This window comes from Coregonus clupeaformis, unplaced genomic scaffold, assembly GCF_020615455.1.
Source record: "Coregonus clupeaformis isolate EN_2021a unplaced genomic scaffold, ASM2061545v1 scaf0139, whole genome shotgun sequence".
NCBI lineage: Eukaryota > Metazoa > Chordata > Actinopteri > Salmoniformes > Salmonidae > Coregonus > Coregonus clupeaformis.
The window spans coordinates 547,501-689,285 of record NW_025533594.1 but is presented as its reverse complement, the minus strand read 5'-3'; the positions used below and the strand labels follow the sequence as shown (position 1 = coordinate 689,285).

Genomic DNA, 141,785 nt, shown 5'->3' with positions numbered 1-141,785 from the left:
GTGTGTAGAGTTACAACACCAGGGTGTGTAGAGTTACAACACCAGGGTGTATAGTGTTACAACACAAGGGTGTGTAGAGTTACAACACCAGGGTGTATAGTGTTACAACACCAGGGTGTGTAGAGTTACAACACCAGGGTGTGTAGAGTTACAACACCAGGGTGTGTAGAGTTACAACACCAGGGTGTGTAGTGTTACAACACCAGGGTGTATAGTGTTACAACACCAGGGTTGTAGTGTTACAACACCTGGGTGTATAGTGTTACAACACCAGGGTGTGTAGAGTTACAACACCAGGGTGTGTAGAGTTACAACACCAGGGTGTGTAGTGTTACAACACCAGGGTGTGTAGTGTTACAACACCAGGGTGTGTAGTGTTACAACACCAGGGTGTATAGTGTTACAACACCAGGGTGTGTAGTGTTACAACACCAGGGTGTGTAGAGTTACAACACCAGGGTGTGTAGAGTTACAACACCAGGGTTGTAGTGTTACAACACCAGGGTGTGTAGTGTTACAACACCAGGGTGTATAGAGTTACAACACCAGGGTGTGTAGAGTTACAACACCAGGGTGTGTAGAGTTACAACACCAGGGTTGTAGTGTTACAACACCAGGGTGTGTAGTGTTACAACACCAGGGTGTATAGAGTTACAACACCAGGGTGTGTAGTGTTACAACACCAGGGTGTATAGAGTTACAACACCAGGGTGTGTAGTGTTACAACACAAGGGTGTGTAGTGTTACAACACCAGGGTGTGTAGAGTTACAACACAAGGGTGTGTAGAGTTACAACACCAGGGTTGTAGTGTTACAACACCAGGGTGTGTAGAGTTACAACACCAGGGTGTGTAGTGTTACAACACAAGGGTGTGTAGTGTTACAACACCAGGGTGTGTAGTGTTACAACACCAGGGTGTGTAGAGTTACAACACCAGGGTGTATAGAGTTACAACACAAGGGTGTGTAGAGTTACAACACCAGGGTTGTAGTGTTACAACACCAGGGTTGTAGTGTTACAACACCAGGGTGTGTAGTGTTACAACACCAGGGTGTGTAGAGTTACAACACCAGGGTGTGTAGAGTTACAACACCAGGGTGTGTAGAGTTACAACACCAGGGTTGTAGTGTTACAACACCAGGGTGTGTAGAGTTACAACACCAGGGTTGTAGTGTTACAACACCAGGGTGTGTAGTGTTACAACACAAGGGTGTGTAGAGTTACAACACCAGGGTTGTAGTGTTACAACACCAGGGTGTGTAGAGTTACAACACTAGGGTTGTAGTGTTACAAAACCAGGGTGTGTAGTGTTACAACACAAGGGTGTGTAGAGTTACAAAACCAGGGTGTGTAGTGTTACAACACCAGGGTTGTAGTGTTACACCAAGGTTGTAGCGTTACAATACCAGGGTTGTAGTGTTACAACACCAGGGTTGTAGTGTTTCAACACCAGGGTTGTAGTGTTACAACACCAGGGTGTGTAGTGTTACAACACCAGGGTTGTAGTGTTACAACACCAGGGTTGTAGTGTTACACCAGGGTTGTAGTGTTACACCAGGGTGTGTAGTGTTACAACACCAGGGTATGTAGAGTTACAACACCAGGGTTGTAGTGTTACAACACCAGGGTTGTAGTGTTACAACACCAGGGTGTGTAGAGTTACAACACCAGGATGTGTAGAGTTACAACACCAGGGTTGTAGTGTTACAACACCAGGATGTGTAGAGTTACAACACCAGGGTTGTAGTGTTACAACACCAGGATGTGTAGAGTTACAACACCAGGGTGTGTAGAGTTACAACACCAGGGTGTATAGAGTTACAACACCAGGGTGTGTAGAGTTACAACACCAGCGTTGTAGTGTTATAACACCAGAGTGTGTAGTGTTACAACACCAGGGTGTGTAGAGTTACAACACCAGGATGTGTAGAGTTACAACACCAGGATGTGTAGTGTTACAACACCAGGATGTGTAGAGTTACAACACCAGGGTTGTAGTGTTACAACACCAGGGTTGTAGTGTTACAACACCAGGGTGTGTAGAGTTACAACACCAGGGTGTGTAGAGTTACAACACCAGGGTTGTAGTTTTGAATCCACATGGGTCACATAGTATAATAAAATAGATACATCAATGTCTGTCTGTTTGGGGGGAAAAGTGTCTGCTACAGTGGGCCAGGAGTTCAATTTGCTGACCACCTGACCAGAAGAACTCTGGGCTGTCATTATAATAATGGGGGCCTGCAGTTTTTGCTGGTCAGGATGGATGGAAGGAAAGAGAAAGAGGGAGAGAGAAAGAGAGACAGAGGAGGAATAAAGGACAACCAGTGACAGGGGTTTTGCTGAGTGTAACAGTTATTTGTCCTCTGACAAAAGAGTCAGCGTAGTGGTACAGGGTGGAATGTTACCATGAGACAGACTGGCTGTAGAGGGCGACAGAGACAGTAACGGTTTCTTCATACGCTCACCTCTTCGGAGGGAGATCATCACTTTTAATGGTCAGCAGGTGGCGCCAAAACTCTTGAATTCCATCAAGGCCCCATCAAGGAAAACATATCTCTTCCTGCTTCACCTGCAGTGCAGAAGAGAAAGTAGGATATGCATCAGACCTGGGTTCAAATACATGGGAGTATTTTAATATTTTAACATTTTGTATTTGAAAATGCATGCCAATACTAAACTACCGAAACTAAACTACATGCTAACTGCATTGCAGAAAGTTGTCCTTTAACAACGTGATCAAATTAAGATCCTACACTTGTATACAGCACTATCCCCAACAAACCCACCACCCCATCCCACTTTTTGGCCCTAACAGATCCTACACCTGGCCTCTTCTCTCAAACCCCCTGTAGATCTTCTGTACTAAAATCTCTCACACCCCAAAAAATGTCTACTGCTGCCACTACTTTGCAGTGTCTTCTGGGATTTCCACTCCATCAGCGCAGTACAATTAATAACCATGGCAATAAATGTAAGAAATCTAAAACGTATCCTCTCAGGATCTCTCTCTTCAGCCCTACTCACTGGTGGGTCGAATCACTCACCCTTGGGCTATCCTCTACTTTCCTCACTGCCTCAGCATAGGAAACCTTCTGCCCCACTCTAACTCTGGCAATCTCAACCTTTCTCTCTCGCACTTCGGATCCCCAGCTGCATGGGTGCCCCCACAGTTGACACACAGTGCTTTCACTATCCCAACTGTACACTCCCTCTGACTATACCCTCCTGCACACTTCTCATATCTTGGGATCTCCCTTCTACATCCTGCTGCAACATGTCCGAATCCTTGGCACCTAAAGCAACGTAGCGGGTTTGGAGAAAAAGCCCTCACGGAGTAGCTGCTATAACCTAACCTGACCTTCAGGTAAGAACTCTCTATTAAAGCTCAACAAGACAGACAGGGCATTCTCAGTCTCAGTCACCTGGTCTACGTCTCACCAACCGAGGATGTAACAAACATCAGAAATGTTCATTTTCACCTCTACACTCAACGCCACCCCACTGATCACTCCTTGGAGCGGCCCCCTGCTCCGGAGAGCAAAGCACACCACAGGTCGAGCCCTGAGACGCTGGGAGGTAGATGACATGTAATGGAGATTCTGATCAGAACTTTCCACCCCTCCCATATGACCTGCCCTTCCCATGTGACCTGGCGAGAGGTCACACTGCCTCTGGGCGGAGGATGTAACAGTTCCCAGTTTGTTCTTTGCTCAGCTTGACACAACATATCGGTCGGCCAAAGAGCAGGGTTCCACTTTTTCCCAAAATCTCACTCCTACCGGTCCAAAATCATCTCTGGTATGACCAGTACCAAGGCTGGACGTCGCTACCACACCTGCCGCTGCAGGCATCATCCTGGCTGGGCTTCATTTCAGAGATAAAATAGTGGCGACCGACTCCACCTCGAGATTCTCAACAGAGCTAGCAAAATGATGGGATCCAAGATCCTCAAGAAAGCAAGTAGATTTATGTCTAAATTTACTTGGCTAGTTTTCAGGAGACAAAGGTTTGTACTTAACACCATTGCTTCGGTTTCACATCTTTGCACTTCCACAATGTTCTGTGAAACATAACTAGCCTACTGGTAGACAGGAAGCTACAAACAGGAAATAAGTAGAACTTTTATTAATATGATACTACAAAGAAATACAACAATAGGTGTGTTTGCATGCATGTGTGTGTGTGTGTGTGTGAGAGAGAGAGAGAGAGAGAGAGAGAGAGAGAGAGAGAGAGAGAGAGAGAGAGAGAGAGAGAGAGAGAGAGAGAGAGAGAGAGAGAGAGAGAGAAAGCGCTATTGTTCTCTCTGTTTCCACCCCTGTTGTTGCATAATCGGCAACAAGAGGACGGTTAGCTGCTTTAGAGGAAGTTACTGTATCAGTATAACATGTTAGAAGCACATCATTACATTAAAGGGTCAATCTGCAGTTGCTACATCAATATTTTTATATATACCCATAGATTCGTAATGGTTATAATTTATAAATGCCTCATGAGCTTACTTCAACAGAAGTTTTTTTGTACTACATGTTAATTGTAAACAAACACTGTGTAGCCTCAAAACATGGTTAAAACAATAATTCTGATCACATGGATGGTCAGCTCTTGCACCAATAGTCCAGCACCATTCCTCAGTTGTTTATCAAATCAGTAGCAGGGTGCCCGCTTTGTTTATTTTTGATGTTAGATATTGCCACTTTAATACTTCTGAATACTCTTAAAATATAAATCTATTTGCATATTTAAAGGTAAAATCCTATTTTAAGACTTGCTATCAGCATTTTTCAGTGCTTTTGTGTCAGGTGTTTGTGTAAGTCTTTGTCAATGTGTGTGTGTTCTAGAGTTTTCTTAGTTCTTACCTGAGCAATGGGTCTGTCTTCACTCTCCTCTTTGCTTTGTTCTGGTTTTCTTCAATAACCTGGTTGTTGACGTAGTCTTCCAGCTTAACTAATTGTATCATTACCCTTCTAACTGACTCCTAATGGTAATATCTACTGTATGATTACCTTTCTAACTGACTCCTAATGGTAATATCTACTGTATGATTACCTTTCTAACTGACTCCTAATGGTAATATCTACTGTATGATTACCTTTCTAACTGACTCCTAATGGTAATATCTACTGTATGATTACCTTTCTAACTGACTCTTAATGGTAATATCTACTGTATGATTACCTTTCTAACTGACTCCTAATGGTAATATCTACTGTATGATTACCTTTCTAACTGACTCCTAATGGTAATATCTACTGTATGATTACCTTTCTAACTGACTCCTAATGGTAATATCTACTGTATGATTACCTTTCTAACTGACTCCTAATGGTAATATCTACTATATGATTACCTTTCTAACTGACTCCTAATGGTAATATCTACTGTATGATTACCTTTCTAACTGACTCCTAATGGTAATATCTACTGTATGATTACCTTTCGAATTGACTCATAATTGTAATTTCTACTGTATGATTCTAACTGTACTGACAAGTAGTTGATTATTTGAGTAGTTGGTCTAATGTGCTTCTCCACCAGGTACCTTTTATCACTGTCTGTGGTCCACTACAGTTGATAGAATGTTTTAAGTATCCAATTTCCTTCAAGAAGGACGTTATATTTTGCCAAACCTGTTTGTGGCATCGTTCATAAGGAAGTCACCGATGGCCATATAAGTTACTTTTATGTTGTCCTTGTGTGACATCAGTGTGAAGAAATATTTTGAAGTGTGTTTAGGAAATCTTCACGTGCGTGCGTCCTTCCGTGCGTGTCTGTCTGCCTGCTTGCCTGTGTGCTGCGTGTTTATCTTTGTGTCATCTAAGTAAGCCGAGGACTAATCACATGACATGTACTAGACACTACGAGAGAGAGAGAGAGAGAGAGAGAGAGAGAGAGAGAGAGAGGAGAGAGAGAGAGAGAGAGAGAGAGAGAGAGAGAGAGAGAGAGAGAGCGAGAGAGAGAGAGTCAGCCTACATGCAATGCTACATAGTGAACTATAAATCGTAACATTGACAATGGCTAATGAGTGATATATACCTAATGTGTGTGTGTGTGTGTGTGCACATGCCTTTCTCTCCTACGTGTAGTTCAGAGTGCCATTCTAACAAGATATATCATCAGTCTTCAGACCATCATTAACATACAGTGAATAGTTCCTTAAGCAGCAGTGCAGAGAAAATACCTAAAATAGGCATTTCTCACAGATCCAGTACTCTAGATATGAACACTGATAGTCCCACTTCTCTCCTTGGCCTGATAACCAGTAATGTAGCACCAAACAGTTCTGACCTCCACCAACATTAGACTCTCCACTCCACCAATAGCTGCAGTAGAAAGAACAGAGTTAGACTGGTCACTCTCTCAGAACCTAGAGTATGAACAATGCAGAGAATCAGTCCTACTCCTTACACTGTGGTCAGCGTTATTAGAGCAGTAGTCTCTTACCTTGGGGTGGTCAGTGTTATTATAGAGCAGTAGTCTCTTACCTTGGGGTGGTCAGTGTTATTATAGAGCAGTAGTCTCTTACCTTGGGGTGGTCAGTGTTATTAGAGCAGTAGTCTCATACCTTGGGGTGGTCAGTGTTATTATAGAGCAGTAGTCTCTTACCTTGGGGTGGTCAGTGTTTTTCAGAAGTAGTCTCTTACCTTGGGGTGGTCAGTGTTATTAGAGCAGTAGTCTCTTACCTTGGGGTGGTCAGTGTTATTATAGAGCAGTAGTCTCTTACCTTGGGGTGGTCAGTGTTATTAGAGCAGTAGTCTCTTACCTTGGGGTGGTCAGTGTTATTAGAGCAGTAGTCTCTTACCTTGGGGTGGTCAGTGTTATTATAGAGCAGTAGTCACTTACCTTGGGGTGGTCAGTGTTATTATAGAGCAGTAGTCTCTTACCTTGGGGTGGTCAGTGTTATTAGAGCAGTAGTCTCATACCTTGGGGTGGTCAGTGTTATTAGAGCAGTAGTCTCTTACCTTGGGGTGGTCAGTGTTATTATAGAGCAGTAGTCTCTTACCTTGGGGTTGTCAGTATTATTAGAGCAGTAGTCTCTTACCTTGGGGTGGTCAGTGTTATTAGAGCAGTAGTCTCTTACCTTGGGGTGGTCAGTGTTATTAGAGCAGTAGTCTCATACCTTGGGGTGGTCAGTGTTATTAGAGCAGTAGTCTCTTACCTTGGGGTGGTCAGTGTTATTATAGAGCAGTAGTCTCTTACCTTGGGGTTGTCAGTGTTATTAGAGCAGTAGTCTCTTACCTTGGGGTGGTCAGTGTTATTAGAGCAGTAGTCTCTTACCTTGGGGTGGTCAGTGTTATTATAGAGCAGTAGTCTCTTACCATGGGGTGGTCAGTGTTATTATAGAGCAGTAGTCTCTTACCTTGGGGTGGTCAGTGTTTTTCAGAAGTAGTCTCTTACCTTGGGGTGGTCAGTGTTATTAGAGCAGTAGTCTCTTACCTTGGGGTGGTCAGTGTTATTATAGAGCAGTAGTCTCTTACCTTGGGGTGGTCAGTGTTATTAGAGCAGTAGTCTCTTACCTTGGGGTGGTCAGTGTTATTAGAGCAGTAGTCTCTTACCTTGGGGTGGTCAGTGTTATTATAGAGCAGTAGTCACTTACCTTGGGGTGGTCAGTGTTATTATAGAGCAGTAGTCTCTTACCTTGGGGTGGTCAGTGTTATTAGAGCAGTAGTCTCATACCTTGGGGTGGTCAGTGTTATTAGAGCAGTAGTCTCTTACCTTGGGGTGGTCAGTGTTATTATAGAGCAGTAGTCTCTTACCTTGGGGTTGTCAGTATTATTAGAGCAGTAGTCTCTTACCTTGGGGTGGTCAGTGTTATTAGAGCAGTAGTCTCTTACCTTGGGGTGGTCAGTGTTATTATAGAGCAGTAGTCTCTTACCATGGGGTGGTCAGTGTTATTATAGAGCAGTAGTCTCTTACCTTGGGGTGGTCAGTGTTTTTCAGAAGTAGTCTCTTACCTTGGGGTGGTCAGTGTTATTAGAGCAGTAGTCTCTTACCTTGGGGTGGTCAGTGTTATTATAGAGCAGTAGTCTCTTACCTTGGGGTGGTCAGTGTTATTAGAGCAGTAGTCTCTTACCTTGGGGTGGTCAGTGTTATTATAGAGCAGTAGTCTCTTACCTTGGGGTGGTCAGTGTTGTTTCAGAAGTAGTCTCTTACCTTGGGGTGGTCAGTGTTATTATAGAGCAGTAGTCTCTTACCTTGGGGTGGTCAGTGTTATTATAGAGCAGTAGTCTCTTACCTTGGGGTGGTCAGTGTTATTTCAGCAGTAGTCTCTTACCTTGGGGTGGTCAGTGTGGTACTGTACACCAGTCAAGGCATAACTGACTGACTTAACCCCATTTATAAATGTCTGTTGTTGTGGCACAGAAAACAGTGTTAATACAAAGTATTGCCTCCACCTATTTCCAGGTCCCCTCTGACTCTCTGTCAGACTGATCCAGACACATCAATGTTCCTGTTTAATTTAGTGAGGAAATTATGTTGTTGAGAAAGATAAAGAAGTCAATTACATGTGAGTATTAATTATTTACCTGATTCATAAGTCTCTCTCTCTCTCTCTCTCTCTCTCTCTCTCTCTCTCTCTCTCTCTCTCTCTCTCTCTGAGTGCTGGTCTCCTTGTCCAATTGTTAGGAGCAGTGTCTGCTGTCTCTTCTCTCTTGGTGCTGGTCTCACCGTCTCTCAGGGTGTCTGCACTGACGTAGATATCCACAATCTTCTCCTCCAACTCATTTATGTCAAACTTGACCTTCTTGGTCATATCTGACTCACCATAGATCTCCTTAGACATCTTCAACAATGTATTTTGACTATAGCTAGAGTGCCTTAAAGTACGCTAGACAAATCCACCGGTTCAGAAAAGTATTTCTGTCTCTGTATGAAGCTAACTGCTTTTGACCCTGTTCAGTGGCGGCTGGTGAAAAATATTCTCGGTGGGGCTGTGCCATACTTTTTTTTTCCTGTAACCATCGCGATATATTTTAACACAAACTGCAGGACAGCAGTGCTCAGTGAAACATTCAGTAATTATTTAATGCCAATATTAAAAAGTTGAGGCATTCTTACACAAAAACATATTACACAAACCCAAGCCTTTCATTTGCATTTAAAGTGAACTTTTCACCATTGGTAGTAAACAGGCAACGCAACAGGCATGCTGTCAGAACAGAGTGGAAAGTGGACAATAACATGAAATTATTATAAAGTTTATAGGAAATCTTACACTGTATGAAAGGATGTATAATATAGAAATGGATATCAAGTGGATGAACTCAAACCTTTGACTGGAAGAATAGCATACAGTATTTTATGATCATACTAAATGTGACTAATTGTTAATGTGCTCCAGAACTGCAACAATTAATTGATACAAAACAACATATATACAGTAATATTAGCAAAGACACTATTAAGACTTTCTAGAGTACCATATATAACTGGATTTTTTTATGCTAAGGTCAACTATATACAAAGAAACATGCGGCCAGAGCTGCTCTGTGTGTGTGTGTCTGTCATCTTATTTGTACAGGAATTTTGCCCGTCTGTCCTTCTGAGTGGCAAACCTCTCAATGACCCTTTGATTAAAGTCAGGAATGTCCCTGACAAGTTTCTTCTCCATGGAGAGCATGGCCAGAGCGTTCAGGCGATCCTGTGTCATGCTGTTTCTCAGGAAGGTCTTGATCCTTTTCAGTGTAGAGAAGCACCTTTCTGACTCAGCAGTTGTCATGGGTGTGGTGATGAGGATCTTGAGGAGGCTGGCAGTCTCTGTGAAAGTGCTCTGAAGGTTGTTCTCCATGAAGAACTGGTACAGGGGCACTGCACCACTACAAGCCTTGAACTCACTGTTCTCATAGATGAGGGACAGTTTGGTTTTGAGCTTGGCCTTGTTCAACATGGGGTACGCCTCCACGGTTGTTTCAAGCGCTGTATCGGGGAACTTCACACTGTGTTGTGGGAACAACTCTCCGTGCAATAGTGTTGCGCTGATGAGGTGCTGGGTGAAGGAGAACCTCTCTTTGGCATGACTCAGGATGGTATCACATACCTGTAAAGATACATCATCAGCTTTAATTTGCAATTAAGCTATTTTGATGCAAGTGATCCTGACTGACACATGCCTATGTCCAACTCAAGTATATGATTACCAAGGTGCTGATTGTTCAGGGTTTTGGCTACATACTACCAGGCCTGAAAAAAGTTCTAGGTGGGAAACACTGACAATTACATCACAACTTACCTCTATAGCCAACCTCTGTTGTTCTCCTGGTCCCAGCATCCTCCGTCGCTTGATGGGCTGTTGCTGCTCGTCAGATGCGCTGTCCCCACACAAAGAGGGAATTGAGGCCCTGGGTCCAAAAATAAAGTTTAATTTGATAACTTGCAATCAGACTTCTTAACTCACTGTAATTCCCCCTCAACACACAACCAGTGACTTATATATATATATATAGACAGACAGACAGACAGACAGACAGACAGACAGTGTGTATATACACACAAACTATGTCTAGTAACTGCTTTTAACCTGTGATGTACATAATTAACTGATGTTATTACGTTTTAAAGCCTTTTTCTATTACATTTGTGAGAGGGATGCAACATAATTTTGTTCTGCTGTTCACTTAGCAATAAAGTTAATATTCAATAACAACTAGGCCTCTTCTAGAAATTGACCTGGTGGACACCTGAATAATTATTACAAACTGTGTAGTACTTTCCTGCATTATTATCAACGTCTGATTGTGTCTTCTCTTTCCTTTTAAAATACTAAAACAAATATAATTGTGACGGCTCTATGATAATCACTCACACAAGCACCAACTGGCAGTGGGTGGAAACGCCAGTCGTCTCGTCAGCTTGAATGGCGATAAAATCAGCACTCTTTACTTCCTCCAGGATGTAATCCTTAAGCATTGACAGCATACAGTCCAACAGCTCGTTCTGTATCGTCTTTGACGTGCCCTTAAAAACGGTAGCTGTCTTCAGGTGCTCCTCCAGCACACTGTCGAGGGAGGCAACAAAATCCACTAAGCCCCGGAAAATGCCGGGGTTGTCTAGTCAGTCTCCTCGTGCCCACGCAAGGCCAACTCAAAAGCCCCACAGAACTTCACACAATCGATAATTTTGGATAGAATGTGCCTGTTTTTATCCACCTCCTCATTGTGTTTCCTCACCGCAATCCTGTGGCCGTCATCCAGCTGCGTAGCAATGTTCACCCTTCCTAATACAGCTAGCTTTACAGAGTTGTCCATGTGTGCCCTGGTGTTCTCATGTTTCTTTACCTTCTCTGACAGGTGCTTCATATCCCTCACTCCGGTACCTGTCCATGCTGAATCTGACCCCGTCGTTTTAAAAAAGCAAGCACGGAAAGCAAAATAAAGCATTAGCATCAGTGCACCCAGCTAGCCAAGCCTTCCTGGTGTACCAGCTACGGGAGAAGCCGCGCATATACTGCTTCCCCTTTCTCGCTAGCCTGCTGTCTGATTGAGAGGTCAGGTTGATCTGGGCCCAGCTCTTTCACCCGAACTTTCTCTGACAAAGTTCTCCTCTCAAACGGATCTTGGAGGAGAGATTTCACCGAGTTAGGGTTGGGTCTTGGAGAGTAACGCTTATGCGTTCGCCATTGTTGTCTAGTAAAAATGGCGTCACTGGACCCCCGGTCCTTATTTTATCAGGGGGCGAGCTTGGGGCGGTAAAATAATCGCCCTCCTTGGATTCGATTTAAGATCGCTTATTGACTACATTTTATGTCATACATTCATATCTTAAATTAGCAATTGGCTTAACTGCTACGTAGACCCGCCTCCTCGGGGCACTTTCTGTATCGCCCAGAGCTGACGAGGCGTTTGACAGGCAGAGGAAAGGTTGCGAATATGATTTTCTATCATATCTTACACATATTACTGTGTGCATTCCATATTTCAAACACACAAATATTGACATACTGATGTTTTTATTATTATTATTATTATTATTTTTTATTTTTTTATTTTTAAAATAATTTTATTTAAGGGGGCGGCGCCCTAGCGCCCTCTATCGGCCAGCCGCCACTGACCCTGTTGTAGGTGGAGGTTATTCCCAGCACACAGGAAGTATCAAATATCAAAAGAGGAAGATAACAACATTTACATGGATTTGTGGAACAGAAACATGTCCTGGCTGGTTATAGTTGGGACACTATCTTCTTCTTCTTTCACCTTTTGATCTGATTCCTGAGTAACTTCCTGGTCTACTGGTGGAGGTTCCACCCACATACACCAGGTACACACACCCTCTTATATGGACCTTCTTGGTCATATCTGGCTTGGTATAGATGGCCTCAGACATCTCCATTTATTAAAGTGGCCAGTGAATTTCAAGTCTGTATGTAGGCAGCAGACTCTCTGCTAGTGATGGCTATTTAACAGTTTGATGTCCTTGAGATAGAAGCTGTTTTTCAGTCTCTCGGTCCCAGCTTTGATGCACCTGTACTGACCTCGCCTTCTGGATGATAGCAGGGTGAACAGGCAGTGGCTCGGGTGGTTGTTGTCCTTGATGATCTTTTGGCCTTCCTTTGACATCGGGTGCTGTATGTGTCCTGGAAGGCAGGAAGTTTGCCCCCGGTGATGCGTTGTGCAGACCGCACCACCCTCTGGAGAGCCCTGCGGTTGTGGGCGGTGCAGTTGCCGTACCAGGCGGGAATACAGCCCAACAGGATGCTCTCAATTGTGCATCTGTATAAGTTTGTGAGGGTTTTAGGTGACAAGCCAAATTTCTTCAGCCTCCTGATGTCACACCCTGGCTCTGGGGACTCTATATGTTGAGCCAGGGTGTGTAGATTCATTGTGTTTGTGTGCTGAGTTTGAGTGTCTAGTTATTGTATTTCTATGTTGGCCAGAGTGGCTCCCAATCAGAGGCAACGAGTGTCAGCTGTTGCGGGTTGTCTCTGATTGGGAGCCATATTTAAACTGTCGGTTTTCCCTTTGTGTTAGTGGGATCTTGTTTATGTTTTTGGTTTGTTGCCGTGTCGGTTGTGTTATACCGAGGACGTCACATTTTCGTTTTGTTGTTTTGTTCGTGCATTCATTAAATAAATATAGATATGTTTGCAACTAACGCTGCGCATTGGTCTACTCCATACGACGATCGTGACAGAAGATCCCACCATACCAGGACCAAGCAGCGTGTCCAGGAGCAGGCAGCCTGGACGTGGGAGCAGATCTTGGACGGGCAGGGGTCCTGGACCTGGGAGGAAATCCAGGCCGGGATGGATCGCCGGCCATGGAGGGAGACGGTAGAGGCGCGACGGAGAGAGGAGCAACGGCGTAATCAGTGTCGTCGTCGGACGGACGAGAGGCAACCCCAAAAAAAATTTAGGGGGGGGCACAGGGCATGGACGACGGGGCTGACGGAGTTAGACAAGGGGCGAATTCAGAAGGCCACCAGGTTACGGGAGCCATTGGTGAGAAGAAGGAAGGAAGATGTAGAGGCGCGGCGAGAGGTACTGAGGTGTATTGCCAGTCCGGTCCGGCCCGTTCCTGATCCCCGTTTAAGGCCAGTGGTGTGTGTTCCCAGTACGGTCCGGCCTGTTCCTGCCCCTCGCACCAAGTGTACGGTGCGCGTCGCCAGCCCGGCCTGTTCCTGCTTCTCGCACCAAGTGTACGGTGCGCATCGCCAACCCGGCCCGGCCTGTTCCTGCCCCTCGCACCAAGTGTACGGTGCGTGTCGCCAGCCCGGCCTGTTCCTGCCACTCGCACCAAGCCTACGGTGCGCGTCGCCAGCCCGGCCCGGCCTGTTCCTGCCACTCGCACCAAGCCTACGGTGCGCGTCGCCAGCCCGGCCCGGCCTGTTCCTGCCACTCGCACCAAGCCTACGGTGTGCGTCGCCAGCCCGGCCCGGCCTGTTCCTGCCACTCGCACCAAGCCTACGGTGCGCGTCGCCAGCCCGGCCCGGCCTGTTCCTGCCAATCGCACCAAGCCTACGGTGCGCGTCGCCAGCACGGCCCGGCCTGTTCCTGCTACTCGCACCAAGCCTACGGTGCGCGTCGCCAGCCCGGCCCGGCCTGTTCCTGCCACTCGCACCAAACCTACGGTGCGCGTTGTCAGCCCGGTCCGACCCGTTGCTGCTCCACGCACCAAGCCAGGGGTGCGAGTCGTCAGCCCGGTAAGGCCCGTTCCGGCTCCACGCACCAAGCCAGGGGTGCGCATCGTCAGCCCGGTAAGGCCCGTTCCGGCTCCACGCACCAAGCCAGGGGTGCGCATCGTCAGCCCGGTCCGGCCCGTTGCTGCTCCACGCACCAAGCCAGGGGTGCGCATCGTCAGCCCGGTTCGGCCCGTAGCTGTTCCACGCACCAAGCCAGGGGTGCGCATCTTCAGCCCGGTCCGGCCCGTTCCTGCTCTACGCACCAAGCCAGGGGTGTGCGTTGTCAGTCCGGCACAACCCGTGCCTGGGTCACCGGTGCCTGGTCAGGTACCGGTCAGCTGCTCCACAACGGAGCTTAAGCAATCCGCTCCTTCGATGTCCAGTCCAGCTCCAGCCAGCGGGGCCAGACCGGACCAGGGGCGCTACGGGGGGATTATTGAAGGGTGGTGGTCAAGCCCGGAGCCGGAACCGCCTCCGAGGTGGAATGCCCACCCAGCCCTCCCCTGGTTTGTTTTTGGTGAGCGCGGTCGCAGTCCGCGCCTTTGAGAGTACTGTCACACCCTGGCTCTGGGGACTCTATATGTTGAGCCAGGGTGTGTAGATTCATTGTGTTTGTGTGCTGAGTTTGAGTGTCTAGTTATTGTATTTCTATGTTGGCCAGAGTGGCTCCCAATCAGAGGCAACGAGTGTCAGCTGTTGCGGGTTGTCTCTGATTGGGAGCCATATTTAAACTGTCGGTTTTCCCTTTGTGTTTGTGGGATCTTGTTTCCGTTTTTGGTTTGTTGCCGTGTCGGTTGTGTTATACCGAGGACGGCACGTTTTCGTTTTGTTGTTTTGTTCGTGCATTCATTAAATAAATATAGATATGTTTGCAACTAACGCTGCGCATTGGTCTACTCCATACGACGATCGTGACACCTGATGTCTGTGTGGGTGGACCATTTCAGTTTGTCAGTGATATGTACACAGAGGAATTTGAAACTTTCCACCTCCACTGCGGTCCCGTCGATGTGGATAGTGGGGTGCTCCTTCTGCTGTTTCCTGAAGTCCACGATCATCTCCTTTGTGTTGTAGAAGTTGAGTGAGAGGTTATTTTCCTGGCACCACACTCCCAGAGCCCTCACCTCCTCCCTGTAGGCTGTCTCGTCATTGTTGGTAATCAAGCCTACTACTGTTGTGTCGTCTGCAAACTTGATGATTGAGTTGGAGGCCTGCTTGGCCACGCAGTCATGGGTGAACAGGGAGTACAGGAGGGGGCTGAGCATGCACCCTTGTGGGGCCCCAGTGTTGAGGATCAGCGAAGTGGAGGTGATGTTTCCTACCTTCACCACCTGGGGGGCGGCCCGTCAGGAAGTCCAGGACCCAATTGCACAGGGCGGGGTTCAGACGCAGGGCCTCGAGCTTAATGATGAGCTTGGAGGGTACTATGGTGTTGAATGCTGAGCTATAGTCAATGAACAGCATTCTTACATAGGTATTCCTCTTGTCCAGATGGGATAGGGCAGTGTGCAGTGTGATGGCGATTGCATCGTCTTTGGATCTTTTGGGGCAGTAAGCAAATTAAAGTGGGTCTAGGGTGACAGGTAAGGTAGAGGTGATGTGATCCTTGACTAGTCTCTCAAAGCACCTCATGATGACAGAAGTGAGTGCTATTGGGCGATAGTCATTTAGTTCAGTTACCTTTGCATTCTTGTGTACAGGAACAATGGTGGCCATCTTGAAGCAAGTGGGGACAGCAGACTGGGATAGGGAGAGATTTAATATGTCTGTAAACACACCAGCCAGCTGGTCTACGCATGCTCTGAGGACGCGGCTAGGGATGTCGTCTGGGCCGGCAGCTTTGCGAGGGTTAACAAGTTTAAATGTCTTACTCACGTCGGCCACGCAAAGAAGGTGTTAAGCTTATCCGGAAGCAAGACGTCGGTGTCCGCGACGTGGCTGATTTTCCTTTTGTAGTCCGTGATTGTCTATAGACCTTGCCAAATACGTCTCGTGTCTGAGCCGTTGAATTGCGACTCCACTTTGTCTCCATACTGACGTTTTGCCTGTTTGAATGCCTTGCGGAGGGAATGACTACTCTGTTTGTATTCTGCCATATTCCCAGTCACCTTGCCATGGTTAAATGCGGTGGTTTGCGCTTTCAATTTTGCGCGAATGCTGCCATCTATCCACGGATTCTGGTTAAGGTAGGTTTTAATGGTCACAGTGGGTCCAACATCTCCTATACACTTCCTGATTAACTCAGTCACCGTCTCAGTGTATTCGTAAATATTATTCTCGGATACACTGAGACGGTGACTGAGTGGAAAACCATGTGGTTGATGTCATTCCAATGGCTCCATTCCAGCCATTATAATGAGCCGTTCTCCCCTCAGCAGACTACACTGGGGTACACACAGGGGCTAAATTGAGATTCTCTACCGTTCTCCTGAAGTGTCATGGATTAAAATGAACTGGTGTGAGGAACATGGTGTAACCTCCCTCCAGCCATGCTTGTCCTCTAACTCTTCATTGGAGCGAGCTGAAAGAAAGAGGAGAGAAGCTCCTAGAATGCATCCCAAATGGCACCCTATTTATTATATAGTGCAGTCATTTGGACCAAAGCCTTATGTGCCATGGTCAAAGGTAGGGCACTTATGGTCACTCAGTTCTCTGTGGACGACGTAGACATTCTTTCTTGTTTGTGCCAACAATATTGACAACTACTGGTCCCACAAGCTATGCAGCATCAAGTCTCATTTGAATTGTGATCCTTGCTTTGTGAGAACAGAACTATAGTGTGATAATGAAATACATTTATCTGCATCACAAATGGCACCCTATTCCCTATAGTACACTACTTTGACCAGAGCCCTATGAACCATGGTCAAACGTAGTGCACTAATAGAGTGTCATTTGTGACAAATCCTCACTCAAAGACAGCCATCCTCAGGGAGTTGTTGAGAATGACTTGTAGAACACACATCAGCCAGCCTGTAGAGTCTTGGTCTTCCATCTGCAGAGGAACACACACACACACACACACACACACACACACACACACACACACACACACACACACACACACCTTACATCACTAACGCTGACAACTGAATCATGTGTAAATCAAAACTGAACTGACGTCTGTGCCCAGTGGGATGCTTTTATCAACTGAGACACACAGAATAATACTTTGACTACTTGAATACTTGTTCCTCTCTACTGAGAAGAAAACCTGGGAGGAGACCAGACAGGACTGTCTGAAGAGAGGAGCAGCCCTGGTGATCATAAACGCGAGAGAGAGAGAGAGAGGGGGGGAGAGGGAGAGGGAGAGAGAGAGAGAGAGAGAGAGAGAGAGAGAGAGAGAGAGAGAGAGAGAGAGAGAGAGAGAGAGAGAGAGAGAGAGAGTTATGGTGTAGAATTTGGCTGGTGGAACCAACTGAAAATATTTCCTCAATTCCTCCTTGCAACCTCTCTCCTCCCCTCCTTCTCAAAACACATTGGAGAATACAATCCTAGGAGAGGGACCTTGGACCTTATCCTCTAATAGGGTTGTGTGTGTGTGTGTGTGTGTGTGTGTGTGTGTGTGTGTGTGTGTGTGTGTGTGTGTGTCTGTGTGTATTTGTGTTACCTGAGTACTGGTCTCCTGGTCCATTATTAGGAGCAGTGTCTGCTGTCTCTTCTCTCTTGGTGCTGGTCTCACCGTCTCTCAGGGTGTCAGCACTGATGTAGATATCCACAATCCTCTCCTCCATCTCATCTCTGTCAAACTTGACCTTCTTGTTCATATCTGGCTCAGCATAGATGACCTTTGACATCTTTAACAATGCCTGGGTCTTTCTTTCTATGTAGGTCTACTATACATTAAGTCTCTGCTTCTAGAATTAATGTGGTGGTCTTCCAACATGGCCGCCAGGAGGCGTCGTACGTCAACTGCAAGCCCTCTATACGTTAAGTCTCTGCTTCTAGTGATATCTCTGTCTCTGAGTCATCTGTGTGTCTCTGTCAGTGTGACTGCTGTAGGTGTTAACGCTAAGGAAGTATCAACAAAATGACACAGGTAGTTGTGGCTATGCTAATACAAAAAAATAGAACAATATGCATACTTGTGTACGTACTTGTGTGCATGTGTGTGTGTGAGAGATTGTTACAGTGGTTATTGTTCAACCATTTTCTGCGGCACAATATAAATCATTCCATGTCTCTACATGGTCATCTTGTCCAGAGTATATCTCAACACAGTCCTCCTGCCCAGGGAATGGGACTTGCTATTTGTGATGATGGACAGGACACTATCATACCAGAAAGATATAGATAATAGAGGGGAAGTGGATAACAAAGTCTAGCTGTTAACATATATTAAATATCATATGTAACAGCCCCAAGATAATTCAGGGAGTTTCCAGAACTCCCCCTTCCTTTCACCTTTCTGCTGATTTGGACCCTCTGTTTACTCTGAAATATACATCAACATGTTCAGGAGGTCCAGGACTACAAACATGGGTCATTATTTACATTACATTTTAGTCATTTAGCAGACGCTCTTATCCAGAGCGACTTACAGTTAGTGAGTGCAAACATTATTATAAAAAATAATAATAATCATACTGGCCCCCCGTGGGAATCGAACCCACAACCCTGGCGTTGCAAACGCCATGCTCTACCAACTGAGCTACTTCCCTGCCGGCCATTCCCTCCCCTACCCTGGACGACGCTGGGCCAATAGTGGGCCGCCCCATGGGTCTCCCGGTCACGGCCAGCTACAAAAGATGTGACACTTCAAACAGCTCAAAGTCGATATTGAGGGTGGGTAGGATTAACCAGTGAAGACGAGATGACAACAGTAACCACCGGGGCTCTCCTCTATCTTAATGAACCTGATTGGTTGAGGAGTTTTTGACTGACAGCTGGTTGAACCAAAGAAAAGTTCCACTTCACTTCCCTCTTTCGGGACCCATATAGGGGAACAAATATGAGCATTTGATATTGTGCTCATATGTAACTTGACAACAAAGACTGACTGTCAAAGATGATTAAGTAACATGCTTTGATACCCTTTGATATCTCTACTACACTAATTAATTGGTGGTGCAGTCAACTCCTATACACTGTATGTAATGGTGGTTTGGTACTGTTGAGAATGTTTGCACCCGATCTAAATTGGAGCATGTAAACATCTGTAGCAAGTAAGAAGAATATATTTGAATTGTAATTGATGAAATGCACTGCATGTAGGTTGTGCACAAAGTGAAATATACTAACTTCATGTTTTATCTGATGATGTGTCAAACATAACTACTGGTACACAGGAAGCTACAAACAGGAAATGAGTAGGACTTTTATTAATATGACACTACAAACAAATACAACAAATAGGTGTGTTGGCATGCGTGTGCGAGCGTGTCTGTGTGTGTGAGGGTGTGTGTGTGTGTGTGTGTGTGAGGGTGTGTGTGTGTGGGTTTCAGACTGTGAGAGAGTGTGTGAGAGAGAGAGAGCGAGAGAGAGAAAGAAAGAAAGAGAGAGAGAGAGAGAATGAAAGAGAGAGAGAGAGAGAGAGAGAGCGAGAGTGAGAGAGAGAGAGAGAGAGATGGAGATGTGTCCACTTTGTATTACAGTATGTTGTCATGGTGATATTCAACCACTTTCTCACAAATCCAGTTGAGTTTGCTGCCACATGACAAGTCATTCCATGCCTTCAGAGGACGCTGATGTTTGTGTATCTCAACACAGTCCTCCTCCCCAGTAGGACCTTTGTTATCAGGCTGTTGGTCATACCAGTACCTATAGGGTTACAAACCATCAGATATCATGGTTAATACCAGTACCTACAGGGTTAACAACAGTCAGATATCATGGTTAATACCAGCACCTACAGGGTTAAAAACAGTCAGATATCATGGTTAATACCAGCACCTACAGGGTTAAAAACAGTCAGATATCATGGTTAATACCAGTACCTACAGGGTTAAAAACAGTCAGATATCATGGTTAATACCAGTACCTACAGGGTTAAAAACAGTCAGATATCACAGTTAGAACATCACAATCCTAAATAATATACAGAAATGTTTTATCTTAAATTCAACTTTGTTGACTGCTACCATCAATGACAGTAACCTGTATAGATAAAGGTTGAATGAACTGAATATTGGAGCCTTGTTGTCACAGTAGTTATACTATCTTACTCTGTGGTCAGTGTTGTTCCATCCACCCATTTCCAGGTCCCCTCTGTCTCTCTGTCAGTCAGACCAATCCAGACTCACTTGTTGAGATTGAAGAGAACCTCCTGTTGTTGAGAAAGATAAATATATATACATGGAGCTCCAAAGGTATTGACACATTTGGTTGTTTTGGCTCTGTACTCCAGCACTTTGGATTTGACATGATAATGACTATGAGGTTAAAGTGCAGACTGACAGCTTTCATTGTAGAGTATTTTCATCCACATTGGGTGAACCGTTTTGAAATGACAGCCCTTTTTTTTTACATAGTCCCCCCATTTTAGTGGACCAAAAGTATTGGGACAAATTCAATTATATGTGTATTAAAGTAGTCAAAGTTTAGTATTTGGTCCCATATTTATAACACGCAATTACCACATCAAGCTTGTGACTCTACAAACTTGTTGAAAGCATTTCCTGTTTGTTTTGGTTGTGTTTCAGATTATTTTGTGCCCAATAGAAATGAATGGTAATAATGTATAGTGTCATTTTGCAGTCACTTTTATTGTAAATAATAATAGAATATGTTTCTAAAACACTTGTACTTAATGTGGATGCTACCATGATTACAGATAGTGCTGAATGATTTGTGAATAACGATGAGAGAGAAAGTTAAAGATGCACAAATATCATACCCCCCAAGTCACGCTAACCTCTCCTGTTACTGTAATGGTGAGAGGTTAGGATGTCTTGAGGGTATGATATTTGTGAGTCTGTAACTTTAATACACATATAAGTGAATTTGTCCCAATACTTTTGGTCCCCTAAAATGGGGGACTATGTACTAAAAGTGCTGTCATTTCTAAAAGGTTCACCTGATATGGATGAAAAAACCCTAAAATTAATTTTGACAGATTGCACTTTAACCTCATAGTCATTGTATCATTTCAAATCCAAAGTGCTGGAGTACAGAGCCAAAACAACCACAAATGTGTCACTGTCCCAATTCCATTGGAGCTCACTGTTTGATCATATCTACCCCCAGCACACCCATATCCTTCCTACCCCCTCTCTCTCTCTCTCTCTCTCTCTCTCTCTCTCTCTCTCTCTCTCTCTCTCTCTCTCTCTCTCTCTCTCTCTCTCTCTCTCTCTCTCTCTCTCTCTCTCTCTCTCTCTCTCTCTCTCTCTCTCTCTCTCTCTCTCTTCTCTCTCTCTCTCTCTCTCTCTCTCTCTCTCTCTCTCTCTCTCTCTCTCTCTCTCTCTCTCTCTCTCTCTCTCTCTCTCTCTCTCTCTCTCTCTCTCTCTCTCTCTCTCTCTCTCTCTCACCTGTTCCTCTCTGCTGTTTATTATCACCAGGTCTGCTCCTCTCTTCAGACAGTCCTGTCTACTCTCCTCCCAGGTTTTCTCTTCAGTAGATAGGGAGTAACAACTGCAGCCAAACTTCCTCCATCCATCAAAACAACAGGTTTTCTCTGTTTGATGACACAACACAACACTGATACAATACGAAACAATACAATAAACATCACATTTTATTTTCCATGATTTACTGGACTAGATCTCAATGAACAAATTTACTTTATAATTAAGAAAGGTATGAAAACCAGCTCACTGACCATAAAGCAAATTCTGAAGGCTGTCTCTCTCAGCAGTCAAGTTGTTGTATCTGGTCTGTAGCTGGATCAAGTTGTTCCTTTTATCCTCAGAATCTTTGATGGCTCTGTTATCTACAAAGTATAAACACATAGTTACTAGGTAAAACACCAGGTAAATAGGCCTAGTAACCAGCACTTCTTACAACTAGGTGATAAGCTATGAACTTGGACACAAACTTACAGTAGACAGACAGGCCTATGATCCCAGCCAGTAGAACACACAGCAGCCCCAGACACACTGCAGCAACTAGGAATGGTCTCTTCCCTGAGCTACCAGGCTCTGTGGATACATAAAAGAAAATATTATGTTTTATGTGTGTGTGTGTGTGTGTGTGTGTGTGTGTGTGTGTGTGTGTGTTTGTGTGTGTGCGTTACCTGAGTACTGGTCTCCTGGTCCATTATTAGGAGCAGTGTCTGCTGTCTCTTCTCTCTTGGTGCTGGTCTCACCGTCTCTCAGGGTGTCAGCACTGATGTAGATATCCACAATCCTCTCCTCCATCTCATCTCTGTCAAACTTGACCTTCTTGTTCATATCTGGCTCAGCATAGATGACCTTTGACATCTTTAACAATGCCTGGGTCTTTCTTTCTATGTAGAGTCTACTATACATTAAGTCTCTGCTTCTAGAATTAATGTGGTGGTCTTCCAACATGGCCGCCAGGAGGCGTCGTACGTCAACTGCAAGCCCTCTATACGTTAAGTCTCTGCTTCTAGTGATATCTCTGTCTCTGAGTCATCTGTGTGTCTCTGTCAGTGTGACTGCTGTAGGTGTTAACGCTAAGGAAGTATCAACAAAATGACACAGGTAGTTGTGGCTATGCTAATACAAAAAAATAGAACAATATGCATACTTGTGTACGTACTTGTGTGCATGTGTGTGTGTGGAGAGATTGTTACAGTGGTTATTGTTCAACCATTTTCTGCGGCACAATATAAATCATTCCATGTCTCTACATGGTCATCTTGTCCAGAGTATATCTCAACACAGTCCTCCTGCCCAGGGAATGGGACTTGCTATTTGTGATGATGGACAGGACACTATCATACCAGAAAGATATAGATAATAGAGGGGAAGTGGATAACAAAGTCTAGCTGTTAACATATATTAAATATCATATGTAACAGCCCCAAGATAATTCAGGGAGTTTCCAGAACTCCCCCTTCCTTTCACCTTTCTGCTGATTTGGACCCTCTGTTTACTCTGAAATATACATCAACATGTTCAGGAGGTCCAGGACTACAAACATGGGTCATTAGTTACATTACATTTTAGTCATTTAGCAGACGCTCTTATCCAGAGCGACTTACAGTTAGTGAGTGCAAACATTATTATAAAAAATAATAATAATCATACTGGCCCCCCGTGGGAATCGAACCCACAACCCTGGCGTTGCAAACGCCATGCTCTACCAACTGAGCTACTTCCCTGCCGGCCATTCCCTCCCCTACCCTGGACGACGCTGGGCCAATAGTGGGCCGCCCCATGGGTCTCCCGGTCACGGCCAGCTACAAAAGATGTGACACTTCAAACAGCTCAAAGTCGATATTGAGGGTGGGTAGGATTAACCAGTGAAGACGAGATGACAACAGTAACCACCGGGGCTCTCCTCTATCTTAATGAACCTGATTGGTTGAGGAGTTTTTGACTGACAGCTGGTTGAACCAAAGAAAAGTTCCACTTCACTTCCCTCTTTCGGGACCCATATAGGGGAACAAATATGAGCATTTGATATTGTGCTCATATGTAACTTGACAACAAAGACTGACTGTCAAAGATGATTAAGTAACTGTCACGATCGTCGAGGAGTGAAGGAGACCAAGGCGCAGCGTGTGAAACGAACATGGTACTTTATTAAGTTAAAGCACGACAAAACAACAAATCAAAGCGACGAATGTGAAGTCCTACGGTACACTGACCAAAAGGAACAATAACCCACAATGCCCACAGGAAAACATGCAGTATAAATATGGCTCCCAATCAGAGATAACGAGCCGACAGCTGACACTCGTTACCTCCGATTGGGAGTCAATGACCAAACCTAGAAATAAACGTGACAGAAATGCAAACATAGAAAAACCCCCAAAACCCAACAAAACACAATACACCCTGGCTCAAATACAAAAGTCCCGGAGCCAGAGTGTTACAGTACCCCCCCCTAAAGGTGCGCACTCCGGGCGCACCAGCATACAGTCTCGGGGAGGGTCTGGGTGGGCGTCTGTCCACGGTGGCGGTTCTGGCCCTGGTCGTGGTCCCCACCCCACCTTAGTCACCACCCGCTTCCCTAGCCTCCTCCACATGACCACCCCCCAATTAAACCCCACTGGATTAAGGGGCGGCACCGGACTAAGGGGCAGCACCGGACTAAGGGGCAGCACCGGACTAAGGGACAGTACCTGACTAAGGGGCGGATCCTGGCTGGCTGGCTCTGGCGGATCCTGGCTGGACGGCTCATGGCAGGCTGAAGGATCTGGCTGCTCATGGCTGGCTGACGGATCTGGCTGCTCATGGCTGGCTGACGGATCGGGCTGCTCATGGCTGGCCGACGGATCTGGCTGCTCATGGCTGGCCGACGGATCTGGCTGCTCATGGCTGGCCGACGGATCTGGCTGCTCATGGCTGGCCGACGGATCTGGCTGCTCATGGCTGGCGGAAGGCTCTGGCTGATCCTGTCTGGCGGAAGGCTCTGGCTGATCCTGTCTGGCAGAAGGCTCTGGCTGATCCTGTCTGGCAGAAGGCTCTGGCTGATCCTGTCTGGCAGAAGGCTCTGGCTGATCCTGTCTGGCGGAAGGCTCTGGCTGATCCTGTCTGGCGGAAGGCTCTAGCGGCTCTGGTCTGGCGGACGGCTCTGATGGCTCATGGCAGACGGGCGGCTTTGCAGGCTTTAGGCAGACGGGCAGTTCAGGCCCCGTTGGGCAGACGGCAGACTCTGGCCGTCTGAGGCGCATCGTAGGCCTGGTGCGTGGTGCCGGAACAGGAGGTACCGGGCTGAGGACACGCATCTCAGGGCTAGTGCGGGAAGCAGCAACAGGGCATGCTTGGCCCTGGGGATGCACATAAGGGCTAGTGCGGAGAGCCGGAACAGGGCATGCTGGACCCTGGGGACTCACATTAAGCCTAGTGCGGAGAGCAGGAACAGGCCGGGCTGGGCTGGCGACGCGCACCGTATCTCTGGTGCGGGAGGCCGGAACAGGCCGGGCCGGGCTGGCGAAGCGCACCGTATCCCTGGTGCGTGGAGTAGGAACAGGCCGGGCTGGGCTGGCGACGCGCACCGTATCCCTGGTGCGAGTGGCCGGAACAGGCCGGGCCGGGCTGTGGCGCACCGTATCCCTGGTGCGTGGAGTAGGAACAGGCCGGGCTGAGCTGGCGACGCGCACCGTATCCCTGGTGCGAGTGGCCGGAACAGGCCGGGCCGGGCTGGCGAAGCGCACCGTATCCCTGGTGCGTGGAGTAGGAACAGGCCGGGCTGAGCTGGCGACGCGCACCGTATCCCTGGTGCGAGTGGCCGGAACAGGCCGGGCCGGGCTGGCGAAGCGCACCGTATCCCTGGTGCGAGTGGCCGGAACAGGCCGGGCTGGGCTGGCGACGCGCACCGTAGGCTTCGTATGAGGCTCAGGAACAGGCCGGGCTGGGCTGGCGACGCGCACCGTACACTTAGTGCGAGGGGCCGGAACAGGCCGTACCGCACTGGGGACACACACTACTGGCTGTACCTCGGGATTAGGAACGGGCCGGACCGGACTGGATACACACCTCAGTCTCTCACGCCGTGCCTCTACATCTCCTTTCCCTACTTTGGCCAGTGACCCCCTTAACCTGGTAGCCTCCTGAATCCGTCCCTTCTCTGCCTCCGTCAGCCCCCTTAACCTGGTAGCCTTCTGAATCTGCCTTGTGGCAGCCTCCTGCTGCTCAGTCGCCCAAGCCATGTGCCCCCCCAAAAAAACTTTTTGGGGTTGCCTCTCGTCCTTCCGACGATGGCCCTGCCGATGCCGTTGCTCCTCTCGCCGTCGCCTCTCCACCGTCTCGTTCCATGGTCGGCGATCCATACCCTCCAGGATCTCCTCCCAAGTCCAGGACCCTTTACCGTCCAACAGTTCCATCCATGTCCAGACCCTTTGCTCCTGGACGCGCTGCTTGGTCCTTTTATGGTGGGTTATTCTGTCACGATCGTCGAGGAGTGAAGGAGACCAAGGCGCAGCGTGTGAAACGAACATGGTACTTTATTAAGTTAAAGCACGACAAAACAACAAATCAAAGCGACGAATGTGAAGTCCTACGGTACACTGACCAAAAGGAACAATAACCCACAATGCCCACAGGAAAACATGCAGTATAAATATGGCTCCCAATCAGAGATAACGAGCCGACAGCTGACACTCGTTACCTCCGATTGGGAGTCAATGACCAAACCTAGAAATAAACGTGACAGAAATGCAAACATAGAAAAACCCCCAAAACCCAACAAAACACAATACACCCTGGCTCAAATACAAAAGTCCCGGAGCCAGAGTGTTACAGTAACATGCTTTGATACCCTTTGATATCTCTACTACACTAATTAATTGGTGGTGCAGTCAACTCCTATACACTGTATGTAATGGTGGTTTGGTACTGTTGAGAATGTTTGCACCCGATCTAAATTGGAGCATGTAAACATCTGTAGCAAGTAAGAAGAATATATTTGAATTGTAATTGATGAAATGCACTGCATGTAGGTTGTGCACAAAGTGAAATATACTAACTTCATGTTTTATCTGATGATGTGTCAAACATAACTACTGGTACACAGGAAGCTACAAACAGGAAATGAGTAGGACTTTTATTAATATGACACTACAAACAAATACAACAAATAGGTGTGTTGGCATGCGTGTGCGAGCGTGTCTGTGTGTGTGAGGGTGTGTGTGTGTGTGTGTGTGTGAGGGTGTGTGTGTGTGGGTTTCAGACTGTGAGAGAGTGTGTGAGAGAGAGAGAGCGAGAGAGAGAAAGAAAGAAAGAGAGAGAGAGAGAGAATGAAAGAGAGAGAGAGAGAGAGAGAGAGAGCGAGAGTGAGAGAGAGAGAGAGAGAGATGGAGATGTGTCCACTTTGTATTACAGTATGTTGTCATGGTGATATTCAACCACTTTCTCACAAATCCAGTTGAGTTTGCTGCCACATGACAAGTCATTCCATGCCTTCAGAGGACGCTGATGTTTGTGTATCTCAACACAGTCCTCCTCCCCAGTAGGACCTTTGTTATCAGGCTGTTGGTCATACCAGTACCTATAGGTTACAAACCATCAGATATCATGGTTAATACCAGTACCTACAGGGTTAACAACAGTCAGATATCATGGTTAATACCAGCACCTACAGGGTTAAAAACAGTCAGATATCATGGTTAATACCAGCACCTACAGGGTTAAAAACAGTCAGATATCATGGTTAATACCAGTACCTACAGGGTTAAAAACAGTCAGATATCATGGTTAATACCAGTACCTACAGGGTTAAAAACAGTCAGATATCACAGTTAGAACATCACAATCCTAAATAATATACAGAAATGTTTTATCTTAAATTCAACTTTGTTGACTGCTACCATCAATGACAGTAACCTGTATAGATAAAGGTTGAATGAACTGAATATTGGAGCCTTGTTGTCACAGTAGTTATACTATCTTACTCTGTGGTCAGTGTTGTTCCATCCACCCATTTCCAGGTCCCCTCTGTCTCTCTGTCAGTCAGACCAATCCAGACTCTCTTGTTGAGATTGAAGAGAACCTCCTGTTGTTGAGAAAGATATATATATATACATGGAGCTCCAAAGGTATTGACACATTTGGTTGTTTTGGCTCTGTACTCTAGCACTTTGGATTTGACATGATAATGACTATGAGGTTAAAGTGCAGACTGACAGCTTTCATTGTAGAGTATTTTCATCCACATTGGGTGAACCGTTTTGAAATGACAGCCCTTTTTTTACATAGTCCCCCCATTTTAGTGGACCAAAAGTATTGGGACAAATTCAATTATATGTGTATTAAAGTAGTCAAAGTTTAGTATTTGGTCCCATATTTATAACACGCAATTACCACATCAAGCTTGTGACTCTACAAACTTGTTGAAAGCATTTCCTGTTTGTTTTGGTTGTGTTTCAGATTATTTTGTGCCCAATAGAAATGAATGGTAATAATGTATAGTGTCATTTTGCAGTCACTTTTATTGTAAATAATAATAGAATATGTTTCTAAAACACTTGTACTTAATGTGGATGCTACCATGATTACAGATAGTGCTGAATGATTTGTGAATAACGATGAGAGAGAAAGTTAAAGATGCACAAATATCATACCCCCAAGTCACGCTAACCTCTCCTGTTACTGTAATGGTGAGAGGTTAGGATGTCTTGAGGGTATGATATTTGTGAGTCTGTAACTTTAATACACATATAAGTGAATTTGTCCCAATACTTTTGGTCCCCTAAAATGGGGGACTATGTACTAAAAGTGCTGTCATTTCTAAAAGGTTCACCTGATATGGATGAAAAAACCCTAAAATTACTTTTGACAGATTGCACTTTAACCTCATAGTCATTGTATCATTTCAAATCCAAAGTGCTGGAGTACAGAGCCAAAACAACCACAAATGTGTCACTGTCCCAATTCCATTGGAGCTCACTGTTTGATCATATCTACCCCCAGCACACCCATATCCTTCCTACCCCCCTCTCTCTCTCTCTCTCTCTCTCTCTCTCTCTCTCTCTCTCTCTCTCTCTCTCTCTCTCTCTCTCTCTCTCTCTCTCTCTCTCTCTCTCTCTCTCTCTCTCTCACCTGTTCCTCTCTGCTGTTTATTATCACCAGGTCTGCTCCTCTCTTCAGACAGTCCTGTCTACTCTCCTCCCAGGTTTTCTCTTCAGTAGATAGGGAGTAACAACTGCAGCCAAACTTCCTCCATCCATCAAAACAACAGGTTTTCTCTGTTTGATGACACAACACAACACTGATACAATACGAAACAATACAATAAACATCACATTTTATTTTCCATGATTTACTGGACTAGATCTCAATGAACAAATTTACTTTATAATTAAGAAAGGTATGAAAACCAGCTCACTGACCATAAAGCAAATTCTGAAGGCTGTCTCTCTCAGCAGTCAAGTTGTTGTATCTGGTCTGTAGCTGGATCAAGTTGTTCCTTTTATCCTCAGAATCTTTGATGGCTCTGTTATCTACAAAGTATAAACACATAGTTACTAGGTAAAACACCAGGTAAATAGGCCTAGTAACCAGCACTTCTTACAACTAGGTGATAAGCTATGAACTTGGACACAAACTTACAGTAGACAGACAGGCCTATGATCCCAGCTAGTAGGAGAACACACAGCAGCCCCAGACACACTGCAGCAACTAGGAATGGTCTCTTCCCTGAGCTACCAGGCTCTGTGGATACATAAAAGAAAATATTATGTTTTATGTGTGTGTGTGTGTGTGTGTGTGTGTGTGTGTGTGTGTGTGTGTGTGTTTGTGTGTGTGCGTTACCTGAGTACTGGTCTCCTGGTCCATTATTAGGAGCAGTGTCTGCTGTCTCTTCTCTCTTGGTGCTGGTCTCACCGTCTCTCAGGGTGTCGGCACTGATGTAGATATCCACAATCCTCTCCTCCATCTCACCTCTGTCAAACTTGACCTTCTTGGTCATATCTGGCTCAGGATAGATGGCGTCAGACATCTCCAACAACTTACTGTGTTTTCTGTCTATATTCAGGTTCTGGTCCTATCGTTGACCCTGTGTCTGTGTCTCTATCTGTCTCTGCTCTGAGTCTGTGAATAACTGTTTATGATGTTATACCCGGAATAAAAGGGAAATGTTAAAACAGGAAGATTATGAAAGAGTAACATTCGTGGTTGAGGTTGGGACATTTTCTTCTCCTGTTCATCTTTATATCTAATTCATGAGTACTACGGACTTACTTATCAGGAGTCTACTGTACTGACCTCATGTTGTGTCTAATGTACTGACCTCATGTTGTGTCTACTGTATTGACCTCATGTTGTGAGTAATGTACTGACCTCATGTTGTGTCTACTGTACTGACCTCATGTTGTGTCTACTGTATGGACCTCATGTTGTGTCTAATGTACTGACCTCATGTTGTGTCTAATGTACTGACCTCATGTTGTGTCTAATGTACTGAACTCATGTTGTGTCTAATGTACTGATTTTATGTTGTGTTCTACTGTACTGACCTCATGTTGTGTTCTACTGTATTGACCTCATGTTGTGTCTAATGTACTGACCTCATGTTATGTCTAATGTACTGACCTCATGTTGTGAGTAATGTACTGACCTCATGATATGTCTAATGTACTGACCTCATGTTGTGTCTAATGTACTGACCTCATGTTGTGTCTAATGTACTAACCTCATGTTGTGTCTAACGTACTGACTTCATGTTGTGTCTAATGTACTGACCTCATGTTGTGAGTAATGTACTGACCTCATGTTGTGTCTAATGTACTGACCTCATGTTGTGTCTAATGTACTGAACTCATGTTGTGTCTAATGTACTGATTTTATGTTGTGTTCTACTGTACTGACCTCATGTTGTGTTCTACTGTATTGACCTCATGTTGTGTCTAATGTACTGACCTCATGTTATGTCTAATGTACTGACCTCATGTTGTGAGTAATGTACTGACCTCATGTTATGTCTAATGTACTGACCTCATGTTGTGTCTAATGTACTGACCTCATGTTGTGTCTAATGTACTGACCTCATGTTGTGTCTAATGTACTGACCTCACGTTGTGTCTAATGTACTGACCTCATGTTGTGAGTAATGTACTGACCTCATGTTGTGTCTAATGTACTGACCTCATGTTGTGTCTAATGTACTGACCTCATGTTGTGAGTAATGTACTGACCTCATGTTATGTCTAATGTACTGACCTCATGTTGTGTCTAATGTACTGACCTCATGTTGTGTCTAATGTACTGACCTCATGTTGTGTCTAATGTACTGACCTCATGTTGTGAGTAATGTACTGACCTCATGTTATGTCTAATGTACTGACCTCATGTTGTGTCTAATGTACTGACCTCATGTTGTGTCTAATGTACTGACCTCATGTTGTGTCTAATGTACTGACCTCATGTTGTGTCTAATGTACTGACCTCATGTTGTGTCTAATGTACTGACCTCATGTTGTGTCTAATGTACTGACCTCATGTTGTGTCTAATGTACTGACCTCATGTTGTGAGTAATGTACTGACCTCATGTTATGTCTAATGTACTGACCTCATGTTGTGTCAAATGTACTGACCTCATGTTGTGAGTAATGTACTGACCTCATGTTATGTCTAATGTACTGACCTCATGTTGTGGCTAATATACTGACCTCATGTTGTGTCTAATGTACTACCCTCATGTTATGTCTAATGTACTGACCTCATGTTGTGTCTAATGTACTGACCTCATGTTATGTCTAATGTACTGACCTCATGTTGTGTCTAATGTACTGACCTCATGTTGTGGCTAATATACTGACCTCATGTTGTGTCTAATGTACTGACCTCATGTTATGTCTAATGTACTGACCTCATGTTGTGTCTAATGTACTGACCTCATGTTATGTCTAATGTACTGACCTCATGTTGTGTCTAATGTACTGACCTCATGTTGTGAGTAATGTACTGACCTCATGTTGTGTCTAATGTATTGACCTCATGTTGTGTCTAATGTACTGACCTCATGTTGTGTCTAATGTACTGACCTCATGTTGTGTCTAATGTACTGACCTCATGTTGTGTCTAATGTACTGACCTCATGTTGTGTCTAATGTACTGACCTCATGTTGTGTCTACTGTATTGACCTCATGTTGTGTCTAATGTACTGACCTCATGTTGTGTCTAATGTACTGACCTCATGTTGTGTCTAATGTACTGACCTCATGTTGTGTCTAATGTACTGACCTCATGTTGTGTCTACTGTATTGACCTCATGTTGTGTCTAATGTATTGACCTCATGTTGTGTCTAATGTACTGACCTCATGTTGTGTCTAATGTACTGACCTCATGTTGTGTCTAATGTACTGACCTCATGTTGTGTCTAATGTACTGACCTCATGTTGTGTCTAATGTACTGACCTCATGTTGTGTCTAATGTACTGACCTCATGTTGTGTCTAATGTACTGACCTCATGTTGTGTCTAATGTACTGACCTCATGTTGTGTCTAATGAACTGACCTCATGTTGTGTTCTACTGTACTGACCTCATGTTATGTCTAATGGTGTGTGAAATATAACTCTCAACACACAGGATGCTGATAAGAAGGAATTTATTCATATGCTCACACAAAAAATGGTGTGTGTGCGTGTGTATTTGTGTGTGTGCGTGTGTGTGTTTGTGTGTGAGATAGGGTGCCATTTCAGACGTACCCTTAATGTCATTATTCACATTCTATGTAGGCCTTATGCACTGCATCTGTCTTAAAAACACAGGACACTTTTCATCCATGGATTTAAGGTCACCACAAATACAACAGGACATCTGTAAAGAAAAAGGCTTCAATTTAAACTTCTTTTATACATTTTTAATCTGTTCAGTTTCTGAATTAGTTAAAATTAGGTGAAGGTTAGGGTTAAGGTAAGGTCAGTTTTAGGTTTTGTCCTTAAAAACAATGTTCCCTCTAAACTGCGCAAGTGCGCGGCCACGCACTTCCTCGAGGACTGCCGCGCAGAATAATTACCATGCCGTGCAGAGATACAAGAGATTGAACTTCACTGAGTTCACCCCATTAGTTTGAACTATATAGATCAATGTTTTTTCTGCAATAAAATCAATATTATATCAGCCCCTTTTCAATGCAACAAACCAAAACAAATCTAACTTTTCAAGATTGAGTCTGTGATTGTGTTGTAGGCAGAGCCAGAGCGCAACGGAGTATAATTCTATTGGCGGGGGTTGCCCAAGAGCGGTCTTTCAATTACCCGCGAGTGAATATGTTTTTCAGATCAGTTCACTTTAGAACACAGAGCCGCGCGTGTGCACAGTTGTTGATATTCTTTGCTAGTTAGCGAGTTATTAGCCCAGGTATACATAAGTATAGGTCAGCAATGGGGAGTTACTGCTTCCTACAAGAGCACAAAACATGTAGGCTACATTTCAAGCTGTCTTTGAAAATCCAGTCAGGTACAACGGTTATGTCTTAATTAAAGGGGCAGTGTTGTATTTTGAGACAGGGTTGAATATGCAAATAAGCCAAATGGCAGAGGGGTAGCCTACACTGTGTAATTAATGATCTGTATGGTAATAATAATTAAATGTATTTTGTAAAGTGGTGTCTTGCATAATACAACACAATACAATGCAATTTATAGTAATGTATTTGGCCCATGGTGTTACAGACCAAGTAAAAAATCATGAATTAATGTCAAGCTCTTCATAATGTAAAAACGTTTTTCAAAGTCTCATGCAATGTAGGCCTGCATTGAACACCACATATTTATATTTATTTTTATTTTTTTAAATTTATTTAACCTTTATTTAACCAGGTAAGCCAGTTGAGAACAGGTTCTCATTTACAACTGCGACCTGGCCAAGATAAAGCAAAGCAGTGCAATAAAAACAACACAGAGTTACATATGGGGTAAAAAAACATAAAGTCAAAAATACAACAGAAAATATATATACAGTGTGTGCAAATGTAGCAAGTTATGGAGGTAAGGCAATAAATAGGCTATAGTGCAGAATAATTACAATAGTATTAACACTGGAATGCTAGATGTGCAAGAGATTATGTGCAAATAGAGATACTGGGGTGCAAAAGAGCAAAATAAATAACAATATAGGGATGAGGTAGTTGGGTGCTCCATTGGTTTTGTTGGTAGGCCTACATAATGCTCAAATAGCCACAATAGCCTATTGGCTACTGTCTAAAACTGTAAGGGTACAGCCTCAGTGTTCACTGTAAACGCACGGCGGAAGTTTCCGCTCACTATACCTAAAATGTGCTCAGTGCCCCAAAATATTAGAGGTAACATTGCTATACAGTCTGCTAAAAGTGGACAGATTATCTTGGATGTGCTTTGCAAGTTCCTTAATGTCTAACAGAGGAGGAAGTTAGTTACACAGATAACAACATTCATCTGAATTTAGGACCTTGTAGTGAAAGTTTGATATAGTGTAAGGATTAGATAACAATACACTCACAGACTAGTCTCAGGGAGATGTTGAGAGTGACTTGTAGAACACACAGCATCCCAAAGCTCACAGCACCCATCCTGTAGAGTCTTCTCCCTGAATCCTCAGGTCCTGAGGAGATACACACTGATGTGAGAACACACAAACACCCACTCACACACATAAACACACACACACCCACACACAATCAAACGCATGTGTGCACACACATACACACACACACACACACACACACACACACACACACACACACACACACACACACCCACACACAATCAAACGCATGTGTGCACACACACACACACACACACACACACACACACACACACACACACACACACACACACACACACACACACACACACACACACACACGTATAAGAGGGTGGGGATGTGACATAATCAGCCACAACAGGAGCGTTTCTCACAGCTGTTTTATGATATAAAGTCTACCAATCCATTCTTAAAGATGATAACTTATAAATACCTCATGAGTTTAGTTCAACAGTCGTACCCCATCAGAACCCAAAATATACTATGTTTTATTCATTGTTTGGAAACAATGATATTGTAAACAAATTGCATGTAGAGCCTCAAAACATTTTTGAAACTATAATGTTGATCTTATGGATGATCAGTTCTTGCCTATATTTCTCCAGCTCCATTCCTCAGCTTTTTACCAAACCGGTGGCGGGGTGACAATTTGTTTAGGTTGAACAGAAGATTGACTCTTTAATACCAATGAATACATTTAAATTATACATCTATTTGCATAATTGAAGGTAAAATCTATCAAAAACGATTCCACTGGGACTTGCTATAATTTAGCATTTTTCATCGTTTTTAGTCATGTCAGTCTTCACTCTCCTCATTGCTCTCTTGTCATTTTCTTCAATAATCTCATTTAATTCAACAACCTGTGATTACCTATCTAACTGACTCCTAATGGTAATATCTACTGTATGATTACCTTTCTAACTGACTCCTAATGGTAATATCGACTGTATTCTAACTGTACTGAGTAGTAGAAGTAGTAGTAGTAGTTGATCTGATGTGTCTCCACCCGCTCCCTCTTTGTTCTCTGTCTGTGGCCCACAGCAGCTGACAGGATGTTTCAAGGCTCTATCCACCAACAAGAAGGATACTTGAAACATCCTGTCACCTATGGCACCATATTCTCTATATAGTGCACGACATAGGGAAATAGGGTGTCGTTAGGGACGCAGGCTTGTAGACCAGACAGTTGTGTGTAACGTCCTCTCCATCCCTTGTTCATTCTGTTCTGTTCCATCTTTCTTCCTATTTTTAATGGCTTTGGAAGGTTATTTATGATCCAAACCTTCATTCTGGTGTTGTCACCGCAAAGAGGAAGTTATTTGTGTGGTGACACAATTCAATCAGTGGAGAGGAAGTCGACCTGGAGTCAAAGTATCTCCATTCCTCTTGACAATGCTGCTCTGTTTACATTCACATTTACATTTTAGTCATTTAGCAGACGCTCTTATCCAGTGCGACTTACAGTTAGTGAGTGCATACATTTTCATACTGTTGAAGAGCAAAGGTGAACACATTGTGAAACTTAGCAAGTATCTTTATACTCACAAACCCATTGATATATAATTACTGTTGATTTTACTTCTAATTAATCACAGTTTATATCTCACCTATCACAAAAATCTTTGCCTGAATATGGCCTCTCGCTTTAGTCAGGGTGTTGTATCTGGTCTGTAGCTGGTCTCTCTCATTAGTCAGGGTGTTGTATCTGGTCTGTAGCTGGTCTCTCGCTTTAGTCAGGGTGTTGTAACTGGTCTGTAGCTGGTCTCTCTCATTAGTCAGGGTGTTGTAACTGGTCTGTAGCTGGTCTCTCTCTTCAGTCAGGGTGTTGTAACTGGTCTGTAGCTGGTCTCTCTCATTAGTCAGGGTGTTGTATCTGGTCTGTAGCTGGTCTCTCTCATTAGTCAGGGTGTTGTAACTGGTCTGTAGCTGATCTCTCTCATTAGCCAGGGTGTTGTAACTGGTCTGTAGCTGGTCTCTCTCATTAGTCAGGGTGTTGTAACTGGTCTGTAGCTCGTCATTGTCAGGAGGGATGGACATACTTTCACTCCAGTTTCTACTTACTCTCTACTGAGAAGAAAACCTGGGAGGAGAGCAGACTGGACTGTCTGGAGAGAGGAGCAGACCTGGTGATCATACACAGGAGAGAGAGAATGAGAGAGAGAGAGAGAGAGAGATATAGAGAGATAGAGAGAGAGATAGGGAGAAAGAGAGAGAGAGAGAGAGAGAGAGAGAGAGAGAGAGAGAGAGAGAGAGAGAGAGAGAGAGAGACGAGAGAGCGAGAGAGAGAGATAAAGAACCCTCATCAACATATATTACAACGAATTGACGAGGGCACTATAACAGTCTGCAGCACCCGGCCTCACCCTACTAGAATCTGAAGTCAAATGGTGCTTCTGTCCCCAACCAAGGAGGGCCTACAGCAGCACCTAGATCTTCTGCACAGATTTTGTCGGACCTGGGCCCTGACAGTGAATCTCAGTAAGACAAAAATAATGCTGTTCCAAAAAAGGTCCAGTTGACAGGTCCACGAATACAAATTCCATCTAGACACGTTGCCCTAGAGCATACAAAAAACTATACATACCTCTGCCTAAACATCAGCGCCACAGGTAACTTCCACAAAGCTGTGAACAATCTAAGAGACAAGGCAAGAAGGGCCTTCTATGCCATCAAGAGAGAGATGAACCTGGAGAAGAGCCCCCTAAGAAAGATGGTTCTGGGGCTCTGTTCACAAACACAAACAGACCCCACAGAGCCCCAGGACAGCAACACAATTAGACCCAACCAAATCATGAGAAAACTAAAAGATGATTACTTGACACATTGGAAAACTGAGCAAACCAGAACGCTATTTGGCCCTAAACAAAGAGTACACAGTAGCAGAATACCTGAACACTGTGACTGATCCAAAATTAATGAAATCTTTGACTATGTACAGTGTTATAACGATGTGAAAGTAGTTAAATGTTGTTGTATATATGTTGTACTTACAATGGTGTTTGTTCTTCACTGGTTGTCATTTTCTTGTGGCAACAGGTCACAAATCTTGCTGCTGTGATGGCACACTGTGGTATTTCACCAATACATATGGGAGTTTGTCAATTTTTTAAATATATTTTTTAATTATTTGTGAGACTGTGTAATCTGAGGGAAAAATGTGTCTCTAATATGGTCATACATTTTGGCAGGAGGATAGGAAGTGCAACTGTTTCCACCTCATTTTGTGGGCAGTGTGCACATAGCCTGTCTTCTCTTGAGAGCCAGGACTGCCGGCGGTGGCCTCTCTTTCTCTCTCTCTCACTCTCACTCTCTCTCTCTCTCTCTCTCTCTCTCTCTCTCTCTCTCTCTCTCTCTCTCTCTCTCTCTCTCTCTCTCTCTCTCTCTCTCTCTCTCTCTCTCTCTCTCTCTCTCTCTCTCTCTTGTTCTCTCTCTCTCTTGTTCTCTCTCTCTCTCTCTCTCTCTCTCTGTCTCTCTCTCTTGTTCTCTCTCTCTCTCTTGTTCTCTCTCTCTCTGTCTCTCTCTCTCTCTCTCTCTCTCTCTCTCTCTCTCTCTCTCTCTCTCTCTCTCTCTCTCTCCTTGTTCTCTCTCTCTCTTGTTCTCTCTCTCTCTCTCTCTCTCTCTCTCTCTCTCTCTCTCTCTCTCTCTCTCTCTCTCTCTCTCTCTCTCTCTCTCTCTCTCTCTCTCTCTCTCTCTCTCATGTTGTTAGTTGGATACAGTGCTGAATGGTTAAGTGATGATTCCACCTAGTGGTTGAAATGAGATATTAAACTCACCATACAGTGGATATAGTGGTATTACAGACTTGCATATGGACTCTTTCTCAATTCATCCTTCCTCAATTCCTCCTCGCATCCCCCCCTCCTTCTCAAAACACATTGGAAAATAATATCCTAAGGGAGGGACCTTGGACCTTCTCCTCTAATAGGGTTGTGTGTGTGTGTGTGTGTGTGTGTGTGTGTGTGTGTATTTGTGTTACCTGAGTGCTGGTCTCCTGGTCCATTATTAGGAGCAGTGTCTGCTGTCTCTTCTCTCTTGGTGCTGGTCTCACCGTCTCTCAGGGTGTCGGCACTGACGTAGATATCCACAATCCTCTCCTCCATCTCACCTCTATCAAACTTGACCTTCTTGTTCATATCTGGCTCAGCATAGATTAACTTTGACATCTTTAACAATGCCTGGGTCTTTCTTTCTATGTAGGTCTACTATACATTAAGTTTCTGCTTCTAGAATTAATGTGGTGGTCTTCCAACATGGCCGCCAGGAGGCGTCATACGTCAACTGCAAGCCCTCTATACGTTAAGTCTCTGCTTCTAGTGATATCTCTGTCTCTGAGTCATCTGTGTGTCTCTGTCTGTGTGACTGCTGTAGGTGTTAACTCTAGAGAAGTATCAACAAAATGACATGGGTAGTTGTGGCTATGCTAATACAAAAAATAGAACAAGTTTGCATTCTTGTGTACGTACTTGGGTGCATGTGTGCATGTGAGAGATTGTGTTACAGTGGTTATTGTTACACCATTTTCTGTGGCACAATATAAATCATTCCATGTCTCTACATGGTCATCTTTTCCAGAGTATATTTCAACACAGTCCTCCTGCCCAGGGAATGGGACTTGCTATTTGTGATGATGGACAGAACACTATCATACCAGGAAGATATAGATAATAGAGGGGAAGTGGAGAACAAAGTCTAGCTGTTAACATATATTAAATATCACATGTAACAGCCCCAAGATAATTCAGGGAGTTTCCAGAACTCCCCCTTCCTTTCACCTTTCTGCTGATTTGGACCCTCTCCCAAATATACACCAACATGTTCAGGAGGTCCAGGACTACAAACATGGGTCATTATAATGTCCATACAATAGATATGACACTACAAACTGCTCCAAGTGGATATTGAGGGTTGGTAGGCTTAACCAGTGAGGATGAGATGACAACAGAACCCACCAGGGCTCTCCTCTATCTTAATGAACCTGATTGGTTGAGGAGTTTTTGACTGACAGCTGGTTGAAACACTAAAAATATCCACTTCACTTCCCTCTTTCGGGACCCATATAGGGGAACAAATATGAGCATTTGATATTGTGCTTAAATGTAACTTGACAACAAAGACTGACTGTCAAAGATGATTAAGTAACATGCTTTGATACCCTTTGATATCTCTTCTAAACTAATTAATTGGTGATGCAGTCAACTCCAATACGCTGTATGTAATAGTGGTTTCATACTGTTGAGAATGTTTGCACCAGATCTAAATTGGAGCATTTAAACATCTGTAGCAAGTAAGAAGAATATGTTTCAATTGGAATTTATGAAATACACTGCATGCAGAGTGTGCACAAAGTCAAATGTACAGACTTCATGTCAGAGAGAGAGAGAGAGAGAGAGTGAAGGAGGAAGTTGAGTCCACTGTATGCTACGGTGTGTGTTACGGTATGTTGTCATGGTGATGTTAAACCACTTTCTCACAAATCCAGATGAGTTTGATGCCACATGACATTTCATTCCATGCCTTTAGAGAACCCTGATCTTTGTGTATCAGAGCACAGTCCTCTTCCCCAGTAGGACCTGCATTATCAGGCTGTTGGTCATACCAGTACCTACAGGGTTAATAACAGTCAGATATCATGGTTAATACCAGTACCTACAAGGTTAATAACAGTCAGATATCATGGTTAATACCAGTACCTACAGGGTTAATAACAGTCAGATATCATGGTTAATACCAGTACCTATAGGGTTAATAACAGTCAGATATCATGGTTAATACCAGTACCTACAGGGTTAATAACAGTCAGATATCATGGTTAATACCAGTACCTACAGGGTTAATAACAGTCAGATATCATGGTTAATACCAGTACCTACAGGGTTAATAACAGTCAGATATCATGGTTAATACCAGTACCTACAGGGTTAAAAACAGTCAGATATCATGGTTAATACAAGTACCTACAGGGTTAAAAACTGTCAGATATCATGGTAAATACCCGTACCTACAGGGTTAAAAACAGTCAGATATCATGATTAACACCAGTACCTATAGGGTTAATAACAGTCAGATATCATGGTTAATACCAGTACCTATAGGGTTAATAACAGTCAGATATCATGGTTAATACCAGTACCTACAGGGTTAAAAACAGTCAGATATCATGGTTAATACAAGTACCTACAGGGTTAAAAACAATCAGATATCATGGTTAATACAAGTACCTACAGGGTTAAAAACTGTCAGATATCATGGTAAATACCCGTACCTACAGGGTTAAAAACAGTCAGATATCATGGTTAATACCAGTACCTACAGGGTTAAAAACAGTCAGATATCATGGTTAATACCAGTACCTACAGGGTTAAAAACAGTCAGATATCATGGTTAACACCAGTACCTACAGGGTTAAAAACTGTCAGATATCATGGTAAATACCCGTACCTACAGGGTTAATAACAGTCAGATATCATGGTTAATACCAGTACCTACAGGGTTAAAAACAGTCAGATATCATGGTAAATACCCGTACCTACAGGGTTAAAAACAGTCAGATATCATGGTTAATACCAGTACCTACAGGGTTAAAAACAGTCAGATATCATGGTTAACACCAGTACATACAGGGTTAAAAACTGTCAGATATCATGGTTAACACCAGTACATACAGGGTTAAAAACTGTCAGATATCATGGTAAATACCCGTACCTACAGGGTTAAAAACAGTCAGATATCATGGTTAATACCAGTACCTACAGGGTTAAATACCGTCAGATATCATGGTTAATACCAGTACCTACAGGGTTAAAAACAGTCAGATATCATGGTTAATACAAGTACCTACAGGGTTAAAAACAGTCAGATATCATGGTTAACACCAGTACATACAGGGTTAAAAACTGTCAGATATCATGGTAAATACCCGTACCTACAGGGTTAAAAACAGTCAGATATCATGGTTAATACCAGTACCTACAGGGTTAAAAACAGTCAGATATCATGGTTAATACCAGTACCTACAGGGTTAAAACTGTCAGATATCACAGTTATAACATCACAATCCTAAATAATATACAGAAATGTTACAGCTTAAAGTTAACTTTGTTGACTGCTACCATCAATGACAGTAACCTGTATAGATAAAGGTTGAATGAACTGATTTTTTTATTTATTTAACCTTTATTTAACTAGGCAAGTCAGTTAAGAACAAATTCTTATTTACAATGACGGCCTACACCGACAAAACCCGGACCAATTGTGCGCCGCCCTATGGGACTCCCAATCACGTCCGGTTGTGATACAGACTGGAATCGAACCAGGGGGTCTGTAGTGGCGCCTCAAGAACTGAGATGCAGTGCCTTAGACCGCTGCGCCACTCGGGAGCCCACAATCATTGTTGCCTTATTGTCACAGTAGTTATCATCTCTTACTCTGTGGTCAGTGTTGTTCCTCTCCTGTTATTGTAATGGTGAGAGGTTAGCATGTCTTGAGGGCAGGGACGGCCTGTTCAATAGGGCGATATGGGCGACGCACTGCCAAACGGGAAAAGGAAGGGATTTTTTTTCTAATCAATTATATCACGGCAACAGTAGTTATCAGTGTTGTAATCTGATCTGACTGCCACTAAATGTCAAATCAGGCTAAAGTCGTGCTTCAAATGGCCCCGCCCGTTTTTGGGCGATTTCAGTCAGGTTGAAAATCGCCCAGAAGTCTCTCATAGCCTGTCATGTAAAATCTATTTTTTTCACATTTCAAAGCTTTCAATACATTCTCTATGGGTGTCTGTGGGCTTGCACTTACGCGCTTTCGTCATACGTGACGTAACCATGAACGTAACTAAGCAAATAGCGGCTAGCAGCGTCTCTTTGCGACCCGCAGTGTGGCGTTATTTTATGTTTTTAATTTGTACACTTAGTGGCGTTATTTTATGTTTTTAATTTGTACACTTAGTTTACAAACATTCTGCCAACCATGGATTTCGAGTGGTGGGTTTTGGACTGATCTTGTTGATCGTGTACATACCCGCTACGAACGGACTAAATAATGAAAACGTTGCTGGCAGCGGAATCCAATACAGCTGGGAGACTTGGCTGGATGACAGAGTCCCCGGACAGAGAAGTGGAGCCGGCCGGCTTCACCCTGGTCGGAGCGGACCTCGATCTGACAGTCACAGGGAAAATCGATCCTGGTAAGAGAGCGACTCTGTACCCCCGAGCCCCGACATTGAACTGCTTTCTGTGTCACTGTGACCTTACTATCTGCCCCGTGAGTTCCCCCAATTGTTTGTTACCGTTGTGTACTGTTGATAATCACAAGTTTACTGGAGAACTGAGACCAAGTAGAGACTTTGGACAGGGTGGATATGGTATAATAAAGGCAGTTTATTCAGAGGTAAAGATATCTGGAATCGCGTGCACGGACCCGTTCGTCAAACTCTTAGGGAGCTATCTGAAGAGAGCCCCAAAACATTGTGTGCTGACATTTTATACAATAAAATGAAGTAGGTTGAATCTAGTAGTTCTGATCTTCTGATTGGTCCTGATGAGTTGGGCGAGGTCCCCTCCACTGTTGCATTGGCTCTGAGTCGGGTTCTCTGTCTTCAAATGTTCAGCCTAAAGAGAGGGGATTTTTGTGTGTGTGTGTGTGTGTTTAACAGTGATGATGTGTGTGTGTGTGTGTGTGTTTAACAGTGATGATGTGTGTGTGTGTGTGTTATCAGTGATGATGTGTGTGTGTGTGTGTGTGTGTGTGTCCTCAGAGCAAGAACTCGTGAGTTGGAAGAACTGAGAGACCTATGGCGTGGGTGTTGTCCTTGGCCACCTGCTGACAAGGCTGACAAGATAGGACTCTTTTTGTCCATTGTTATAGGATAGGAACAGCATTGATTGAAAACAAACGCCCAACACAAAATGGGTCATGCACAAGATTTTAGTCAGACCAAGCTATAACATTATATATTTACTACGACAGTACATTCAACCAAAAGCTAATATAACAAAGGCATCAGAGATTATTTATAATCTGTCACAGAAACTGGAATCCATCTCCCCAGATCAGTCAATAAATGCTTCTGGTATTGACTTATATGCTGCCCCTGTCTTCATGTTGTTGCTGGACATATCTTTTTTAAAATGTGTGTAGGTCACCTAAATCATCAGAAAAATTGCCCCTCCTGAGAATTTTTTCAGGAGCCGCCACTGCTTGAGGGTATGATGTATGTGAGTCTGTAACTTAAGTACACATATAAGTGAATTTGTCCCAATAAAATGGGGGGACTAGGTACAAAAAGTGCTTTTATTTCTAAACGGTTCACCCGATATTTGTTGAAATTACCCTAAAAATGAAAGCTGTCAGTCTGCACTTTAACCTCACAGTCATTGTATCACTTCAAACCCAAACTGCTGGAGTACAGAGCCAAAACAACTAAACATTTGTCACCATCCCAATACTTTTGGAGCTCACTGTTTGATCATATCCACCCCCAGCACACCCATATCTACCCCCCCTCTCTCTTTCTCTCTCTCTCTCTCTCTCTCTCTCTCTCTCTCTCTCTCTCTCTCTCTCTCTCTCTCTCTCTCTCTCGCTCTCTCTCTCTCTCTCTCTCTCTCTCTCTCTCTCTCTCTCTCTCTCTCTCTCTCTCTCTCTCTCTCTCTCTCTCTCTCTCTCACACATGTTCCTCTTTGCTGTTTATTATCACCAGGTCTGCTCCTCTGTCTACACAGTCCTGTCTACTCTCCTCCCAGGTTTTCTCTTCAGTTCAGAGGAAGTAAAAACTGCAGTCAAACTTCTTCCATCCATCAAAACAACAGATTTTCTCTGTTTGATGACACAACACAACACTGAGACAATATGATACAATACAATAAACATCACATTTTAGTTTCCATGATTCACTTGACTAAATCTCAATGAACAAATTGACTTTATAATAAAGAAAGGTATGAAAACCATTTCACTGACCACAAAGCATATTCTGAAGCCTGTTTCTCTCTTCAGTCAGGTTGTTGTAACTGGTCTGTAGCTGGTCTCTCTCTTCAGTCAGGATGTTGTAGCTGGTCTGTAGCTGGTCTCTCTCAGCAGTCAGGTTGTTGTAGCTGGTCTGTAACTGGTCTCTCTCAGCAGTCAGGTTTTTGTAACTGGTCTGTAGCTGGTCTCTCTCTTCAGTCAGGGTGTGGTATCTGGTCTGTATCTTGTCTCGCTCTGCATCTGCATTGGTTTTATAAAGACAAAAAAATGCTTCTCTTCAGTCTTTGATGCATCTGTTATCTGGAAAGGATTGATACATAATAGTGCATTCTGAAAGTATTCAGACCCCTTGACTTTTTGAATTTTTTGTCACGTTACAGATTTATTCTAAAATTGATGTTTTATTTTATTTTATAAATCTACACACAATATCCCATAATGACAAAGCAGTTTTTCCTTCTTTTTTTTAAGCATATTTATAAAAAATCTAAAACTGAAATATCACATTTACATAAGTATTCAGACCCTTTACTCAGTACTTTGTTGAAGTACCTTCGGCAGCGATTACAGCCTTGAGTCTTCTAGGGTATGATGCTACAAGCTTGGCACAGCTGTATGTGGGGAGTTTCTCCATTCTTCTCTGCAGATCCTCTCAAGCTCTGCCAGGTTGGATGGGTAGCGTCACTGCATAGCTATTTTCAGGTCTTTCCAGAGATGTTCGATCAAGTTCAAGTCTGGGCTCTGGCTTGTCCCGAAGTCACTCCTGCGTTGTCTTGGCTGTGTGCTTAGGGTTGTTGTTGTGTTGGAAGGTGAACCTTCACCCCAGTCTGAGGTCCTGAGCGCTCTGGAGCAGGTATTTTAATCAATAATCTCTCTGTACTTTTCTCCGTTCATCTTTCCCTCGATCCTGACTAGTCTCCCAGTCCCTGCCGCGGAAAAACATCCCCTCAGCATGATGCTGCCACCACCATGCTTCACCATTGAGATGGTGCCTGGTTTCCTCCAGACGTGACGCTTGGCATTCAGGCCAAAGAGTTCAATTTTGGTTTCATCAGACCAGAGAATCTTGTTTCTCAAGATCTGAGCATCCATTAGGTGCCTTTTGGCAAACTCCAAGCGGGCTGTCATGTGACTTTTACTGTGGAGTGCCTTCCGTCTGGTGACTCTATACCATATAGGCTTGGTTGGTGGAGTGCTGCAGAGATGGTTGTCCTTCTGGAAGGTTCTCCCATCTCCACAGAGGAACTCTGGAGCTCTGTCAGAGTGACCATCGGGTTCTTGGTCACCTCCATGACCAAGGCCCTTCTCCCCCTATTGCTCAGTTTGCCCGGGCGGCCAGCTCTAGGAAGAGTCTTGGTGGTTCCAAACTTCTTCCATTTAAGAATGATGGAGGCCACTGTGTTCTTGGGGACCTTCAATGCTGCAGATTTTATTTTTACACTTCCCCAGATCTGTGCCTCGACTCAATCCTGTCTCGGAGCTCTACGCACAATTCCTTCGACCTCATGGCTTGGTTTTTGTTCTAACATACACTGTCAACTGTGGGACCTTATATAGACAAGTGTTTGCCTTTCCAAATAATGTACAATCAATTGAATTTACCACAGGTGGACTCCAATCAAGTTGTAGAAACATCAAAACTATGAAATAACACATATGAAATCATGTAGTAACCAAAAAAGTGTTAAGCAAATCAAAATATATTTTATATTTGAGATTCCTCAAATAGCCACCCTTTGCCTTGATGACAGCTTTGCACACTCTTGGCATTCCCTCAACCAGCTTCATGAGGTAGTCACCTGGAATGCATTTCAATTAACAGGTGTGCCTTCTTAAAAGTTAATTTGTAGAATTTGTTCCTACTTAATGCATTTGAGCCAGTCAGTTTTTTTGTGACAAGGTCCCAAAAGGTGGAGAAGGAATATCCTGAACAGGAAAACAAAGAGCCCTTCAGAAATTAACTTTTCCAGGTCCCCTCTGTGTCTCTGTCAGTCAGACCGATCCAGACACAATCAATGTTCCTGTTTAATTCATTGATACATTTCTGTTATTGAGAAAGAGAAAGATGTCAATTACATGTGAATATTAATAATTTACCTGATTCATAAGTGTATGAATCTCTCTCTCTCTCTCTCTCTCTCTCTCTCTCTCTCTCTCTCTCTCTCTCTCTCTCTCTCTCTCTCTCTCTCTCTCTCTCTCTCTCTCTCTCTCTCTCTCTCTCTCTCTCTCTCTCTCTCTCTCTCTCTCTCTCTCTCTCTCACTCACTCACCTGTTCCTCCTTGCTGTTTATGATCACCAGGTCTGTTCCTCTCTCCAGTCTGCTCTCCGCCCAGGTCAGATTGTTATTACTTGTCTGTAGCTGGTCTCTCTCTTTAGTCAGATTGTTATTACTAGTCTGTAGCTGGTCTTTCGCTTAAGTCAGATTGTTATTACTGGTCTGTAGCTGGTCTTTCATTTTGGTCAGGTTTTATAACTGTAGCTGGTCTCTCTCTTTAGTCAGGTTGTTATAACTAGTCTGTAGCTGGTCTCTCTCTTTAGTCAGGTTGTTGTAACTGGTCTTGACAGACAAGCCTATGATCCAAGCCGTTAAGAGAACACACAGCAGCCCCAGACACACTGCAGCAACTAGGAAGGGTCTCTTCCCTGAGATATCTGGCTCTGTTGACACAGGTACTGTAAATAGCATCATCAATGAGACACAATCGAACATGGACCATATTTTTGAAACTAGAATTAGCACAATGACTGGAAGTCTATGGGTATCTGCTATCATGCCATAGACCTCCAGTCATTATGCTAAAGCTAGCTCATCTGACTCTGGTGAAGTAGATAAAGAGCGTAACTGACAAAATCCTGAAATATCCCTTTAAGACAAATTCTCTCTCTCTCTCTCTCTCTCTCTCTCTCTCTCTCTCTCTCTCTCAATAAAAAAAATCATTTCAATTTAAGGGGCTTTATTGGCATGGGAAACATATGTTTACATTGCCAAAGCAAGTGAAATAGATAATAAACAAAAGTGAAATAAACAATACAAAATTTACATCAAACATTACACTCACAAAAGTTCCAAAAGAATAAAGACATTTCGAATGTCATATTATGTCTATATACAGTGTTGTAATGATGTGCAAATAGTTGAAGTACAAAGGGAAAATAAAGAAACATAAATATGGGTTGTATTTACAATGGTGTTTGTTCTTCACTGGTTGCCCTTTTCCTGAGGCAACAGGTCACAAATCTTGTTGCTGTGATTGCACACTTTGTTATTTCACCCAATAGATATAGGAGTTTATCAAAATTGGATTCGTTTTCAAATTATTTGTAAGTCTGCGTAATCTGAGGGGAATACGTGTCTCTAATATGGTCATACATTTGGCAGGAGGTTAGGAAGTGCAGCTCAGTTTCCACATAATTTTGTGGGCAGTGTGCATGTAGCCTGTCTTCTCTTGAGAGCCAGGTTTGCCTTCGGCGGCCTTTTTCAATAGCAAGGCTATGCTTACTGAGTCTGAACATAGTCAAAGATTTCCTAAATTTTGGGACAGTCACAGTGGTCAGGTATTCTGGTACACAGGAAGCTACAAACAGGAAATAAGTAGGACTTTTATTAATATGATACTACAAACAAATACAACAATAGGTGTGTTTTCATGCGTGCGAGGGTGTCTGTGTGTGTGTGTGGGTTTGAGAGAGAGAGAGAGAGCGAGAGAGAACGAAGGAGGAAGTTGTGTACACTGTAGGCTACTGTATGTGTTACAGTATGTAGTCATGGTGATGCTAAATCACTTTCTCACAAATCCAGTTGAATTTGAGTCAGGTTGTTATAGCTGGTCTGTAGCTGGTCTCTCTCTTCAGTCAGGTTGTTATAACTGGTCTGTAGCTGGTCTCTCTCTTCAGTCAGGTTGTTATAACTGGTCTGTAGCTGGTCTCTCTCTTTAGTCAGGTTGTTATAACTGGTCTGTAGCTGGTCTCTCTCTTCAGTCAGGTTGTTATAACTGGTCTGTAGCTGGTCTCTCACTTCAGTCAGGTTGTTATAACTGGTCTGTAGCTGGTCTCTCTCTTCAGTCAGGGTGTTGTAACTGGTCTGTAGCTGGTCTCTCTCTTCAGTCAGGGTGTTGTAACTGGCCTGTAGCTGGTTTCTCTATTTTGAGTCGCGATGACCAATGACTCCACCTGTAAAAGGGTAAAGTTAATCAAACATGTAACTACCACACCATTAATGATTAAGTATGATTAAGTAAGCTACTTAAGTCTCATTGACAACATACTAAACTTACAGTAGACAGACAGGCCTATGATCCCAGCCAGTAGGAGAACACACAGCAGCCCCAGACACACTGCAGCAACTCCAGAGGGTCTCTTCCACCACTGAACATGAACTGAATCACAAATTATTCAAGGAAGATCTTTGGTAATGTGTTTTACTGTATCATCCAGGATTGGGACAAATAAAGCTATAGTACTACAGGGTAATCTCACCTTTAATGTGTGTGTTTAATTTGTGTGTGTGTGTGTGTGTGTGTGTGTGTGTGTGTGTGTGTGTGTGTGTGTGTGTGTGTGTGTGTGCGCGCGTGCGTGCGTGCAATCTTTCCTGAAGCAACAACTCCATCTCTTGGACTGGGCTTGAACGCTTTTACGTTGCCATATAATTGGTCATCAATGTCCGTGTTATTCATTACATCAGGCTCATAGTCTACGAATTCGTCTGAGTTTTCATAGATTCCCTCTGACATCTTAACACACTTGTGGTCAAATACAGTAACTTCTACTTCTAACCTCAGCTCTAATGTACGTCTGTACCTTTCTTCTCCCTAGACTGTACTGCCTCTGTGTGACTTATGGTAGTGAAAGTCTTTATCAGTCAACCACAGTGAAGGGGAAACTGTCAAATCAACACAACACTGGCCACCATGTGACTTGCACCAGCCTTAGTTTCTAATCTAAACATGGTTGTTTCCCATCCGTTTTAAATGATTCAAGATATAATTGAAGTGATCCTCTATTTTAGCAGATACAAAATTGGACCCTCTGAATTTGCACATAGATCTTAGAGCATTACTGAGGCTTTGACATCCCAGCCTTCATAAGGAGGTCACGTTATGGCTTGTACACTGTGACCGGCCATCGATGGCCATATAGGGACCTTTTTTTCTACGTATGCTGTCTGTGTGTGACATCAGTGTGAGGAGTTATTCAGAGGTGGTGGGGGAAATATATGTCTGCATCTTTATCGGACATTAAAAAGGGGAACTTTATGTGTGTGTGTGTGTGTGAGTGTGTGTTTGTTTATGTGTGTGTGTGTGTGTGCCTGCGTGTGGCATGCAGTGTGTGTGTGTCCTCTCAGTACTGTTCTGCCCTCTGTCTGTGTCCAACTGCAGGTCACACTGTTATCAGAATCTAATTACATTCAGGCTGGTAGACCTCATTAAATGACATTGTTGCTGTTTTATTAATATGTCCATTTGTTATTCTTGTAAGTATAAAAGCGATATATGTTAATAATTTAATATGAAAACATGTTTAACATGTTTACTTAAATAAATAACATTTTACATTACATGTACATGTTTTCTAAATCTTTATATAACAATTATTAGTATTTATTTTCTCTCCTGCTCTAGATGGAAGCACTTAATCATTCATCATGACCATCAACATGATAACTACTAGACATCATCACTTAACCATTCAGCATCACCATCAACATTATAACTACTAGACATCATCACTTAACCATTCAGCATGACCATCAACATGATAACTACTAGACATCATCACTTAACCATTCAGCATGACCATCAACATGATAAATACTAGATATCATCACTAAACCATTCAGCATGACCATCAACATGATAACTACTAGACATCATCACTTAACCATTCAGCATGACCATCAACATGATAACTACTAGCCATCATCACTTAACCATTCAGCGTGACCATCAACATGATAACTACTAGACATCATCACTTAACCATTCAGCATGACCATCAACATGATAACTACTAGACATCATCACTTAACCATTCAGCATGACCATCAACATGATAACTACTAGACATCATCACTTAACCATTCATCATGACCATCAACATGATAACTATTAGACATCATCACTTAACTTTCTTCGGATGGGGCCACAGTGTCTCCGGACCGCTCCTGTCTCAGCCTCCAGTATTTATGCTGCAGTAGTTTATGTGTCGGGGGGCTGGGGTTAGTTGGTTATACCTGGAGTACTTCTCCTGTCTTATCTAGTGTCCTGTGTGAATTTAAGTATGCTCTCTCTAATTCTCTCGTTCTCTCTTTCTCTCTGAGAACCTGAGCCCTAGGACCATACGTCAGGACTACCGGGCATGATGACACCTTGCTGTCCCCAGTCCGCCTGGCCTTGCTGCTATTCCAGTTTCAACTGTTCTGCCTGCGGTTCGAAACCCCTACCTGTCCCAGACCTGCTGTTTTCAACTCTTAATGATCGGCTATGAAAAGCCAACTGAGAGACCTGAGCCCTAGGACCATACGTCGGGACTACCGGCCGTGGTGACTCCTTGCTGTCCCCAGTCCGCCTGGCCTTGCTGCTATTCCAGTTTCAACTGTTCTGCCTGCGGTTACGAAACCCCTACCTGTCCCAGACCTGCTGTTTTCAACTCTTAATGATCGGCTATGAAAAGCCAACTGAGAGACCTGAGCCCTAGGACCATACGTCGGGACTACCGGCCGTGGTGACTCCTTGCTGTCCCCAGTCCGCCTGGCCTTGCTGCTATTCCAGTTTCAACTGTTCTGCCTGCGGTTATGGAACCCCTACCTGTCCCAGACCTGCTGTTTTCAACTCTTAATGATCGGCTATGAAAAGCCAACTGAGATTTATTCCTGATTATTATTTGACCATGCTTGTCACTTATGAACATTTTTGAACATCTTGGCATGGTTCTGTTATAATCTTCACCCGGCACAGCCAGAAGAGGACTGGCCACCCCTCATAGCCTGGTTCCTCTCTAGGTTTCTTCCTAGGTTTTCGCCTTTCTAGGGAGTTTTTCCTAGCCACCGTGCTTCTACACCTGCATTACTAGCTGTTTGGGGTTTTAGGCTGGGTTTCTGTACAGCACTTCGAGATATTAGCTGATGTAAGAAGGGCTATATAAAATAAAATTGATTGATTGATTGATTGATTAACCATTCATCATGACCATCAACATGATAACTATTAGACATCATCACTTAATCATTCATCATGACCATCAACATGATAACTACTAGACATCATCACTTAACCATTCATCATGACCATCAACATGATAACTACTAGACATCATCACTAAACCATTCAGCATGACCATCAATATGATAACTACTAGCCATCATCACTTAACCATTCAGTACTGTATCCAACCATCAACTACACTACTAGCCTACCTGATAAAGAGAATGAGAGAAATAGATAAAGAGACAGATATATTGATGTACAGCCTGCATGCAATGCTACATAGTGAACTATAAATCTTAACATTGACAATGGCTGTTGCATTCGGAAAGTATTCAGACCCCTTGACTTTTTCCACATTTTGTTACGTTACAGCCTAATTCTAAAATTGATTACATTTTTTGCCCTCATCAATCTACACACAATACCCCATTATGACAAAGCGAAAACAGATTTTTAGAAATGTTTGCATATTTATAAAAAAAAACGTAAATATGACATTTACATAAGTATTCAGACCCTTTACTCAGTACTTTGTTGAAGCACCTTTGGCAGTGATTACAACCTCAAGTCTTCTTGGGTATGACGCTACAAGCTTGGCACACCTTTATTTGGGGAGTTTCTCCCAATCTTCTCTGCAGACCCTCTCAAGCTCTGTCAGGTTGGTTGGGGAGCGTCGCTGCACAGCTATTTTCAGGTCTCTCCAGAGATGTTCGATCGGGTTCAAGTCCGGGCTCTGTATGGGCCACTCAAGGACATTCAGAGACTTGTCCCGAAGCCACTCCTGCGTTGTCTTGGCTGTGTGCTTAGACAGCAGCCTCGTCGTGTTTTCTCTAGCAGGAGGTAAGCAGGAGGTAAGCTTGGCTTCTTTTATGGCGTTGAGTAAAGCTTAAACCATGTATTTGATTGTAGGTAGGTAGCTGTAGTTAGGTATTGTAGGTTGTTTATTTAGGTGTTATTTGGGTGTTATTTAGGTAGTTATTGTAGGTTTCTGTAGGTAACTATTGTAGGTAAGTATTGTTTACGGCGTAGTGTCGTATCGAGTGAGTGGTGGCAATTATTGCTGATGAACAAAAGGAGTCTGCTCATACTGAACGTTGATCATAAGGTTTATTCAGATCACAAGCTTCAGCATGAGTGACAGGTGACATGACACCCGGAGAGCGACGCCTCAGAATGGCTGCTCGTTCTGCCCTCTCCTTCGTTTTCCCCCCTATTTATAAACAATGATGCTCCCTCTTCTGGCCAATCACCAGTCTCCCCTGTCTACAACACACTTCCTGTCTGTTGTATGTGGCGTTACACCTAAAACATTCCCTCTTGATACTAACATAAACAACATTCCATTTCTTCATGAAAAACATTTAACAAAGACATAATCTTAATACACTACATATTCCCCCCTTCGAGACAAATTAAAAGTCTCGACAACAAACAGAATAGGATTATGACCAGTAACAATTTATCTTATTGAGTATCTTTAACCTTAAACCAAAAACATTCTCCTCTAGAGTGTAAATACCTTTCTATTAAATATGAACAACTGTTTATGAAGTGTGAATACATTACTATGACATATGAACAAATCTCTATGGAGTGTAAGAGCGAAAAACTGTCCGGCAACCTTCCATCCATCAATCAAGACAGTAAAATTCTCTCACGGTCCCTCTGCCCCAGGCAACCACCTTCGGTACTCCAGATAAACTCATCACCCATGTAAATGCATTTGAAACTATGATGCAATTAAATACACATGTAAGCCCCTGCAAACAAAATCCTATCCAATAAATATCCACTTGTAAGGCTGGTCAACCCATTGGACCTTACAGTGAACCCTTCTCTGCCTAGCCTCTCTGTCCCTAAACATTCACGAAATAAACAAAAACATCTAAGATCCTCACATGTATTCAATAACATCAAATATCCTTCTACAAAAATTAATGCCTAAGAATATGACACAATTATGTATTATACATCAAATATGTTATATTTCATTGCAGACACTGGAATGTAGTCCACTACACTTCATCTCCCTGTAGTCTCCTCTTCCAATGGATTTGTTGATGATGGAATCGACCACACCCTCCTTGTTTCATCTCCTCCAGTCATATTGTCCCTTCATATTGTCCCTGTTTGAGTCACATGTTCCCCCAATTGCTTCTGGAAGAAAAGAAAAGAAACGACCAAACAGTATCTTTTGCAAAACAACCCTTTCAAATTAAACATCAATATCCACTAAGAATATAAAAATGATATATAAATGATGCATGAATCACATAAACCCATTCCCCCCTTTGATTCATAAATCATACTACAAATCACACCAATATTGGAAAAAAAATTGAAAAAGGATCAAAACATCAAAAATGATATTTATCCATTAGTTCCACTTGTCCATTTTCATCCAGATCAGGAACAGTCAACACCGGCATCTGAGTGTTGTCTCCAGGCATCACTCTCCAACCTATCTCAATATCATAGCTTTCTCAAATGTCAGTAACAAATTACAAACATCACACAGTGTTATCAAAGTTGCAACTAAATGTAACCCATCACTGCCCCTACTGGCCTACCTGATCTTGCAACCAAGACTTCGCTGACTTCCGCTCCTTCAGATATACCAAATGCATCCCTTATATTCTTCAATGCATATATAACTATCTGGACTCAAAGTATACCTAATATTATCAATATGATCTTCCCAAATGTTACACCATACCATGGAAAAAGTCCAAGTCCCCACTTCTCTCCCAGACTTATTCTCCAATGGTAGGCTTCAAGATTATTAAATTTAGCCATGTCTCTTTTCACCCTATTTTCAACAGTAGTTTCAGATTGATCTGTGTTCGGTGCTACTCCTCTTCTAATGGTAAAAACCTCATATGGAAGCTTCAACGTTGACATGTAACAACATCCTGTCTATCCATAGGGTAAGAATATATACGCTTTATCACCACAAACCCTCCAAATATCTCTAAAATTCCCCATAGTCACATTGTCAGTCAAAAGCTAATCTTTTAACCATCAAAGTCCTACTGTTCTTACTACCTGGTACATAAAAATTACATTATATTTGTCATCTCTAACCTTATGTTCATGCTTATCCAAAGTCATCATATAATCATCACAATCTGATATTCCCATAAACATACCCCTTACCTCATATGTTTTATTAGAACAAAAACAATTTTTAGCCCTCAATGTTTCACCTCCAATGATTCAGAGTTCGCGGTTACCTGATTTTACTTTCCCATTTAACAATTCCCATAGGGTAATTCATTTAACCCAATACCACCTAACCCTAGGCTTAAACAAATGTTTTGACAACGACATTATTTTATCTGTCAATGACTGTTGCTGATACCACAGTCATGACAAAGCATAAGACTGACCCATACCTGATAGAGGTCGCGCGACCGTCTCTAACATGTTTGGTGCTGGAATTCTCAACAGACATGGACCCTCAAGATTCCTCACTGATCTTACAGAATGAGTTAATCTATCTCTAATTTCCACAACAGAAGAACGAGCGGTACTGATCAGATACCTCTCCTTGTCCGTCATCAAAATCAAAGACCTCATCCTGCAGCTCCATGATGAATCTATATTCTCTATTTCAGATGAATCTATATTGTTTCTATTACTATCTGGTCTCCTATTTTAACCCTATTCGTACTATCATTGACAGCACTCTCCATCCGTAACATAAACCCCTGAGTCTAAAATTCCCCATTTAATTTCAGAAAAGTTGTTGTCGGTGTAATACTTCCTATATTTGCTATTGCCATCGTATCATTAATCCCTTCCAAAGTTACCATTAAAGTCGTTGATTTAGTTGATGAATTAACACTCTTCACTACCGATATCCTATGTGTATTATTCACTGTTGGAGTGACTATTGTAACATATTCTTCCTGAACTCCTTCGGTGACTGTGGAAGCTTCAACAGATTTCACATTTTCCATTATAGGCATCACTTTACGAATTACATAGCCCTTTAACCAATCATTCTTAACCGGAACAAATTTTAATGCTTGCACTAGATAAGTACACATATATTCTCCCTGATCTTTCTCTGTAACATTACGCAAAATAATACCTCCCTTGACTAGGTGCAACAGCTTCTACTTCTGGTCCTGATAACAATACTTCTTCTCCCTTTATCTCTCCATGTGGGAGAAACGTCACCATCCTAACCCTAATAACAGTATTTTTCTCTAAAATTGGTGCTGGAGCTCTTGGTTCCCTTATAATCAAATGCGATATATTTATGGCTTTAATAACTATCAATGTTGAAAGAGTTAAATTGCTTCTCACTGTTGTTTTACTAGACTGAAGTGTTGATGTCATTAGTTTCCCCAAAGAAAAGTTGTCTTTGCTTGTACTTCCATCTATCACCACTAGTGTCACTTTTTCCCAACTCTCAGTCCTATCTCTAATCCCTGACTTTCAAACTTTTGATTATAAAAAAATACACCTATAATTTCCTTGATCTCCCTGCTGGGAACTGTAACTATAGATACTCAATTACCCTCAATCTTCTCTTATCATTCAGCAACGCATACTTTCTCAATGCATCTGCTCCTACCTCTAAACTTCCCACTAACCTCTAGAATGTCCTTCATCACTGTTCTCTCTCTCTGTCTTACTACTAACTTTGAAACTTAGCTTACTGTCTTAGAGTTCCTTCAACCTAATTCTCCTAACTTATTTTAATCTAATCTTTTCTCATAACCTTTTCCACTGATTTATTCACAAAATCCCTTTACCACCAATTTTTAGAATATGTGATTGGGAAAGTCCCCCTGCTTTTGACTTCTTCACACACAGACTTGGCAAATGACTAAACACCTTTTAGCCTAGCCTGAAATCTCTTGGTGTAAGAATGTAACCCAGAATAACAGTCACCCCTTTTAAGTTTATTTTCAGACAGATTGTCTAATAGGCAATCTAATAGATTATCATCCTTCCTATGATATTATCTTTTTAAGCAAATGATTCCCAAAAACCCTCTAATATTAGTATGTCTATTTTAATTTCTCTTTGATTTTTATAGCATAGCTCAATTGGTTCCCTAAGAGTAATCTGCTGTTTTACTACCTCAAATCCCTATCTTATCCTAATTAGTTTATTTTACATAGTGAGATGTTTAACCTCTTTAGGCTCAACACAGATAAAAGCTTTTACACTATTCATTATCACTTCTCATAGTCCTCTGTTTTACTTCAATTGTTAGCTATTTTCTCTTCTTCTCTAATCGATGCTCTCTTCTGACACCCCCCTTCGTATCTTCTAGGCACTAACAGGTGATCTTCACTTGCTCCTTTATCTTCCTCTGTTGTTTCCTCCTGACTTGTTGCATTAACAGGTAAAGTAACCAATCTGTCCATAATTCTAACAGTCTTCTGAAAGTTGCTGGAAGTGTAGCTGAAATCTTCCTCCTCCTATTTCTTCTCGTCCTCTTCCTCTCCAATTCTGTGTCTGTCCAGAAACTGGCTGTGGATATGGAACATCTGGTACCCCCCTTGGCTGGTACAATTGCATTTGATCTTGTTCAGTTGAAGCTGTAACAGTGATTGTTGATTTGGTTCACTCTGATATCATCTTCCATCATCTTCTTACTAGTGACCTTCAGCATCTTGGCCTCACTGTATTCTTCTTCTCCTCCAATTCTTGGGATTATTTTCTCAGCAGGTTTTCTCCTTGTCTCTTCAGCTGTGTTACTTCTTCTAAACTATTTGCTTTATCCAGGCATGATAAGCATCGGTCTATATCTCCATTTCTTCTTTGCTCTTGTATCCTTCTTCCTTCAACTTCCATCAGAGATCAAATCTCTAGTATCCTTCTTCTTTCCTCTCTTGCCAACTTCCTTCTGATCACAGAGTGACCTCTTCTCAATCACTCATCTTCATCATCCTCATCTCCTTCAAGTTCCATCCTCCTTAACCTCCCTCTTTTCTTCCAGACATCTCATTTTCTTCTGGATCTTGGAGTTTTGGATTCACCTTTATCGTCGTTTCTGCTTGTCGTCTCTCTATTATTTGTTCATCTTCATCTCTGATGCAACAATCACCCTCCTGGATGATCACTGGAAGCTGAGGATAAACATCCCTAAGCTCTCCTTCCTTCTCATAAGGTGGGGGTCTTTTTGCTGAATCCGTATGTGAGAAAGGTGTACTAACTTCTGCCATTAGTTTATCTGTCGCCTTCTCTATACCGTTGTTTATCTTATCGCTGGAATATTTTATCAATTTTTGTTTGAGAATGAAGGGCAACTTTTGTTTCACTTGCCGAATAACCTAGCAACACTTTAGTCAAAGGATTACCACTATGCACTATATCAACCGGTGTACTGACTTTCATAGTCCTGATATCTTTTGCCCCACTGTAACAACCCTTTTATATTTCTTTATTGTGAACTATCTTATTTTAGACTATATAGCCTATGTAGCCTATGGCTTCCCCCCTCTAATTCTTAATATAACCAAAGAACTCAAAAAAAACAAAAAAACAATCAAACCATTTCTAATTAAAATAAAAAAATCAATTAAAAAATTATGAATAATTAAAATCAATTCTTTATTTCCCTACCCTATCTTACCAATTTAGCAATTAGTGGCTCTCTCACCATAACCCATCAGGAAATAAAATGCAAGTATTAAACTTCAGACTATAATCCTAAAAACAAAGCCCTCTAATCCTACAACACCAAATTCCCATAACCCCTTGCTCTATAGGCACCTAATTATCTTAAATCCAGAATAATGTCAGTACCTGATTTCCAACCGAACTGTAATCAAACCCCCGTGATGCACATAGCCTCCAAAATGCAATTTTTAATGAATCAGTTTGCCAAGCCTATGTGAAATTGTCATACCATCACATATTTTGCTAGGGGAAGATTTTGTGAACTAGCCTGATATCTGATCCTCTGCCTGCGTCACACCTTGTCACGTCAGCACTTCCTGTATCTCCTCTCTCCTCTCTGCTTAGCATTCCTCTCATATGACAGAAGAACAAAGACACAAAAACAGCTTTTAGTAGTTAATGCAATCACTGAGTATTTCCCCCATATTCAATATTCGTTCCTTCTACATTATTCACTCTAAGACTAAACTCCGAACTAAATAGATCGCTCAAAAACATTTATTTTATTTTAATCCGTCTTTAATTTAATTCACTTTATTATAATCCGTTACCATATATCTAAATTATAAATTCAATAGGTCACAAAACAAGTTTCATCTTTAACCCGCCGATGTAACAACTAGAATACTCGTGTCAAAATATATCTTCTCTGTCTGTCTATTTCTGTCTCCCCCTCGCAGGGTAACCCAGATGGGACCTATGACCTTTACCCACAATGCAGTTTTGTAGTCTTAGCACATAACCTCATGTCGTAGTTTTAGCCCCGTAAAATCATGCACATGCGCACATCCATTCAAAAACACTTTTTCACCGTGGAAGTGAGATTCTCTACTCCCTCCTAGTCAAACAGTCAGAATAACAGTCCAGCTGTACCTCCCGTTTCCCTTCATAGTCAAACAACATTTAACAGCGCTCACAAAACATATAACCTGACTTAAACACACAGAGACAAATTTAAGATACTTTAATCCATCGCAATGGGGTCTCTAAGGATATCCGTTAGCATGTAGCACGCAACACAATTAGCATTTAGCATTAGCATTATCATTAGCCTTAGGTACACTGTGACACAAAACACATTTAGCATTTAGCATTAGCCTTAGCCTTAGGTACACTGTGACACAAAACACATTTAGCATTAGCCTTAGCCTTAGCCGCTATGTACCACGTGGCCTGAACCACAATCAAGCATTTAGAATTAGCGTTAGCCTTTAGCTAACTGCGGCCTACTAAGCAAATAAATATCCTGCATTGTGCCCAAATCATTATCCATCATTATCCATATCTCCGCCTAACTTTATGCTGCCTTGAATGATGAATATCATATCGAGAGGTTACCCCCAACCTATCTCCCGTCAGCTATAGGAGGAGTATAACATAAATACAATCGTTCAATTCATGGTTCCCAGAACCAACCTGACAAAGTCTAATACTTCGCACAGGATTTGTAGCCCACTCCTGCGAGTCGCCCCCCCTGGGGGTCTTTCCAGATTCACAATGCTCTAAATATGTATACGTATATCTTGGCCCCGATTGTTCTTGACTTACTATTCAAGCAACACATCTCTATAAACAATCCATAAACTCTAACCACTTTTGCGCTGTTTTTAAAATTTTATAATGATTAGCCAGACCCCCCAGTCATCAGCAAAAACATCACCCGAGGCACGGTCGTAATGGTACACTCCTCCAGTGTACACAAGCAGTAACAAAACTAACAACTTAGCTGTGAGGAACACTCACCCTGGTCGGGTCATGACTCCCGACCGAAGTTAGCTTGAGTTAGCTTGGCGGCAAATGCAGCAGAGGAGGATTGCAGACCACTCCTGGCAAGCTCGCCATTTGTCGTATCGAGTGAGTGGTGGCAATTATTGCTGATGAACAAAAGGAGTCTGCTCATACTGAACGTTGATCATAAGGTTTATTCAGATCACAAGCTTCAGCATGAGTGACAGGTGACATGACACCCGGAGAGCGACGCCTCAGAATGGCTGCTCGTTCTGCCCTCTCCTTCGTTTTCCCCCCTATTTATAAACAATGATGCTCCCTCTTCTGGCCAATCACCAGTCTCCCCTGTCTACAACACACTTCCTGTCTGTTGTATGTGGCGTTACACCTAAAACATTCCCTCTTGATACTAACATAAACAACATTCCATTTCTTCATGAAAAACATTTAACAAAGACATAATCTTAATACACTACAGTAGCCCGGCGAAGCACGAGGCTAGCTAGCTAGCGGGTAGCTACTGGTAACGTTTAGCAACGGTGGATAGCTGTTTCCAATGTTATTTCACGCTTAAGAGTACCTGTAATTAACCCAGCTAGCTACCTACCATTTCAGCCGTTTTTCTAACCTCATCTGAGGCATCAACGTTAGGTAGTTAGTAGCTACTGTACTTAATTACATCTACTGATTGCAGAAGACAAATATCAGCTGGCGTCGGGTAAGTTTGGCTTTATACATAGCTTGGGCTTTGTCCAATAAGGCTTAACTATGTATTCAGATCGTAGTTGGGTATTGTAGGTAGGCATCGCGGGCTGTTGTGGGTAGTTTTTGTAGGTTAGCATTGTATTCAGCTGTGCCGGGAGTAGCACGAAGCTAGCTAGCTAGCTAGCTGTTTTTCAAACAAAGTCAACACAGTAGCCATTGCTAGCTAGCCAACACGACTAGCTAACTGTACTGTAGCACCTAAATACAATATATTTGTGCTAGCTAGCCAATGTTTAATTATTGCTGCGTTATGATAGGAACTAGACACGGACACGAATTATCTGTTTAGTGTGTTAACACACTATTGGTAGTTTGTTGTTACCAAGTATTGGTGCTAAACTGTGTGTTATTGGATGCTAGCATGCTAGTTGGCTATAGCGTCATAGTTAGGCATCGTGGGCTGTTGTGAGAAGTTATTGTATGTTAACACTGTATTCGGCAGTCCCGGGTGTAGCACGAAGCTAGCTAGCTAGCCGTTTTTCGAACAGGGTCAACACAGTAGCCATTGCTAGCCAGCCAACACGACCAGCTAAACTGTACTGTAGCAGCTAGTTACAATGTACTTGTGCTAGCTAGCCAACGTTTAATTTTTGCTGCCTTGTGAAGGGAACTAGACACGGACACGAATTATCTGTTTAGTGTGTTAACACACTTTTGGTGGTTTGTTGTAACCAAGTATTGGTGCTAAACTGTGTGTTATTGGATGCTAGCATGCTAGTTAGCTATGGCGTCATAGTCAGGCATCGTGGGCTGTTGTGGGTAGTTATTGTGGGTAGTTATTGTAGGTAGCACGAAGCTAGCTAGCTAGCCGTTTTCCAAACAGGGTCAACACAGTAGCCATTGCTGGCTAGCCAACACGACCAGCTAACTGTACTGTAGCAGCTAAATACAATATATCTGTGCTAGCTAGCCAACGTAATTCGTTAACACACGAATTATCTGTTTAGTGTGTTAACACACTACTGGTAGTTTGTTGTAACCAAGTATTGGTGCTAAACTGTGTGCTGTTGGATGCTGGCATGCTGGTTAGCTATGGTGTCATATTTGGCTAGCTGAATAAAGTAGGTTGAGTCTATTCCTTGTAACATTGAACCGCTGTAGTTCGCAACAATTCTGATTTCTGAGGTGGAAGTTGGGAGAGTTTTTTTGTTCGGGTGGTTCACTGAAACAATTATTGTTTCTGAGGTGGAAGTTTTGGTGAGGGAGGCCCTACTCTCTCCTTTCCCTGATGTCTGGTTCATTTCATTCCGATCTCCTCTGCATTATTGTGGCCATTTGCTACAGCCTGTCGACTATGCCTCTGCCTATCCCTGTTCTCTCCTCTCCGCACAGGCTACACAGACGCCTCACACCGCGTGGCTGCTGCCTCTCTAACCTGGTGGTCCCTGCACGCACCCCACACCTGGAGTTCCAGGTCTCAGGCAGCCTCTGGAACTGCCGTTCTGCTGCCAACAAAGCTGACTTCATCCCAGCCTATGCTAACCTCCATTCCCTCGACTTCCTGGCGCTGACGGAAACATGGATTACCACTGAAAACACTGCTACTCCTACTGCTCTCTCCTCGTCTGACCATGTGTTCTCGCATACCCCGAGGCATCTGGTCAGAGGGGTGGTGGCACAGGAATCCTCATCTCTCCCAAGTGGACATTCTCAATTTTTCCCCTAACCCATCTGTCTATCTCCTCATTTGAATTCCATGCTGTCACAGTCACTAGCCCATTTAAGCTTAATATCCTTGTCATCTATCGCCCTCCAGGTTCCCTTGGAGAGTTCATCAATGAGCTTGACCTTGATGAGCTCCTTTCCTGAGGATGGCTCACCCCTCACAGTTCTGGGGGATTTCAACCTCCCTACGTCTACATTTGACTCATTTCTCTCTGCCTCCTTCTTTCCCTCCTCTCCTCTTTTGACCTCACCCTCTCACCGTCCCCCCTACTCACAAGGGCAGGCAATACGCTTGACATCATCTTTACTAGATGCTGCTCTTCTACTAATCTCACTGCAACTCCCCTCCATGTCTCCGACCACTACTTTGTTTCCTTTTCTCTCTCGCTCTCCTCCAACACTACTCACTCTGCCTCTACACAGATGGTAATGCGCCGCCGCAACCTTCGCTCTCTCTCTCCCACTACTCTCTCCTCTTCCATCCTATCATCTCTTCCCTCTGCTCAATCCTTCTCCCTCCAATCTCCTGATTCTGCCTCCTCAACCCTCCTCTCCTCCCTTTCTGCATCCTTTGACTCTCTGTGTCCCCTATCCTCCCGGCCGGCTCGGTCCTCCCCTCCAGCTCCGTGGCTTGATGACTCCATTGCGAGCTCACAGAACAGAGCTCCGGGCAGCGAGCGGAAATGGAAGAAAACTAAACTCCCTGCCGACCTGGCATCTTTTCACTCCCTCCTCTCTACATTTTCTTCATCTGTTTCTGCTGCTAAGGCCACTTTCTACCACTCTAAATTCCAAGCATCTGCCTCTAACCCTAGGAAGCTCTTTGCCACATTTTCCTCCCTCCTGAATCCTCCCCCCCCTCTCTCTCTGTGGATGACTTCCGTCCAACCACTTTGAAAAGAAGGTTGACGACTTCCGATCCTCGTTTGTTAAGTCTAATGACACTGCTGGTCCTACTCACACTGCCCTACCCTATGCTTTGACTTCTTTCTCCCCTCTCTCTCCAGATAAAATCCTACGACTTGTGACTGCAGGCCGCCCAACAACCTGCCCGCTTGACCCCATCCCCTCCCTCTCTTCTCCAGACCATCTCCGGTGACCTTCTCTCCCCTACCTCACCTCGCTGATCAACTCATCCTTGACCGCTGGCCATGTCCCTTCCGTCTTCAAAGAGAGCGAGAGTTGCTCCCCTTCTCAAAAAACCAACACTCGATCCCACTGATGTCAACAACTACAGACCAGTATCCCTTCTTTCTTTTCTTTCCAAAACTATTGAGCGTGCCGTCTTTGCCAACTCTCTTGCTATCTCTCTCAGAATGACCTTCTTGATCCAAACCAGTCAGGTTTCAGGACTGGTCATTCAACTGAGACTGCTCTTCTCTGTGTCACGGAGGCTCTCCGCACTGCTAAAAGCTAACTCTCTCTCCTCTGCTCTTGTCCTTCTAGACCTGTCTGCTGCCTTTGATACTGTGAACCATCAGATCCTCCCTCTCCACCCTCTCCGAGCTGGGCATCTCCGCGCGGCTCCTCCTGATTGCGTCCTACCTGACCGGTCGCTCCTACCAAGTGGCGTGGCGAGAAGCTGTCTCCGCACCACGTGCTCTCACCACTGGTGTCCCCCAGGGCTCAGTTCTAGGTCCTCTCCTTTTCTCCCTATACACCAAGTCACTTGGCTCTGTCATATCCTCACATGGCCTCTCCTATCATTGCTACGCTGACGATACACAACTAATCTTCTCCTTTCCCCCTTCTGATAACCAGGTGGCGAATCGCATCTCTGCATGTCTGGCAGACATATCAGTATGGATGACGGATCACCACCTCAAGCTGAACCCTGGCAAGACGGAGCTGCTCTTCCTCCCGGGGAAGGACTGCCCGTTCCATGATCTCGCCATCACGGTTGACAACTCCGTTGTGTCCTCCTCCCAGAGTGCGAAGAGCCTTGGCGTGACCCTGGACAACACCCTGTCGTTCTCCGCTAACATCAAGGCGGTGACCCGATCCTGCAGGTTCATGCTCTACAACATTCGGAGAGTACGACCCTGCCTTACACAGGAAGCGGCACAGGTCCTAATCCAGGCACTTGTCATCTCCCGTCTGGATTACTGCAACTCGCTGTTGGCTGGCCTCCCTGCCTGTGCCATTAAACCCCTACAACTCATCCAGAACGCCGCAGCCCGTCTGGTGTTCAACCTTCCCAAGTTCTCTCACGTCACCCCCTCCTCCGCACACTCCACTGGCTTCCAGTTGAAGCTCGCATCCGTTACAAGACCATGGTGCTTGCCTATGGAGCAGTGAGGGGAACGGCACCTCTGTACCTTCGGGCTCTGATCAGTCCCTACACCCAAACGAGGGCATTGCGTTCATCCACCTCTGGCCTGCTGGCTCCCTTCCTCTGCGGAAGCATAGTTCCCGCTCAGCCCAGTCAAAACTGTTCGCTGCTCTGGCACCCCAATGGTGGAACAAGCTCCCCTCACGACGCCAGGACAGCGGAGTCACTCACCACCTTCCGGAGACATTTGAAACCCCCACCTCTTTAAGGAATACCTGGGATAGGATAAATTAATCCTTCTACCCCCAAAAAAAAAAATATTGTAAAGTGGTTATCCCACTGGCTATGGGAGAATGCACCAATTTGTGAGTCGCTCTGGATAAGAGCGTCTGCTAAATGACGTAAATGTGCCCTTGAGCAAGGCACTTAACCCTAATTGCTCCTGTAAGTCGCTCTGGATAAGAGCGTCTGCTAAATGACTAAAATGTAAATGTAAATGTAAAATGTCATTGTCCTGTTGGAATGTGAACCTTTGCCCCAGTCTAAGGTCCTGAGCGCTATGGAGCAGGTTTTCATCAAAGGTCTCTCTTCACTTTTCTGCTTTCATCTTTTCCTTTCCCAGATCTGTGCCTTGACACAATCCTATCTCGGATTTCTACAGACAATTCCTTCGAGCTCACGGCTTAGTCTTAGCTCTGACATGAACTCTCAACTGTGGGACCTTATATAGACAGGTGTGTGCCTTTCCAAATCATGTCCAATCAGCTGAGTTTACCACTGGTGGACTCCGATCAAGTTGTAGATACATCTCAAGGATGATCAATGGAAACAGGATGCACCTGAGCTCAATTTCAAGTCTCATAGCAAATGGTCTTACTATTTATGTAAATAAGGTATTTCTGTTTTTTATTTTTAATACATTTGCAAAGATTTCTAAAAACCTGTTTTTGCTTTGTCATTATGGGGTATTGTGTGTAGATTGATGAAACAAATACACTATTTAATCAATTTTAGAATAAGGCAGTAACTTAACAAAATGTGGAAAAAGTGAAGGGGTCTGAATACTTTCGAATGCACTGAACATGTAAAAATAAATAATACATATTTCCTGATCTTGCTTATATCTCTCAGATATAGGACAGATACTTCAGAACAAACTTCCTTTAACATTTGAAATCAAAAAGCAAAATGATCATCGGAGCGACCTTATTAAAACAATTCCATATAGCTTAGTACTGGTGTGAGGAACATGGTGTAAACTCCCTCCAGCCATGCTTGTCCTCTAACTCTTCATTGGAGCGGGCTGAAAGAAAGAAAGAGGAAGCTCCTAGAATGCATCCCAAATGGCACCCTATTTATTATATAGTGCAGTCATTTGGACCAAAGCATTATGTGCCCTGGTCAAAAGTAGTGCACTTTAAAGAGGATAGGGTTCCATTTGGGACACAGACCTGGTTGTGGTGTGTACATTGTACACCATGTTCAGTGGCTTACACAAGGCCAAGGGCACCACATACCGCAGTTACTCAGTTTTCTGTGGACGATGTCGACATTCTTTCTTGTGTGTGCCAAAAATATTGACAAACTACTGGTCCCACAAGCTATGCAACATGTTTAACATGATTTTTGAATGACTACCTCATCTCTGTACCCCACATATACAATTATCTGTAAGGTCCCTCAGTCGAGCAGTGCATTTAAAACACAGGTTCACCCACAAAGACCAGGGAGGTTTTCCAAAGACTCGCAAAGAAGGCCACCTATTGGTAAATGGGTAAAAAAAAGGAAGACATTTAAAATCCCTTTGAGCATGGTGAAGTTATTCATTACACTTTGGATGGCGTATCAATACACCCAGTCACTACAAAGATACAGACGTCCTTCCTAATTCAGTTGCCGGAGAAGAAAGAAACCGCTCAGGGATTTCACCATGAGGCCATTGGTGATTTTATAATGGTTACAGAGTTTAATGGCTGTGACAGGAGAAAATTGACGATGGATCAACAACATTGTAGTTACTTCACAATACTAACCTAAATGACAGAGTGAAAAGAAGGAAGGCTGTACAGAATAAAAAATATTCCAAAACATGCATCCTGTTTGCAACAAGGCACTCAAGTAATACTGCAAAAGATGTGGCAAAGCAATTCACTTTTTCTCCTGAATACAAAGTGTAATGTTTGGGGCAAATCCAATACAACACATTACTGAGTACTACTCTATATTTTCAAACATAGTGGTGGCTGCATCATGTTATTGGTATGCTTGTAATTGTTAAGGACTGGGGAGTTTTTCAGGATAAAAAAGAAACTGAATGGAGCTAAGCACAGGCAAAATCTTAGACGAAAACCATGGTTCATTCTGATTTCCATCAGACACTGGGAGATGAATTCACCTTTCAGCGGGACAATAATCTAAAACACAAGGCCAAATCAAAACTGGAGTTGCTTACCAAGAAGAGAGTGAATGTTCCTGAGTCGCCGAGTTGCAGTTTGGAGACTTAAAAATATATGGCAAGACTGAAAATGGTTGTCTAGCAATGATCAACAACCAATTTGGAAGAATTTTGAAAACGAATATTGGGCAAATGTTGCACAATCCAGGTGTGGAAAGCTCTTAGAGACCAACCCAGAAAGACTCACAGATGCAATCGCTGCCAAAGGTGCTTCTACAAAGTATTGACTCAGGGCTGTGAATACTTATGTAAATGAGACTTTTCTGTATTTCATCTTCAATCAATTTGCAAAAATGACAAAAACATGTTTCACTTTGTCATAATGGGTTTTTGTGTGTAGATGAGTGAGAGAGAAAAATCTATTGAATATATTTAGAAATCAGGTTGAAGCACAACAAAATGTGGACTAAGTAAAGAGCTATTAATACTTTCTGAGGGCACTAGAGCCTATTAAACACAACAACTGTTTCAAGTGAGAATAAGGCAGGTCTGATGCTCATAAATAAATTACATTTTTATCTACTTCACCCGTATTTTATTTTTGCAAAGAAAAGGTGTGTAGTTCCAGTAGTTAGCTACATCACTACATGGCAAACAAGTAATTAACTACTGAAAACACTACAAAGATTTTAATTTAGTTAAACTACCACTGAACCACTCGGCTCACACATCAGTTCAATGTCTAGTTTTGATTTACATTTGGTTGAGTTGTCAACTAACCATGAATTCGATGTGATATCAACAACAAATGTCACCATGTCATTGGATTTAGGTTAAAAGGTGGGTGAAAAAAATATGAAATGCCCATACGTTGATAACTTTTTGAAAATCCAATCAGTTTTCCACGTTTATTCAAATTTTTTGGTTTGAAATCACGTGGAAACAACTTTGATTCAACCAGTTTTTGCCCAGTGGGAAGCTATTGCAAAATGTAGTTCAGAAAGGAAACAACATGTAGAAATATGATTAACCATTTATTAAAGAATGAATAATGCAAATCTTGGCGATATGAATAAATAGTTGATCTGATGTGTCTCCACCCGGTCCCTCTCTGTTCTCTGTCTGTGGCCCACAGATGGTGGCAGGATGCTTCAAGGCTCAATCCACCAATAAGAAGGAGACTTGGGTTGCATCCAAAATGGCATCCTATTCTCTATATAGTAAACTACAAAGGGAAATAGGGTGTCATTTTTGATGAAGGCTTGTAGACAGACAGTTTGTTGTAACGTCCTCTTCATCTTTGATCATTCTGTTCTGTGCTTCATTTCTTCCTCTTTTCTGATGCTGTGTTGTTTGTTTTATTAATTTGGGTTGAGTGTGTGTATGTATGTGATGTGTGTGTGTGTGTGTGTGTGTGTGTGTGTGTGTGTTCATGTGTTCATTTTCTTCTTCCTCTGCTGTGGCTCACTCTGACACTGAGACCTAGATTCAATCCGTAGAGGAGAAGATCTGCGCTATAGCGCTATTGAAATGTAAAGTTAATTTTCAATTGAGCTGACATATGCAGAGTTTACCGTGAATGCAGTCTCCGCAAAGGTGGGAACATTGCCTTTGAATTTCAATTCCACTATAGCGCTGATCTTCTGCGCTGCAGACTGAATCTAGTACCTACAGTGGGGCGTGTGTGAGAATGAAGGAGGAAGTTGTGTGCACTGATGGCTGCTTTATGTGTTACATTATGTTGTCATGGTGATGTTAAACCACATGTATCTTGTCTGTAGATGGTCTCTCTCTGCAGTTGAGTTCTTTGAGGCCTTGTTATCTGCAACAACAATGTGTGCATGTGTGCGCGAGCACGTGTTTTGTCTTGTGTGTGCATGTGTGTGCATGGACATTTCTGTGTGTGTGTGCATGTGAGAGAGACTGTGTGGCTGTTTCCTGAGGACTGGTCTCCTGGTCCATTATTGGGAGCAGTGTCTGCTGTCTCTTCTCTCTTGGTGCTGGTCTCACCGTCTCTCAGGGTGTCTGCAATGACGTAGATATCCACAATCCTCTCCTCCATCTCACCTCTGTCAAACCTTTTGGTCATATCTGGCTCAGCATCGATGGCCTCAGATATCTCCAACAACGTAATGTGTTTTCTGTCTAACAGGTCTGTGTTAAGTCTCCCCAGGTTCTTGTGATATCGTTACCTCTGCCCTGTGTCTGTTCCTGTCCCTTACCGTAAGTGACACCGTTGTAACAGATGAGAAACTGTCAAATCAACACATCACTGGCCACCACGTGACTCCCCCCACTTTAGCTTCAAATGGAAACATGTTTGTTTCCCATCGTGCACATCTGTTTTAAACATACACTATACATACAAAAGTATTTGGCCACCCCTTGAAATTAGTGGATGTTGATATTTCAGCCACACCCGTTGCTGAAAGGTGTATAAAATCGAACACACCGCCATGCAATCTCCATAGACAAACATTGGCAGTCGAATGGCCTTACTCAAGAGCTCAGTGACCTTTAACGTGGCACCGTCATAAGATGCCACCTTTCCAACAAGTCAGTTTGTGAAATTTCTGCCCTGCTAGAGCTGCCCCGGTCAACTGTAAGTGCTGTTATTGTGAAGTGGAAACGTCTAGGAGCAACAACGGCTCAGCCGTGAAGTGGTAGGCCATGCAAGCTCACAGGACCGCCGAGTGCCGAATCCCATAGCGCGTAAAAATAGTCTGTCCTCAGTTGCAACACTCACTACCGAGTTCCAAACTGCCTCTAGAAGCAACATCAGCACAATAACTGTTTGTCTGGAGCTTAATGAAATGGGGTTTCCATGGCCGAGCAGCCGCAAAGCCTAAGATCTCTATGGTCAATGTTAAGCGTAGGCTGGAGTGGTGTAAAGCTCGCGGCCATTGGACTATGGAGCATTGGAAACACATTCTCTGGAGTGATGAATCATGCTTCACCATCTGGCAGTCCGACGGATGAATCTGGGTTTGGCGGATGCCAGGAGAATGCTACCTGCCCCAATGCATAGTGCCAACTGTAAAGTTTGGTGGAGGAGGAATAAGGGTCTGGGGCAGTTTTTTTTGGTCCGGGCTAGTGAAGGGAAATCTTAATGCTACAACATACAATGACATTGTAAACGATTCTGTACGTCCAAATTTGTGGCAACAGTTTGGGGATGGCCCTTTCCTGTTTCAGCATGACAACTTCCCCATGCACAAAGTGAGGTAAATACACTATTGGATGCACATTTTGGGTTTTTATGCTAGCACTACACAGCTGATTCAAATAACCAACTCATCATCCAGTTTGATTATTTGAATCAGCTGTGTAGTGCTAGGGCAAAAAACTAAACGTGCACACAGGGTGGGTCCCAGGACCGAGTTTGGGAAACCCTGCTCTATGGCTCTGTCTGACACTAAGGCTCTATCTAAATTAGTCTTTCATCGATTCCTCTCCTCCTTCTCAACCCTATTAGAGGAGAAAGTCCAAGGTCCCTCCTCTTGGACCATACTCCTCTACCTTATCCAATGCATTTTGAGAAGGAAGCAAGGAGAGAGGAGTAATTGAGGAAGGATGAATTGAGAAAGAGTCCATAGGCAAGTCTGTAATACCACTATTTCACCTCGATGGTGAGTTAATCTCTCTCTTAAATTTACATTTTAGTCATTTAGCAGACGCTCTTATCCAGAGCGACTTACAGTTAGTGAGTGCTTACATACATTATTATATATATGTTTTTTTATACTGGCCCCCTGTGGGAATCGAACCCACAACCCTGGCGTTGCAAACGCCATGCTCTACCAACTGAGCTACATCCCTGCCGGCGATTCCCTCCCCTACCCTGGACCAATTGTACGCCGCCCCATGGGTCTCCCGGTCGCGGCCGGCTACGACAGAGCCTGGATTCGAACCAGGATCTCTAGTGGCACAGCTAGCACTGCGATAGAGTGCCTTAGACCACTGAGACTCTTTAACCACTAGGTCAGGGTTCTTCAATTCCGGTCCTGGAGGGCCGAAACACCTCTGTTTTTCATCCTCTCCTTCTAATCAGGGGCTAATTCAGACCTGGGACACCAGGTGAATGCAATTAACAACCAGGTAGAAATAAAAAACAGAAGTGTTTCGGCCCTCCAGGACCGGAATTGAAGAACCCTGCACTAGGTGGAAACATCACTTCACCATTCAGCACTGTATCCAACCATCAACATAGTAACTACGAGAGAGAGAGAGAGAGAGAGAGAGAGAGAGAGAGAGAGAGAGAGAGAGCGAGAGAGAGAAAAAAACATCTTAAGCCTATCACAGGGATAACCAATAGTTAGTGTGTGATCGGTTTCTCACAGACCCAGTGATGTTTAACACATGGTGCATCCTTCCAACTCTTCACAAGGTCTGTTGCTGTCTGTGAGATTTCAACACAAGCCACCTTGTCATTCAAGTTATTAGGCTCCCCATCCATCCAATACCTATAAACCACACAGAGAATCAGAGTTGAAAATCATCCAATACTAAATAGAGAGAGAAAGAATGAGAGAGCGAGCGAGAGCGACAGAAAGAGGGACAGAGAGACAGAGGGAGAGAGTGAGAGAGAGAGAGAGAGAGAGAGAGAGAGACACACAGAGAGAGAGAGACTGAGACAGAGACACAGAGAGAGAGACACAGAGAGAGAGACACAGCGAGACATAGAGATCTGGCTGGGGATGATTCCACTGTTCCACATGACATCTACCTACATGAACTATTATACAACTCTATAGCTCTACTCTATTCCATAGGAGAGAAAGCATCACACAGAAACCTTAGATTCAGGGACAGAGTCAAAGGTGGACGTAATACTAGCTACTTACTTACTTACTTACTTACTTACTTTATTGTCCCCATGGGGAAATTTTGTTGCAGTGTCATGTACACATTTAAAGTGGCGTTAAATACAAAACAAGATTGACAATACAACTTTCAATAACAGTCACGCACCAATAAAAGTAAGAAATAAGAAATAAAACATTTAAAACAAAGACTAGCCTGCTGGCCTTACGGGGTCAATGGGAACATTTGCCCGAGCTATTTAAGAGGGATATCACACCTGGCACAAATGATTGTCTCGTTCTATTTTTCCTGCTGAGGGGTGCCCTATACCTACGCCCAGAGGGGAGTAATTCAAAGTCCAGGTTCAGGGGGTGACTTGGGTCTGAAAATGATTTTGTGAGCCTTACGAAGGGCCCTGACCTTAAAGATCTCATCCAGGCCTGTCTGTTTGACTCCAAGTACCTTACTTGCTGTGGTAATAATCCTTCTCAGCATGTTTCTCTGACTGACAGTGGCATTGCCAAACCAACAAACAATACACAAAGTTAAAATACTCTCAATAAAGGATTTGTAAAACAGAGTCAATATAGTACAGTCTATATTAAAAGAACCCAACTTTTTTAGAAAGTACAGTCTCTGTTGGCTCTTTTTGTAGATCTGGTCTGTACATTTACTCCACTGAAGCTTACTGTCCATAAAGACACCCAGATATTTATATTCCTCTACAATTTCTATATTCTGGCCTCTGATAGATGTTGCAGAGGTAGGTGTTGTACGCTTCCTGAAGTCTATGCACATCTCTTTGGTCTTGTTAGTATTGAGGACCAAGTGTGATTCCTCCACCACTCTACAAAGTCATCTAGGACCGGCCATGATGTTCCTCGTCATCATGCAACAGGCTGATCAAGGCAGTGTCATCAGCGAACTTAACGAGGTGTCTGTCAGTATGGGAACTAGTACAACTATTAGTGTACAAAATGTACAGAAGTGGGGACAAAACACATCCCTGAGGGGAGAGCCTGTGTTGGTATTGCGTATATCCGACACATGGGGACCTATTTTGACTTCGCTGTGAGCGTTGGCTCAGGAAGTCCAACAGCCACAAAACCAGCCCCCCATCTAAGGAAAAGTCCCGAATGAGTCTCTGTGCCAGAATGTAAGGCTGGATTGTGTTGAAGGCAGAAGAAAAGTCAACAAACAGAACCCTGACATGAGATTTGGCACCTTCTAGATGTCTATAGACCATGTTAAGGAGGGTAAGAATGGCATCATCAACTCCTCTGCTGGTCTGATAGGCAAACTGAAATGGGTCGAGGAGATTCTGGGTGACACTGAGAATATGACTTTTCACAATTTTCTCAAGGCATTTCATAACTAAGGATGTCAAAGCGACAGGGCGATAGTCATTCAGCACAGAGGGATTTGATACTTTAGGAATTGGTATAATTATTGATTTTTTCCACAATACTGGAACGTGTTGCTGGTTGAGTGAAGATTGGAAAATGTCTGTAAAAACACCAGCCAGTTGTTCAGCACAGTGCTTTAACACATGCCCACTTATTTTGTCTGGGCCTGGGCTTTTGTATGTGTTACATCCCCTGAACAACTTTAGAACATCAGACTGTTGAACAACAACTCTCTCAAACATTTGTAATGATGCTTTCATTTGTTTTACCTCCGACACGAAGTTGTCTGATTCAAATCTTGAGAAGAAAACATTCAGTTCATTAGCCATGTTCTGGCCCTCATATACAGGTACAGCTGTAGTTTTGGTGACAGAGACCTGGGTGGATGTAGTACTAACTACAGGTACAGATGTAGTGTTGGTGACAGAGACCTGGGTGGATGTAGTACTAACTACAGGTACAGTTGTAGTGTTGGTGACAGAGACCTGGGTGGATGTAGTACTAACTACAGGTACAGATGTAGTGTTGGTGACAGAGACCTGGGTGGATGTAGTACTAACTACAGGTACAGATGTAGTGTTGGTGACAGAGACCTGGGTGGATGTAGTACTAACTACAGGTACAGCTGTAGTGTTGGTGACAGAGACCTGGGTGGATGTAGTACTACCTACAGGTACAGCTGTAGTGTTGATGACAGAGACCTGGGCCCGGTTTCCCGAAAGCATATTAAGGCTAAATTAAACTTAGAATAATAGGATCCTATGGTTGTAACGATGGACTTAGCCTTAACATGCTTTTGGGAAACCGGGCCCTGTGCTGTGAGCTCACAACCACCCCCATAGAGTCCTTCACTGAGCCCAGACACACCCACGTTGCCTGCCCTGTCCACTACCACCAGCTCTGCCTTCTTTGAACAGCAGGTGGCACTGTAGGCCACCCGGGTCACATTCTCGGCCCTGAGGCCCACCGCCATAGAAGTGTCTAGGGTCCCGTTGCCCTGGCGCAGGGTGTTAACAACACAGTCACCTGGAGGAGGAGGAGGAGGAGGAGGAGGAGGAGGAGGGGTTAATAGACAATACATTTGATAAGTTATCAACAACGTTGAGGTCATTGTTAGGGTGTACAGTTCTATTGCTTTTCCAGTGAGTAAGAGTGACTGGCTAAACACTGAGCTGGAGGACATTGGTCTATAGACTATGTAAGTTAAGACAGTACCATTCCTGTGCTGCAGCGGAGAAGTCCTCCATGATGCTGGTGGCCCAGGGCAGATCCTCCTTGGTGACTTCAATGGCCTGACCTGGAGGAAGGGAGCACAGTATGTTCTAAGAATTCTACAAGAAGCTGTTTAGCACTTTGGGACAACTGCTTTATGAATAACATTGATTGATTGGTTGACCTCCAGAGGCCTGGACCTCGAGAGCTGAGCGTCTGATTTGGCCATCCGGTTGGAGGCTCCGCCTTTCAGGGGAAAGCCTCGACAACGAACGTCTGGGAGCGTAGTTTATCAGTCAAGCAGGAGGAGGAGGAGAGGAGGAGAGAGAGGAGAGAGAGGAGAGGTAGAGAGAGGAGAGGTAGAGAGGAGAGAAGAGGTAGAGAGAGGAGAGGAGGTAGAGACGAGGATGACAGAATAGAGAGAGAGAGGCTAGAGAGAGAGAGAGAGGAGAGTGAAAGAGAGAGAGGAGATGAAGGAGAGAGAGTAGAGAGAGGAGAGAGAGAGAGAGAGAGGAGAGAGAGAGAGAGAGTGTCAGAGAGAGAGAGAGAACAGAGAGAGAGAGAGACAGGCAGAGAGAGAGAGAGAGAGAGAGAGAAAGAGACAAATAGAGAAAGAGAAAGAGAGAGATAGAGATGAGAAAGAAAGAGAGAGAGAGAGAAATGAAAAAGAGATATACACAGTAGTGAAAGCCCTGGTAACCACAGACTTGGTGATCTCTATGAGGGTGGTTACAGTCAGTGGAGCTGGTGGGATGAGCTATAGGAGGATTGGTTCATTGTAATGGCTGGAATGGAATTCATGGAACGGAGTGAAACGTGGTTTCAATATATTTGATGTGTTTGATACCGTTCCATTACTTCCATTCCAGCCATTACAACAAGCCTGTCCTCCTATTGCTACTCCCACCAGCCTCCACTGGTTTGTATGTGCATGTGCTCTTTAGTGCAGTGTCTTTAGCAGGAGCATCGTTGAACACAAAGATCTCAGAGGAGGGTGGCGCCGCCATGAGGGCCATCTGGGAATTACAACACACACACCAGAGAGTCAGACCACACTGGGATCAAGTACTGGAACTCTATGGGAAATAACATTTTCAGTCCACTGGCTAACTAACCAGCTCTGGCAGAGTTGCAAAAACTGGCAACCACATTTCAAATGCAGCCGTTCAAATGCAGCCTTCATATTGGCACTGTGAAAGTAACTTTTCATGACATCACCTGTACATACACGCGCACACTCACACAAACAAACACACAAACACACACACACACACACACACACACACACACACACACCTGTAGTCCCAACAGGCACAGCTCTGGTACGTCTCCTACTCCTGATGCTGTCAGGGTGTTGATGCTCTGTTTGAAAATGTCTGTGTTTATTGTGATGATCAGAGGCCCAAAACCTGCAATCACACACACACACACACACACACACCACAAATAGCTAATTGTGTAAGACTTGATCGAACGTGAAAATTAATTGTTATTCCACACAAGTAAAAATAAAATCAGTTTGTGTTAAAACAGTCATTCTGCTCCCAGTTTCAGGACAGGCACTTGGCATGTGATGTGACAATAATGTTGGAGTGGGACAGCACTAACAGATCTGGGACCAGGCTAACACCCACCTGGGTCGTTGAAGGGGACCAGGATGTATGATGAAGGTTCCTGCTGGGTTCCTCTCTTACTGTCCATGATGGAGGACTCGCTTAGCCTCAGTGATGTCATCACTCATACTGCCTGTGGTGTCGATGACAAAACACAACACTGACGAGTGGGTGTTGCCAATTAACCTGGGAGGGAGGAAAGAGAGAGAGAGAGATAGAGAGAAAGAGAGAGATTAGGGAGTAGTAATTATGAACCAAAAACACCTTTTGTTATCCTAGCTCCTCCCAACAGTTTACCAGGACAGCCCCCTCATTTACATTTTAGTCATTTAGCAGACGCTCTTATCCAGAGTGACTTACAGTTAGTGAGTGCATACATAATTTTTTTATACTGGCCCCCCGTGGGAAACGAACCCACAACCCTGGCGTTGCAAACACATTTCTTTTTACATTTACAGTCATTTAGCAGACTCTCTTATCCAGAGCGACTTACAGTTTAGTGAATAAATCTTTTTTTTATACTGGCCCCCCATGGGAATCGAACCCACAACCCTGGCGTTGCAAACGCCATGCTCTATCAACTGAGCTACATCCCTGCCGGCCATTCCCTCCCCTACCCTGGGCCAATTGTGCGCCGCCCATGAGTCTCCCGGTCGCGGCCGGCTGCGACAGAGCCTGGATTCGAACCAGGATCTCTAGTGGCACAGTTAGCACTGCGATACAGTGCCTTAGACCACTGCGCCACTCAGGAGACTACATCCTCATCATACAGTAGTCTAATTCTTTCCATCATAGTGATAAAATCCTACAATTTAACACGAAATGTCTGAAATAATTAACTCTAGCCTTAACATCGCCCACCTACTTCAGCCTCTCTCTCTCACCGTAGGAAGTCGAAGGTAATGTAGAATTAGAATGAATCATTCCAGTTGTATAGAAAGTACAGTAACAGGATGCTACAGATGTCCAGAAAGGACAATAACCTTTAAAAGACAGAGAGAGAGCGAGAGACACAGAGACAGACAGAGAGAGAGAGAGAGAGAGAGTTTGAGTTTTTATAAAACCTTTATTTTATACTCAAGTGTTAACATAAATAATGGCACACTGCCTTTTCAGAAATGAAAAAAAATGTAATTCCTAAATAAAACAAAAATACAAAAGAACATATACATTCAACTCATTTCATCAACAAAAAATAGTTTCCCCTCCTCCACAAAACAAACCGCTCTTTCGTAAGCCCACTTCTCCTCAAACAATGGGAGATCTTTTACAGCTGAGAAGAACTCAAAATCCACTTTTATTCTTGCTTTCACTAATCCTTTAAAACACATCTTACATCCTGCCCATATCCCGTTCTATCTTATGTTTCCTACTCAGAAAAATGGACATCTTAGCTTGTCCCAAAATACAATTTAACAGTTGACATTTTCTTTTCTGATGCTTACTATATTGAAACCCGAAAATAAAAACAGTGTTATTGGAAAATCTCCCTACAGCTTTAAACAAAGACTCCAGCATTTCCAAGAGAGGTTTTATCCTCTCACACTCCATAAAACAATGAAAAATAGTTTCTCTTATATTACAAAAAGGGCATCCATCTCCAACATCTGAGTTAATAACAGATACAAAAGCATTAACTGCAATGATGCCATGCAAAACCACCCTCCATTGCATATCCCCAGTACCCTTTTTGTAACGGTGGCTTGTACAGTGCTCTCCATGCTGGCTTTACCTTGTCATCAATGCCCAATTTTACCCTCCATGGAGTGTCTTTCTATTTTTCAATCTTATCTTTATTCAAAACCTTGACACACCCCTGTATAAGTATTTCCCATTCACCTCATCCAAACCCACCTCTTCCAACCCTCTCAAATCCAGTAATAGCGCCTTTCTTTCTGACTCTGGGATATTGGGTGTAATCCCTAGTCTTGGAAATGAGACGTTTTCATCTTTTACCTTCTTCCCCTTGTGACTATTCAGCATACCCCACTCTTCTGCGACAGAGCCTTCCTGCAGCTTCCCAGCAGTTGTCCGACAATTCTTTCCGACCTCACCCCCAAATGTTCAGCCACCCTTCTTCCATCCATTAAGGCGGTCCCAGCCATGGCCATTAACTGTTTTAAGGTGATGATTTTGCCCTTCACCAGAATCTTGGAGAAATATGGAACAGCTGCAGTTGTACAATCCAGTCTTGCCCCCTATACACCAAAGGTTCCTCCAACAGCCAATGTGCTGACTCCGCTGAGCGTTCGTCTGGACACCTTCATAATGCTCCACACCCTAAGAAGGCCTCTGTAAAACGGAGGTACTCCCTCCCTAGAAATCTGGCTACTATCAACCAAAAATAAAGCTTTCTTTAAACCTAATCCCCAACCTGCTGTAATACAAGACCTGCCACCCCTCTCCAAACCACATTTTCCGGTCCATAAAGCAACCTTTGAATAAACTGTAACCGGAAAGCAGCAGCCCTACTAGCAAGATGTACAAGACCTTGTCCCCCTCCTCTTTTGACAAATACAAAACACTTTGTGGAACCCAGTGATATTTATCCCAAAAAAAAATCCACAATAATTGCCTGTATCTTAGCTAGAAGGCCAGATGGTGGCTCTAAAACTGATAACCGATGCCACAGTGCAGAGGCAATCACATTGTTAACTATAATAGTGCGCCCCCTATATGACATCACCTGCGATAACAACCAACGCCATCTCCTCATCCTCCCTTCCACCATTTCAACCACCCCAATCCAATTTTTTCCATTGTCCCCTCATCTCCTAGGTACACTCCAAGATACTTAAACCTCCCTTACACCATTCCAGCCCCCTGGCAAAGCCATGATCCTCCATACCATTCTCCAATCTGTAAAGCACAACTTTTTCCCAATTTACCTTTGCAGAGGATATTCCCCTAAAACGGTCAACCATTAGACTCAAACTATCCACCTCCGCTTGATTTTTCACTAAAACAACTACATCATCAGCATAGGCTGAGAGACGAATAGGAGGAATATCCTCTGAAAGGTACACCCCTTCAATGCGACTTCTAATGCTATTTTAGTAGTGGCTCTATAGCAATGGCATATAACATTCCCGACAAAGAACATCCCTGCCTAATACCTCTACACACTTTAAAAGGAGCACTCAAACCACCGTTAACTTTCAATACACTTTCAATGTCACCATATATCACCTTTATCATGGCAATAAAACCAGAGCTGAACCCAAACGCCTCAAAAGTGTGCCATAAGTATTGATGTTCAACTCGGTCAAATGCCTTTTCCTGATCAATTGAAACTAGACCAGCATCCAACCCAACTAGCCCTAGAGAGACGTCCAAAAATCACAATCAGAGAAATGTTTCCCCTATCTGCCTGCCAGGAACACAGTAGGACTGGTCCGTATGTATGATTTGCCCCATCACCTCCCTCAGCCTGTTGGACAAAGCCTTGGACAGGATCTTATAATCAGTGCACAACAGAGCCACCGGCCTCCAGTTCTTCACCTCCCTAGGGTCACCCTTTTTGGGCAGTAGGGTGAGGACAGAGCCCTTCTGCAGCTTATTGGTAGTAACCCTCCGGTTAAACTATCATTAACTACTGCTAGCCAATCCTCTCCCAACATAGCCCAAAAAGACTTAAAAAGTCAACGGGAAGCCCATCAATGCCTGGTGCCCTTCCATTTTCCATGCCTTTTAATGCAGTGTATAGCTCCTGCAAAGACAATGGTTGCTCTAGCTCAACCTGAGCTTGCAGCCACCTGTGGGAGCCCATCAAGGAACTGCTGTGTCACTGTTTTATCCTCTTTGTACTCACACTTGTAGAGCTCAGCATAGAACTCTACTGCCCTCTTTCTAATTTCACTAGGGCTAGTGAGCTCCTGTCCAACAGCTGATTTGAGACAATGAATAATTTTTCTTTGTCCATTCTTTTTCTCTAAACCAAAGAAAAATTTGGATGAGGCATCCATTTCAGAGATTCCCTGAAACTTACTTCTCACCAATGCCCCCTGTGCTCTGATACCCAGCAGGTCTGCCAATGTAGCTTTTTTCCTCTTGAGGGCCTGAGTATGGCCTCGATCTCCTGTGGTCTCAACCCAACGTCATGAGTTCCACTATTTCAGTCTCTAGGGCTTTCATTGATTTGGTGATATCCCTGGTGACATTTCTCGTGTATTGATTACATAATTGTTGAATCTGGATTTTCCCTATATCCCACCACTGTTGAAGGGATACAAAACTGGCCTTTTTGAGACCTCCACCTCTCCCAGAAAAAACTAAAACATTTCCTGAAGTGAGCATCACTCAATAAAGTTATATTAAAATGCCAATATGCGCTTTTGGGTTTTACATCGTTAATGAACACCACCTCTGTTATTAAACAATGATCAGAAAATCCCACTGGGGTTATCACACTTGATTTCAGATCTGAGATTGATGCTCAAAACAATAAAACCTATCTAACCTGGCCATAGAGATGGTGTTCTCTCTCACATGCGCCCAGGTGTACTGTCTCGATGCCTCCATGTTGACTCCGCCAAATATCACACAGTTCATGTGTTACAATGAGGCGTTTTAAAAAGTCCTTGAGGCTATATGAGGTTCTTTGTGATTTCTATCTAAATCACTGACTGTGCAGTTAAAATCCCCAGCAATAAATAAATAATCTTCATTATTACATTTCTCAATGGTATTTGATAATGTCTCTAAAAAACATACCCTCTCAACTGCCACCACTGGGGCATATACATTTATCAGACACACAATGATGTTTCATACCTTGCTCTAACTTTTAATAACCTCCCCTCAACTACCTCTTCAACCTCATATGACAAAGGCAAAAACCCTTTTGAGAACAAGATGGCCACACCCCCACTTTTTGAGTTTTTATGACTACACACCACTGTCCCCCCCACTCCTGTTGCCACATAACTTCATTTTCCAAATTACTATGCGTTTCTTGTAGAAAATGTATGTCACTTCCCTTTCCCCTAATTAACTCATACACTATTGCTCTTTTTTATGTCTATTGCCCCATTTACGTTTTAAAGAAGAAATCTTAAAACTGCTCATGGATGAAAAAAAAATACAGAGGAAGACACAGAAACCACATCTCTTTACAGAGTTAAGGCTGCAACTGAACTCTTTCATTTTCCTTAGAATTTACATCACTTATCACTCTCGTGACCACTTTCTTGAGTCTAGCAATTTCAGGGCTTGTCAAACCTCCCCCTGTTATTTTTGACATCAGAAACTTTTGCTGATTCAATAAACAATTCACTTTCAGGGAAAAAATCTGTTACATTATAATCCTGCATATATTTCTTCCCTTTTTGTCCAACTTCAGAAATTGACGTACTTTCTCAATCCCATACATCCCTTCCACCCCATTTATCTCACTGTTTTGTTGTAGCGCATCAGATGACTCACTCTCGCTATCCTCCCCAGAAGAAAACTCCACCATCTCTACAACCTGTTTATCTTCAACTGATTTATCAATCTCTACCTTTCTCTTGGAATTAGACCCTTCACCACCCCTTACATTCTTCCTCTTACTCCTCGGTACTTTGAAAACAGCTGCTTCCTTTCCCATTATTTCAATCTCCTCCTGACCTCCACTTTCATTTTCCAGCACCACCTCAGCAACGGCAGTCGCAATCTCACCCGATTTTTTCCTCCTTCTTTGTTCTGATCTACCACCATTGCCCCCGTATCCACACTGCCTTCCTCTCCTACTTTTCCTACCACATCTGCCCACCTCCTCCCTTCCCCAGCACCGCACCCTTAGCATGTTCATCCCTTCGCGGTGGTGCACTAGCTGCACCAGCACTAGAGCTGCTACCAGAATCTGCGGCGCTCATTCCGGGACAATTACGCCCCAAATGCCCCTCTCTTCCACAGCCAAAGCATTTCATTGATTCAGTAGAAGCGTAGAAGACATAATCAAATCCATCAATCTTAAAACTGAATGCTAAATTCAGTTCATCAATGTCCTTTTTAAAATCATATGCACTTGTCTCCTATGAGACACGACATGTTTTCAGCAACGGAGATTTGCATCCAAAAAGAACCTTCTTTATTGTTGACAATTTGACCATGACGAGTTAACTCTCGCCTCCAACACTTCATCTCTAACAAATGGTGGCACGTTAGAAAGTATAACTTTCTTCGCCGGATTCATAAGCGGAAATACCGACGTCTGCGTCTCCGCAACACAACACCACTCTCAACTATCTTATTCACCTTTTCAATGGAATCTAAAAATATCACTACAGCGCTATTCATCCTTGAGGCTGATTTGATGCTATCATACCCAATAATAGCACCCACTGCCAAGCTACATTCTTCCACTGAACACCCGGCCGCAGCAGGAATCTTAACTCCATGTCGCCGACTAAGTTTTTCAAACTCCAAACTTCACGAGTGGCCATTGCAACCAGCCTCACCCGCTGGTTGTGCCCTCAAAAAAACAACCTCAACAATCCCACCACCCCTATACGTGCTTAGTGATAATTAGACAATATAACCTTAAAACAACTAAACTAATCAATATAAATATATACACACCAAAACCCAATAGAGTGAAAAAAATCCAGTCGCTCTCACACTCACTCCTGCTTCACGACTCACTCCCAGCATGCACTCCAACGAGAGAGAGAGAGAGAGAGAGAGAGAGAGAGAGAGAGAGAGAGACAGAGACAGAGAGAGAGACAGAGAGAGAGACGAGAGAGAGAGAGAGAGAGAGAGAGAGAGAGAGAGAGAGAGAGAGAGACAGAGAGAGAGAGAGAGAGAGAGAGAGAGAGAGAGAGAGAGAGAGAGAGAGACAGAGAGAGAGAGAGAGAGAGAGAGAGAGAGAGATAGAGAGAGAGAGAGAGAGAGAGAGAGAGAGAGAGAGAGAGAGAGAGTAAAGGTGGAGAAACGGAGAGAGACCTGATAGGAAAAATAATATCATCACAGTCTTAGAAGAACAAGAGAAAGGAATAAGTGAATGACAGAGAGTTGTAAAGAGGGAGGGGGAGAGAGATGGATGACAGAAGAGATAATGAACGTGTGAATGTGTGAATGAGGGTTAGTCATAGCTTCTGTACACTTCACACAATCTGTATGTTTTGGTATGGAAGTATCTCCACCTTGTTTTAATTACGTTGTCTTTTTGTATTTGTCATGGAACCAGCCCTGCATGAGTCAAAACATTCAGAACATACTTCCACAGTCCTGGAACAATATATAAACAAACAGACTAACTGCCATGTAAAGATCTTGGAACAACACAGTACTGGAACAAGGTACGACAGGTCTCTCTTGTAAAACTTGAAACCCCACCTCTTTAAGGAATACCTGGGATAGGATAAAGTAATCCTTCTACCCCCCTTACCCCCAAAAAAAAAACATATTGTAAAGTGGTTATCCCACTGGCTATAAGGTGAATGTCACGCTCTGGCTCCGGGACTTTGTATTTTGAGCCAGGGTGTGTTCGTTTTGTTGTGTTTTGGTTGGTTGTCTTTGGTTGTGTGTTTTTGGTTGATCGAGTGACTCCCAATCAGAGGTAACGAGTGTCAGCTGTCGGCTCGTTATCTCTGATTGGGAGCCATATTTAAACTGTCTGTGTTCACCTTGTGTTTGTGGGTTTTTGTTCCGTGTTCAGTCAGTGTTACTGTGGACTTCTCGATCGTGTTTTGTTTTGTATTTTGTGCTTTATCTATTAAAGTCATGTTCATTTCACACGCTGCGCCTTGGTCTACTCCTTCTCGTCAAGACGATCGTGACAGAAAAACCCACCATACCAGGACCAAGCAGCGTGTCCAGGAACAGGCAACCTGGACGTGGGAGCAGCGTCGGAGGGTCGAGAGGCAACCCCAATAAATTTTTAGGGGGGGGCACACGGCATGGACGACGGGGCTGACGGAGGCAAAGATGGGGCGAATCCAGGAGGCCACTAGGCCAGGGGTACACCGCCCTGTACGTCCTGTGCGGATGCCTCACACAGAGTGTGTGAGGGTAGGCATTCAGCCAGGACGGGTGGTGGCCGCTATTCACTCCAGGCCTCCTATCCGTCTCCATAGCCCGGCCCGGCCTGTTCCTGCTCCACGCACAAAGCCTACGGTGTGCGTCGCCAGCCCAGCCCGGCCTGTTCCTGCTCCACGCACAAAGCCTACGGTGTGCGTCGCCAGCCCAGCCCGGCCTGTCCCTGCTCCACGCACAAAGTCTACGGTGTGCGTCGACAGCCCTGCCCGGCCTGTTCCTGCTCTACGCACCAAGTCTACGGTGTGCGTCGACAGCCCTGCCCGGCCTGTTCCTGCTCCACGCACTAAGCCTACGGGGTGCGTCGTCAGCCCGGCCCGGCCTGTCCCTGCTCCACGCACCAAACCTACGGTGTGCGTCGCCAGCCCTGTCCGGCCTGTTCCTGCTCCACGCACTAAGCCTACGGTGTGCGTCGCCAGCCCAGCCCGGCCTGTTCCTGCTCCACGCACAAAGCCTACGGTGTGCGTCGCCAGCCCAGCCCGGCCTGTTCCTGCTCCACGCACAAAGACTACGGTGTGCGTCGCCAGCCCAGCCCGGCCTGTCCCTGCTCTACGCACAAAGCCAAGGGTGCGAGTCGTCAGCCTGGTCCAGCCCGTTCCTGCTACTTGCACCAAGCCAAGGGTGCGAGTCGTCAGCCTGGTTCAGCCCGTTCCTGCTACTCGCACCAAGCCAGGGGTACGAGTCGTCGGCCTGGTCCAGCCCGTTCCTGCTACTCGCACCAAGCCAAGGGTGCGAGTCGTCAGCCTGGTTCAGCTCGTCCCTGCTACTCGCACCAAGCCAAGGGTGCGAGCCGTCGGCCTGATCCAGCCCATTCCTGCTACTCGCACCAAGCCAGGGATGCGAGTCGTCAGCCTGGGGAGGCCCGTTCCGAATCCACGCATCAGGCCTAGGGTGCGTATCGTCGGCCAGGTCCGGTCCGTTCCTGCCTCACGCGCCAGGCCAGGGGTGCGCGTCGTCAGTCCAGATCCTACCAGCTGGGTCAGATCGGACCAGGGGCGCTACGGGGGGATTGAGGAGGGGTGGTGGTCAAGCCCGGAGCCGGAGCCGCCTCCGAGGAGCGGCACCCACCCAGCCCTCCCCTATTTGGGGTTTTGAGGCGCGGTCGCAGTCCGCGCCTTTAGGGGGGGGTACTGTCACGCTCTGGCTCCGGGACTTTGTATTTTGAGCCAGGGTGTGTTCGTTTTGTTGTGTTTTGGTTGGTTGTCTTTGGTTGTGTGTTTTTGGTTGATCGAGTGACTCCCAATCAGAGGTAACGAGTGTCAGCTGTCGGCTCGTTATCTCTGATTGGGAGCCATATTTAAACTGTCTGTGTTCACCTTGTGTTTGTGGGTTTTTGTTCCGTGTTCAGTCAGTGTTACTGTGGACTTCTCGATCGTGTTTTGTTTTGTATTTTGTGCTTTATCTATTAAAGTCATGTTCATTTCACACGCTGCGCCTTGGTCTACTCCTTCTCGTCAAGACGATCGTGACAGTGAATGCACCAATTTGTAAGTCGCTCTGGATAAGAGCGTCTGCTAAATGACGTAAATGTAAATGTAAAAGATCTCCCAACAAGAATTATCTGTATAAATAAAGGTACAAAAAAAAATTACAAATAGACTACCAGTTACAGGAATAGAGTGGAGAATCATGGCTGTAGCCTTGACAACACAACATCAGGAACAGAGTGGAGAATCATGGCTGTAGCCTTGACAACACAACATCAGGAACAGATTGGAGAATCATGGCTGTAGCCTTGACAACACAACATCAGGAACAGATTGGAGAATCATGGCCGTAGCCTTGACAACAAAACATCAGGAACAGATTGGAGAATCATGGCTGTAGCCTTGACAACACAACATCATACGGTACCTTTTCTCATAGTACCACATGAAAGGTAAAAGTGTCTTCCAACAAGGTGATATACAGTATTGATACATACTGTACTCTACACACAACAATTGAATCAGGATTGGTACCGTAGGTGAAAACCATCTCCAAAATACATTGTTTTTTCATGATTACCTTTAATTTGAATGTATTTATTTTATTTAACTTTTATTTAACTATGGAAGTCAGTTAAGAACTAATTCTTATTTACAATGACGGCCTACCAAAAGGCAAAAGGCCTCCTGCTGGGACAGGGTTTGGGATTTTAACAGAAGTCTGTTAACATGTAACAATATTAGCAACCTCTTTAATCCAAAGCGATTTACAGTAGAGTGGGTGCATACATTTTGAGTATAGGGTATGTGACTCCAGCGGGAATCGAACCCACTACCCTTACAGTGCTAGGGCCACACTGTTATCATCTACGCCAAACAGGACCTCAATTCTCAACCCAGGAAGCAGCATCAATGTGTTTCACCTTTGCTAGATGATACAACATTAGTAATACTGATTGACTTGGTATAATACAACATCAGTGACAACGTTAGTGACACAGATCAGATGTATAACAATGGAACCATTTTATCCAAACACATCAGAATGTTTGCTGAACGTTGCTGGAATGCAGACATCCAACATTCTGTTCTCCAGCGTTCTTCAGAGAACATTGACCCCCACTTTAGAATCTGTAGAAATCTGTGATTGTGTGTGTGCCAATGTATCCTCCTTCTCTAGCCTCCCGCTGTTTGGACCCAGTCACCCACAGGGCCAACTGTTAACATCCACTGAGTGTACATGTGTGTTTGGGTGTGTCCAACGTGTTGACATTCTGAACGACAGCAATCCATCAGTCTTTATCAATGGAAACTGTCTCCTGAACAACCACTGAAGGTTTATTCATTTGACATATTACTGTGTTATGGAGACAAAATAGTGTGTCCAGTGTGTGTGTGTGTGTGTGTGTGTTAGAATGTGACCTGTATTGATGTGTGCAAACAGACATCACTGTACAGATATAGATGTTGGATTAAGTGCTACCTCTACAGCTGCTGCACTCCAGTATAAACACAACACAGTCAGCAGCTGTGATACCAAACACCCATAAGGTCACGTCCCAATAGTCTCAATCTGCTTCCTTCCTTTCCTTGTCTCCTGTCCTTGCCTTCTTTCCTTTGTAACCACCACAGATCTGAAAGACCTTACCATATGAAAGCAATATGATGAGAAACCCATAGAATTAAATTGAATGTAATGCATCTCTATGGGGAAAACATCCGGGTCTCACTCTGACATAATAAAGTAAAGGAAATGACAATATGAAGCTGTTTAAGCGTAATTGGGATTCTGTCTAAATCATCGTCTTGACATGGTGCACTGTGGGCACAAGAGGTCAGAATCTCACCAGCTAAAAACATGATTGGCAGACAAAGCTTAGAGACTACTAACGCTCCCTGCCAATGCAGTACCCTGGTAACCTCTGACAATTCCCCCCTCTGGCTACATGTAACCAAATATAATAAGAATCGGAGCTACATTGTGTCTAGTATGACTATACCTCACTATCACATAAATATATTACATTGTAATGAAGAACGTGAAGTTAAAGATTTATCCAAATAGAAAGAGAAAGTAACTTTAAGGTTCTCTTTCAGTCGAGACCTCAACGTCACTGTATGGGATGGATCGTCATTATCACAGCTATAAAAAAAATTATTGGGATGACAGAGAGAACTGATACACTGTAAGAAGAGTTTGATTGAAGAGCTCCTTGCATCAATAGTTACTAGTACAGAGTGCAGGTGAGTGCTTCTCCATTTGACAGGATGTGATATTGTGAGCAATAGAGTTCGTAAGAGCTGAACTGCAAATTGGTGGTAAAATGTATATATATATTTTTTTACCATCAGCAGAACAGCCGATACAGGTTACATACTGTTCTTTAATTATGTTCTGTATATTACTGATCATTCCCCCCACCAATGTACAATGAGAAGTAATCTGAAACAAATGTATCTTTCTCAGCTCTCAGGTGTAACGATCCTGTTAAATGGTTAAATACGCATTACTTCCTCAGATTAAGATGATGATTATTTAAAAAATATGTATTTTGTACGGTAATGAGGTGAAATTGAATGTAATGGTAATTTGTAATTTTATAAAAATTTTAAGCATGTGCTCTCCAGCTTTTGTTGAATAAATAAAAACATTGAACATTATTACATCCCATGTCCTATATATCCACTACCTGTACATCAATTATACAGAGATTAATTTCATCTCACAAGAAAATGAGTTTGTTCTCAGGTTATAATTAGAATGAACTACAAAGATATTCAGATTTAAAGAAAGATTCAAAATCTTGACAAAGGTAACCTGAAGCTTTAATCATCACATCTGAGTGAGATTGTGGCTAACACGGTCAATATTCACCCATTATGCAACATAGTTGTACTGTCATGATCGTTGACGAACGGGACGGACCAAGGCGCAGCGTGATATGCATACTTGTTTATTAACGAATAAACACAACGACAAAACAATAAACAAATGATACATGAAGTCCAAGGCAGCGCAACACAACACAAAACAACACAACACAACACAACACAACACAACACAACACAACACAACACAACACAACACAACACAACACAACACAACACAACACAACACAACACAACACAACACAACACAACACAACACAACACAACACAACACAACACAACACAACATACCTTAACACGGAACAAGATCCCACAACCCACTAGTGCCAATGGGCTGCCTAAGTATGGTCTCCAATCAGAGACAACGAGCTACAGCTGCCTCTGATTGGGAACCACCCTGGCCAACATAGATCTACACATAATAGAACCTATAACATAGAACACCACAACATAGAATATACACACCCTGACTCAACAAATAGGAGTCCCCAGAGTCAGGGCGTGACAGTACCCCGTCCCAAATGTGCGGACTCCGACCGCACAACATAAACATAACAGGGTAGGGTCCGGGTGGGCATTCCGCCTCGGAGGCGGATCCGGCTCAGGGCGTGACGACCACTTACTCTCCGCCTCCCTGTTGCGCCCCTGGTCTGGTCTGGACCTCGGCGCGCTGCTTCCCCTCTCCTTCCTCCCACGAAGTACCAAGCCCTGTCTGGACCCTGGTGTGGGAGACCCCGAACCTGGAGAGGGGCTGACGTCTGGGTCTGGACTGGAGCCGCTGACCGGAGCTGGACCAAGCACCGGTGGAGCGGACTGCACAGGCTCCGGACAGGAGCCTCTGACCGGAGCTGGACTAGGCACCGGTGGAGCGGACTGCTCTGGCTCCGGAGTGGAGCAGCTGACCGGAGCTGGACTGGACCCCGGTGAAGCGGATTGCTCTGGCTCCGGAGTGGAGCAGCTGACCGGAGCTGAACTGGGCACCGGTGGAGCGGACTGCTCTGGCTCCGGAGTGGAGCAGCTGACCGGTGCCGGACCAGGCACCGGTGAAACAGGCACGGGCCGTGCCGGACTGGACACACGCACCACTGGCTTGGTGCGGAGAGCAGGAACGGGCCGGATCGGGCTGGCGACGCGCACCACTGGCCTGGTGCGGGGAGCAGGAACGGGCCGGGCTGGCGATGCGCACCACTGGCTTGGTGCGAGGGGCAGGAACAGGCCGGACCGGGCTGGCGACGCGCACCACTGGCTTGGTGCGAGGGGCAGGAACAGGCCGGACCGGGCTGGTGACGCGCACCACTGGCTTGGTGCGAGGGGCAGGAACAGGCCGGACCGGGCTGGCGACGCACACCACTGGCTTGGTGCGAGGAGCAGGAACAGGCCGGGCCGTACTGGGAACACGCACCACTGACTTAGTGCGGGAAGCAGGAACACGACCTCTCCTAACCTGCAGATCCGCCCTTTAACGGCCTCCTGCTGCCTCGTCGTCCACAACGTGTGCCCCCCCCAAAAAATTTATTGGGATTGCCTCTCGGGTCTCCGTCGTCGGCACTGTTGGCGCCGTTTCTTCTCTCCTACCTGGGCATCCTCCTTCATCGCCTTCCGGTAACGGACGGCCTCCTCCTCCGTAATTCTCCCCCAACCGAGGAGGACATCTACTAATGTAACCTCCTGTTTCATTCCCGGCGTTTGCTCCTGAACACGCTGCTTGGTCCTCGTTTGGTGGGATCTTCTATCACGATCATTGACGAACGAGACGGACCAAGGCGCAGCGTGATATGCATACATGTTTATTAACGAATAAACACAACGACAAAACAATAAACAAACGATACGTGAAGTCCAAGGCAGCACAAAACAACATACCTTAACACGGAACAAGATCCCACCACCCACTAGTGCCAATAGGCTGCCTAAGTATGGTCCCCAATCAGAGAAAACGAGCTACAGCTGCCTCTGATTGGGAACCACCCCGGCCAACATAGATCTACACATAATAGAACCTATAACATAGAACACCACAACATAGAATATACACACCCTGACTCAACAAATAGGAGTCCCCAGAGTCAGGGCGTGACATGTACAAAGAAATTAAACTTAGTTATGGCTTTGAAATGAACTTGAGGCCAAAGAGTTAAATCGTAACCAGAGTGATAAGAGAAGAGGATACTGTCAGAGGGAGATGGAAGGGAGGGAGAGCAGGAGAAGGGTTAGTAGTTTCCTGTGTCTGTGAGGTCAGAGGGAGATGGGAGGGAGGGAGAGCAGGAGAAGGGTTAGTAGTTTCCTGTGTCTGTGAGGTCAGAGGGAGATGGGAGGGAGGGAGAGCAGTAGAAGGGTTAGTAGTTTCCTGTGTCTGTGAGGTCAGAGCTCAGTACTGCTCAATCTGTCAACCACACCGAGGATGGTCTCATTCCAGGCCGACTACATTGAAGACAGCCATTGACCCATGGCTGCTGGCCAAGTCATCGACTGTCCTGTTGGGCATTAGATTGCTATACCATATGATTTGGTTAGCTGATATGTTAAACATCTATCGAGGAGTTGTGACATCTGGCAGGCGACATCAATGTAGTCAGCCTGGAACGTGGCCAACCTCATGAGTGGGGTTGGAAGAGAGATGAGGAGTGACTCAGTTATCAAGAAGCTTTCAGCAGCCATCATGTTGACTAGCAGAGACAACAGAGGCCATAGGGTGGCAGTGAACCGTCATAACAACCTACTGACTAAACTGGTGTTTTGACATTAACTGTTGCTTTGACACAAATACAAAACACAATATATCTAAGATATGGAAAATACAATGAATATCTTATACAGTAATGATGACACCTGCATATTTACATCTGGGAAACTGAATGACATGTATCTTTGTCAGGTTGTTTGTGTTGTGGTTTGCACCAAATTCAGCCTGATGATGACTGTGTCACACCTTCAAGAGGGCCTCAAACTTTACTGTGGGTTCTGAGGGGGGAAAATATCACCAGAAAATATACCTGTTAGTGGGAAAGTGATAAACAGTAGTCAGAAGTTACACCGATGATTGACTGATGACTGGCATCATTCCACATTTGATCAAATTTACAATATTTTACAAAATATTTAAATGGAAAATTAAGATGTGGTAGTATATTCTATTGTGTGTACTTTAGTGTTTTTGGTTTGAAGGAAACACTGCTGTATGTGCCCAGATAACTAACCCAAACCCATCTACCAAGACTGTATTTGTACACAGATAACTAACCCAAACCTATCTACCTAGACTGTATTAGAACACAGATAACCAACCCAAACCCATCTACCTAGACTGTATTAGAACACAGATAACTAACCCAAACCTATCTACCTAGACTGTATTAGAACACAGATAACCAACCCAAACCCATCTACCTAGACTGTATTAGGACACAGATAACTAACCCAAACCCATCTACCTAGACTGTATTAGAACACAGATAACTAACCCAAACCCATCTACCTAGACTGTATTAGGACACAGATAACTAACCCAAACCTATCTACCTAGACTGTATTAGAACACAGATAACCAACCCAAACCCATCTACCTAGACTGTATTAGAACACAGATAACTAACCCAAACCCATCTACCTAGACTGTGCTAGAACACAGATAATTAACCCAAACCCATCTACCTAGACTGTATTAGAACACAGATAACTAACCCAAACCCATCTACCTAGACTGTATTAGAACACAGCATCAATACAGTGAGATTCTACATCTGTAGGAAGGGACTGTTCTTTGAGTTATCAGGCTAAGAGTCCTGCTGTGTGTCTGTGTGTGTGTGTGTTACCTGAGTACTGGTCTCCTGGTCCATTATTAGGAGCAGTGTCTGCTGTCTCTTCTCTCTTGGTGCTGGTCTCACCGTCTCTCAGGGTGTCTGCACTGATGTAGATATCCACAATCCTCTCCTCCATCTCATCTCTGTCAAACTTGACCTTCTTGTTCATATCTGGATCGGCATAGATTAACTTTGACATCTTTAACAATGCCTGGGTCTTTCTTTCTATGTAGGTCTACTATACGTTAAGTCTCTGCTTCCAGTGATATCTCTGTCTCTGAGTCATCTGTGTGAATCTGTCAGTGTGACTGCTGTAGGTGTTAACTCTAGGGAAGTATCAACAAAATGACACGGGTAGTTGTGGCTATGCTAATACAAAAAATAGAACAAGTTTGCATACTTGTGTACGTACTTGTGTGCATGTGTGTGTGTGAGAGATTGTTACAGTGCTTATTGTTAAACCATTTTCTGTGGCACAATATAAATCATTCCATGTCTCTACATGGTCATCTTGTCCAGAATATATCTCAACACAGTCCTCCTGCCCAGGGAATGGGACTTGCTATTTGTGGTGATGGACAGGACACTATCATAAAAGGAAGATATAGATAATAGAGGGGAAGTGGAGAACAAAGTCTAGCTGTTAACATATATTAAATATCATATGTAACAGCCCCAAGATAATTCAGGGAGTTTCCAGAATTCCCCATTCCTTTCACATTTCTGCTGATTTGGACCCTCTGTGTCACACCCTGGCTCTGGGACTCTATATGTTGAGCCAGGGTGTGGATATTCTATAGGTTGTATTTCTGTGTTGGCCAGAGTGGTTCCCAATCAGAGGCAACGAGTATCAGCTGTGGCTGGTTGTCTCTGATTGGGAGCCATATTTATAGAGGCTATTTTCCCACAAATGTTGTGGGATCTTGTTTCTAGTCTGTTGTGTTAGACCGTGAACTGTCACGTTATCGTTTTGTTGTTTTTGATCGTGTCTCTAATAAAGAGTATGTTTGCCTGCAACGCTGCGCCTTGGTCCTCCTCTGTATACGACGATCGTGACAGAAGATCCCACCAAGACTGGACCAAGCAGCGTGTCCAGGAGCCATCGCCAGGGAGATCTCTAGCAGATCTCCTTCGCCTCCTGGACTGGGTCAAGCCGGGTGAGGAAGAGAAGGGCCGGACTTGGAAGCAGAAGGGCGAAAGTCTGGCGAGGGACATGGAGACCTGGTCCACGGGTAGGAGAGACGCCCAGAATTTTTTTTTTTAGGGGGGGGGCTAACGTCGTGGACGACGGGCCAGCAGGAGACCGCGACAGTGCGGCCCAGCGGGTTGGCAGAGGAGGTCGCCAGGTTACGGGGGCTACTGGTCGAAGAAGGGATGTGGAAGGTGTAGAGGCATGGCGAGAGGTACTGGGGTGTGTTACCAGTCCGGTCCGGCCCATTCCAGATCCCTGCGTAGGGCCAGTGGTGTGTGTCCCCAGTACGGTCCGGCCTGTTCCTGCTCCCCGTACCAGGCCAATGGTGCGAGTCTCCAGCCCTGTCCAGCCTGTTCCTGCTCCACGCACCAAGCCAGGGGTGCGTATCGTCAGCCCGGTCCGGCCTGTCCCTGCTCCTCGCACCAAGCCGACGGTGTGCGTCGCCAGCCCGGTCCGGCCTGTTCCTGCTCCTCGCACCAAGCCGACGGTGTGCGTCGCCAGCCCGGTCCGGCCTGTTCCTGCTCCTCGCACCAAGCCTACGGTGTGCGTCGCCAGCCCGGTCCGGCCTGTCCCTGCTCCACGCACCAAGCCTACGGTGTGCGTCGCCAGCCCAGTCCGGCCTGTCCCTGCTCCACGCACCAAGCCTACGGTGTGCGTTGCCAGCCCGGTCCGGCCTGTCCCTGCTCCACGCACCAAGCCTACGGTGTGCGTCGCCAGCCCGGTCCGGCCTGTCCCTGCTCCACGCACCAAGCCTACTGTGTGCGTTGCCAGCCCGGTCCGGCCTGTCCCTGCTCCTCGCACCAAGCCAGGGGTGCGCATCGTCAGCCCGGCCCGGCCCGTTCCTACTCCACGCACCAAGCCAGGGGTGCGCGTCGTCAGTCCAGCACAACCCGTGCCTGGGTCACCGGTGCCTGGTAAGGTACAGGTCAGCTGCTCCACACCGGAGCCAAAGCGGTCCGCTTCTACGATGTCCGGTCCAGCTCCAGCCAGCGGGGCCAGACCGGACCAGGGGCGCCACGGGGGGATGGTGGAAGGGTGGTGGTCAAGCCCGGAGCCGGAATCGCCTCCGAGGAGGAATGCCCACCCAGCCCTCCCCTGGTTTGTGTACGTTTAGGCGCGGTCGCAGTCCGCGCCTTTAGGGGGGGGTACTGTCACACCCTGGCTCTGGGACTCTATATGTTGAGCCAGGGTGTGGATATTCTATAGGTTGTATTTCTGTGTTGGCCAGAGTGGTTCCCAATCAGAGGCAACGAGTGTCAGCTGTGGCTGGTTGTCTCTGATTGGGAGCCACATTTATAGAGGCTATTTTCCCACAAATGTTGTGGGATCTTGTTTCTAGTCTGTTGTGTTAGACCGTGAACTGTCACGTTATCGTTTTGTTGTTTTTGATCGTGTCTCTAATAAAGAGTATGTTTGCCTGCAACGCTGCGCCTTGGTCCTCCTCTGTATACGACGATCGTGACACTCTGTTTACTCCCAAATATACATCAACATGTTCAGGAGATCCAGGACTACAAACATGGGTCATTATAATGTCCATACAATAGATGTGACACTACAAACTGCTCCAAGTGGATATTGAGGGTTGGTAGGCTTAACCAGTGAGGATGAGATGACAACAGAAACCACCAGGGCTCTCCTCTCACTTGATGAACCTGATTGGTGGAGGAGTTTTTGAGTGACAGCTGGTTGAACCATTTCACTTCCCTCTTTTGGGACCCATATAGGGGAACAACAGTCAAATATGAGCATTTGATATTGTGCTTATAAGTAACTTGATAACAAAGACTGACTGTCAAATATGATTAAGTAACATCCTTTGATACCCTTTGATATCTCTACTACACTCCTATACAGTGTATGTAATGGTGGTTTGGTAGGGTTGAGAATGTTTGCACCAGACGTAAAAGGGAGCATGTAAATATATGTAGCAAGTAAGAAGAATGTATTTGAATTGTAATTGATTAAATGCACTGCATGTAGAGTGTGCAAAAAGTCAAATGCACTAACTTCATGTTGTATCTGATGATGTGTGAAACATAACTACTGGTACACAGGAAGCAACAAACAGGAAATAAGAAGGACTTTTATTAATATGCTACTACAAACAAATAATAAGTGTGTTCGTAGGTTTGAGACAGAGCGAGAGAGAGAGAGAGAGAGAGAGAGAGAGAGAGAGAGAGAGAGAGAAGGAGGAAGTTATTTGCACTGTAGGCTACTGTACGTGTTACAGTATGTTGTCATGTTGATGTTAAACCACTTTTTCACAAATCCAGTTGAGTTTGCTGTCACATGACATGTCATTCCATGCCTGTAGAGGACTCAGATCTTTGTGTATCTCAGCACAGTCCTCCCCAGTAGGACCAAAATTATCAGGCTGTTTGTCAAGCCAGTACCTACAGGGTTAAAAACAGTCAGATATCATGGTTAATACCAGTACCTACAGGGTTAAAAACCATCAGATATCATGGTTAATACCAGTAAATGCAGGGTTAAAAACCATCAGATATCATGGCTAATACCAGTACCTACAGGGTTAAAAACCATCAGATATCACAGTTAGAACATCACAATCCTAAATAATATACAGAAATGCTTCATCTTAAAGTTAACTTTGTTGACTGCTATCATCAATGACAGTAACCTGTATAGAAAAAGGTTGAATGGAGCTTTATTCACAGATTAGTTATCATCTTTCACCCTGTGGTCAGTGGTGTGCCGTCCACCCATTTCCAGGTCCCCTCATTAACAGAGTCAGTCAGACCAATCCAGACTCTCTTGAGGTTGTACAGAAATGTCTGTTGTCGAGAAACATAAATGTATATACACTACCAGCCAAAAGTTTTAGAACACCTACTCATTCAAGGCTTTTTCTTAATTTGTACTATTTTTTTACATTGTAGAATAATAGTGAAGACATCATAACTATGAAATAACACATATGGAATCATGTAGTAACCAAAAAGTGTTAAACAAATCAAAATATATTTTATATTTGAGATTCTTCAAATAGCCACCCTTTGCCTTGATGACAGCTTTGCACACTCTTGGCATTCTCTCAAACAGCTTCATGAGGTAGTCACCTGGAATGCATTTAAATTAACGGTTGTGGCTTGTTAAAAGTTAATTTGTGGAATTTATTTCCTTTTTAATGTGTTTGAGCCAGTCAATTGTGTTGTGACAAGGTAGGGGGGTGTACAAAAGATAGCCCTATTTGGTAAAAGACAAAGTCCATATTGTGGCAAGCACAGCTCAAATAAGCAAAGAGAAATGACACTCCATCATTACTTTAAGCCATGGTCAGTAAATACGGAAAATGTCAAGAACTTTGAAAGTTTCTTCAAGTGCAATCACAAAAACCATCAAGCGTTACGATGAAACTGGCTCTCATGAGGACTGCCACAGGAAAGGAAGACCCAGATTTACCTCTTCTGTAGAGGATAAGTTCATTAGAGTTACCAGCCCAAATTAATGCTTCACATAGTTCAAGTCACAGACACATCTCAACATCAACTGTTCAGAGGGGACTGTGTGAATCAGGCCTTCATGGTCGAATTACTGCAAAGAAACCACTGCTAAAGTACACCAATAAGAAGAAGAGATCCGCTTGGGCCAAGAAACATGAGTAATGGACATTAGACAGGTGGAAATGTGTCCTTTGGTCTGGAGTCCAATTTTGAGATTTTTAGTTCCAACCGCTGTGTCTTTGTGAGACGTGGTGTGGGTGAACGGATGATATCCGCATGTGTTGTTCCCACCGTAAAGCATGGAGGAGGAGGTGTTATGGTGTGTGGGGTGCTTTTCTGGTGACACTGTCTGTGATTTATTTAGAATTCAAGTCACACTTAACCAGCATGGCTACCACAGCATTCTGCAGCGATATGCCATCCCATTTTGTTTGGGCTTAGTGGGACCATCATTTATTTATCAACAGGACAATGAACCAACACACCTCCAGGCTGTGTAAGGGCTATTTTACCAAGAAGGAGAGTGATGGAGTTCTGCATAAGATTACCTGGCCTCCACAATCCCCCAACCTCAACCCAATTGAGATGGTTTGGGTTGAGTCGGACCGCAGAGTGAAGGAAAAGTAGTCAACAAGTGCTCAGCATATGTGGGAAGTCATTCAAGACTGTTGGAAAAACATTCCAGGTGAAGCTGACCTCTCTCTCTCTCTCTCTCTCTCTCTCTCTCTCTCTCTCTCTCTCTCTCTCTCTCTCTCTGTCTCTCTCTCTCTCTCCCTCTCTCTCTGTCTCTCTCTCTCTCTCTCTCTCTCTCTCTCTCTCTCTCTCTCTCTCTCTCTCTCTCTCTCTCTCTCTCTCTCTCTCGCTCTCTCTCTCTCTCTCTCTCTCTCTCTCTCTCTCTCTCTCTCTCTCTCTCTCTCTCTCTCTCTCTCTCTCTCTCTCTCTCTCTCTCTCTCACCTGTTCCTTATAACTGTTTATGATCACCAGGTCCGCTCCTCTCTCCAGACAGTCCTCTCTGCTTTCGTTCCAGGTTTTAGTCTCAGTAGACAGGAAGTACCAACTGGATTCAAACTTCTGCCAGCCTTCAGGACAGGTTTGTTCTACAAGATGAAAAAATGAATTTCCTTCAACTTATCACACTAAACACTTAATGAAAGAATACAGACACACTATAAAGTGTGTGGGATTAATGATAATGTATTACTGTAGGTTTACTCTCTGAGATTGGTAAGCCTCCTGTTAAGAATCTCTCTCTCAGTCTGTAGCTGGTCTCTCTCTTTAGTCAGGGTGTTGTAACTGGTCTGTAGCTGGTCTCTCTCTTTAGTCAGGGTGTTGTAACTGGTCTGTAGCTGGTCTCTCTCTTTAGTCAGGTTGTTGTAGCTGGTCAGTAGCTGGTCTCTCTCTGCAGATGAGTTGGTCTTATATGCTAAGAAGCTCTTAGTGACCCCATCATCTGTCACAACAACAACAAAGTTTATCATTAAACGAGAAAATCACAGAACTACTGGTGAATTGTAGGAATTATAACTTCAGACTTACAGTGGACATACAGGCCTATGATCCCAGCCAGTAGAACACACAGCAGCCCCAGACACACTGCAGCAACTCTGGAGGATCTCTTCCCTGATCTATCAGGCTCTGTGGACACAGATACTGTACATAGCATCATCAATGAGACACAATCGAACATGGACCATATAGCGCAGGGATCATCAACTAGATTTAGCTGCGGGCAGATTTATGTCTTGAGCGAATGGTCAGGGGGCCGGAACATAATTGCAAATAATTACCAGGCTGCAAATTGACCGCAAGAAGTCCAAATAGATATAAAATTGGACTAAAATGTAATAATTTCAAATCTTGTTTACGTTAGTGTGTGTCTCTCTATTATACTTGGGAATACTTGGGAACAGATTTCCAAAATGTAAATCAATAGGAGCTGATTTCCTGGTGTTTTTACAGTCTGTTATGTCAAACCTGATGTGGTGATTGAAACCAGAAATAGCCTCCATGACCTCCATGCCATAAACCTCCAGTCAACTCTAGTTAGCAATGGCTCACAAAACCACCTCTAACTTTCTTCATACTGGATATAAAGTCATACAAATGGTATCCACAAACTCATCTGACTGTGGGGAAGTAGATAAAGGGCATCATTGCCAAAATCCTGAAGTCTCCATTTAATTCAAAATTCACTTAGTCTCCCATTGATATAAATGAATGACTAAGTCTAAATTTGACTTAAGTGGAAGATAGGATTCGTCCCATATGATCTCAAAGTATGAAGAATCTATTTTGTATGATCTCTAAAAGGTGGAAAAATAGCTGCACATTTAAAGTGGTGGTTTCTCACCCCCATCTCTCTTTTTGTTGAGGGGGACTTGTGGTTGTTAAAGATACAGCTTCTCACTGCAACAGGAAATATAGTGGCCAGTTACAGTTAACCCCTAGCCTTGCTAATGTTAGCCAGATAGCTAATGTTAGTAGAATTCATAACATATCACACGTTTAGCAAATTCATAACATATTGTAAGTTTAGCAAATTCGTAACATATCATACAAATTGTAATTGGTAACATATCATACCAAATGGATGATGGGCATCCACACATTGATACATAACATATGAAAGGTAACATATCATACTAAATAGAGTGTCTTGCTTTACGTACAGAATAAAACGAAATGCTTTGAGACCAGGTTGGAAATACACAGTGGCGAGTTACAAAGGACTTTATGAACATGAAAATAAATGTTTCTGCAGTTAGTATACATCCTACAGAGCCTCGACAATTTCAGAAAATTTAACCTCTAATCTTAAAGGAACGACCTTTCATTTAGGAGATGTAGTGTTTTCATTTAGGAGATGTAGTTCGTTACAGTTTATTTTACTCAGTTGGCTTTTGAAGACTTGGGGCATTGGGCATCAGCCAATATCATCACATTAACATCAGGTAAATTGTTTGTGTGGCAATTGGAAGAATAATAACTACTGGTTTACACTTCGATGTGTGTGTCTCTATGACAACAGTGTACTTACCAGTATTCTGAGATTCAGGTTGTTTATCTATGCTCCTGTTCACTGTATCCTGTCCACAGCTCTTCCTGTCAACATTAGCATAAATCTCCTCAGACTGCTCCATATAAAGGCTAATTCTAATTGCCCCCTTAAAATATACTTTGGTACTTTAAGGAGCGGCACACAATACAACGGACAGTATATTCTGTGGTATATCCTCTTAAACATCTGCTTTAGTTTAACAGTCTGTGTCTGAGAATGTACAGTGTTATAGATTTTGTCACGATTCAGACAGACGACCAGAGGACCACAATTGCGTCACACCAGAAAGTTTATTAAACTTAAGGGAAAAGGGAAGTAGGGAGTGAATGAAGGCTCCAGGGGTAACAGGGGTCCCGTTCCAATGTGCTGGGTCTGTGCCCCCCCAGTGGCAGCGATCGTCCTATGAAGCCGGTGGTGGGTGGTCCAGAAGTCCTGGGGGGGGGAGACACAGACACAACAGGGCGGAATGAAACAAGGCAGCAGTACAGTTCAAGGGAAATCCAAAATACGTAGTAGCAAGGCAGAAGGCTGGTCAGAGTTACCGGGATCGAAGAGTAGTCAGGAGTCGTAATGGCAGAAGCAGGTCTGGATCTCCTGAGGCAGAGGAGTATCCAAAAAAACAGGCAGGTCCGGGGTCACAAAACCAGGGTGAGCCAGAAGCGCGAGCAAACAGGTTCCGGGTGTGAGCTTTGCAGACGATCTGACACCGGAGAGCTGAAAGACAGGGCCTTAAATACTGGGAGAGGTAGTGGGTAATGCAGCGCAGCTGGCAGAGTAATAAGAGCAGAGCAGAGCAGGGACAGGTGGAGCTAGTTAGGCTGAGTAGAGAGAGTGGTGAGCAGAGTGGAAGAAAATTAGGGTGGTAACCCGGTGGAGAGAGAGGCCCATGACAGAACCCCCCCCCCAAGGGACGGCCCCAGAAGTCCCAAGAGCAACACCACGCCGGGCGGGAGGAGGGGAGCCGGAGGAGGGCTAGAACTCCTCCGAACGGTCCGAGTGAACGTCCTCATCCTCGGAGGAAGCCGGAGGGCCGTGGTCGGGAGATGGGACAGGTCCCGAGACAGGATCAGGCACAGGACAGGAAGCCGAGCGGGCAGGACGGTTAGGGACCCCTCTGGGGCGGCCCCTACGGATTGCAGGTTGATCAGGATGCCGTTGGTGGAAAGCGGTGATGAGAGTCCTATCCACAATCCGACTAGCTGGCACCCAGGTCCTTTCCTCAGGTCCATAGCCCTCCCAGTCAATGAGGTACTGGAGACCCCTACCCCTCCGTCTGGACCGAAGCAGGCGGCGGACGGTGTAAACCAGACCACCATCGACGAGCCGTGGAGGAGGAGGACCAGGCGCCGCAGGGACCAGCGGACTCTCATGGATGGGCTTAATCTTAGACACATGGAAAGTGGGGTGCACCCTCAGGGAATTAGGCAGTTGGAGCCGGACAGCAGTTGGGCTAATCACTCTTATGATAGGGAATGGGCCAATGAACCGAGGTGCCAGCTTCTGCGACTCCACCCTGAGTGGCAGGTTCTTCGATGACAACCACACCCTTTGACCAACATGGTAGGTGGGAGCAGGAATTCTCCGACGGTTGGCCCCGGTAGTGTAGCTGGCAACGGATCTGAGGAGTGTGGCTCGGGCTTGTGACCAGGTGCGGCGACATCGACGGGCAAAAGCAAGTGCAGATGGGCAAGTAACCTCCTCTTCCTGGCTGGCAAATAGAGGAGGCTGGTATCCAAAAACACATTGGAAAGGGGACATACCGATGGCAGAGCAGGTCAGAGAATTGTGTGCGTACTCCACCCATGTCAATTGCTGCGACCAGGAGTGGGGGTTGCGTGAAGTCATGCATCGCAGTGCCTTCTCGAGCTCCTGATTAGCCCGCTCTGACTGCCCATTGGATTGGGGATGGAATCCGGAAGTCAGACTGACTGTGGCTCCCAGCAGGTGACAGAACTCCTTCCAAAAAGCGGAGGAGAATTGTGGACCACGGTCAGAAACTACATCCCTTGGCAGTCCGTGGATCCGGAAGACGTGTTCCAGGACCACCTGGGCGGTCTCCTTGGCGGTTGGGAGCTTGGGGAGGGAATGAAGTGTGCCATCTTGCTGAAACGGTCAACGATGGTGAGAATGACGGTCATGCCCCTTGAAGGGGGCAGCCCCGTGACAAAGTCAAGGGCGATGTGAGACCAGGGACGTCTGGGCACAGGCAGGGGCTGCAGCAATCCGGCTGGGGGCTGGCAGGACGACTTGTGTTGGTTGCAGATGGGGCAGGCTTGGGACGAATTCCCCGTACATCCTTCCTCAGAGAGGGCCACCAGAACCTCTGGGCGAGCAGGTTGTAAGTGCGGGTGGAGCCAGGGTGACAAGCTAGGCGGGAGTCATGTCCCCACTGAACGACCTGGGACCTCAGGTCTTCGGGGACAAAAAGGCGGTCAGCTGGGCAGGTGCTGGGACCTGGCTGGTTACGGAGAGCCTCCAGCACCTGTTCCTCAACAGCCCAGGTCAGAGCTGCAACGATGCAGGGACTTGGCAGAATCGACACAGGGTCCTTGGAGGGGGTGTCATCCTTCTGGAATTGACGGGAGAGGGCGTCTGGCTTGGTGTTGCGTGATCCAGGCCGGTATGACAGAGTGAAATTAAACCTGGTGAAGAACAGGGCCCAGCGGGACTGCCTGGAGTTCAACCGTTTGGCCGTGCGGATGTACTCCAAGTTCTTATGATCGGTCCAAACGAGAAATGGAATGGTGGACCCCTCCAGCCAGTGACGCCACTCCTCCAAGGCAAGCTTCACAGCCAGCAGCTCACGGTTCCCTATGTCGTAATTGCACTCAGAGGGGGACAACCGACGTGAGAAAAAGGCACAGGGATGGAGCTTCCTATCCTCCGCAGCCCACTGAGAAATCACAGCACCAACTCCCACATCCGAGGCGTCCCACCTCCACAATGAATTGCCGGTCCACATCAGGCATCTGGAGGATGGGAGCGGAGGTGAACCTCACCTTGAGGGTACTGAAGGCCTTGTCGGCTGCTGGGGTCCAGGTGAAGGGGTTGCTTGGTGCTGGTTAGAGCAGTGAGAGGGGCAGCAACGGTACTGTAGTTCCGGATAAACTTCCTATAGAAGTTAGCAAACCCCAGAAACTGTTGCAGCTTCTTTCTGTTCTCCGGAACTGGCCATGAAGTGACTGCTGATACTTTGGCAGGATCCATTTGGATACTTCCCTCTGCCACTATGTACCCCAGGAAGGCCACTGTCTTGACGTGAAACTCACATTTCTCTGCCTTGGCGTAGAGGGAATTCTCCAGAAGACGATGAAGGACTTGCTGGACATGGCGGGTGTGTTCAGACAGGTCTCTGGAGTAGATTAAGATGTCATCCAGGTAAACGAAGACAAACTTGTTTAACATGTCCCGCAGTACATCATTCACTAGAGCCTGGAACACAGCAGGAGCATTGGTGAGGCCAAAAGGCATAACCAGATACTCGTGAGTGGCCTGTTGGTGTATTGAATGCGGTTTTCCATTCATCTCCCTCCCGGATCCGCACTAGGTGGTAAGCGTTTCTGAGATCCAACTTGGTAAAAACAGTGGCTCCCTGGAGCAACTCAAAAGCAGAGGTGAGCAGAGGCAGAGGGTAACGGTTTTTCACTGTGATGTCGTTGAGTCCCCTGTAGTCGATGCAGGGGCGAAGAGATCCGTCCTTCTTCCCCACAAAGAAGAAGCCAGCACCAGCAGGAGATGAAGATGAACGGATTAATCCTGCGGACAGAGAGCCATTGATGTAGTCCTCCATGGACTTTCTTTCAGGAGCAGACAACGAATAGAGACGACCCCTTGGAGGAGCTGTTCCAGGAAGGAGGTCGATGGCACAGTCGTACGGTCGGTGAGGGGGCAGAGATGTGGCTCTTGCTTTGTTAAACACCTCTCTGAGACCATGGTAGCATTCTGGGACATTGGAGAGGTCAGGAGCGGAGTTAGTAGGTACTGGCCGAGGGGGTAGTGCGGCAGCAAGCAGGCAGGTTCGGTGGCAGTCCTCTCCCCACTCCCTGATCACCCCGGTCACCCAGTCGAGCTGAGGGTTGTGCCGGCGGAGCCATGGGTAACCCAGGATGAGGGGTTGGCCTGGAGAGGGGAGCAGGTGAAACTGGATAGTTTCTTGATGGTTTCCGGACAGACCCATCGAGACCGGGGCCGTGACATGAGTGACCGATCCGAGTAAGTGTCCGTCCAGTGCCCGGGCAGGAATAGGAGGTGTCAAACTGAGGTTCTCCAGTCCCAGTTGGCGTGCCAGCTTGATGTCCATTATGTTGGCTTCGGCGCCAGAATCCCACCAGAGCAGCCAGGGTGTGAGTTGAGTCAGAGAGGCGGAGGTGAACTTGCAGCAGGGGTTTGCGGTCGGAGGACTGGATGGTCATTGAACTCAACCGGACTCCCCCTATGCCCGGTGAGCTTCGGCCCTTTAAAGGGCAGGTTACCACACGATGTCCATCACCTCCACAATAGAGGCAGAGGTTTGAGGTGAGCGGCGCTGGCGCTCTGCAGGAGTGAGAGAGGCTCGCCCAATCTCCATAGGCTCAGACTGATCAAGCTGACCTGGGTGAGTGGCAGTAGATGACAGGAGCCCAGTCGGATCTCTCCGAATGCCGGTAGTAGGTGGACCTTGGCGCCCCCTCTCACGACGACGGGTCTGTATCCTTCTGTCGATCCTGACAGTCAGTGCGATGGCTTCATCAAGAGTGGAAGGCAGTTCATGGGAGACCAACTGCGTCCTTGATATAGTCAGCCAAACTATGGAAAAACGCGTCCACCAACGATGGTGTGTTCCAAGAACTTCGTCTAGCCAGGGTTCGGAAGTCGATGGAATGGTCTGCGACTGTACGTCTGCCTTGTCGAATACTGAACAGTTCACGAGACGCCTCTGCGGTGGGTGAATCCAGGTCAAACACCTTCAGCATCTCCTCAGCAAACAGGTCGAAGGTTGCACATGCGGGGTTTGACGTTCGAACTCTGCTGTTCCCCAGAGTCGAGCTCGGCTCGTCAGGTGAGTGATGGCATACCCAACTTTAGCCCCTCCGTGGCGAAGGTCCTTGGCTGCAAGGAGAACTGAAGTCGGCAGCTAGTCAGGAATGGCCGGACCTGGGTTGAATCGCCGTTGAACCGCTCGGGGTTTCAATCTTGGGTTCGGAGCAGCGGCTGCAATGACCGGGGCAGGTAACTCGGGGGCAGGGCTGGTGGGCAGACTGGCTGGGGTAAGGTTGGTGAGGAGTTGAAAGATCATGGCGAGTTGTTGTTGCTGCTGCTGGAACTGCTGCTCATGCTCATCGGTTTCCATGTCGGGGAAAGTGTGCGCTGAGTCCATAATGGTCAGATCGTACTGTCACGATTCAGACAGACGACCAGAGGACCACAATTGCGTCACACCAGAAAGTTTATTAAACTTAAGGGAAAAGGGAAGTAGGGGAGTGAATGAAGGCTCCAGGGGTAACAGGGTCCCGTCCAATGTGCTGGGTCTGTGCCCCCCCCAGTGGCAGCGATGCGTCCTATGAAGCCGGTGGTGGGTGGTCCAGAAGTCCTGGGGGGGGGAGACACAGACACAACAGGGCGGAATGAAACAAGGCAGCAGTACAGTTCAAGGGAAATCCAAAATACGTAGTAGCAAGGCAGAAGGCTGGTCAGAGTTACCGGGATCGAAGAGTAGTCAGGAGTCGTAATGGCAGAAGCAGGTCTGGATCTCCTGAGGCAGAGGAGTATCCAAAAAAACAGGCAGGTCCGGGGTCACAAAACCAGGGTGAGCCAGAAGCGCGAGCAAACAGGTTCCGGGTGTGAGCTTTGCAGACGATCTGACACCGGAGAGCTGAAAGACAGGGCCTTAAATACTGGGAGAGGTAGTGGGTAATGCAGCGCAGCTGGCAGAGTAATAAGAGCAGAGCAGAGCAGGGACAGGTGGAGCTAGTTAGGCTGAGTAGAGAGAGTGGTGAGCAGAGTGGAAGAAAATTAGGGTGGTAACCCGGTGGAGAGAGAGGCCCATGACAGATTTAGGGAGGACTTCACACCTTAACCAGTGGTTTGAGCAGACAGCAACCTCCAGGAAGAGACACAACAGTAGATAGACACCATGCATGAGTGAGTGGGTATGTAGCAGCCAGGTCCACTGGTGCATGGTGCAGTGTGTTACCATTGGTCAACTTCAAGTTGGCCCTTGTACAGTGAAGGTTGTGAGTCACGTCTTTCATTAGCATCGTTTTTTTAAATATTTTTTTTACTTAGCCTCAACCTATGGCAAATCACATGACATGTTTCTAATAAAATAATGAAGAGTCATTTTCCAGAGTACAGTATGTCTACATCCTCTCCTCTAAATCTAAACACTACTATTATTTGTTTTATTTTTTCTCTCTTCCTCATTCTCTTAATGTTCTTCTTCCTCCTCTATGTCTCTCTGACACTAAGGCTCTATCTCAATTAGTTTTCCTAGATTACTCTCCTCCCATCTCCTCTCCTCCCATCTCCTCTCCTCCCATCTCCTCCTATCTCCTCTCCTCCTATCTCCTCTCCTCCCATCTCCTCTCCTCCTATCTCCTCTCCTCCTTCTCACTGTATCCAACCATCAACATAATAATTACTAGACTACCAGATAAACAACGAGAGAGAAAGAGAGCTTCCAATCATGTTCCTAAAAATATATGTTTAGACTCTATAGAACCATCATAGAAGCCAATTACTATTTGAAAATGTCATGGAAAGAGTAAAAAAATAAATTATAAAAGTGTTGATAATGGTATGCTCATCTTAGAGAGTGTCTTTACAGCTGAAAAAAACATATGTCTATAAGGATGTTTGTACCACAGTGTCTGACTGTCTGGTTTTCTGTGTTTAGGTACTGGGGGGCAGGACAGCCTGATAATGGTGGTCAGTTCTCTGGGCAGGAGGACTGTGGTGAGATATACTATAGACAAGATGACTCTGTAAAGACATGGAATGATGACAAATGTTACAAATATCAGAACTGGATCTGTGAGAAAGTGGTGTAACAATAACCCACAGAAACAAACGTTCTCTCTCTCTGTCCCTCTCTCTCTCTCTCTCTCTCTCCCTCTATCTCTCTCTCTCTCTCTCTCTCTCTCTCCCTCTCTCTCTCTCTCTCTCTCTCTCTCTCTCTCTCTCTCTCTCTCTCTCTCTCTCTCCCCTCTATCTCTCTCTCTCTCTCTCTCTCTCTCTCTCTCTCCATCTCCCTCTCGCTCTCTCCCTATCTATCTCTCTTCTTTTCTCATAGTTATTATGTTAATGGTTGGATAAGGTCCTGAATGGTTAAGTGATGGTTTCACATAGTGGTTAAAGTGAGAGATGAACTCACCATAGAGGTGAAATAGTGGTATTACAGACTTGCAAATGGACTCTTTCTCAATTCATCCTTCCTCAATTCCTCCTCGCATCCTCTCTCCCCCCCCCCTCCTTCTCAAAACACATTGGAGAATAATATCCTAAGGGAGGGACCTTGGACTTTCTCCTCTAATAGGGCTGAGTGTGTGTGTTACCTGAGTGCTGGTCTCCTAGTCCATTATTAGGAGCAGTGTCTGCTGTCTCTTCTCTCTTGGTGCTGGTCTCACCGTCTCTCAGGGTGTTTGCACTGATGTAGATATCCACAATCCTCTCCTCCATCTCACCTCTGTCAAACTTGACCTTCTTGGTCATATCTGGCACAGCATAGATGGCCTCAGACATCTCCAACAACTTACTGTGTTTTCTGTCTATATTCGGGTTCTGGTCTTGTCGTTGACCCTGTGTCTGTGTCTCTATCTGTCTCTGCTCTGAGGTGTGACTACCTGTTTATGATGTTACACCCAGAATAAAAGGGAAATGTTAAAACAGGAAGATGATGAAAGAGTAACAATCGTGGTTGAGGTTGGGACATTTTCTTCTCCTGTTCATATTTATATCTGATTCCTGAGTACTACGGACTTACTTATCAGGAGTCTACTGTACTGACCTCATGTTGTGTCTAATGTACTGACCTCATGTTGTGTCTAATGTACTGACCTCATGTTGTGTCTAATGTACTGACCTCATGTTGTGTCTAATGTACTGACCTCATGTTGTGTCTAATGTACTGACCTCATGTTAAGTCTAATGTACTGACCTCATGTTGTGTCTAATGTACTGACCTCATGTTGTGTCTAATGTACTGACCTCATGTTATGTCTAATGTACTGACCTCATGTTATGTCTAATGTACTGACCTCATGTTGTGTCTAATGTACTGACCTCATGTTGTGTCTAATGTACTGACCTCATGTTGTGTCTAATGTACTGACCTCATGTTGTGTCTAACTCTTCGGAGTCTGGAGCTTTTTTGGCCGTTTTTGGGTACCTTCAATTTTGCCCTGATATACTACATAAAGAAATGTTTACCAGACCAATGTTGGGTATCTTTTTTTTCAGCACAACCTCACCTGTATGATCTGTTAGTAAGTTTTTCACTTTGACATACTATTTCAACACACTGGACCCAAACACACACAGAAAACACAAAGTCCGTTTAGAAAAAAGATGGTTTTTTTATTGTAAAACCCTCAAACATGGTGAACCAAGCATTTAAAAAGCTTCAAATTGAACCACAAGGTGCAAATATGAACATATAAAAGTATTTTGGTGATATATACAAGCAATAAATAACTATTTACAATAAAAAGTAGGTATAACCACTGGCGTTTTCTTCTATTCTAACCCAAAACCTTTTTGTGCCACTCCTCAAAACAGTTTCTGTCCAAAATGAAAAAAAAGCTTCAAATTGAACCACAAAGTGCAAATATGAACATATAAAAGTATTCTTGAGATATATACAAGCAATACACAACTATTTACAAAAAAGTAGGTATAGCCACTGGCCTTTACCCTATTTGTGCCACTCTTCAAAACAGTTCCTGTCCACAATGACACAGAGAGCCACATCACAGGCCTTGCACTTCCATGGTGTGACAAACCTCTTCTTGTCAACTTGTTTACAGCGTTGACAAACCCTGCGGCCTGCTGTGGCTTTGTCTTTGGCCTCTGCAACATTGGCAATGGCTACAGAAACATGGCTGGTGCTTTTTTGAAGTGGAACCCCTGTCTGGGTCACTCCGCACAGCTGGGCCACAAGTTCTGCCACAAAGTTCTTGTGCGTCATGGGTGTGACCTGTTGGGTCGCACTGATGTCACAGTGCAGGATGTATGCATTTGTTGTTCCCATGTCCAAAAAATGCAGGAAGAGGGTACGGTACCAGCGAGCAGTTCTGCGATGGGTTGAGTAATACTGGAGAAGCTGGTCTGACAGGTCAACCCCTCCCATGTACTTATTGTAGGCCATGATGGGGGTAGGGCAGGGAATGTCTTTTGCTACCCAGCGTCCAGGTCCTTCCTTCACCTTCCTCTTGATTGTCTCGCCCGAAAACGCTGGGTGGATTGTGGAGCACACCGACACCTCCCGCGTATCCATCCACTTCACAAAGACCAGGCGATCCTCTCTGATCCATCTCACAGACCCCCTCTTCGATTTGCTGGTGAGGGCATTTTCTCTGCCACTAGGACACCCTTTTCTGTTGCTTCTGTAGGTCCCACAGGCTCCAAACTTCATACTTCCCAAACTCAGGAACAGTTTTGGGCTGGTGTAGAAATTGTCCATATAAATATGGTATCCTGTACCAAGATGTGATGGCTGAATGAGGTCCATAACAGCATCATATGAAAGTCCATGCACGCTGGGTGTGTGTGCTTTCCCAACATACACGTTGAAGTTTAGAGTGTAGCCATTGTTAGACTCTGCCAACACAAAGAGCTTGATCCCCCATTTGTTAGGCTTGTCCTTCATGTACTGGGTCATGCCAGTTTTGGCTTTGTAGCCACCATCTTCTCGTCGACTGACAGTTCCTTCTTAGGATGGTAATGAGCCTGGCAGGCAGTGCGAATGTCGTCCATCAGAGGTTTGACCTGAACAGTTTGTCATGCTGGGGTGTACCTTTGCGCTGGTCATTTATGACATCCTCCTCTGGATCACTTAGGTGGATGTTCCATGAGATGGACCGAATCTGTCTCTTGGCATGACCTTCGGCTGGCAATGAAACAGACAATATGTGGCTTTGTTTCCAGTAGTCCTGGATACTAGGCAGAGTCACCAATGAGGTGTAGATGAGGAGACCCAGAAATCTGTGCAGTTCCTCCACATCAACGTCAGTCCACTGATATTTGCTCCCCCTTCTGCTGATTTCTTGCTGCCTGTTTGTTGGTGTTTCTGCAGATTGTCCTCATTGTATCTGCGGCAAGTAGAGCAGGAAGAGGTCCTTTGGTGTGTGCCCTGAATGCAAATCCACCTGGGCTCCTGGTGGTCTGCGGGGCATGAACCTACTGGCTTGTGGGGCAGTGTCAGGATCAGTCTCTGTTTTCCATGGCTCAGAGCTCTGTTCTGGCTGTGCTGCTGACTGGGCTGGAGATCTTGACCTGGTCTTGGCCTGATCCTTCCTTCCACGCCCCTCTGTGATGGCCTCCGTCGGCTTGTTGTGGGGGTGGGGGCTGTTGATGGCCCAGGCTGCTCGTCGTCGTCGTCGTCACTATACAAAACAGGTAAACGGATTCAAGATTATTCAAAGTTCAAGATGTTCATTGGCATTTGCACTACAGTGAAGTAGAATAGAATACTATAGTAAGATAAACGAAAGCAATAAAACAAATTCATTTTAGAAAAATGTTTGTCTTCTTACCTCACGTTTTCAGCAACAAAATCAGGGTCCTCGAAGTCATCCTGGCCACTCTCATTGTCTGACGACGAACTTTCCAAAGTTTCTTCATCGCTCATTTGGAATAACAAGTCGACGGCTTGTTCAACGTGAAGTGTGCGCCTCATATTGCTTCACAAAACGATACTGCTGACAATAAAACTCTTGAAATACTAACAATTGAAATACTAACTCGTGAAAAACTCTCCAAAACTACTCATGAACTGAACTAATTCCTCTCGTTCGTTCTTTCGCAATGGCTAGTTGTCATGGGAATGAATGTTTATATACTTCGTGTGCATCCTGAAGAACCGGGTTAGCACAAGCACACGTTTTTTCCGTTCCTTTTTATCACAAAAGACGACAAAGTTATTATAATAAATGCAAAGCGCTCATAAAAGAGCGCATATTTTGACGCACTTTTTTCATGGAATTGAAATTATCATAACTTTGGTTTTAGTTGGTGTATTTACATGAAACAAACACTCAAAACGTAGCTTCGGGTCTCCATTTCTGCATGAAATCGACGGCAGCCCTCTGCGTCACTTGGTTTGGATGCTGCGCGGTCCTAAAGCCGGCCCGCGATTTGAACGCGCCGAAGCGTTCGCCGACTCGGAAGAGCTAATGTACTGACCTCATGTTGTGTCTAATGTACTGACCTCATGTTGTGTCTAATGTACTGACCTCATGTTGTGAGTAATGTACTGACCTCATGTTATGTCTAATGTACTGACCTGATGTTGTGAGTAATGTACTGACCTCATGTTATGTCTAATGTACTGACCTCATGTTGTGAGTAATGTACTGACCTCATGTTATGTATAATGTACTGACCTCATGTTGTGTCTAATGTACTGACCTCATGTTGTGTTCTACTGTACTGACCTCATGTTGTGTCTAATGTACTGACCTCATGTTATGTCTAATGTACTGACCTCATGTTGTGTCTAATGTACTGACCTCATGTTGTGTCTAATGTACTGACCTCATGTTGTGAGTAATGTACTGACCTCATGTTGTGTCTGATGTACTGACCTCATGTTATGTCTAATGTACTGACCTCATGTTGTGAGTAATGTACTGACCTCATGTTGTGTCTAATGTACTGACCTCATGTTGTGTCTAATGTACTGACCTCATGTTGTGAGTAATGTACTGACCTCATGTTGTGTCTAATGTACTGACCTCATGTTGTGAGTAATGTACTGACCTCATGTTGTGTCTAATGTACTGACCTCATGTTGTGAGTAATGTACTGACCTCATGTTATGTCTAATGGTGTGTGAAATATAACTCTCAACACACAGGATGCTGATAAGAAGGAATTTATTCATATGCTCACACAAAAAATAGTGTGTGTGCGTGTGTATTTGTGTGTGTGCGTGTGTATTTGTGTGTGTGCGTGTGTGTGTTTGTGTGTGAGATAGGGTGCCATTTGAGACGTACCCTTAATGTCATTATTCACATTCTATGTAGGCCTTATGCACTGCATCTGTCCTAAACACACAGACCACTTTTCATCCATGGATATAAGGTCACCACAAGTAAACAGGACATCTATAAAGAAAAAGGCTTCAATTTAAACTTCTTTTATACATTTTTAATCTGTTCAGTTTCTGAATTAGTTAAAATTAGGTGAAGGTTAGGGTTAAGGTAAGGTCAGTTTTAGGTTTTGTCCTTAAAAACAGACAGTCTAGACAGCAATGTTCCCTCTAAACTGCGCGAGTGCGCGGCCACGCACTTCCTCGAGGACTGCCGCGCAGAATAATTACCATGCCGTGCAGAGATACAAGAGATTGAACTTCACTGAGTTCACCCCATTAGTTTGAACTATATAGATCAACGTTTTTTCTGCATTATAATCAATATTATATCAGCCCCTTTTCAATGCAACAAACCAAAACAAATCAAACTTTTCAAGATTGAGTCTGTGATTGTGTTGTAGGCAGAGCCAGAGCGCAACGGAGTATAATTCTATTGGCGGGGGTTGCCCAAGAGCGTTCTTTCAATTATCGACGAGTGAATATGTTTTTCAGATCAGTTCAGATTAGAACACAGAGCCGCGCGTGTGCACAGTTGTTGATATTCTTTGCTAGTTAGCGAGTTATCAGCCCAGGTATACATAAGTATAGGTCAGCAATGGGGAGTTACTGCTTCCTACAAGAGCACAAAATACGTAGGCTACATTTCAAGCCGTCTTTGAAAATACAGTCAGGTACATTACATTTACATTTTACATTTTAGTCATTTAGCAGACGCTCTTATCCAGAGCGACTTACAGTTAGTGAGTGCATACATAATTTTTTTTATCATACTTAAAATCAAAAAGGTCATTACCATGATTCCAATTTCCAAAAATGTCATTTGATAAAACTACCAACATACAATTAGTAGAAAATAAGTAAAACTAAATCAAAAATGGTCAGAGAGTTTGACTTAGTGTCGGTATTGCTTCGACAACTTTCCACAGCATCACAGTTCATAAGAACTCTGAAAATGAACACAAAAATTGGTGACAAATATTTAGTAGAGTTCATACAGTAACATTCTGTACATCTCAGTCCAGTCCACATCATCACTCCAAATAAGCAATGCCTTAGTGTTGCCCTTAGTGTTGCCCTTAGCGTTGCCCTTAGTGTTGCCCTTAGTGTTGCCCTTAGCGGCGCATATACCCATGAGTAGGTTTCAGTTCACCTATTGAACACTGTCTGGCTTTTCAGTTTAAAAAAACCCTGGTAAGTTAGTATTGATAACGTCCTCTCTTTCCTCCATGACCCCAACCAGTTCCACCACCTCGCCAGCCACCCTTACCCCCTCCTCCCCAACCACCATCTCCCCAACTACCACCACCACCTCCTCGACCACCTCCCCAACCACCACCACCACCACCTCCCCGACCACCACCACCACCTCCCCGACCACCACCACCTCCCCGACCACCACCCCAACCCCCTCCGCCGTCTTGTCTCTTCTGCCAGGTTGGCATCTCAGGGAGGGGGGCATCTATCTCAGAGGGCCGGCCACCTCGATCTGGCACCCTCCTCATCAGGATCTTATTGACAGCACAGGCAGTATTCTCTCTGCTGGAGCCACTGCTGGTCTTCACCACGTTGCATATGTCCTCCCTGGCTGCCAACAGGTGAGCCATGCCTACAGATGAACTCTGGGCCAGGGAGTGTCTCTTAGGCTGGTAGGCCCTGGCCATGCTGTCAACTCTCTCCTTAGCTCTGTATGACCAGCCGAAAAACTGCACAGTGACGTCGAGACGCTTTGATCAGCATCCTCCGTCGACACTCATACTCTGAGGACAGGACCGTGTTGATCTGCTCCAGCCTCTCCCACTGTTCACTGTCGAGAGAGTTATTCAGTACTGGCTTTCAATGCGATCCTTTGGAAGCTCTTGAAGCAGTGCATTTATCTTTTCCCTATCCCAGAGAACAGCTCTGCTACTCCATGCTCTCTTGGCTCTGGGAGCTTCAGTGTTTCACAGATTGCCTGGAGATCGTTTCTGTCTTTGTGTTCTTTGTCCTCAGCAGGTCGTCTCTTTACTATCTGCGCAGCTTGTAGCTCGGAGCATAAAAACAATGCTAGCTTTAGATAGTCTTTATTATTCTGCAGCCCTCCCTGTAGAATCCCGGAGACAAGGCCTTGATAGGGGCACTGCAACTCCTTCAGCATGCCACTCATCTCAAACTGAAGGCCATCAGTGTCACCTGAACCTGACGTAATGCTCTCTTCCAGATCACATAACAGTTTCAGACGGGATGCTAACCACATGCATAGGTTGACATACTCAGGTGATGACAGTCCACCTTCACATGCTCTGACAAGCGTCTCCTCATTCTGCAGAGGTCCGTCATACCCGACTTGTTCCAGCGCATCTAAATATCACTTTCCATTGCGGCAGACAACAATATCAGAAGATTCCTTCTACTTTAAAGATGTAACCGATAGAAGCTTGAGTGTGTTGACATTGTGATACAAACATATAATTAGCTTAATTCATCGTCTACTAGCTAATTTAGCTACGACGTTTTGAAAAACATGCCGCAAGTCAACGGTTAAGTCTTAATTAAAGGGGCAGTGTTGTATTTTGAGACAGGGTTGAATATGCAAATAAGCCAAATGGCAGAGGGGTAGCCTACATTGTGTAATTCTCTGTATGGTATTTATAATTACATGTATTTTGTAAAGTGGTGTCTTGCATAATACAACACAATACAATGCAATTTATAGTAATGTATTTGACCCATGGTGTTACAGACCAAGTAAAAAATCATGAATTAATGTCAAGCTCTTCATAATGTAAAAACGTTTTTCAAAGTCTCATGCAATGTAGGCCTGCATTGAACACCACCTATAGGCTACTGTAGGCTATATCATAGAAATCAAATGCTTTTTCAATGTGAAAATGTTATGGGATTTGCTCCATTGGTTTTGTTGGTAGGCCTACATAATGCTCAAATAGCCACAATAGCCTATTGGCTCCTGTCTAAAACTGTAAGGGTACAGCCTCAGTGTTCACTGTAAACGCACGGCGGAAGTTTCCGCTCACTATACCTCAAATGTGCTCAGTGCCCCAAAATATTAGAGGTAACATTGCTAGACAGTCTGCTAAAAGTGGACAGATTATCTTGGATGTGTTTTGCAAGTTCCTTAATGTCTAACAGAGGAGGAAGTTAGTTACACAGATAACAACATTCATCTGAATATAGGACCTTGTAGTGAAAGTCTGATATAGTGTAATGATTAGATAACAATACACTCACAGACTGGTCTCAGGGGAGATGTTGAGAGTGACTTGTAGAACACACAGCATCCCAAAGCTCACAGCAACCATCCTGTAGAGTCTTCTCCCTGAATCCTCAGGTCCTGAGGAGATACACACTGATGTGAGAACACACACACACCCACTCACACACATAAACACACACACACACCCACACACAATCTACCCACACACACAGTATAAGAGGGTGGGGGTGTGACATAATCAGCCACAACAGGAGCGTTTCTCACAGCTGTTTTATGATATAAAGTTTACCAATCCATTCTTAAAGATGATAACTTATTTACATTTACATTTACATTTTAGTCATTTAGCAGACGCTCTTATCCAGAGGCGACTTACAAGAGCAATTAGGGTTAAGTGCCTTGCTCAAGGGCACATTTCGTCATTTAGCAGACGCTCTTATCCAGAGCGACTCACAAATTGGTGCGTTCACCCTATAGCCAGTGGGATAACCACTTTACAATTTTTTTGGGGGGGGTAGAAGGATTACTTTATCCTATCCCAGGTATTCCTTAAAGAGGTGGGGTTTCAAATGTCTCCGAAAGTGGTGAGTGACTCCGCTGTCCTGGCGTCGTGAGGGGAGCTTGTTCCACCATTGGGGTGCCAGAGCAGCGAACAGTTTTGACTGGGCTGAGCGGGAACTATGCTTCCGCAGAGGAAGGGGAGCCAGCAGGCCAGAGGTGGATGAACGCAATGCCCTCGTTTGGGTGTAGGGACTGATCAGAGCCCGAAGGTACAGAGGTGCCGTTCCCCTCACTGCTCCATAGGCAAGCACCATGGTCTTGTAGATGCCTCATGAGTTTAGTTCAACAGTCGTACCCCATCAGAACCCAAAATATACTATGTTTTATTAATTGTTTGGAAACAATGATATTGTAAACAAATTGCATGTAGAGCCTCAAAACATTTTTGAAACTATAATGTTGATCTGATGGATGATCAGTTCTTGCCTATATTTCTCCAGCTCCATTCCTCAGCCTTTTACCAAACCGGTGGCGGGGTGGCAATTTGTTTAGGTTGAACAGAAGATTGACTCTTTAATACCAATGAATACATTTAAATTATACATCTATTTGCATAATTGAAGGTAAAATCTATCAAAAACGATTCCACTGGGACTTGCTATAGTTTAGCATTTTTCATCGTTTTTAGTCATGTCAGTCTTCACTCTCCTCATTGCTCTCTTGTCATTTTCTTCAATAATCTCATTTAATTCAACAACCTGTGATTACCTTTCAAACTGACTCCTAATGGTAATATCTACTGTATGATTACCTTTCTAACTGACTCCTAATGGTAATATCTACTGTATGATTACCTTTCTAACTGACTCCTAATGGTAATATCTACTGTATGATTACCTTTCTAACTGACTCCTAATGGTAATATCTACTGTATGATTACCTTTCAAACTGACTCCTAATGGTAATATCTACTGTATGATTACCTTTCTAACTGACTCCTAATGGTAATATCTACTGTATGATTACCTTTCTAACTGACTCCTAATGGTAATATCTACTGTATGATTACCTTTCTAACTGACTCCTAATGGTAATATCTACTGTATGATTACCTTTCTAACTGACTCCTAATGGTAATATCTACTGTATGATAACCTTTCTAACTGACTCCTAATGGTAATATCGACTGTATTCTAACTGTACTGAGTAGTAGAAGTAGTATTAGTAGTTGATCTGATGTGTCTCCACCCGCTCCCTCTCTGTTCTCTGTCTGTGGCCCACTGCAGCTGACAGGATGTTTCAAGGCTCTATCCACCAATAAGAAGGATACTTGAAACATCCTGTCACCTATGGCACCATATTCTCTATATAGTGCACGACATAGGGAAATAGGGTGTCCTTAGGGACGCAGGCTTGTAGACCAGACAGTTGTATATAACGTCCACTCCATCCCTTGTTCATTCTGTTCTGTTCCATCTTTCTTCCTATTTTAAATGTTTTTAGAATGTTATTTATGATCCAAACCTTCATTCTGGTGTTGTCACCGCAAAGAGGAAGTTATTTGTGTGGTGACACAATTCATTCAGTGGAGAGGAAGTAGAAACTGGAGTCAAAGTATCTCCATTCCTCTTGACAATGCTGCTCTGTTTACATTTACATTTACATTTTAGTCATTTAGCAGACGCTCTTATCCAGAGCGACTTACAGTTAGTGAGTGCATACATTTTCATACTGTTGAAGAGCAAAGGTGAACACATTGTGAAACTTAGCCAGTATCTTTATACTCACAAACCCATTGATATATAATTACTGTTGATTTTACTTCCAATTAATCACAGTTTATATCTCACCTATCACAAAAATCTTTGCCTGAATATGGCCTCTCGCTTTAGTCAGGGTGTTGTAGTCTGTAGCTGGTCTCTCTCATTAGTCAGGTGTTTTAACTGGTCTTATCTTAGTCAGTGTTGTATCTGGTCTGTAGCTGGTCTCTCTCATTAGTCAGGGTGTTGTAACTGGTCTGTAGATGGTCTCTCGCTTTAGTCAGGGTGTTGTAACTGGTCTGTAGCTGGTCTCTCTCATTAGTCAGGTGTTGTAACTGGTCTGAGCTGGTCTCTCTCTTTAGTCAGGGTGATGTAACTGGTCTGTAGCTGGTCTCTCTCTTTAGTCAGGGGTGATGTAACTGGTCTGTAGCTGGTCTCTCTCTTTAGTCAGGGTGTTGTAACTGGTCTGTAGCTGGTCTCTCTCTATAGTCAGGGTGTTGTAGCTGGTCAGTAGCTGGTCCTCTCTTTAGTCAGGGTGATGTAACTGGTCGCTGGTTCTCTCTTTAGTCAGGGTGATGTAACTGGTCTGTAGCTGGTCTCTCTCTTTAGTCAGGGTGATGTAACTGGTCTGTAGCTGGTCTCTCTCTTTAGTCAGGGTGTTGTAACTGGTCGTAGCTGGTCTCTCTCTTTAGTCAGGGTGTTGTAACTGGTCTGTAGCTCGTCATTGTCAGGAGGGATGGACATACTTTCACTCCAGTTTCTACTTACTCTCTACTGAGAAGAAAACCTGGGAGGAGAGCAGACTGGACTGTCTGGAGAGAGGAGCAGACCTGGTGATCATAAACAGGAGAGAGAGAATGAGAGAGAGAGATAGAGAGAGAGAGAGAGAGAGAGAGAGAGTAGAGAGAGAGAGAGAGAGAGAGAGAGAGAGAGAGAGAGAGAGAGAGAGAGAGAGAGAGAGAGAGAGAGAGAGAGAGAGAACAAGAGAGAGAGAGAGAACAAGAGAGAGAGAGAGAACAAGAGAGAGAGAGAGAGAACAAGAGAGAGAGAGAGAGAACAAGAGAGAGAGAGAGAGAACAAGAGAGAGAGAGAGAGAACAAGAGAGAGAGAGAGAGAACAGGGAGAGAGAGAGAGAGAAGGGAGAGAGAGAGAGAGAGAGAGAGAGAGAGAGAGAGAACAGAGAGAGAGAGAGAGAGCAGAGAGAGAGAGAGAGAGAGAGAGAGAGACAGAGAGAGAGAGAGAGAGAGAGAGAGAGAGAGAGAGAGAGAGAGAGAGAGAGAGAGAGAAAGATAAAGAACCCTCATCAACATATATATCAACGAATTGACAAGGGCACTATAACAGTCTGCAGCACCCGGCCTCACCCTACCAGAATCTGAAGTCAAATGGTGCTTCTGTCCCCAACCAAGGAAGGCCTACAGCAGCACCTAGATCTTCTGCACAGATTCTGTCGGACCTGGGCCCTGACAGTGAATCTCAGTAAGACAAAAATAATGCTGTTCCAAAAAAGGTCCAGTTGACAGGTCCACGAATACAAATTCCATCTAGACACGTTGCCCTAGAGCACACAAAAAACTATACATACCTCGGCCTAAACATCAGCGCCACAGGTAACTTCCACAAAGCTGTGAACAATCTAAGAGACAAGGCAAGAAGGGCCTTCTATGCCATCAAGAGAGAGATGAACCTGGAGAAGAGCCCCCTAAGAAAGATGGTTCTGGGGCTCTGTTCACAAACACAAACAGACCCCACAGAGCCCAGGACAGCAACAAACAATTAGACCCAACCAAATCACGAGAAAACTAAAAGATGATTACTTGACACATTGGAAAACTGAGCAAACCAGAACGCTATTTGGCCCTAAACAGAGAGTACACAGTAGCAGAATACCTGAACACTGTGACTGATCCAAAATTAATGAAATCTTTGACAATGTACAGTGTTATAACGATGTGAAAGTAGTTAAATGTTGTTGTATATATGTTGTACTTACAATGGTTTTTGTTCTTCACTGGTTGTCCTTTTCTTGTGGCAACAGGTCACAAATCTTGCTGCTGTGATGGCACACTGTGGTATTTCACCAATACATATGGGAGTTTGTCAATTTTTTAAATGTATTTTTTAATTATTTGTGAGACTGTGTAATCTGAGGGAAAAATGTGTCTCTAATATGGTCATACATTTTGGCAGGAGGATAGGAAGTGCAACTGTTTCCACCTCATTTTGTGGGCAGTGTGCACATAGCCTGTCTTCTCTTGAGAGCCAGGACTGCCGGCGGTGGCCTCTCTTTCTCTCTCTCTCTCTCACTCTCTCTCTCTCTCTCTCTCTCTCTCTCTCTCTCACGTTGTTAGTTGGATACAGTGCTGAATGGTTAAGTGATGATTCCACCTAGTGGTTGAAATGAGAGATTAAACTCACCATACAGTGGAAATAGTGGTATTACAGACTTGCATATGGACTCTTTCTCAATTCATCCTTCCTCAATTCCTCCTCGCATCCCCCCTCCTTCTCAAAACAAATTGGAAAATAATATCCTAAGGGAGGGACCTTGGACCTTCTCCTCTAATAGGGTTGTGTGTGTGTGTGTGTGTGTGTGTGTGTGTATTTGTGTTACCTGAGTGCTGGTCTCCTGGTCCATTATTAGGAGCAGTGTCTGCTGTCTCTTCTCTCTTGGTGCTGGTCTCAGCGTCTCTCAGGTTGCCTGCACTGACGTAGATATCCACAATACTCTCCTCCATCTCACCTCTATCAAACTTGACCTTCTTGTTCATATCTGGCTCAGCATAGATTAACTTTGACATCTTTAACAATGCCTGGGTCTTTCTTTCTATGTAGGTCTACTATACATTAAGTCTCTGCTTCTAGAATTAATGTGGTGGTCTTCCAACATGGCCGCCAGGAGGCGTCATACGTCAACTGCAAGCCCTCTATACGTTAAGTCTCTGCTTCTAGTGATATCTCTGTCTCTGAGTCATCTGTGTGTCTCTGTCTGTGTGACTGCTGTAGGTGTTAACTCTAGGGAAGTATCAACAAAATGACATGGGTAGTTGTGGCTATGCTAATACAAAAAATAGAACAAGTTTGCATTCTTGTGTACGTACTTGGGTGCATGTGTGCATGTGAGAGATTTGTTACAGTGGTTATTGTTAAACCATTTTCTACGGCACAATATAAATCATTCCATGTCTCTACATGGTCATCTTGTCCAGAGTATATTTCAACACAGTCCTCCTGCCCAGGGAATGGGACTTGCTATTTGTGATGATGGACAGGACACTATCATACCAGGAAGATATAGATAATAGAGGGGAAGTGGAGAACAAGTCTAGCTGTTAACATATATTAAATATCACATGTAACAGCCCCAAGATAATTCAGGAAGTTTCCAGAACTCCTCCTTCCTTTCACATTTCTGCTGATTTGGACCCTCTGTTTTCTCCCAAATATACACCAACATGTTCAGGAGATCCAGGACTACAAACATGGGTCATTATAATGTCCATACAATAGATGTGACACTACAAACTGCTCCAACTGGATATTGAGGGTTGGTAGGCTTAACCAGTGAGGATGAGATGACAACAGAACCCACCAGGGCTCTCCTCTATCTTGATGAACCTGATTGGTTGAGGAGTTTTTGACTGACAGCTGGTTGAAACACTAAAAATATCCACTTCACTTCCCTCTTTCGGGACCCATATAGGGGAACAAATATGAGCATTTGATATTGTGCTTAAATGTAACTTGACAACAAAGACTGACTGTCAAAGATGATTAAGTAACATGCTTTGATACCTTTTGATATCTCTACTATACTAATTAATTGGTGATGCAGTCAACTCCAATACGCTGTTTGTAATAGTGGTTTCATACTGTTGAGAATGTTTGCACCAGATCTAAATTGGAGCATTTAAACATCTGTAGCAAGTAAGAAGAATATGTTTCAATTGGAATTTATGAAATACACTGCATGCAGAGTGTGCACAAAGTCAAATGTACAGACTTCATGTCAGAGAGAGAGAGAGAGAGAGAGAGAGAGAGTGAAGGAGGAAGTTGAGTCCACTGTATGCTACGGTGTGTGTTACGGTATTTTGTCATGGTGATGTTAAACCACTTTCTCACAAATCCAGTTGAGTTTGATGCCACATGACATTTCATCCCATGCCTTTAGAGGACCCTGATCTTTGTGTATCTGAGCACAGTCCTCTTCACCAGTAGGACCTGCATTATCAGGCTGTTGGTCATACCAGTACCTACAGGGTTAAAAACCATCAGATATCATGGTTAATACAAGTACCTACAGGGTTAATAACAGTCAGATATCATGGTTAATACCAGTACCTACAGGGTTAATAACAGTCAGATATCATGGTTATTACCAGTACCTACAGGGTTAAAAACAGTCAGATATCATGGTTAATACCAGTACCTACAGGGTTAAAAACAGTCAGATATCATGGTTAATACCAGTACCTACAGGGTTAAAAACAGTCAGATATCATGGTTAATACCAGTACCTACAGGGTTAAATACAGTCAGATATCATGGTTAATACCAGTACCTACAGGGTTAATAACAGTCAGATATCATGGTTAATACCAGTACCTACAGGGTTAAATACCATCAGATATCATGGTTAATACCAGTACCTACAGGGTTAAAAACAGTCAGATATCATGGTTAATACAAGTACCTACAGGGTTAAAACTGTCAGATATCATGGTTAATACCAGTACCTACAGGGTTAAAAACAGTCAGAAATCATGGTTAATACCAGTACCTACAGGGTTAAAAACAGTCAGATATCATGGTTAATACCAGTACCTACAGGGTTAAAAACAGTCAGATATCATGGTTAATACCAGTACCTACAGGGTTAAAAACAGTCAGATATCATGGTTAATACCAGTACCTACAGGGTTAAAAACAGTCAGATATCATGGTTAATACCAGTACCTACAGGGTTAAAAACAGTCAGATATCATGGTTAATACAAGTACCTACAGGGTTAAAACTGTCAGATATCACAGTTATAACATCACAATCCTAAATAATATACAGAAATGTTACAGCTTAAAGTTAACTTTGTTGACTGCTACCATCAATGACAGTAACCTGTATAGATAAAGGTTGAATGAACTGAATTTTTTTTTTATTTAACCTTTATTTAACTAGGCAAGTCAGTTAAGAACAAATTCTTATTTACAATGACGGCCTACACCGACAAAACCCGGACCAATTGTGCGCCGCCCTATGGGACTCCCAATCACGGCCGGTTGTGATACAGCCTGGAATCGAACAAGGGGGTCTGTAGTGGCGCCTCAAGAACTGAGATGCAGTGCCTTAGACCGCTGCGCCACTCGGGAGCCCACAATCATTGTTGCCTTATTGTCACAGTAGTTATCATCTCTTACTCTGTGGTCAGTGTTGTTCCTCTCCTGTTATTGTAATGGTGAGAGGTTAGCATGTCTTGAGGGTATGATGTATGTGAGTCTGTAACTTAAGTACACATATAAGTGAATTTGTCCCAATAAAATGGGGGGACTAGGTACAAAAAGTGCTTTTATTTCTAAACGGTTCACCCGATATTTGTTGAAATTACCCTAAAAATGAAATCTGTCAGTCTGCACTTTAACCTCACAGTCATTGTATCATTTCAAATCCAAACTGCTGGAGTACAGAGCCAAAACAACTAAACATTTGTCACCATCCCAATACATTTGGAGCTCACTGTTTGATCATATCTACCCCCAGTACACCCATATCTACCCCCCTCTCTCTCTCTCTCTCTCTCTCTCTCTCTCACATGTTCCTCTTTGCTGTATATTATCACCAGATCTGCTCCTCTCTTCAGACAGTCCTGTCTGCTCTCCTCCCAGGTTTTCTCTTCAGTTCAGAGGAAGTAAAAACTGCAGTGAAACTTCTTCCATCCATCAAAACAACAGGTTTTCTCTGTTTGATGACACAACACAACACTGAGACAATATTATACAATACAATAAACATCACATTTTAGTTTCCATGATTCACTGGACTAAATCTCAATGAACAAATTGACTTTATAATAAAGAAAGGTATGAAAACCATTTCACTGACCACAAAGCAAATTCTGAAGCCTGTTTCTCTCTTCAGTCAGGTTGTTGTAACTGGTCTGTAGCTGGTCTCTCTCTTCAGTCAGGATGTTGTAGCTGGTCTGTAGCTGGTCTCTCTCAGCAGTCAGGTTGTTGTAGCTGGTCTGTAACTGGTCTCTCTCAGCAGTCAGGTTTTTGTAACTGGTCTGTAGCTGGTCTCTCTCTTCAGTCAGGGTGTTGTAACTGGTCTGTATCTTGTCTCGCTCTGCATCTGCATTGGTTTTATAAAAACAAAAAATGCTTCTCTTCAGTCTTTGATGCATCTGTTATCTGGAAAGGATTGATACATAATAGTGCATTCTGAAAGTATTCAGACCCCTTGACTTTTTGCATTTTTTGTTATGTTACAGATTTATTCTAAAATTGATGTTTTATTTTATTTTATAAATCTACACACAATATCCCATAATGACAAAGCAGTTTTTGCTTCTTTTTTTTAAGCATATTTATAAAAAATCTAAAACTGAAATATCACATTTACATAAGTATTCAGACCCTTTACTCAGTACTTTGTTGAAGTACCTTCGGCAGCGATTACAGCCTTGAGTCTTCTAGGGTATGATGCTACAAGCTTGGCACAGCTGTATGTGGGGAGTTTCTCCCATTATTCTCTGCAGATCCTCTCAAGCTCTGCCAGGTTGGATGGGTAGCGTCACTGCATAGCTATTTTCAGGTCTTTCCAGAGATGTTCGATCAAGTTCAAGTCTGGCCTCTGGCTTGTCCCGAAGTCACTCCTGCGTTGTCTTGGCTGTGTGCTTAGGGTTGTTGTTGTGTTGGAAGGTGAACCTTCACCCCAGTCTGAGGTCCTGAGCGCTCTGGAGCAGGTATTTTCATCAATAATCTCTCTGTACTTTCTTCCGTTCATCTTTCCCTCGATCCTGACTAGTCTCCCAGTCCCTGCCACGGAAAAACATCCCCAATCAATCAATCAATCAATTTTATTTTATATAGCCCTTCATACATCAGCTGATATCTCGAAGTGCTGTACAGAAACCCAGCCTAAAACCCCAAACAGCTAGTGATGCAGGTGTAGAAGCACGGTGGCTAGGAAAAACTCCCTAGAAAGGCCAAAACCTAGGAAGAAACCTAGAGAGGAACCAGGCTATGAGGGGTGGCCAGTCCTCTTCTGGCTGTGCCGGTGAGATTATAACAGAACCATGCCAAGATGTTCAAAAATGTTCATAAGTGACAACATGGTCAAATAATAATCAGGAATAAATCTCAGTTGGCTTTTCATGCCGATCATTAAGAGTTTAAAAACAGCAGGTCTGGGACAGGTAGGGGTTCCATAACCGCAGGCAGAACAGTTGAAACTGGAATAGCAGCAAGGCCAGGCGGACTGGGGACAGCAAGGAGTCACCACGGCCGGCAGTCCCGACGTATGGTCCTAGGGCTCAGGTCTCTCAGTTGGCAATTCATATCCGATCATTAAGAGTCGAAAACAGCAGGTCTGGGACAGGTAGGGGTTTCGTAACCGCAGGCAGAACAGTTGAAACTGGAACAGCAGCAAGGCCAGGCGGACTGGGGACAGCAAGGTGTCAGCATGCCCGATAGTCCCGACGTATGGTCCCAGGGCTCAGGTTCTCAGAGAGGAAGAGAAAACGAGAGAATTAGAGAGAGGCATACTTAAATTCACACAGGACACTGGATAAGACAGGAGAAGTACTCTAGGTATAACCAACTGACCCCCAATCCCCCGACACATAAACTACTGCAGCATAAATACTGGAGGCTGAGACAGGAGCGGTCCGAGACACTGTGGCCCCATCCGAAGAACCCCGGACAGGGCCAAACAGGAAGGATATAACCCCACCCACTCTGCCAAAGCACAGCCCCCCGCACCACTAGAGGGGGATATCCTCAACCACCAACTTACAATCCTGAGACAAGGCCGAGTATAGCCCACAAAGGTCTCCACCACAGCACAAACCAAGGGGGGGGCGCCAACCCAGACAGGAAGATCACGTCAGTAACTCAACCCACTCCAAGTGACGCGACCCCTCCCAGGGACGGCATGAAAGAGCACCAGCAAGCCAGTGACTCAGCCCCTGTAACAGGGTTAGAGGCAGAGAATCCCAGTGGAGAGAGGGGAACCGGCCTGGCAGAGACAGCAAGGGCGGTTCGTTGCTCCAGAGCCTTTCCGTTCACCTTCACACTCCTGGGCCAGACTACACTCAATCATATGACCTACTGAAGAGATAAGTCTTCAGTAAAGACTTGAAGGTTGAGACCGAGTCTGCGTCTCTCACATGGGTAGGCAGACTGTTCCATAAAAATGGAGATCTATAGGAGAAAGCCCTGCCTCCCGCTGTTTGCTTAGAAATTCTAGGGACAATTAGGAGGCCTGCGTCTTGTGACCGTAGCGTACGTATTGGTATGTGCGGCAGGACCAACTCGGAAAGATAGGTAGGAGCAAGCCCATGTAACGCTTTATAGGTTAACAGTAAAACCTTGAAATCAGCCCCTTGCCTTAACAGGAAGCCAGTGTAGGGAAGCTAGCACTGGAGTAATATGATCAAATTTCTTGGTTCTAGTCAGGATTCTAGCAGCCGTATTTAGCACTAACTGAAGTTTATTTAGTGCTTTATCCGGATAGCCGGAAAATAGAGCATTGCAGTAGTCTAACCTAGAAGTAACAAATGCATGGATTAATTTTTTCTGCATCATTTTTGGACAGAAAATTTCTGATTTTGCAATGTTTCCGTAGATGGAAAAAAAGCTGTCCTTGAAACAGTCTTGATATGTTCGTCAAAAGAGAGATCAGGGTCAAGAGTAACGCCGAGGTCCTTCACAGTTTTATTTGAGACGACTTTACAACCATCAAGATGAATTGTCAGATTTAACAGAAGATCTCTTTGTTTCTTGGGACCTAGAACAAGCATCTCTGTTTTGTCCGAGTTTAAAAGTAGAAAGTTTTCAGCCATCCACTTCCTTATGTCTGAAACACAGGCTTCTAAGCGAGGGCAATTTTGGGGCTTCACCATGTTTCATTGAAATGTACAGCTGTGTGTCATCCGCATAGCAGTGAAAGTTAACATTATGTTTTCGAATAACATCCCCAAGAGGTAAAATATATAGTGAAAACAATAGTGGTCCTAAAACGGAACCTTGAGGAACACCGGGAAATGTACAGTTGATTTGTCAGAGGACAGACCATTCACAGAGACAAACTGATATCTTTCCGACAGGTAAGATCTAAACCAGGCCAGAACTTGTCCGTGTAGACCAATTTGGGTTTCCAGTCTCTCCAAAAGAATGTGGTGATCGATGGTGTCAAAGGCAGCACTAAGGTCTAGTAGCACGAGGACAGATGCAGAGCCTCGGTCTGACGCCATTAAAGGTCATTTACCACCTTCACAAGTGCAGTCTCAGTGCTATGATGGGGTCTAAAACCAGACTGAAGCATTTCGTATACATTGTTTGTCTTCAGAAAGGCAGTGAGTTGCTGCGCAACAGCTTTTTCTAAAATTTTTTGAGAGGAATGGAAGATTCGATATAGGCCGATAGTTTTTATATTTTCCGGGTCAAGGTTAGGCTTTTTTCAGAGAGGCTTTATCACTGCCACTTTTAGTGAGTTTGGTACACATCCGGTGGATAGAGAGCTGTTTATTATGTTCAACATAGGAGGGCCAAGCACAGGAAGCAGCTCCTTCAGCAGTTTAGTAGGAATGGGATCCAGTATGCAGCTTGAAGGTTTTGAGGCCATGATTATTTTCATCATTGTGTCAAGAGATATAGTACTAAAACACTTAAGTGTCTCTCCCCGATCCCAGGCCCCTCGCAGAGCTATGCAGATCCAGGACAGCTAAGCCCTGGAGGAATACGCAGATTCAAAGAGGAGTCCGTAATTTGCTTTCTAATGGTCATGATCTTTTCCTCAAAGAAGTTCATGAATTTATTACTGCTGAAGTGAAAGCCATCCTCTCTTGGGGAATGCTGCTTTTTAGTTAGCTTTGCAACAGTATCAAAAGAAATTTTGGATTGTTCTTATTTTCCTCGATTAAGTTGGAAAAGTAGGATGATCGAGCAGCAGTGAGGGCTCTTCGGTACTGCTGCGGTACTGTCTTTCCAAGCTAGTCGGAAGACTTCCAGTTTGGTGTGGCGCCATTTCCGTTCCAATTTCCTGGTAGCTTGCTTCGCAGCTCGGGTATTTTCTGTATACCAGGGAGCTAGTTTCTTATGACAAATGTTTTTCGTTTTTAGGGGTGCAACTGCATCTAGGGTATTGCGCAAGGTTAAATTGAGTTCCTCAGTTAAGTGGTTAACTGATTTTTGTCCTCTGACGTCCTTGGGTAGGCAGAAGGAGTCTGGAAGGGCATCAAGGAATTTTTGTGTTGTCTGAGAATTTATAGCACGACTTTTGATGCTCCTAGGTTGGGGTCTGAGCAGATTATTTGTTGCGATTGCAAACGTAATAAAATGGTGGTCCGATAGTCCAGGATTATGTGGAAAAACATTAAGATCTACAACATTTATTCCATGGGACAAAACTAGGTCCAGAGTATGACTGTGGCAATGAGTAGGTCCAGAGACATGTTGGACAAAACCCACTGAGTCGATGATGGCTCCGAAAGACTTTTGGAGTGGGTCTGTGGACTTCTCCATGTGAATATTAAAATCACCAAAAATTAGAATATGATCTGCTATAACTACAAGGTCTGATAGAATTCAGGAAACTCAGAGAGGAACGCTGTATATGGCCCAGGGGAGGCCTGTAAACAGTAGCTATAAAAAGTGATTGAGTAGGCTGCATAGATTTCATGACTAGAAGCTCAAAAGACAAACGCCATTTTTTTTTGTAAATTGAAATTTGCTATCGTAAATATTAGCAACACCTCCGCCTTTGCGGGATGCACGGGGGATATGGTCACTAGTGTAACCAGGAGGTGAGGCCTCATTTAACACAGTAAATTCATCAGGCTTAAGCCATGTTTCAGTCAGGCCAATCACATCAAGATTATGATCAGTGATTAGTTCATTGACTATGACTGCCTTTGAAGTGAGGGATCTAACATTAAGTAACCCTATTTTGAGATGTGAGGTATCACGATCTCTTTCAATAATGGCAGGAATGGAGAAGTCTTTATCCTAATAAGATTGCTAAGGTGAACACCGCCATGTTTAGTTCTGCCCAACCTAGGTCGAGGCACAGACATACAGTCTCAATGGGTATGGCTGAGCTGACTACACTGACTGTGCTATTGGCAGACTCCACTAAGCTGGCAGGTTGGCTAACAGCCTGCTGCCTGGCCTGCACCCTGTCTCATTGTGGAGCTAAGAGGGGTTAGAGCCCCCATCTATGTTGGTAGATAAAATGAGAGCACCCCTCCAGCTAGGATGGAGTCCGTCACTCCTCAGCAGGTCAGGCTTGGTCCTGTTTGTGGGTGAGTCCCAGAAAGAGGACCAATTATCCACAAATTCTATATTTTGGGAGGGGCAGAAAACAGTTTTCAACCAGCGATTGAGTGCTGAGACTCTGCTGTAGAGCTCGTCACTCCCCCTAACTGGGAGGGGGCCGAGACAATTACTCGATGCCGACACATCTTTCTAGCTAATTTACACGCTGAAGCTATGTTGCACTTGGTGACCTCTGACTGTTTCATCCTAACATCGTTGTGCCGACGTGGATAACAATATCTCTATACTCTCTACACTCCTCAGATTTAGTTTTAGCCAGCACCAACTTTGGATTCTTCGTCGGTAGCCCTGCCCCTGGTAAACAGTGTATGATCGCTGGGTGATTCGTTTTAAGTCTAATCTGCGGGTAATGGAGTCGCCGATGACTAGGGTTTTCAATTTGTCAGAGCTAATGGTGGGAGGCTTCGGCGTCTCAGACCCCGTAACGGGAGGAGTAGAGACAAGAGAGGCTCAGACTCAGACTCGCTACATAATGGGGAAAACCGGTTGAAGGTTTCTGTCGGTTGAATGAGCGACACCGGTTGAGTATTCAACAGCATTTCCCTCCAGAAGCCATGAGAAAGTTGTCCGGCTGCGGGGGACTGTGCGGGGGATTTATACTAACGTTACCATCTGTACTTACTGGTGGCACAGACGCTGTTTCTTCCTTTCCTACACTGAAATTACCCTTGCCTAACGATTGCGTCTGAAGCTGGGCTTGTAGCACAGCTATTTTCGCCGTAAAGGCGATCGTTCTCCTGTATATTATGAGTACAGCGACTGCAATTAGAAGACATCATGTTAATGTTGCTACTTAACCCGGTTGTTGACGGTGTTGACGAGACCATGTCCAGATAAAGCGTCCGGAGTGAAAAAAGTTGAAGGAGGGAAAAAAGTTACGATGGAAAAACTAAAAATATAAACGGTAATTAAAAACAAAACAAAAAAAACATAAAGTTGTCAGCTAGCAAAATAAAGTAAGTTGGCAGCAAAAACGCACAGCAACACGTCTGTAGATTCAACAGGTTCAACAGGAAGTGACGTCACACGTCACATGATGCTGCCACCACCATGCTTCACCGCTGAGTTGGTGCCTGGTTTCCTCCAGACGTGACGCTTGGCATTCAGGCCAAAGAGTTCAATTGTGGTTTCATCAGACCAGAGAATCTTGTTTCTCAAAATCTGAGCATCCATTAGGTGCCTTTTGGCAAATTCCAAGCGGGCTGTCATGTGCCTTTTACTGTGGAGTGCCTTCCGTCTGGTGACTCTATACCATATAGCCTTGGTTGGTGGAGTGCTGCAGAGATGGTTGTCCTTCTGGAAGGTTCTCCCATCTCCACAGAGGAACTCTGGAGCTCTGTCAGAGTGACCATCGGGTTCTTGGTCACCTCCATGACCCAAGGCCCTTCTCCCCTATTGCTCAGTTTGCCCGGGCGGCCAGCTCTTAGGGAGGTCTTGGTGGTTCCAAACTTCTTCAATTTAAGAATGATGGAGGCCACTGTGTTCTTGGGGACCTTCAATGCTGCAGATTTTATTTTTACACTTCCCCCAGATCTGTGCCTCGACACAATCCTGTCTCGGAGCTCTACTGGACAATTCCTTCGACCTCATGGCTTGGTTTTGTTCTAACATACACTGTCAACTGTGGGACCTTATATAGACAAGTGTGTGCCTTTCCAAATAATGTACAATCAATTGAATTTACCACAGGTGGACTCCAATCAAGTTGTAGAAACATCAAAACTATGAAATAACACATATGGAATCATGTAGTAACCAAAAAAGTGTTAAGCAAATCAAAATATATTTTATATTTGAGATTCCTCAAATAGCCACCCTTTGCCTTGATGACAGCTTTGCACACTCTTGGCATTCCCTCAACCAGCTTCATGGGGTAGTCACCTGGAATGAATTTAAATTAACAGGTGTGCCTTCTTGAAAGTTAATTTGTAGAATTTGTTTCCTTCTTAATGCATTTGAGCCAGTCAGATTTTTTGTGACAAGGTCCCAAAAGGTAGAGAAGGAATATCTTGAACAGGAAAACAAAGAGCCCTTCAGAAATTAACTTTTCCAGTTCCCCTCTGTGTCTCTGTCAGTCAGACCGATCCAGACACAATCAATGTTCCTGTTTAATTCATTGATACATTTCTGTTATTGAGAAATAGAAAGATGTCAATTACATGTGAATATTAATAATTTACCTGATTCATAAGTGTATGAATCTCTCTCTCTCTCTCTCTCTCTCTCTCTCTCTCTCTCTCTCTCTCTCTCTCTCTCTCTCTCTCTCTCTCTCTCTCTCTCTCTCTCTCTCTCTCTCTCTCAACCACTCACTCACCTGTTCCTCCTTGCTGTTTATGATCACCAGGTCTGTTCCTCTCTCCAGTCTGCTCTCCGCCCAGGTCAGATTGTTATAACTAGTCTGTAGCTGGTCTCTCTCTTTAGTCAGGTTGTTGTAACTGGTCTTGACAGACAAGCCTATGATCCAAGCCGTTAAGAGAACACACAGCAGCCCCAGACACACTGCAGCAACTAGGAAGGATCTCTTCCCTGAGATATCTGGCTCTGTTGACACAGGTACTGTAAATAGCATCATCAATGAGACACAATCGAACATGGACCATATATTTGAAACTAGAATTAGCACAATGACTGGAAGTCTACTGGGTATCTGCTATCATGCCATAGACCTCCAGTCATTACTAAAGCTAGCTCATCTGACTCTGGTGAAGTAGATAAAGAGCGTAACTGACAAAATCCTGAAATATCCCTTTTAAGACAAATTCTCTCTCTCTCTCTCTCTCTCTCTCTCTCTCTCTCTCTCTCTCCCCCCCCCTCTCTCTCTCTCTCTCTCTCTCTCTCTCTCTCTCTCTCTCTCTCTCTCTCTCTCTCTCTCTCTCTCTCTCTCTCTCTCTCTCTCTCTCTCTCTCTCTCTCTCTCTCTCTCTCTCTCAATAAAAAAAATCATTTCAATTTAAGGGGCTTTATTGGCATGGGAAACATATGTTTACATTGCCAAAGCAAGTGAAATAGATAATAAACAAAAGTGAAATAAACAATACAAAATGTACATCAAACATTACACTCACAAAAATTTCCAAAAGAATAAAGACATTTCGAATGTCATATTATGTCTATATACAGTGTTGTAATGATGTGCAAATAGTTGAAGTACAAAGGGAAAATAAAGAAACATAAATATGGGTTGTATTTACAATGGTGTTTGTTCTTCACTGGTTGCCCTTTTCCTGAGGCAACAGGTCACAAATCTTGTTGCTGTGATTGCACACTTTGTTATTTCACCCAATAGATATAGGAGTTTATCAAAATTGGATTCGTTTTCAAATTCTTTGTAAGTCTGCGTAATCTGAGGGGAATACGTGTCTCTAATATGGTCATACATTTGGCAGGAGGTTAGGAAGTGCAGCTCAGTTTCCACCTCATTTTGTGGGCAGTGTGCACATAGCCTGTCTTCTCTTGAGAGCCAGGTCTGCCTTCGGCGGCCTTTCTCAATAGCAAGGCTATGATCACTGAGTCTGAACATAGTCAAAGATTTCCTAAATTTTGGGACAGTCACAGTGGTCAGGTATTCTGGTACACAGGAAGCTACAAACAGGAAATAAGTAGGACTTTTATTAATATGATACTACAAACAAATACAACAATAGGTGTGTTTTCATGCGTGTGAGGGTGTCTGTGTGTGTGTGTGGGTTTGAGAGAGAGAGAGAGAGGAGCAGAGAGAAGAAGGAAGTTGTGTACACTGTAGGCTACTGTATGTGTTACAGTATGTAGTCATGGTGATGCTAAATCACTTTCTCACAAATCCAGTTGAATTTGAGTCAGGTTGTTATAGCTGGTCTGTAGCTGGTCTCTCTCTTTAGTCAGGTTGTTATAACTGGTCTGTAGCTGGTCTCTCTCTTCAGTCAGTTGTTATAACTGGTCTGTAGCTGGTCTCTCTCTTCAGTCAGGTTGTTATAACTGGTCTGTAGCTGGTCTCTCTCTTTAGTCAGGTTGTTATAACTGGTCTGTAGCTGGTCTCTCTTTCAGTCAGGTTGTTATAACTGGTCTGTAGCTGGTCTCTCTCTTCAGTCAGGTTGTTATAACTGGTCTGTAGCTGGTCTCTCTCTTCAGTCAGGTTGTTATAACTGGTCTGTAGCTGGTCTCTCTCTTCAGTCAGGTTGTTATAACTGGTCTGTAGCTGGTCTCTCTCTTCAGTCAGGTTGTTGTAACTTGTCTGTAGCTGGTCTCTCTCTCTTCAGTCAGGGTGTTGTAACTGGCCTGTAGCTGGTTTCTCTCTTTTTGAGTCGCGATGACCAATGACTCCACCTGTAAAAGGGTAAAGTTAATCAAACATGTAACTACCACACCATTAATGATTAAGTATGATTAAGTAAGCTACTTAAGTCTCATTGACAACATACTAAACTTACAGTAGACAGACAGGCCTATGATCACAGCCAGTAGGAGAACACACAGCAGCCCCAGACACACTGCAGCAACTCCAGAGGGTCTCTTCCACCACTGAACATGAACTGAATCACAAATTATTCAAGGAAGATCTTTGTTAATGTGTTTTACTGTATCATCCAGGATTGGGACAAATAAAGCTATAGTACTACAGGGTAATCTCACCTTTAATGTGTGTGTTAATTTGTGTGTGTGTGTGTGTGTGTGTGTGTGTGTGTGTGTGTGTGTGTGTGCGCGCGTGCGTGCGTGCAATCTTACCTGAAGCAACAACTCCATCTCTTGGACTGGGCTTGAACGCTTTTACGTTGCCATATAATTGGTCATCAATGTTCGTGTTATTCATTGCATCAGGCTCATAGTCTACGAATTCGTCTGAGTTTTCATAGATTCCCTCTGACATCTTAACACACTTGTGGTCAAATACAGTAACTTCTACTTCTAACCTCAGCTCTAATGTACGTCTGTACCTTTCTTCTCCCCTAGACTGTCTGCCTCTGTGTGACTTATGGCAGTGAAAGTCTTTGTCAGTCAACCACAGTGAAGGGAAACTGTCAAATCAACACAACACTGGCCACCACGTGACTTGCACCAGCCTTAGTTTCTAATCTAAACATGGTTGTTTCCCATCCGTTTTAAATGATTCAAGATATAATTGAAGTGATCATCTATTTTAGCAGATACAAAATTGGACCCTCTGAATTTGCACATAGATCTTAGAGCATTACTGAGGCTTTGACATCCCAGCCTTCATAAGGAGGTCATGTTATGGCTTGTACTCTGTGACCGGCCATCGATGGCCATATAGGGACCTTTTTTTCTATGTATGCTGTCTGTGTTTGACATCAGTGTGAGGAGTTATTCAGAGGTGGTGGGGGAAATATATGTCTGCATCTTTATCGGACATTAAAAAGGGGAACTTTATGTGTGTGTGTGTGTGTGAGTGTATGTTTGTTTATGTGTGTGTGTGTGTGTGCCTGTGTGTGGCATGCAGTGTGTGTGTCCTCTCAGTACTGTTCTGCCCTCTGTCTGTGTCCAACTGCAGGTCACACTGTTATCAGAATCTAATTACATTCAGGCTGGTAGACCTCATTAAATGACATTGTTGCTGTTTTATTAATATGTCCATTTGTTATTCTTGTAAGTATAAAAGCGATATATGTTAATAATTTAATATGAAAACATGTTTAACATGTTTACTTAAATAAATAACATTTTACATTACATGTACATATTTTCTAAATCTTTATATAACAATTATTAGTATTTATTTTCTCTCCTGCTCTAGATGGAAGCACTTAAGCATTCAGCATGACCATCAACATGATAACTACTAGCCATCATCACTTAACCATTCAGCGTGACCATCAACATTATAACTACTAGCCATCATCACTTAACCATTCAGTACTGTATCCAACCATCAACCACACTACTAGCCTACCTGATAAAGAGAATGAGAGAGATAGATAAAGAGACATATATATTGATGTACAGCCTGCATGCAATGCTACATAGTGAACTATAAATCTTAACATTGACAATGGCTATTGCATTCGGAAAGTATTCAGACCCCTTGACTTTTTCCACATTTTGTTACGTTACAGCCTAATTCTAAAATTGATTACATTTTTTGCCCTCATCAATCTACACACAATACCCCATTATGACAAAGCGAAAACAGATTTTTAGAAATGTTTGCATATTTATTTAAAAAAACGTAAATATCACATTTACATAAGTATTCAGACCCTTTACTCAGTACTTTGTTGAAGCACCTTTGGCAGTGATTACAACCTCAAGTCTTCTTGGGTATGGCTTTACAAGCTTGGCACACCTTTATTTGGGGAGTTTCTCCCAATCTTCTCTGCAGACCCTCTCAAGCTCTGTCAGGTTGGTTGGGGAGCGTCGCTGCACAGCTATTTTCAGGTCTCTCCAGAGATGTTCGATCGGGTTCAAGTCCGGGCTCTGTATGGGCCACTCAAGGACATTCAGAGACTTGTCCCGAAGCCACTCCTGCGTTGTCTTGGCTGTGTGCTTAGGGTCATTGTCCTGTTGGAATGTGAACCTTTGCCCCAGTCTAAGGTCGTGAGCGCTATGGAGCAGGTTTTCATCAAAGGTCTCTCTTCACTTTTCTGCTTTCATCTTTTCCTTCCCCAGATCTGTGCCTCGACACAATCCTATCTCGGATTTCTACAGACAATTCCTTCGAGCTCACGGCTTAGTCTTTGCTCTGACATGAACTCTCAACTGTGGGACCTTATATAGACAGGTGTGTGCCTTTCCAAATCATGTCCAATCAGCTGAGTTTAACACTGGTGGACTCCGATCAAGTTGTAGATACATCTCAAGGATGATCAATGGAAACAGGATGCACCTGAGCTCAATTTCAAGTCTCATAGGGTCCTACTATTTATGTAAATAAGGTATTTCTGTTTTTTATTTTTAATACATTTGCAAAGATTTCTAAAAACCTGTTTTTGCTTTGTCATTATGGGGTATTGTGTGTAGATTGATGAAACAAATATACTATTTAATCAATTTTAGAATAAGGCAGTAACTTAACAAAATGTGGAAAAAAGTGAAGGTCTGAATACTTTCCGGATGCACCGAACATGTACAAATAAATAATACATATTTCCTGATCTTGCTTATATCTCTCCGATATATGACAGATACTTCAGAACAAACCTCCTTTAACATTTGAAATCAAAAAGCAAAATGATCATCGGAACGACCTTATTAAAACAATTCCATATAGCTTAGTACTGGTGTGAGGAACATGGTGTAACCTCCCTCCAGCCATGCTTGTCCTCTAACTCTTCATTGGAGCGGGCTGAAAGAAAGAAAAGAGAAGCTCCTAGAATGCATCCCAAATGGCACCCTATTTATTATATAGTGCAGTCATTTGGACCAAAGCGTTATGTGCCCTGGTCAAAAGTAGTGCACTTTAAAGAGGATAGGGTTCCATTTGGGACAGACCTGGTTGTGGTGTGTACATTGTACACAATGTTCAGTGACTTACACAAGGCCAAGGGCACCAGTTACCGCAGTTACTCAGTTTTCTGTGGACGATGTCGACATTCTTTCTTGTGTGTGCCAAAAATATTGACAAACTACTGGTCCCACAAGCTATGCAACATGTTTAACATGATTTTTGAATGACTACCTCATCTCTGTACCCCACATATACAACTATCTGTAAGGTCCCTCAGTCGAGCAGTGCATTTTAAACACAGGTTCACCCACAAAGACCAGGGAGGTTTTCCAAAGACTCGCAAAGAAGGCCACCTATTGGTAAATGGGTAAAAAAAAAAGAAGACATCCCTTTGAGCATGGTGAAGTTATTCATTACACTTTGGATGGCGAATCAATACACCCAGTCACTACAAAGATACAGACGTCCTTCCTAATTCAGTTGCCGGAGAAGAAAGAAACCGCTCAGGGATTTCACCATGAGGCCATTGGTGATTTTAAAATGGTTACAGAGTTTAATGGCTGTGACAGGAGAAAATTGACGATGGATCAACAACATTGTAGTTACTTCACAATACTAACCTAAATGACAGAGTGAAAAGAAGGAAGGCTGTACAGAATAAAAAAATATTCCAAAACATGCATTCTGTTTGCAACAAAGCACTCAAGTAATACTGCAAAAGATGTGGCAAAGCAATTCACTTTTTTCTCCTGAATACAAAGTGTAATGTTTGGGGCAAATCAATACAACACATTACTGAGTACTACTCTATATTTTCAAACATAGTGGTGGCTGCATCTGTTTTTGGTATGCTTGTAATTATTAAGGACTGAGTTTTTCAGGATAAAAAAGAAACTGAATGGAGCTAAGCACAGGCAAAATCCTAGACGATAACCATGGTTCATTCTGATTTCCATCAGACACTGGGGATGAATTCACCTTTCAGGGGACAATAATCTAAAACACAAGGCCAAATCAAAACTGGAGTTGCTTTCCAAGAAGAGAGTGAATGTTCCTGAGTCGTCGAGTTGCAGTTTGGACTTAAAATATGGCAAGACTGAAAATGGTTGTCTAGCAATGATCAACAACCAATTTGGAAGAATTTTTGAAAACGAATATTGGGCAAATGTTGCACAATCCAGGTGTGGAGCTCTTGAGACCAACCCAGAAAGACTCACAGATGCAATCGCTGCCAAAGGTGCCTCTACAAAGTATTGACTCAGGGCTGTGAATACTTATGTAAATTAGACTTTTCTGTATTTCATCTTCAATCAATTTGCAAAAATGACAAAAAACATGTTTCACTTTGTCATTATGGGTTTTTGTGTGTAGATGAGTGAGAGAGAAAAATCTATTGAATCTATTTAGAATTCAGGTTGAAGCACAACAAAATGTGGACTAAGTAAAGAGCTATTAATACTTTCTGAGGGCACTATAGCCTATTAAACACAACAACTGTTTCAAGTGAGAATAAGGCAGGTCTGATGCTCATAAATAAATTACATTTTTATCTACTTCACCCGTATTTTATTTTTGCAAAGAAAAGGTGTGTAGTTCCAGTAGTTAACTACATCACTACATGGCAAACAAGTAATGAACTACTGAAAACACTACAAAGATTTTAATTTAGTTAAACTACCACTGAACCACTCGGCTCACACAACCAGTTCAATGTCTAGTTTTGATTTACATTTGGTTGAGTTGTCAACTAACCATGAATTCGATGTGATATCAACAACAAATGTCACCATGTCATTGGATTTAGGTTAAAAGGTGGGTGAAAAAAATATGAAATGCCCATCGTTGATAACTTTTTGCAGATCAATCAGTTTTCCACGTTGATTCACATTTTTGGTTTTGAAATCACGTGGAAACAACTTTGATTCAACCAGTTTTTGCCCAGTGGGAAGCTATTGCAAAATGTAGTTCAGAAAGGAAACAACATGTAGAAATATGATTAACCATTTATTAAAGAATGAATAATGCAAATCTTGGCGATATGAATAAATAGTTGATCTGATGTGTCTCCACCCGGTCCCTCTCTGTTCTCTGTCTGTGGCCCACAGATGGTGGCAGGATGCTTCAAGGCTCCATCCACCAATAAGAAGGAGACTTGGGTTGCATCCAAATGGCATCCTATTCTCTATATAGTAAACTACAAAGGAAATAGGGTCCAATTTGTGATGAAGGCTTGTAGACCAGACAGTTTGGTGTAACGTCCTCTTCATCTTTGATCATTTTGTTCTCTGCTTCATTTCTTCCTCTTTTCTGATGCTGTGTTGTTTGTTTATTAATTTTGGGTTGAGTGTGTGTGTATGTATGTGTGTGTGTGTGTGTGTGTGTGTGTGTGTGTGTGTGTGTGTGTGTGTGTGTTTCATGTGTTCATTTTCTTTCTTCCTCTGCTGTGGCTCCACTCTGACACTGAGACCTAGATTCAATCCGTGAGGAGAAGATCTGCGCTATAGCGCTATTGAAATGTAAAGTTAATTTTCAATTGAGCTGACATATGCAGAGTTTATACGTGAATGCAGTCTCCGCAAAGGTGGGAACATTGCCTTTGAATTTCAATTCCACTATAGCGCTGACCTTCTGCACCTGCAGACTGAATCTAGTACCTACAGTGTGGGGCGTGTGTGAGAATGAAGGAGGAAGTTGTGTGCACTGATGGCTGCTTTATGTGTTACATTATGTTGTCATGGTGATGTTAAACCACATGTATCTTGTCTGTAGCTGGTCTCTCTCTGTTCTTTGAGGCCTTGTTATCTGTAACAACAATGTGTGCATGTGTGCGCGAACGTGTTTTGTCTTGTGTGCATGTGTGTGCATGGACATTTCTGTGTGTGCATGTGTAGAGACTGTGTGGCTGTTTCCTGAGGACTGGTCTCCTGGTCCATTATTGGGAGCAGTGTCTGCTGTCTCTTCTCTCTTGGTGCTGGTCTCACCGTCTCTCAGGGTGTCGCACTGACGTAAGATATCCACAATCCTCTCCTCCATCTCACCTCTGTCAAACCTTTTGGTCATATCTGGCTCAGCATCGATGGCCTCAGATATCTCCAACAACTTACTGTGTATTCTGTCTAACAGGTCTGTGTTAAGTCTCCCCAGGTTCTTTAGATATCGTTACCTCTGCCCTGTGTATGTTCCTGTCCCTTACCGTAAGTGACACCGTTTTAACAGATGAGAAACTGTCAAATCAACACATCACTGGCCACCATGTGACTCCCCCCACTTTAGCTTCAAATGGAAACATGTTTGTTTTCCATCGTGCACATCTGTTTTAAACATACACTATATATACAAAAGTATGTGGACACCCCTTGAAATTAGTGGATGTTGATATTTCAGCCACACCTGTTGCTGACAGGTGTATAAAATCGAACACACCGCCATGCAATCTCCATAGACAAACATTGGCAGTCGAATGGCCTTACTCAAGAACTCAGTGACCTTTAACGTGGCACCGTCATAAGATGCCATCTTTCCAACAAGTCAGTTTGTGAAATTTCTGCCCTGCTAGAGCTGCCCCGGTCAACTGTAAGTGCTGTTATTGTGAAGTGGAAACGTCTAGGAGCAACAACGGCTCAGCCGTGAAGTGGTAGGCCATGCAAGCTCACAGGACCGCCGAGTGCCGAATCGCATAGCGCGTAAAAATCGTCTGTCCTCAGTTGCAACACTCACTACCGAGTTCCAAACTGCCTCTAGAAGCAACATCAGCACAATAACTGTTTGTCTGGAGCTTAATGAAATGGGTTTCCATGGCCGAGCAGCCGCACACAAGCCTAAGATCTCTATGGTCAATGTTAAAGCGTAGGCTGGAGTGGTGAAAGCTCGCCGCCATTGGACTATGGAGCATTGAAACACATTCTCTGGAGTGATGAATCATGCTTCACCATCTGGCAGTCCGACGGATGAATCTGGGTTTGGCGGATGCCAGGAGAATGCTACCTGCCCCAATGCATAGTGCCAACTGTAAAGTTTGGTGGAGGAGGAATAAGGGTCTGGGGCAGTTTTTTTTGGTCCGGGCTAGTGAAGGGAAATCTTAATGCTACAACATACAATGACATTGTAAACGATTCTGTACGTCCAAATTTGTGGCAACAGTTTGGGATGGCCCTTTCCTGTTTCAGCATGACAATGCCCCCGTGCACAAAGTGAGGTCCATGCACTATTGGATGCACATTTTGGTTTTTGCGCTAGCACTACACAGCTGATTCAAATAACCAACTCATCATCCAGTTTGATTATTTGAATCAGCTGTGTAGTGCTAGGGCAAAAAACTAAACGTGCACACAGGGTGGGTCCCAGGACCGAGTTTGGGAAACCCTGCTCTATGGCTCTGTCTGACACTAAGGCTCTATCTAAATTAGTCTTTCATCGATTCCTCTCCTCCTTCTCAACCCTATTAGAGGAGAATGTCCAAGGTCCCTCATCTTGGACCATATTATCCAATGCATTTTGAGAAGGAAGCAAGGAGAGAGGAGGAATTGACGAAGGATGAATTGAGAAAAAGTCCATAGGCAAGTCTGTAATACCACTATTTCACCTCGATGGTGAGTTAATCTCTCTCTTACATTTACATTTTAGTCATTTAGCAGACGATCTTATCCAGAGCGACTTACAGTTAGTGAGTGCTTACATACATTATTTTTATTTTTATTTTTTATACTGGCCCCCTGTGGCAAACGCCATGCTCTACCAACTGAGCTACATCCCTGCCGGCGATTCCCTCCCCTACCCTGGACGACGCTGGGCCAATTGTACGCCGCCCCATGGGTCTCCCGGTCGCGGCCGGCTACGACAGAGCCTGGATTTGAACCAGGATCTCTAGTGGCACAGCTAGCACTGCGATGCAGTGCCTTAGACCACTGAGACTCTTTAACCACTAGGTCAGGGTTCTTCAATTCCGGTCCTGGAGGGCCGAAACACCTCTGTTTTTCATCCTCTCCTTCTAATCAAGGGCTAATTCAGACCTGGGACAACAGGTGAGTACAATTAACTGCCAGGTAGAAATAAAAAACAGAAGTGTTTCGGCCCTCCAGGACCGGACTTGAAGAACCCTGCACTAGGTGGAAACATCACTTCACCATTCAGCACTGTATCCAACCATCAACATAGTAACTCAGAGAGAGAGAGAGAGAGAGAGAGAGAGAGAGAGAGAGAGAGAGAGAGAGAGAGAGAGAGAAAAAAAAAAAGAGAAGAGAGAGAGAGAGAGAGAAAACATCTTAAGCCTATCACAGGGATAACCAATAGTTAGTGTGTGATCGGTTTCTCCAGACCCAGTGATGTTTAACACATGGTGCATCCTTCCAACTCTTCAATGGGTCTGTTGCTGTCTGTGAGATCTCAACACAAGCCACCTTGACATTCAAGTTATTAGGCTCCCCCTTCC

At 44.2% G+C, this 141,785-nt stretch overlaps 2 long non-coding RNA genes and 1 pseudogene across 2 annotated transcripts; all 3 read right to left on the bottom strand.

The window, feature by feature from the left end:
- Positions 1 to 26,959: 26,959 nt before the first annotated feature.
- LOC123483502 lies at positions 26,960 to 28,814 on the bottom strand. The gene is made up of 3 exons (XR_006658283.1): positions 28,723 to 28,814; positions 27,576 to 27,676; positions 26,960 to 27,172 (listed from the first exon to the last, which is right to left on the bottom strand). It is a non-coding gene; the product is annotated as an uncharacterized LOC123483502 (long non-coding RNA).
- A 19,457-nt stretch (positions 28,815 to 48,271) lies between these two features.
- Positions 48,272 to 120,096, bottom strand: LOC123483500. The gene is made up of 3 exons (XR_006658282.1): positions 120,046 to 120,096; positions 48,389 to 48,490; positions 48,272 to 48,284 (listed from the first exon to the last, which is right to left on the bottom strand). It is a non-coding gene; the product is annotated as an uncharacterized LOC123483500 (long non-coding RNA).
- LOC121562115 lies at positions 113,026 to 114,295 on the bottom strand (annotated as a pseudogene).
- Positions 120,097 to 141,785: the final 21,689 nt, after the last annotated feature.